Below are 121,896 nucleotides of genomic sequence, written 5' to 3' on the forward strand. Positions count from 1 at the left end.
GCTCTCCTGCCCAAAACAAGGCAAGAAGCCCAGCCACATAAACATTCCCTCTCAAGGACACTCTTTTGATAGGTTGCACAGGAGTCCCATGGTGGAAGCTCTATGCATGCCCTCGGGGTCTGCATTGGCTGACAAAAGCAGTCTAGAGCCAAAGCACAGCATACAGCAAGCTCCCTACCAGGAGGCCCGGCAGCTTTCTGTCTCTTTCTTCCTCCCTCCCTCCCTCCTGCCTCCCTCTGTCCTGTTTGCTTTGAAGCACAGAGGAACAGACAGGGAGAGACAGCAAACATTCTTGCATCTGCTGCCTCACTTCCCCGAATGCCACCACCAGGGCCAGCTGTGGCTGGGCCAGGACAAGCCCGGGAATCAGCAGCTTCCTCCAGATCTCCCACAGGGGCACAAGGGCCACAGTGCCACAGGGGCACAGCGGCACCAGCCCCTGAACCATCCTCTGCTACTCTCCCAGGTTGATCGGCAGGGAGCTGGACCACAGGATAAACAGCCAGGATTTGAAACAGCACCCATACAGCCCATCTGCCTGGCAGGCTGAGGCTTGACCCACTGGGACAATGCCCTGCGCCATTCCACACCACCTGACTCCACCCTTTGCTGGTTTCTTCAGCAGCTCCTTCACTAGGACCAGAGAAGGTTCCTGCCTCCCTGGTTTGCACAACATATGCCGTTGCGTGCTGTGAGAGCGGCCGTTACAGATGAGGAATCCAGGCATGTTGCTACTCTACCTGTCCTGGTGAGAAGGACCTCTGTGCAGAACAGACGTCAGCTGTTGGGGTGTCCTGTGGCAGGTGGCACATCAGCGGCGACCGATGGTGCACAGCTGACCTGCAGGAGAAAGAGTCTTGAGTCCAGGATGATCCCTGGAGGAGGGTGAAGCACTCGCTGGTGAACGAGAGGGCAGCAGCATCTGGGAGGAGGCTGTGGGGCCAAATTCCTGCCTCAAAAGCACATGACAGGGATGCCTGAGCCCTCAAGTGCTAGCTAGGGGTAGAAAGGGCAGCTTTGCGCACCCTCTCCTGTGCAGGGAGCACAGGCCCTGAAAGCCCTCTGTTGTGCAGGCCTTGGTGGCTCCCCAGCCACCGTCATACCTGCTGGGCAGCAGGACTGCATGTTCCAGGGTGCTCTCAGAGCAGCTAGGGCCTGGGACCTCCTATTCCAGATGGCTGGTGACCTCTGGTGCCTACTTACCCATCCACCTGCTCCTGGCTTATGAGCCCCATGCCCAGACATCACCCACCTAGGCAGAGGAAGGCCAAGTGGAGTCGGCCTTCTTAAACTCCACCCCACACATGTAAAAATACATGAAGCCCTCTCCGCAGCCCACCGGGAAGCTGCTCTGTTACGGCCGGCTGCTCCAGGAACGTGAGACACGACAAGGGTCTGAGAGATTGAGGCACCAACCGGAGACCAGTGATGGTGGAAGTCTCTCTGAGGCCTACCTTTCTTCCCTTCTCTCTTGACCTTTCAGCTGCTTCTTGTTTACTCTTTACCCTACACCCTCATTAGCGCAGATTGGCTACAGCTGAGACCAGGTGCTTCTAGCCCCAAGCCCACTCACTGTAGTGCTGGGCTTAACAAGTGCTAGTCAACTCCTTAGCCCACAACACTGCTCCACTTGCTAAAGAACGCACGGGCCTGCATCTCACGGTGCTCTGCGAGGAAGGGTGGTGGTGGTAAGGTTTCTGGTACCTCATCTGCCAAAGTTCAACGCCAGTCAGCTGCTGTGTAACTCCGGCTCCAGAGGGCCTGTGGGGATGCTGACGTGGGACTCTATCTCCCAGAGGGCCTGTGGGGACGCTGACGTGGGACCCTATCCCAGGATTCTCTCAGTGCCGTGACGTAGTACCTTGCTGTTAAAGGCACCCTGCCACTTCCTATCACAGAGACCCAGGCTGATACAAGGGCCCAAGTGCCCTCCTCCCCTACCGGGCCTTGGTATGTGGGTCGTTTGGCCTTGGACCCCTGATCTTCCTACCATTCGTGTCCGGGAACACTGTCCGGGACCCCCACCTGATGCTAGGATGCCTTGAGTTGGGCTGTCTAGAGCTCAGAAAGCCTGAGCCCAGCAGAGGTAGAAAGGGCGGCTACGTGCGCCCTCCAGTGGACACCAGCACTCAGTGCAGGATGCTCATCTAGACTCTCCTGCCCAAAAAAGAGAAGCAGCGCAGCCACACAGGCTTTCTCTCACAGACACTCTTTAGATAGGTTGCACAGGAGTCCCATGGTGGAAGCTCTACGCACGCCCTCGGGGTCTGCATTGGCTGACAAAAGCAGTCTAGAGCCAAAGCACAGCACACAGCAAGCTCCCTCCCAGGAGGCCGGCAGCTTTCTGTCTCTTTCTTCCTCCCTCCCTCCCTCCTGCCTCCCTCTGTCCTGTTTGCTTTGAAGCACAGAGGAACAGAGAGGGAAGAGACAGCAAACTTTCTTGCATCTGTTGGCTCACTTCCCCGAATGCCACCACCAGGGCCAGCTGTGGCTGGGCCAGGACAAGCCCAGGAATCAGCAGCTTCCTCCAGATCTCCCACAGGGGCACAAGGGCCACAGTGCCACAGGGGCACAGCGGCACCAGCCCCTGAACCATCCTCTGCTACTCTCCCAGGTTGATCGGCAGGGAGCTGGACCGCAAGGGAAGCAGCCAGGATTTGAAACAGCACCCATACAGCCCATCTGCCTGGCAGGCTGAGGCTTGACCCACTGGGACAACACCCCGCGCCACCCCACACCACCCGACTCTAGCCCCTGCCGGTTTCTTCAGCAGCTCCTTCACTAAGACCGGAGAAGGTTCCTGCCTCCCTGGTTTGCACAACATATGCCGTTGCGTGCTGTGAGAGCGGCCGTTACAGATGAGGAATACAGGCATGTTGCTACTCTACCTGTCCTGGTGAGAAGGACCTCTGTGCAGAACAGACGTCAGCTGTTGGGGTGTCCTGTGGCAGGTGGCACATCAGCGGCGGCCGATGGTCTACAGCTGACTTGCAGGAGAAAGAGTCTTGAGTCCAGGATGATCCCTGGAGGAGGGTGAAGCACTCGCTGGTGAACGAGAGGGCAGCAGCATCTGGCTGGAGGCTGTGGGGCCAAATTCCTGCCTCAAAAGCACATGACAGGGATGCCTGAGCCCTCAAGTGCTAGCTAGGGGTAGAAAGGGCAGCTTTGCGCACCCTCTCCTGTGCAGGGAGCACAGGCCCTGAAAGCCCTCTGTTGTGCAGGCCTTGGTGGCTCCCCAGCCACCGTCATACCTGCTGGGCAGCAGGACTGCATGTTCCAGGGTGCTCTCAGAGCAGCTAGGGCCTGGGACCTCCTATTCCAGATGGCTGGTGACCTCTGGTGCCTACTTACCCATCCACCTGCTCCTGGCTTATGAGCCCCATGCCCAGACATCACCCACCTAGGCAGAGGAAGGCCAAGTGGAGTCGGCCTTCTTAAACTCCACCCCACACATGTAAAAATACATGAAGCCCTCTCCGCAGCCCACCGGGAAGCTGCTCTGTTACGGCCGGCTGCTCCAGGAACGTGAGACACGACAAGGGTCTGAGAGATTGAGGCACCAACCGGAGACCAGTGATGGTGGAAGTCTCTCTGAGGCCTACCTTTCTTCCCTTCTCTCTTGACCTTTCAGCTGCTTCTTGTTTACTCTTTACCCTACACCCTCATTAGCGCAGATTGGCTACAGCTGAGACCAGGTGCTTCTAGCCCCAAGCCCACTCACTGTAGTGCTGGGCTTAACAAGTGCTAGTCAACTCCTTAGCCCACAACACTGCTCCACTTGCTAAAGAACGCACGGGCCTGCATCTCACGGTGCTCTGCGAGGAAGGGTGGTGGTGGTAAGGTTTCTGGTACCTCATCTGCCAAAGTTCAACGCCAGTCAGCTGCTGTGTAACTCCGGCTCCAGAGGGCCTGTGGGGATGCTGACGTGGGACTCTATCTCCCAGAGGGCCTGTGGGGACGCTGACGTGGGACCCTATCCCAGGATTCTCTCAGTGCCGTGACGTAGTACCTTGCTGTTAAAGGCACCCTGCCACTTCCTATCACAGAGACCCAGGCTGATACAAGGGCCCAAGTGCCCTCCTCCCCTACCGGGCCTTGGTATGTGGGTCGTTTGGCCTTGGACCCCTGATCTTCCTACCATTCGTGTCCGGGAACACTGTCCGGGACCCCCACCTGATGCTAGGATGCCTTGAGTTGGGCTGTCTAGAGCTCAGAAAGCCTGAGCCCAGCAGAGGTAGAAAGGGCGGCTACGTGCGCCCTCCAGTGGACACCAGCACTCAGTGCAGGATGCTCATCTAGACTCTCCTGCCCAAAAAAGAGAAGCAGCGCAGCCACACAGGCTTTCTCTCACAGACACTCTTTAGATAGGTTGCACAGGAGTCCCATGGTGGAAGCTCTACGCACGCCCTCGGGGTCTGCATTGGCTGACAAAAGCAGTCTAGAGCCAAAGCACAGCACACAGCAAGCTCCCTCCCAGGAGGCCGGCAGCTTTCTGTCTCTTTCTTCCTCCCTCCCTCCCTCCTGCCTCCCTCTGTCCTGTTTGCTTTGAAGCACAGAGGAACAGAGAGGGAAGAGACAGCAAACTTTCTTGCATCTGTTGGCTCACTTCCCCGAATGCCACCACCAGGGCCAGCTGTGGCTGGGCCAGGACAAGCCCAGGAATCAGCAGCTTCCTCCAGATCTCCCACAGGGGCACAAGGGCCACAGTGCCACAGGGGCACAGCGGCACCAGCCCCTGAACCATCCTCTGCTACTCTCCCAGGTTGATCGGCAGGGAGCTGGACCGCAAGGGAAGCAGCCAGGATTTGAAACAGCACCCATACAGCCCATCTGCCTGGCAGGCTGAGGCTTGACCCACTGGGACAACACCCCGCGCCACCCCACACCACCCGACTCTAGCCCCTGCCGGTTTCTTCAGCAGCTCCTTCACTAAGACCGGAGAAGGTTCCTGCCTCCCTGGTTTGCACAACATATGCCGTTGCGTGCTGTGAGAGCGGCCGTTACAGATGAGGAATCCAGGCATGTTGCTACTCTACCTGTCCTGGTGAGAAGGACCTCTGTGCAGAACAGACGTCAGCTGTTGGGGTGTCCTGTGGCAGGTGGCACATCAGCGGCGGCCGATGGTCTACAGCTGACCTGCAGGAGAGAGAGTCTTGAGTCCAGGATGATCCCTGGAGGAGGGTGAAGCACTCGCTGGTGAACGAGAGGGCAGCAGCATCTGGGAGGAGGCTGTGGGGCCAAATTCCTGCCTCAAAAGCACATGACAGGGATGCCTGAGCCCTCAAGTGCTAGCTAGGGGTAGAAAGGGCAGCTTTGCGCACCCTCTCCTGTGCAGGGAGCACAGGCCCTGAAAGCCCTCTGTTGTGCAGGCCTTGGTGGCTCCCCAGCCACCGTCATACCTGCTGGGCAGCAGGACTGCATGTTCCAGGGTGCTCTCAGAGCAGCTAGGGCCTGGGACCTCCTATTCCAGATGGCTGGTGACCTCTGGTGCCTACTTACCCATCCACCTGCTCCTGGCTTATGAGCCCCATGCCCAGACATCACCCACCTAGGCAGAGGAAGGCCAAGTGGAGTCGGCCTTCTTAAACTCCACCCCACACATGTAAAAATACATGAAGCCCTCTCCGCAGCCCACCGGGAAGCTGCTCTGTTACGGCCGGCTGCTCCAGGAACGTGAGACACGACAAGGGTCTGAGAGATTGAGGCACCAACCGGAGACCAGTGATGGTGGAAGTCTCTCTGAGGCCTACCTTTCTTCCCTTCTCTCTTGACCTTTCAGCTGCTTCTTGTTTACTCTTTACCCTACACCCTCATTAGCGCAGATTGGCTACAGCTGAGACCAGGTGCTTCTAGCCCCAAGCCCACTCACTGTAGTGCTGGGCTTAACAAGTGCTAGTCAACTCCTTAGCCCACAACACTGCTCCACTTGCTAAAGAACGCACGGGCCTGCATCTCACGGTGCTCTGCGAGGAAGGGTGGTGGTGGTAAGGTTTCTGGTACCTCATCTGCCAAAGTTCAACGCCAGTCAGCTGCTGTGTAACTCCGGCTCCAGAGGGCCTGTGGGGATGCTGACGTGGGACTCTATCTCCCAGAGGGCCTGTGGGGACGCTGACGTGGGACCCTATCCCAGGATTCTCTCAGTGCCGTGACGTAGTACCTTGCTGTTAAAGGCACCCTGCCACTTCCTATCACAGAGACCCAGGCTGATACAAGGGCCCAAGTGCCCTCCTCCCCTACCGGGCCTTGGTATGTGGGTCGTTTGGCCTTGGACCCCTGATCTTCCTACCATTCGTGTCCGGGAACACTGTCCGGGACCCCCACCTGATGCTAGGATGCCTTGAGTTGGGCTGTCTAGAGCTCAGAAAGCCTGAGCCCAGCAGAGGTAGAAAGGGCGGCTACGTGCGCCCTCCAGTGGACACCAGCACTCAGTGCAGGATGCTCATCTAGACTCTCCTGCCCAAAAAAGAGAAGCAGCGCAGCCACACAGGCTTTCTCTCACAGACACTCTTTAGATAGGTTGCACAGGAGTCCCATGGTGGAAGCTCTACGCACGCCCTCGGGGTCTGCATTGGCTGACAAAAGCAGTCTAGAGCCAAAGCACAGCACACAGCAAGCTCCCTCCCAGGAGGCCGGCAGCTTTCTGTCTCTTTCTTCCTCCCTCCCTCCCTCCTGCCTCCCTCTGTCCTGTTTGCTTTGAAGCACAGAGGAACAGAGAGGGAAGAGACAGCAAACTTTCTTGCATCTGTTGGCTCACTTCCCCGAATGCCACCACCAGGGCCAGCTGTGGCTGGGCCAGGACAAGCCCAGGAATCAGCAGCTTCCTCCAGATCTCCCACAGGGGCACAAGGGCCACAGTGCCACAGGGGCACAGCGGCACCAGCCCCTGAACCATCCTCTGCTACTCTCCCAGGTTGATCGGCAGGGAGCTGGACCGCAAGGGAAGCAGCCAGGATTTGAAACAGCACCCATACAGCCCATCTGCCTGGCAGGCTGAGGCTTGACCCACTGGGACAACACCCCGCGCCACCCCACACCACCCGACTCTAGCCCCTGCCGGTTTCTTCAGCAGCTCCTTCACTAAGACCGGAGAAGGTTCCTGCCTCCCTGGTTTGCACAACATATGCCGTTGCGTGCTGTGAGAGCGGCCGTTACAGATGAGGAATCCAGGCATGTTGCTACTCTACCTGTCCTGGTGAGAAGGACCTCTGTGCAGAACAGACGTCAGCTGTTGGGGTGTCCTGTGGCAGGTGGCACATCAGCGGCGGCCGATGGTCTACAGCTGACCTGCAGGAGAGAGAGTCTTGAGTCCAGGATGATCCCTGGAGGAGGGTGAAGCACTCGCTGGTGAACGAGAGGGCAGCAGCATCTGGGAGGAGGCTGTGGGGCCAAATTCCTGCCTCAAAAGCACATGACAGGGATGCCTGAGCCCTCAAGTGCTAGCTAGGGGTAGAAAGGGCAGCTTTGCGCACCCTCTCCTGTGCAGGGAGCACAGGCCCTGAAAGCCCTCTGTTGTGCAGGCCTTGGTGGCTCCCCAGCCACCGTCATACCTGCTGGGCAGCAGGACTGCATGTTCCAGGGTGCTCTCAGAGCAGCTAGGGCCTGGGACCTCCTATTCCAGATGGCTGGTGACCTCTGGTGCCTACTTACCCATCCACCTGCTCCTGGCTTATGAGCCCCATGCCCAGACATCACCCACCTAGGCAGAGGAAGGCCAAGTGGAGTCGGCCTTCTTAAACTCCACCCCACACATGTAAAAATACATGAAGCCCTCTCCGCAGCCCACCGGGAAGCTGCTCTGTTACGGCCGGCTGCTCCAGGAACGTGAGACACGACAAGGGTCTGAGAGATTGAGGCACCAACCGGAGACCAGTGATGGTGGAAGTCTCTCTGAGGCCTACCTTTCTTCCCTTCTCTCTTGACCTTTCAGCTGCTTCTTGTTTACTCTTTACCCTACACCCTCATTAGCGCAGATTGGCTACAGCTGAGACCAGGTGCTTCTAGCCCCAAGCCCACTCACTGTAGTGCTGGGCTTAACAAGTGCTAGTCAACTCCTTAGCCCACAACACTGCTCCACTTGCTAAAGAACGCACGGGCCTGCATCTCACGGTGCTCTGCGAGGAAGGGTGGTGGTGGTAAGGTTTCTGGTACCTCATCTGCCAAAGTTCAACGCCAGTCAGCTGCTGTGTAACTCCGGCTCCAGAGGGCCTGTGGGGATGCTGACGTGGGACTCTATCTCCCAGAGGGCCTGTGGGGACGCTGACGTGGGACCCTATCCCAGGATTCTCTCAGTGCCGTGACGTAGTACCTTGCTGTTAAAGGCACCCTGCCACTTCCTATCACAGAGACCCAGGCTGATACAAGGGCCCAAGTGCCCTCCTCCCCTACCGGGCCTTGGTATGTGGGTCGTTTGGCCTTGGACCCCTGATCTTCCTACCATTCGTGTCCGGGAACACTGTCCGGGACCCCCACCTGATGCTAGGATGCCTTGAGTTGGGCTGTCTAGAGCTCAGAAAGCCTGAGCCCAGCAGAGGTAGAAAGGGCGGCTACGTGCGCCCTCCAGTGGACACCAGCACTCAGTGCAGGATGCTCATCTAGACTCTCCTGCCCAAAAAAGAGAAGCAGCGCAGCCACACAGGCTTTCTCTCACAGACACTCTTTAGATAGGTTGCACAGGAGTCCCATGGTGGAAGCTCTACGCACGCCCTCGGGGTCTGCATTGGCTGACAAAAGCAGTCTAGAGCCAAAGCACAGCACACAGCAAGCTCCCTCCCAGGAGGCCGGCAGCTTTCTGTCTCTTTCTTCCTCCCTCCCTCCCTCCTGCCTCCCTCTGTCCTGTTTGCTTTGAAGCACAGAGGAACAGAGAGGGAAGAGACAGCAAACTTTCTTGCATCTGTTGGCTCACTTCCCCGAATGCCACCACCAGGGCCAGCTGTGGCTGGGCCAGGACAAGCCCAGGAATCAGCAGCTTCCTCCAGATCTCCCACAGGGGCACAAGGGCCACAGTGCCACAGGGGCACAGCGGCACCAGCCCCTGAACCATCCTCTGCTACTCTCCCAGGTTGATCGGCAGGGAGCTGGACCGCAAGGGAAGCAGCCAGGATTTGAAACAGCACCCATACAGCCCATCTGCCTGGCAGGCTGAGGCTTGACCCACTGGGACAACACCCCGCGCCACCCCACACCACCCGACTCTAGCCCCTGCCGGTTTCTTCAGCAGCTCCTTCACTAAGACCGGAGAAGGTTCCTGCCTCCCTGGTTTGCACAACATATGCCGTTGCGTGCTGTGAGAGCGGCCGTTACAGATGAGGAATCCAGGCATGTTGCTACTCTACCTGTCCTGGTGAGAAGGACCTCTGTGCAGAACAGACGTCAGCTGTTGGGGTGTCCTGTGGCAGGTGGCACATCAGCGGCGGCCGATGGTGCTACAGCTGACCTGCAGGAGAGAGAGTCTTGAGTCCAGGATGATCCCTGGAGGAGGGTGAAGCACTCGCTGGTGAACGAGAGGGCAGCAGCATCTGGGAGGAGGCTGTGGGGCCAAATTCCTGCCTCAAAAGCACATGACAGGGATGCCTGAGCCCTCAAGTGCTAGCTAGGGGTAGAAAGGGCAGCTTTGCGCACCCTCTCCTGTGCAGGGAGCACAGGCCCTGAAAGCCCTCTGTTGTGCAGGCCTTGGTGGCTCCCCAGCCACCGTCATACCTGCTGGGCAGCAGGACTGCATGTTCCAGGGTGCTCTCAGAGCAGCTAGGGCCTGGGACCTCCTATTCCAGATGGCTGGTGACCTCTGGTGCCTACTTACCCATCCACCTGCTCCTGGCTTATGAGCCCCATGCCCAGACATCACCCACCTAGGCAGAGGAAGGCCAAGTGGAGTCGGCCTTCTTAAACTCCACCCCACACATGTAAAAATACATGAAGCCCTCTCCGCAGCCCACCGGGAAGCTGCTCTGTTACGGCCGGCTGCTCCAGGAACGTGAGACACGACAAGGGTCTGAGAGATTGAGGCACCAACCGGAGACCAGTGATGGTGGAAGTCTCTCTGAGGCCTACCTTTCTTCCCTTCTCTCTTGACCTTTCAGCTGCTTCTTGTTTACTCTTTACCCTACACCCTCATTAGCGCAGATTGGCTACAGCTGAGACCAGGTGCTTCTAGCCCCAAGCCCACTCACTGTAGTGCTGGGCTTAACAAGTGCTAGTCAACTCCTTAGCCCACAACACTGCTCCACTTGCTAAAGAACGCACGGGCCTGCATCTCACGGTGCTCTGCGAGGAAGGGTGGTGGTGGTAAGGTTTCTGGTACCTCATCTGCCAAAGTTCAACGCCAGTCAGCTGCTGTGTAACTCCGGCTCCAGAGGGCCTGTGGGGATGCTGACGTGGGACTCTATCTCCCAGAGGGCCTGTGGGGACGCTGACGTGGGACCCTATCCCAGGATTCTCTCAGTGCCGTGACGTAGTACCTTGCTGTTAAAGGCACCCTGCCACTTCCTATCACAGAGACCCAGGCTGATACAAGGGCCCAAGTGCCCTCCTCCCCTACCGGGCCTTGGTATGTGGGTCGTTTGGCCTTGGACCCCTGATCTTCCTACCATTCGTGTCCGGGAACACTGTCCGGGACCCCCACCTGATGCTAGGATGCCTTGAGTTGGGCTGTCTAGAGCTCAGAAAGCCTGAGCCCAGCAGAGGTAGAAAGGGCAGCTACGTGCGCCCTCCAGTGGACACCAGCACTCAGTGCAGGATGCTCATCTAGACTCTCCTGCCCAAAAAAGAGAAGCAGCGCAGCCACACAGGCTTTCTCTCACAGACACTCTTTAGATAGGTTGCACAGGAGTCCCATGGTGGAAGCTCTACGCACGCCCTCGGGGTCTGCATTGGCTGACAAAAGCAGTCTAGAGCCAAAGCACAGCACACAGCAAGCTCCCTCCCAGGAGGCCGGCAGCTTTCTGTCTCTTTCTTCCTCCCTCCCTCCCTCCTGCCTCCCTCTGTCCTGTTTGCTTTGAAGCACAGAGGAACAGAGAGGGAAGAGACAGCAAACTTTCTTGCATCTGTTGGCTCACTTCCCCGAATGCCACCACCAGGGCCAGCTGTGGCTGGGCCAGGACAAGCCCAGGAATCAGCAGCTTCCTCCAGATCTCCCACAGGGGCACAAGGGCCACAGTGCCACAGGGGCACAGCGGCACCAGCCCCTGAACCATCCTCTGCTACTCTCCCAGGTTGATCGGCAGGGAGCTGGACCGCAAGGGAAGCAGCCAGGATTTGAAACAGCACCCATACAGCCCATCTGCCTGGCAGGCTGAGGCTTGACCCACTGGGACAACACCCCGCGCCACCCCACACCACCCGACTCTAGCCCCTGCCGGTTTCTTCAGCAGCTCCTTCACTAAGACCGGAGAAGGTTCCTGCCTCCCTGGTTTGCACAACATATGCCGTTGCGTGCTGTGAGAGCGGCCGTTACAGATGAGGAATCCAGGCATGTTGCTACTCTACCTGTCCTGGTGAGAAGGACCTCTGTGCAGAACAGACGTCAGCTGTTGGGGTGTCCTGTGGCAGGTGGCACATCAGCGGCGGCCGATGGTGCACAGCTGACTTGCAGGAGAAAGAGTCTTGAGTCCAGGATGATCCCTGGAGGAGGGTGAAGCACTCGCTGGTGAACGAGAGGGCAGCAGCATCTGGGAGGAGGCTGTGGGGCCAAATTCCTGCCTCAAAAGCACATGACAGGGATGCCTGAGCCCTCAAGTGCTAGCTAGGGGTAGAAAGGGCAGCTTTGCGCACCCTCTCCTGTGCAGGGAGCACAGGCCCTGAAAGCCCTCTGTTGTGCAGGCCTTGGTGGCTCCCCAGCCACCGTCATACCTGCTGGGCAGCAGGACTGCATGTTCCAGGGTGCTCTCAGAGCAGCTAGGGCCTGGGACCTCCTATTCCAGATGGCTGGTGACCTCTGGTGCCTACTTACCCATCCACCTGCTCCTGGCTTATGAGCCCCATGCCCAGACATCACCCACCTAGGCAGAGGAAGGCCAAGTGGAGTCGGCCTTCTTAAACTCCACCCCACACATGTAAAAATACATGAAGCCCTCTCCGCAGCCCACCGGGAAGCTGCTCTGTTACGGCCGGCTGCTCCAGGAACGTGAGACACGACAAGGGTCTGAGAGATTGAGGCACCAACCGGAGACCAGTGATGGTGGAAGTCTCTCTGAGGCCTACCTTTCTTCCCTTCTCTCTTGACCTTTCAGCTGCTTCTTGTTTACTCTTTACCCTACACCCTCATTAGCGCAGATTGGCTACAGCTGAGACCAGGTGCTTCTAGCCCCAAGCCCACTCACTGTAGTGCTGGGCTTAACAAGTGCTAGTCAACTCCTTAGCCCACAACACTGCTCCACTTGCTAAAGAACGCACGGGCCTGCATCTCACGGTGCTCTGCGAGGAAGGGTGGTGGTGGTAAGGTTTCTGGTACCTCATCTGCCAAAGTTCAACGCCAGTCAGCTGCTGTGTAACTCCGGCTCCAGAGGGCCTGTGGGGATGCTGACGTGGGACTCTATCTCCCAGAGGGCCTGTGGGGACGCTGACGTGGGACCCTATCCCAGGATTCTCTCAGTGCCGTGACGTAGTACCTTGCTGTTAAAGGCACCCTGCCACTTCCTATCACAGAGACCCAGGCTGATACAAGGGCCCAAGTGCCCTCCTCCCCTACCGGGCCTTGGTATGTGGGTCGTTTGGCCTTGGACCCCTGATCTTCCTACCATTCGTGTCCGGGAACACTGTCCGGGACCCCCACCTGATGCTAGGATGCCTTGAGTTGGGCTGTCTAGAGCTCAGAAAGCCTGAGCCCAGCAGAGGTAGAAAGGGCGGCTACGTGCGCCCTCCAGTGGACACCAGCACTCACTGCAGGATGCTCATCTAGACTCTCCTGCCCAAAAAAGAGAAGCAGCGCAGCCACACAGGCTTTCTCTCACAGACACTCTTTAGATAGGTTGCACAGGAGTCCCATGGTGGAAGCTCTACGCACGCCCTCGGGGTCTGCATTGGCTGACAAAAGCAGTCTAGAGCCAAAGCACAGCACACAGCAAGCTCCCTCCCAGGAGGCCGGCAGCTTTCTGTCTCTTTCTTCCTCCCTCCCTCCCTCCTGCCTCCCTCTGTCCTGTTTGCTTTGAAGCACAGAGGAACAGAGAGGGAAGAGACAGCAAACTTTCTTGCATCTGTTGGCTCACTTCCCCGAATGCCACCACCAGGGCCAGCTGTGGCTGGGCCAGGACAAGCCCAGGAATCAGCAGCTTCCTCCAGATCTCCCACAGGGGCACAAGGGCCACAGTGCCACAGGGGCACAGGGGCACCAGCCCCTGAACCATCCTCTGCTACTCTCCCAGGTTGATCGGCAGGGAGCTGGACCGCAAGGGAAGCAGCCAGGATTTGAAACAGCACCCATACAGCCCATCTGCCTGGCAGGCTGAGGCTTGACCCACTGGGACAACACCCCGCGCCACCCCACACCACCCGACTCTAGCCCCTGCCGGTTTCTTCAGCAGCTCCTTCACTAAGACCGGAGAAGGTTCCTGCCTCCCTGGTTTGCACAACATATGCCGTTGCGTGCTGTGAGAGCGGCCGTTACAGATGAGGAATCCAGGCATGTTGCTACTCTACCTGTCCTGGTGAGAAGGACCTCTGTGCAGAACAGACGTCAGCTGTTGGGGTGTCCTGTGGCAGGTGGCACATCAGCGGCGGCCGATGGTGCACAGCTGACTTGCAGGAGAAAGAGTCTTGAGTCCAGGATGATCCCTGGAGGAGGGTGAAGCACTCGCTGGTGAACGAGAGGGCAGCAGCATCTGGGAGGAGGCTGTGGGGCCAAATTCCTGCCTCAAAAGCACATGACAGGGATGCCTGAGCCCTCAAGTGCTAGCTAGGGGTAGAAAGGGCAGCTTTGCGCACCCTCTCCTGTGCAGGGAGCACAGGCCCTGAAAGCCCTCTGTTGTGCAGGCCTTGGTGGCTCCCCAGCCACCGTCATACCTGCTGGGCAGCAGGACTGCATGTTCCAGGGTGCTCTCAGAGCAGCTAGGGCCTGGGACCTCCTATTCCAGATGGCTGGTGACCTCTGGTGCCTACTTACCCATCCACCTGCTCCTGGCTTATGAGCCCCATGCCCAGGCACCACCCACCTAGGCAGAGGAAGGCCAAATGGAGTCGGCCTTCTTAAACTCCACCCCACACATGTAAAAATACATGAAGCCCTCTCCGCAGCCCATCCATCGGGAAGCTGCTCTGTTACGGCCGGCTGCTCCAGGAACATGGGACACGACAAGGGTCTGAGAGATTGAGGCACCAACTGGAGACCAGTGATGGTGGAAGTCTCTCTGAGGCCTACCTTACTTGCCTTCTCTCTTGACCTTTCAGCTGCTTCTTGTTTACTCTTTACCCTACACCCTCATTAGCGCAGATTGGCTACAGCTGAGACCAGGTGCTTCTAGCCCCAAGCCCACTCACTGTAGTGCTGGGCTTAACGAGTGCTAGTCAACTCCTTAGCCCACAACACTGCTCTACTTGCTAAAGAACGCACAGGCCTGCATCTCACGGTGCCCTCATCCCCTATCGGGCCTTGGTATGTGGGTCATTTGGCCTTGCACCCCTGATCTTCCTAGGATTCTTTTTTGGGAGCACTGTCCGGGAACCCCACCTGACGCTGGGATGGCTAGGGGCCGGCCTGTCTAGCGCTCTGAAGGCCTAAGCCCATCCGGGATACAAAGGGCAGCTTTGCCCGCCCTCTCGTGGCCAATAGCACTCACTGCAGGACGCTCCTCCTGCCAGATCAAGGGAAGCCGACCCAGCCCAGAGAGGCACTTTCTCTCAAGACCCTCTTTACAGAGGTTGCACAGGAGTTCCATGACAGAAGCCCTACACACGCCCTCGGGGTTTGCATTCGCACGGAAAAAAGCAGTCTAGAGCCACAGCACAGCACAGCACACAGCACAGCACATAGCATGCTCCCTCCCAGGATCCCGGCAGCTTTCTGTCTCTTCCTGCCTGCCTGCCTGCCTGCTAGCCTCCCTCTGTCCTGTTTGCTTTGAAACACAGAGCAACAGAGAGGGAGAGGCAGCAATCTTTCTTGCATCTGCTGGCTCACTTCCTCAGGGACCACCACCAGAGCCAGCAGTGGCTGGGCCAGGACAAGCCTGGGAATCAGGAGCTTCCTCCAGATCTCCCACAGGAACACAGGGCCACAGGGCACGGGGGCACAAACCCCTGCACCATCCTCTGCTGCTCTCCCAGGAGTACCGGCAGGGAGCTGGACTGCAGCGGAAGTGGCCATGACCTGAAGCTTCAGCCATATAGGGCAATCACTTTGCAGGCCACCGCTTGACACACTAAACACTAACCCAAACCCAAAGTCTCCCACTGACATTTTTCAGATGTTCCCATCATAGTCTCCATCTTTGCATAAGGCTCCAGAGACCAACTAACAGTTTACTGTGGTTGCGATTTTTCAGGAATTTCTTGTTCCTTGACCTTGGTAGCTTTAGCAGTTCTTAATTTTGTTGCTACCTCAAAGAGCAGTGCATAAATTAAAGCACAAATACCACCAGTGACCACTTAATAGTAGATCGGCATCAGGCTGCTGCTTATTATATGGGCTCTTCTGGCTGTGGGCCCGCTGTCCAACTCCTGCCAGCACTTCCCAGCCTCACTGCTTACAGGTGTGACGGGGCCTGGAGGCTGCATGTGGGGCAACTGGCCAGATGGAGGTGATGGCACAAGAAAGGAATAATGACCTCTTCTATTGTCCTTGTTCCACATGCCAGCAGAGCCAGGCACACCAATGACTCAACACAGGCCTCATGGCAGCTGGGTCTCCTGAGGAGTCACAGGCCCATTCACACAGCTCCAGCCCTGGCCATGACCTTGTGGAAAGCCTGGTCCCTTCCACAGAATTCCCAAGAGACTGAGTCCCAGCTGCCCCCACTCTGTGCCACATTACAAGAGCAAGCCTGACTGTCCCATCTCTTCTCCATCCCTCAGAAAGGAGGAGGCCTCTGTTCTGGTCACCAGCCCTGACCATGGCTATGACCTTTATGCTCCTCAAGGAGTTAGGCCCTCCATGTGATGTGGTTGGGATGCCTGCCTCCCACGAAAGGAGGCCAATCCCACTACTGCTTCCAATCCTGCAGCCTGGGTGGGGACAGGGAGGAATCAGACTGGAGTCACAGTGGCAAAGCTAGAACTATCTAGTTCTAGGTCCATTTAGAATCACAATGCCCACCATCTACTCACACAGGTTGCCTCCCCTTGCTGCCCCAGTGAAGAGAAAATTTGGTCCCTCAGCTGCTGAATTGTACCCCTGTCCCTCAGGCCTCAGGAGACTCTTCCCATATGGCTTCTGTCCCCCTTCCTGCTCAACTTACACCCTCCTGCTTTTTCCTTGCAAGTCACTGCCTTCCTGGCCCGCCTTCCCTGAGTCCCCTCAACCCTTGCATGGTCCCAATCCCCTGCCACCAATAGGAGTAAGGATCTAAAAGCAAACAGATGCCAAGGCTGGCCTAGCTGAGGAAGCAGGGGACCCGGTGGAAAGACAGGAATTCGATGGTAGCAGTAACCCAAACATGTGGGTGTCTGCTTCATGGCTGCTCCCAGTGGCCCTGGAGGGGTGTAGTACTGCATATCCCATTTTACAGATCAACACAACAAGGCACCCAGGTGAGATATAACCTGCTCCAGATCACACAGTTCCTAAGTGGCTGAGCCAGGACTCCAGCCCAGGTCCTTCCCAGTGCCTCTCTTTGGAGGGAGCATGGTATCTGTGAGATAGGAGAGATATAAGGCAGCACCTCCTTTGCACTGGCTATTCCCTGTTCTAAAAGGTTCCTTCTTCCATCCCTCTTTCACCACCACCAAGTCCCACTTAAGCTTCAGGATGAGGATAAATCACGTTCTGCACCCAATGACTGTGCTCAGTGGTCCCCATGCTTGCTGCTTTGTCTGTGTGCCCTTGAGCTTGGCCATGGCTTCTTGTGATTTTTTACAACTCTTTTGTATTTAGATTGTATCTGAAAGGCAGAGGCACACAGACTGTGCAAGACAGAATGGGATATTTCACCTGTTGGTTCACTCCTTGAATGCCTGCAACAGCTGGGCTCAGCCAGGCTGAAGCCAAGAGCCAGATCTCTCGCCTGGGTGGCAGGAACCCAAGGACTTGAGCCCTCAATGCTGCCTCCAGGGTCTGCAGATCCAAGCCCAGGCCCCTCTGATACGGGATGCAAGTGTGCTATGCCAGAACCTGGACCCTGGGACACAATTCCACTGGTCCTGGGTTCTTAAAGGCATCACACAAGCATGGACTATTCCAGATAAACTGAGAAAAACTTGATGCTTCCAGGGATGCTACCGAGTGGACAGATAATCCACAGGGAAAACATCTGCAAATCACAGCACACAAAGGCCACCCCATAGAAACAACACTTACAAATCAACAACAAAAGGCTCTGTGACAAAAAAGGCAGAGGATTGGGGTAGGTCTTTCTCCAGCACAAATGACCAATCAGCTCATAGAGATACTGGACATCCTGGGAATGGGATCTGTTTACCCCCTAGTCTCAGGTAAAATCAGGATTGGGGACTTGAATTCCTGCTGGTCTGGTCTTATCTGTCATGGGGCTGGGTTGGGTTTTGGGTCTGTGAGGCTCAACACCCTTTTGTGAAGGGAAGCAACATATCCTTGACTGGGATCAAGGGCTCAGTGGGAACATAGGCATGGGTGGGCACCAGAAGTGGTTCCCTTCCTCTTTCCTCCTTCCTACACTAAGAGGGAGAAGCAGACACAAGAACCAATCCTCCTCCCCAGTGAAATAGGAGCAAGCCCCAGAGCAAAGACAGACACAAAAGGAGACTCCTACAGCAGGGCTGGTGTGGTCTCAGCTGCTTGTAACCAGCTCCCCACAGGCACTCCACCACCACCATTTACCTGCCCTGCTTATGGCAGGAAAGCCCCAGCTGGGGCCACAGAGCCACCCCCAACTTCTCCCATATACCTGTACCACTCCAAAGCATACCAGTTCCTATGGCTGTTGAGGGGTCCAGCCTTGTGGGAAATGTGGTGGGCAGGGGCATGGGGGGGGGACTGGTGCACTTGCAACAGGGAAACAAACACATCATGCCAGCTTGGGGACCTGGGGCTGTGCCAACATCCTCCTCCTCCAGACCTGGGAACAGCCAGGTCATGCAGGGTCCCATGGAATTGTGATGGCTTCTGGGAGGGGCACCCCTAGGCTCCTGCTGTTCCATCCCTTGCCCTGGGCCCGGATGACCTTCTCCAACGTCAGGAAAGCTTCTCCAACTTCCTGACCCTTGGCCCTTGGTCTCTCAGCTGTGACTCCTCATTCCCACAGCCATGTGCCCACAACTGCCTGCACCTTCCTCACAAGCCAGCTTGGAAGCTTCTGAGTCAGGCGAGGCTCTGAATCCCAGCCTGATCCACACACAGCTCCCCTCAAAGACGGGCACATGTGCATGTGAGCCCAGGGCTAGCTGATACACATTCCCAAGGTCCACAGTCCACACCGCAGGCTTCAGGAAGGAACCCTCGGCCAACAACCACAAAAGGAGCAACGGGCAGAGGAAGAGATGCCCGCCCTAGTGCTGCTCATCAAAGAGATGCTGGAAACAACCCCAACATCCATCAGCCGACTGAGACACCAGTCAGCACACCACCGCCAAACGCTGGCCACGGACAAACAAGGCAGCTGTAAATCTGCACCTCAGCACACGTATCAGGACATAGTTTCAGTAAACAACACAGGGAGTTCAAAACAAACTTTAATTTGGTTTAACACAATAGTTGTTAAGCAAACAATGAATTACAATCTGAAAACACACCCCATTCAACCTTGCAGAAAACCCCAGTACTCAGAAAAGTCTCCACAACCACAAGGCAGTCAGCATGATCACCCGCCAGGCCTTCCTCACAAAGCTACCTGACATGAGGGCACCTGGCCTGAAGCAGGAAAGGCGAGAGCAGCTGCAGTGGACTGTCCTTCTTTGCAGAAACCCAGGGAGCTCCAGTCCAGTCTATCCATGCCTCAGTGGACAGATCCACCTCCAGCTGCTGAGCCGCCAACTTTTCCCAGATGCATTCCCCAACACAAGGAGCTGCTGACCAAACTGTTCACACATGGCTGCAAGCTAAGCAGCTCTTGGCATCCAACAGGACCCTCTGCATTCTATCCAGAATACTGCAACTGGTTGTGTTGGACACATGTCATTGTCCTAGGGACTGGCCTGGCTCCAGAGGGACAGTTCAGCTGAGACTGCCCCCTGAGAACTCCAGGAGCATCTTGGCTCCCCAGAAACCATCTCACCAAGCTTGGCCACTAAAGCACTGCACCTGCGGGGCGGAACAAAACATGGACTTACACACAGAAGCTGCCTTCCCATCTGGAAAACTGGCACCTATAGACCCACACATGAACTCAGGAGGGAATGCTGCCCCACAGCATGCCACATCCCAGCTCCTAGCCCACCAACAGCCTGTTCCTCTCTGCCCACTTTAAATCCCCAAAAACAGCACTGGCTGAGTGCATGTGACTTGGGGATCACATATCCCAAAGCTTGTAGGAAGGCCTCACCTGGCTGGGGGGCAGGTGCTGGCTAAGCTCCACAGCAGACCCAGAGTCAAGGAAGGTGGGTGAGGCTGGCAGCAGATCTGGAGGGCTAGAAGAGGGGGTGTGAGGCAAGGCCCTGTTTTGAAGCAACAGGTGGGGAAAGGCCCTATCAGGAGCCACTCTAAGGGCTTGACATACATCACACATGATGCTCTTTCCAGGACCCTCATGGCTGTACAGCTAACAGAACAGGACACATCCAGCAGTCACTCACTAGTCACAGAGGGTACCTGTGAGGGGTCAGAACAGGCTCCAGCAGAAGCTGGGAGCAAAGAGTTGGGGGACAGCAGTGCCTGGGGTGTGTGAAGGAGATGGGAGGAACAATAGGGAATTCACAGGCAGTCATTTGGGACGAGGGCCACACAACATGTGCTTGCAGTGGAATCTGAGCAGGCAACCGGCAGTCACTCAGCACAACAGTGACATCCCAGCACTTCAGCTGACCAGGAAATGAACTGGAACTCCTAAACATGTGCACCACATGTCCACCATGGGATCCACCACCACACTCCCTGAGAAACCACAGCAAACACACAGATGGCACAGCACAGGCCTGTTCACAGTAGCCTGTGACTGCCCCAAACCAGGATGTAGCTCTCAGCACAGCTGTGGCTTCCTGGTGGACAGAGGTAACCCAGGGAAGCCACAGACATCAGTGTGACACACACCAATCACAGCTCAGCAAGGGACTCGCAATCCTCTATACAGGAAGAAGTAAGGAGTCAGAGGAACGAAGAAGTGTCACAACGGCCATGTGGACAGACTGCTGGTGGCAGCCTCTGCCACATCTCTGCTCCCATCCACCTCTGAGGTACGGATTTTCTCACAACCTGAGTGCTGTAGTGAGTACAGCCACATACACACTCGGGGCTCCTGTAATTCTGCTCTCACTGGTCAGATTACAATACTTGTACTCTGAAGACATGGTCCTGGGGCTGCCATTCTGCGGCACCACAGGCAGTGCTGCTCCCTCCTCCACTGGAGGACTGCACACCCAGTCACAAGCCTGCTGACCCTGGCAGCCTTGTTCTCCATTTCCACCTGTCCACAGCACTGATGCCACCAGCAAAGTCTCACAGGGTACTTAAGAGACTCCCCGAAGTCCCTTTAGAACTCATTCAGAGACCCAGTGTGATAGCTAGTGGCTAAATCCTTGCATTGCATGCCTGGGATTCCATATGGGTGCTTGTTCATGTCCCAGCTGCCCCACTTCCTTTCCAGCTCCTTGCTGTGTCCTGGGAAAGCAGTAAAGGATGGCCCAAAGCCTTGGGACCCTGCACCCACACGGGAGACTCAGAAGAAGCTCCTGACTCTTGATCAGCTCAGCTCTGGCCACTGTGGCCACTTGAGGAGTGAACCAGTGGACAGAGATGTTTCTGTCTCTCCTTTTCTCTGTGAACCAGTGGACAGAAATGTTTCTGTCTCTCCTTTTCTCTGTATGTCTGCCATTCCAATAATTAAAAAAATTTTTTTAAAATAAACCTATCACTGGGAGAATAAAATCAGATCTTGATCCTACTTAGAAACCGACAGCGTTTGCTTGGGAAAAAACGACAGCAAAGGTTTCTGGGGCTCACGGAAGTCTCAGTAGAAGAATTTCCGAAGTCCCCAGCTGCTGATGCCCATCGACACGCCAGGCATCAACTCAGCCTGTGACTGGGGCACTTACCTCTGGGGGAGAAAGAAGTCAGGATCTGGCATGAGGGGCTGCGTCACCAGGAAACCACCGACCTGGACTGCCCCTCCACTGCCTGAGCCAGGGCCCTGCTCCAGGTACACACTCGGCAGACTGCCACTGGATGGGTCAGTAAATCCTGCAGAGAAACCAATTTCAGCCCACAGAGGACACAAAGACAGCTGAGTGGAAAAAGTGACACAGTCCAGCACAGCTAGCTGGGGTGGCAACATAAAAACTCAGGAAAAAAACATTGCAACCACAACTGGTAATTGCCTTATTAGTCCTTAGGAGACAAACACAAAGGTTTGTTTGTCATGTAAGATCTTACACCTCCCTCCCCAGTACTGCTCAGCCACTTGTCCCTCCATATAAGCATCAGTTAGCATCCCTGCTGCTCCACTTCTGATCCAGCATCCTGAACATGCAACTGAAAAAGCTGCAGATGATGGCCCAAATCTTGGACCCCTGCACCCACGTGAGAGTCCTGGGTGAAGCTCCAGGCTCCTGGCTTTGGCTCCACTGCAGTCACTGGTGAGTGAGCCCGCTAAAGGAAGATCCACCTCTCTCCCAGCCCCTCTTTGGAACTCAGACATTCAAATAAATAAGACTATATAAAACAAACAAAAAAAATAGTTATGATGGATTGGTCAGTTCTGGGTGATCCTTTCTGACCCGAGTCTAGCAGCATGCGAACAGCCCTCATCTCAGAACCTGCAGGGAGACTCATTTTGTCCTCCTTCCTGTCTACCTGGTAGCTACCTGCCCAGACCAAGGAGGCCTTCCAGACCAGCTGGGGAAAGTCTGGATATCAGGGCTCAGACATAGTGGAAAGATGGGTTCCATCTTCTTCAAGACAAAAGTGGAAAGTCTTGGCACATTGGCCAGGACTGGTGTGTCACATGGCAACTGGTGTCTGAGAGAGAGAGCTGGGACATAGAGCAGAGCAGACTGTTACTGAAAAGGCCCAGGTCTGCAGACACCATTCTTATTAAATTAAAAAAAAAAATCTTGAAAAGAACTAAACCTGCAACTGGAGGGTGGGAGCAGGCATGTTGGAGTAGCAATAAAGTTAAGTCCAATCCAACTGCCTGTAAAGGCCTGCAGAAAGCAGAGCATGGTGTGAGTGGCTGGAACACTGTAGCCATGTGGGAGACCCAGATGAAGCTCCTGCTTTTGGCTTGTCCCAGCTTTGGCCATTTTAGTCACTTGGGGAGTGAGCCAGTGAACGGAAAACCTCCCTCTGCCTCTCCCTATCTCTCTGTAACTCTCACTTTAAAACAAATAAATGAGCCAGTTTATATCATAGTGGGTAAAGCCTCTGCCTGTGATGCCAGCAACCCATATGGGCACCAGTTCAAGTCCCAGCTACTCCAGTTCTGATCCAGCTCCTCATAAAGTCCCTGGGAAAACAGGAGAGGATGGTCCACAAGCTTGGATCCCTGTAGCCCCAAAGGAGACCTGAAAGAAGCCCCTGGCTCCTGGTTCCTGTTGCAGACATTTGGACAGTGAACCAGCAGTCCTGGAGCTGCTCAGAGCTCTGGGAACCATGGTTCCAACCAGGCCTGCAGACACTTCACCTAAAAATGACAGGGCAAAAGGAGGCTCCCAGCAACGAGTTTCCAAACAGAAGGTGTGAAACACAGTATCCCTGTTACAAAGGGAGACAATTTTTTAAAAAAGATTTATTTATTTATTGGAAAGTCAGATATACAGAGAGGAGGAGATACAGAGGAAAATCTTCCATCTGATGATTCACTCCCCAAGTGAGCGCAACGGCCTATGCTATGCCAATCTGAAGCCAGGATTCAGGAACTTCTTCCAGGTATCCCACACGGGTGCAGGGTCCCAAGGCTTTGGGCCGTCCTCGACCGCTTTCCTAGGCCACAAGCAGGAAGCTGGATGGGAAGTGGAGCAGCCGGGATTAGAACCGGTGCCCATATGGGATCCTGGTGCGTTCAAGGCGAGGACTTTAGCCGCTAGGCCACGCTGCCAGGTCCGACAATGTTTTTTTAAAATAAAAAAGCACAACTGTAAGAAACAAAAGCAAGTCTGGTGCTGCAGCACAGTAGCTCAGAAGGCAGCCTGTAGCACCTGCTGGTGTCCCACACTGGAACGCCAGCTTCCATTCTGGCTGCTTCTCATTCAGCTTCCTGCTAATGTGCCTGGAAGGTAGGGAACATGGCCCAAGCCAGGCTGCCTGCCACTCCTGTGGGAGGCCAGGATGGAATTGCCAACCCCTGGCCGTGGTGTGGCCCAGAGCTCGTGTTGTGACCATTTGGGAATGAACTGACAAGTGGAAGCCATCTTTCTGTTTCTCTCACTCTGCCAATCTACCTTCCCAACAAATAGACACTGCAGAGAGGTACCCATGCATTGAGCAGTAAGAAAGGAGGGTGAATGCACTGTGATTCACAAGGTAGGGACTCCAACTCCATTACATTTGATGAGTACAAACCATGTCTAAATATTCTTAAATGTCACTGACAGCTAAGTGGTAGTAAGAGACACTAGTACACTAACAGAGGGGTCTATGCAGCTCAGGTCTCCTCCAGCAGTCGGTGCCCCAGTGAGTCAAGCACCACAGAGGGGAATGAAGGGTGGAAACTCTCCTGCTTCTCAGGCTTGGGCACACATTCTTTACAAGAGAGGATGAGTGATCCAGGATGCCTGTGGGGCAGTCTCTGCTATGGTGGCACTGAGTCTGGGTCTAATTAAAGACCAGGAGTCCCAGCAGAAGAGCCTGGCTCTCCCCACCAACAAACAGGATCTAAGTAGGTCAGTACCGGGTGCAGACACGGTCTGCTCCAAGTAGACTCACCTGTAAGGTTAGGATCGCTGAGGGCAGCAACAGACACAGCCAGAGCATCATCTGCAGGGTGCATCACAAAGTCCTGCCTGTGACTGGGGACCAGATGTCCAGCCTGCAAGGAAATATCCTTGGAGGATGCAAGCGCAAGGGACATCAACCATGATTCAGAGGCCACCAGAGAGGGCTCCACAACACTACTGTTGGCAGGCAGAGTGCAGAGACCAGAGCCAGGGCAGATGGTGAGGACGGAGGCAGGATCATGGCCATGCTCTTCCTGGTGCATCTCACCACCCTGCAGGAACCTGGAAAACATAGCAAAGACTGTCCCTCAGTCGACAGTGGGGGCTACACAATGTAGGCTCGTCTAGGTTCAACCACAAAGCGCAGGCCCAGCACAGCACTAACACACTGCTCCTATTCTTTTTTTTTTTTTAAGAAGAAGGGTTTTCTTTATTTTTATTATTTTTTTTATTGGAAAGGCGGATATACAGAGAGGAGAGACAGAGAGGAAGATCTTCCGTCCGATGATTCACTCCCCAAGTGAGCGCAACGGCCGATACTATGCTGATCCGAAGCCAGGAGCCTCTTCTGGGTCTCCCACGCGGGTGCAGGGTCCCAAAGCTTTGGGCCGTCCTCGACTGCTTTCCCGGGCCACAGGCAGGGAGCTGGAAGGGAAGTGAGGCTGCCGGGATAGAACCGGCGCCCATATGGGATCCCGGGCGTGCAAGGTGAGGACCCTAACCACTGCGCCACCGCGCCAGGCCCCTATTCTAAACCTATGACTGCCACTACAAGGACTGTATTCCTAAGAAAAAAATCTAGAAATACAAAAGACATTTATGTAAAAGATTGATTAATTTGAAAGGCAGAATTATAGAAAGAGAAAGAAAACACATAGAGACAAATCTTCCATCCACTGGTTTATTTCCCAAATGGCTCGGCTGAGCTGGTCTGAAGCCAGGAATTCCATCTGGGTCTCCCACATGGGTGCAAAGACCCAGGGAGTTGGTCCATCCTCTGCTGCTTTCCCAGGCTATCAGCAGGAAGCAACTAAAATTTAAACCAGCAACCACACAGAATGGCGGCACTGCAGGGGCAGCTTTACGCACCACACTGCAACGCCAGACCCAGGGCTAGACTACACCAGACCTGGCTTCCAGAGATACTTCATGAAGACCAACCACAAAAGCATTCATAGTTTATTTACAATGAGCTTCAATGCAGTGTTGGCAACTTAACATGATTAGCAAAAGCCCAATAGTCCAGAAAATAAATGCCAGTTGATTTTAAAGGCATACAAGGCAGAAGTTGGTAACGAAGCATTGCATTTCAAGGAACGCTCACTGCATCCCCTCCCTTGACTTCAGTAACACACCATTTTACAGCTGGAATCGAGGTCATACGAACCTACCAGAGGCCCAGGTACAAATGTCCTCAGGAGGGACCACATGCAACACAAGCGTGTGACCTAACGATCAGACCTGACATGAACCTCAGGCCCACAGCTGACAAACACTGAGCTCTCTGTACTTTCCTTATCTTTATGAGGCAGCAAATATGGGCTGGTTGGAAAAGCAGCAAAAATCAAATTCTAAAACTCTTTCATGACCTGTTCCTCCTTTTCTCTATCTGCCTACTGTGAGAAGGACTAACTAAATAAGCCAAGAAAAAACACTACACGCTTAAAAATCCTTCACTTAGCAGCAGCATGGCCTCCCCCTAGGTGACTTCTGGACACCTCACCACTAGGAAACCACACCCCCAGCTGCCCTCAGGACTCAGCCTCAGCCTTGGTCTGAGCTTGGATTCTTGGTTCACTTACACTCTTTCGAAGCTGGTGTTGAAGTGTGTTGGGTTAAGCTGTGGCCTGCAACTCTGACATCCCATACTGGACCCAGCAGTCTCAGCTGCTCCACTTCCAAGTTACCTCCCCAGCAATATACCTGGGGAAGCAATGAAAGATGCCCTGGGTGCCTGGACCCCTGCCACCCAAGTGCAAGACCCGGAAAGAGCTGGTTCCTGGCTTTGGCCTCGCCTGGCTCCAACTGTTGAAGCCATTTGGGAAATGAACCATAAAATAGAAAAAAAATCTCTTGTTCTCCTTTCAAATATATTGTTTTAAAAAGTGCACTTGGTTTTCCTGTAATAAAGCCATATACTTCTTCTCCAAGGTTCAAAAATGCCTGCTACAGGTGCTCAGCTTCTTCCTTCCCACATTACTTCTGCGAGGTCTTCCTGGCAGTACACAAAGCAGAGTGCTCAGACAGCATTCTGCAAAGGAGAAAGGTGCTGACTGCACGGAATGCACAACAGACAGACTACAGCAGACTCACAAACCACAAAAGCTGGGGTCGTCTGCAGGCGAAGTCAATCTCCCCCCTTTTCCCAAACACACATGAAGGTGGGCCTCACTCCATGTCAGGTTCCAGAGTCACAGCTGCTCTGTCTCTGACGTGGCTTCCCTTCCTCCAATCAATCAGCAGTCACTGACCTGGTACCTGTGCGGTGGCCCCAGCACACTCATGCCCACTCCCCATCCTCACCTTCAGCTGAGAAGGCGAACGAACAGGTGAGATGGCCCCATAGCACGTGAGGACAACAGTACCTGGGAGCCAGGGGCCTTGAGATCGTCTCAGCTCCAGGAAGGTCTGTGACCAAGGCCAGGGCCTCCCAAGGTCTTTGGAGGGCGTCTGGAGACTGCGGAGGTACGCCGTCCCTGGGTCAGGCTGGAAAAAACAGAGGGAAGGAGAGGCTTCGTGACTCTATCTCGGCCTCCCTTCCAGCAAGTAGAGCAGGGTGTGGCCACTGGGTCATCAATCTTTGCTGTGAGCTATCCCCAGACCCACATCTACTCCCTGATCCCCACACCGATGCCCATCTATCTCCACATGGCAATCTGGGCACACGGGTGGGGGGCCGGGCACCTACAACCTCACCTACACCATTCCTCGGCACAGTCTGACTCTCTCTACCTTCAGGATTAGCTGGCCACCAGGTGAGGTCTTGACTGTGCTGAACATTGGTGAGGTCTGCACCTATAGCCACAGTGCCCCTGTTCCAGTGTCCCGTAACAGTTAATGCAACGAGGGGGCTTGTCAGAAAGCAAACCTCCAGATACCATGATGCTAGGGCCTTGGAGACACCCACCGGACCAATGACACCAGCGGTCCAGACGTCTCTCCTTTGTACTGGGGTCTTCGGCCACCACCCGCTGGGCTGGCTGCACATGCTGGAGCAGGGACTGCTGGCACCGCCGGTAATTAGCAAACCAGTTGTAGACCTGCTCTGCAGTCAAGCTTGTCTCCAAAGCCAAACTCTCCTGTCCGAAAACAGCACAATTAGCTTTGTTAACTCCTGGTCCGTGCCCACACTTCCACAGAAACCAAGCTGACCTCTCCAAAGGCAGCAGAATCGGCACCAGCTGCGCTGGTGGCTGACCAGGGCCTCTCCTAGCCACCTGCTTGGAGAAGACACAACACCTCCCAGGCCCAGGCTCAGTTCGGGAGTCAGGCCAGGCCAAGCGTCGTAGGGAGCCGAGCCTCAGCAGGCCTTGTAGAGCAGGCCCGCAGTGTCCTGAACCTTGCAGAGCAGGCCCACAGTGTCCTGAACCTCGGGAGGGGCCCGCTGTGTGCAGTCACCGCCCCCAGCACCATGCACCCCACACATGGGGCGACCCTGAGCAAAAGCCCCAGCAGAGAGGGGGGACCCAGCCCAGTAAGCAGCAGACAGGAGAGGCCACCAGGAGGAGCCATGCGACCGCGGGACGGATGTGCTGAGGGAGCAGGAACCAGGCACTGTGGGCCAATGCCCCTACCCTCAACCCACACCCAGTACCAGCCATCTCAGCCTCCATGCCTACAGCCACACTGAGAACCTAAGAAGGCGACTGGGACTGCCCTCTGTAGACTAGGCACAGGGCACGCCCTCCCAAAAGAGGATAAAGAACAGGCGTGGGGGCAAAGGCCCAGGGACAGGCAGCTGAGGCAGAGGTAAGGCTTCCACCTGTTCTTACCCGCTGAGCCTTGCTGGGGTTAATGCTCACGGCCAAGGCAAAGTCTTGAAGCCTCCTGCGGACCTCTCTGGGGAAGTTCCGACTCTTGAGGCCATCCGGGCAGAGGCCTGCGGGTGGGGGATTCCTGGAGGAGATGAGAACAGCACAGTGAGGGGGCCCAGCGGTCCCCTGCCCTGTGACAGCAACATTTCTGAGGCAAGGCTGTCCCACAAGTGAAAATCAGCGTCTAACCCACACACCTGCAGGCCATGGCGGGGAGCTCAGCCCCAAGACCCCCAAAGAGGGCTCCAGGATCTGGGTTCCCACCCCTATGTTTTCACATTTCCATGTGGCTTTTCCCTGTCCTCCCTGTCTGCCCATGGGACTTATGAGGCAAAGTCCTTGGCCTTCCCACCCATCTCTCAGTGCAGCCCCACCCCCATACCCTTGCGCCCTTCTCTGCCCAGCACTTCCTCCCTAGATTTCACTGAGTTATCATCACTGACTTGCCACCATGGCGCCTGCCAGCCCACTGCACCCCTCAAACACATGGGGACCCCAGCAATGAGGCTGCAGCTGATGTTCTGTGTATTGGCTCCACTTCCCTGCCTCCCTAAGGACTTTCCAGATTCCATTCCAATTCAAGTGTTTCTTGCACCAGAGGCATCGGGGCTGGTAAACATTCTGGCGGCTCTCACCTCCCCCCAGCCCTCCGGCTGCTGCCTCAGTCAGGGCTCTCCCAGTAAAACTTCTCTAGCTTCACCCAGGGTCACTGAGCCAGCTCCTCCCCTCACCACGGGCAGCAGAGGGTCACTGCTGTTCTCCTTTATCACCCTGGACTTCCCTCCCTGCATGCCACACCCCGCACTTCCCCTCACCCCCTGGCCACTCCTCAGCTGACCACTGCAGGGGGTATGAGGAGCAGCTAGGCTGCTCAGGCCACTGGACAACATCCCCAGCACTACTCCTGAGATTGAAGCCTCCTGGAGCTAGGCAGGGGACATGTCCAAGTTGGTCACAGTTTTTCGCCACCACTGAATATATCTTCATTTCTACTGAGGACAAATATCACTTCAGTTGAAGATTTCAGCTGCAAAGCCTATGTGGACGTACATAATGCAGTGGGCACCTTACACATCCCAAATGCAGCTCATCTCCCTGGAACCACTCACCCCACCCCTGCCCTGTGTGCCTTAACAAGAACCACCACACTCCTGGTTCCAACCCAGGGCCAAAAGCCCTGGAATCTCTTCCCTTTTCACTGCATACAACTGTTCTTGGGCCATGATTTGGGTCCTGGACAACGCCTGAGCCGCAAAGAGACACCACCCTTCCTGACAGCCCTCAGGGTCAGCCAGCACCATCAGAATACAGCCCTGGGCTCTCCTTGTGGTTCATCAGTCACTCTCCCCGCAGGTGAAAATTCAGCCACCACCTGTCCCTATGGTTACAGGCGAAGGTCACTGCTGCATTTTCCAAAGGCTGTGAACACCCCTTCAGCCAGCGGACATCCCCTAAACCAGAGGTCTTAAGCCAGACCTCTGAGGTTGCCACTCCCTCTGCCTTAAACACTGGTGCTCACAAGACCACCACCATCCCTCAGGTAGGGTCTCCTTCCAAGGCTGGGACAGACCTGCACTACCAACACTGAAGAAGCCCCTCCCCACAGCCCAGCCCCCTCAGACCACGGTCTCTGCAGAGACCTGCCTGCTAGCGATGATCGATCCGCTAGCACTTCGTGGTCTCATGTCAGTGCCACCTGCAGGAAAGCAAAGCCTAGGGTGCCCCAGCATCCAGACCCAGGGAGTGCTCCCCAAACAGCTTGAGTGACAGGATGCCACCCCTACACTGGTCACCAAGTGGCTGCCTCTGCTGGGCTTCCACTGGCAGGCTGTCAGCCTCTGTGTGGTGGGTCACACAGCCCTAGCGGTCCCAGGCTCACTGACTGCTGGACTCTGAAGGACTTGCCTCACATTGGCCTCCCTGCAAGCAAGCCTCTGTAGTACAATCCATCTCTTCTTCCAGGAGCCACAGGGAGGGATGGGGTAGCACTCAGAACAAGACCTGTAAGCCTTGCTTGGCAACAGAAAATAACGTAAGGGCATGGCCAACCCCTCAGGAGCCCCTGACACACAGAGCTAAAGCCCAGCAGTACCTCTTCCTGCAGTGGAACTTCTGCACCGGGGTCAGCGCAGCTACACCCAGCTTCCTCCTGGCCAGGTCGTAGTGAATGTCGTTCCAGAGCTGCGCCAGCTCACGGCTGCCTCCTGGCACCCGACAACCCTGTCAAGGAGAGTCCACTAAAGCCACATGTTGGTAGGAAGAACCAGGTCTGGATGGACCCACGGTTAGCAGTGCTGAGGGCTACAGTGGGAAAGGAATAAACAGGCACAAGCTAGAACCTGGAACAAGTGACATCAAGCGGCCAGGGAGGCATCAACTGCACAGAGCAAGGTCTTGGCCTCCTGCAGAGGGAATGACATACTGAGAGGGATTCCAGGTGCCGCCAGACTGGGGACCGGGTGATGATGGGTGTACCTGGCCATCTGATCACTGTCAGCGCTTCAAAGCCAGAAAGAAATCAGGTTTCACTCCACCTGCTGTGTTTATGAGCTGGCACCACTTGATGCACATCCAGTACTCAGATTCCCAAGCTGCTTGTAACTCACTCAAGTGAGAATTACCGGAACTAATCTTTGTATAAAACACCTCTCCCAGGCAGCCCTAAGGGGTTGGTCTGTGAGATGTGGGCCAGCAACTCATTGCTAGCTCCCGGCATATGGATAATGCTTGAATGGTGCACCCTGCCCCTCCTTCCAATGGCCACTGAGCCCACATGTACCTCCAGAAGCCGGCAGGCTGCCTGTTGCTGCTCCTGCTGGGCCAGGACACGGGCACACACCAGGGCCACATCTGCATTGTCCAGGAGGTGCGGGCACAGCTGGCTGTCCAGAATGGCAGAAACCAAAGGCTGCATCTGAGTGAGGTCATCTTGGATGTCATGGCACAGGCTGCCTGCGCCAGCTCCGCCGGGGGTGGGTGGGTGTTCCCGTGCTCCCTCAGCAACATCAAGAAGCTCTGCATCATACCACTCTGCCAACAAAGACCAAGATCAGACCATGTGCACACAGCAGGCCACACTGCAACCTCCATGCCAGATCAGCTGTGGTGCCCAACTGGGAATGGCCAAGGACCACACGCCTGCAAAATTTCCTTCTACCCTCCACCAGAAAAAGTCTGAATCCTGAGAGGGTGACCCCACGGGAGAGTGGCCAGCACTAGTCCACCTCTTTGTCAACACTATTACTGATGTCATTGGAATGAGGTGGGGAGAGAACTCCTGCTAGTCTACTCCCCAAATATCCACAAGAGGCTATGCAAAGCCAGGTGAAAATTAGTATGGACCTCCCACGTGGACAACACAAACCGACCACCTGCACCTGAGCTATCACCCGCTGCTTCCCTGCCTCCCAGGGTGCAGTTGGGGGCCAGGCTTGAACCCAGATACCTCACAACGATAGGTGGGATCCCCAGCAGACTTAACTGTTACTCCAGAGCCTGCCCCCAGTCACCTGACTTCCCTGAGCCTCCCTTTTCCCCACGAGATAAACTTGATTCTGTTTCCTCGGGGAGGCCCCCAAGGCGTTCCGGGGCACTTGCCCACTGCCGCTGCTGCTCACTGAAAACGCTCAGCTTCCACAGGTTAGCCCGGAAAGGGCGGCCATGAGCAACGGGGTCTGTACCCAGAGCCTACCAAAAACGCTCCCGGGCTAAAGCCTAGGCCTCCACTTCACCTGGTGCCCTGTGCCACCGCCAGGTCTCACTACAGTGCCAGCTCTCTCCTCATGGGGTCCTGACCCCTCACCGCCTCCTCACTGGGTCCCGACCCCGAGTCCCAGCAGCTCCTCACATATCCTCAACCCGTGTCCCAGCACCTCCTCACCCGGTCAGCCCCCACAGGGTCCCGACGCCCCCTCACCCGGTCACAACCCCGGTCCTGATGCCCCCTCACCCAGTCGCGACGCCCCCTCAGGGTCCCGACGCCCCCTCAGGGTCCCGACACCCCCTCACCCGGTCCCGACGCCCCCTCAGGGTCCCGACGCCCCCTCAGGGTCCCGACACCCCCTCACCCGGTCCCGACGCCCCCTCAGGGTCCCGACGCCCCCTCAGGGTCCCGACACCCCCTCACCCGGTCCCGATGCCCCCTCAAGGTCCCGACACCCCCTCAGGGTCCCGACACCCCCTCACCCGGTCCCGACGCCCCCTCAGGGTCCCGACGCCCCCTCAGGGTCCCGACACCCCCTCAGGTCCCAACGCCCCCTCACCTGGTCCCGACGCCCCCTCAGGGTCCTGACGCCCCCTCACCCGGTCCCAATGCCCCCTCAGGGTCCCGACGCCCCCTCAGGGTCCCGACGCCCCCTCACCCGGTCCCAATGCCCACTCAGGGTCCCGACAACCCCACAGGGTCCTGACACCCCCTCATCCGGTCCCGACGCCCCCTCAGGGTCCCGACGCCCCCTCACCCGGTCCCAATGCCCCCTCAGGGTCCCAATGCCCCCTCAGGGTCCCGACGCCCCCTCAGGGTCCCGACGCCCCCTCACCCGGTCCCAATGTGCCCTCAGGGTCCCGACGCCCCCTCACCCTTTCTCGACGCCACCTCAGGGTCCCAACGCCCCCTCACCCGGTCCAGACGCCCCCACACCCGGTCCCGACGCCCCCTCAGGGTCCCGACGCCCCCTCAGGGTCCCGACACCCCCTCAGGTCCCAACGCCCCCTCACCCGGTCCCGATGCCCCCTCAGGGTCCCGATGCCCCCTCAGGGTCCCGACGCCCCCTCAGGGTCCCGACACCCCCTCACCCGGTCCCGACGCCCCCTCAGGGTCCCGGCACCCCCTCAGGTCCCAACGCCCCCTCAGGGTCCCGACGCCCCCTCAGGGTCCCCATGCCCCCTCATGGTCCCGACGCCCCCTCAGGGTCCCGACACCTCCTCAGGGTCCCGACACCCCCTCACCCGGTCCCGACGCCCCCTCAAGGTCCCGACACCCCCTCAGGGTCCCGACACCCCCTCACCCGGTCCCGACGCCCCCTCAGGGTCCCGACACCCCCTCAGGGTCCCAACGCCCCCTCACCTGGTCAGCCCCCTCAGGGTCCCAATGCCCCTCAGGGTCCTGACGCCCCCTCACCTGGTCCCAATGCCCCCTCACCCAGTCCCGACGCCCCCTCACCCGGTCCCAATGCCCCCTCAGGGTCCCGACGCCCCCTCAGGATCCCGACGCCCCCTCAGGTTCCCAACGCCCCCTCAGGGTTCCGACGCCCCCTCACCCGGTCCCGACGCCCCCTCACGGGGTCACCTTCTCACGGGTCTTCACTCCAGGTGCCAGCATCCCAAGCCCTGGACCCGCGTCCTCCGAGAAACCGGGGCTCCGGGAGACCAGGGCGGTGGAGGTGGGGGAGCTCCGGAAGACAGACGGCAAGGAAGGAGCGCGCACCGGGCGGGGCCTCCACCGGGCTCACCGACCTGCCCTACCGTGCCCGCTGCTCTCGCTGCTCTCGGCCCGGGTGCAGCCCCGGGTGGAGGCCCAGGCTCACACCTCGTGCTGGGCGTCCAGGGCTCCCGCCCCCCACGCCGACTCACCTGCAATACCGTCCACTTCCCGCTTCCACTGCGCGGACGTGCCGCACAAGCTCCTCACTCCCGCGGGACCGGAGGCACGGTCGCCCGCTGGCCCAGGACTGGAGTGGTCGCTCAATGTATCCACCCGCGGCCAATCACGAGGGGGAGACTGGCGGGGCGGGGGCGCTCAGGGGCAGCCGGAAGGAGTGGAGCTGCCTGGGGTGGGAGCCCTCTGCCCGGGGCGGGCGGGAAGAGGCGCGCTCGCCCCACGCGCTCTCCCCACGCACTTGCCCCCTCCCAGTTTCCTGGCGCTGGGCGCTGCTCCCCGAGACCCGCTCCCCGTCCCCAGCCTCCCCGGAGAAGGCGCTATTGGAATCCACACGCGCACGGTTCTGAATGCCCCCAAAAGGGCTCTGCTTGTGGGCAGGGAGGGGTTCCGACCCTAGGGCCTGAGCCCTAGTGACCACCGCACCGAGGAAGACATTAGGCACCTGTCGTCAACACTGGCCCCCACGATCTGGCCTCGCCCCTGCGTGCGGGGACACATGACTCTTGTGCTGCAGACCGACCACGTAGGTTTCCAAGGTGGGCCAGGTCAGACATGAATACAATTTTATTTTATTTTTATTGGAAAGGCAGATATACAGAGAAGAGGAGAGACAGAGATGAAGATCTTCCGTCCAATGATTCACTCCCCAAGCGGCCGCAATGGCTGGAGCTGAGCCAATCCAAAGCCAGGAGCCAGGAGCTTTTTCCGGGTATCCCATGTGGGTGCAGGGTCCCAAAGATTTAGGGTGTCCTCAATTGCTTTCCCAGGCCACAAGCGGGGAGGTGGATGAGAAGCGGGACTGCCAGGATTAGAACCAGAGCCCATATAGGATCCTGGCATGTTCAAGGTGAGGACTTTGGCCCCTAGGCCATCATGCCGGGCCCTATGTGTATAAACTTTTAAAACATATGACTTATTGGGCCCGGCGCGGTGGCGCAAGTGGTTAAAGGTCCTCGCCTTGCACGCCCGGGATCCCATATGGGCACCGGCAGCCCCGCTTCCCTTCCAGCTCCCTGCCTGTGGCCTGGGAAAGCAGTCGAGGACGGCCCAAAGCTTTGGGAACCTGCACCCACATGGGAGACCCGGAAGAGGCTCCTGGCTTCAGATCGGCATAGTATCGGCCCCTTGCGCTCACTTGGGGAGTGAATCATCGGACGGAGGATCTTCCTCTCTGTCTCTCCTCTCTGTATATCCGCCTTTCCAATAAAAAAAATAATAATAAAAATAAATCTTTAAATAAAACATATGACTTATTTATGGAAATTTTTGTAGGGTGGCTGAATTCAGAGTTCTGTATTTTCTGCTTTGTGTGTGTGAAACAGCTGCCTGTATGTGCCCTTGCATATGCCACACCTCTGAGCTTTCTGTTCAATGTACATTTCCTGATACGCATAGAGTGACTCCAACTAGTGTCTCTCCCAAATTTCTTTTTAAAGATTTATTTATTTTTATTGCAAAGTCAAATACACAGGAAGAAAGACAGGAAGATTCCCCCATCCAATGATTCACTCCCCAAGTGACTGCAATGGTCGAAGCTGAGCTGATCTGAAGCCAGGAGCCAGGAGCCTCTCTGAGGTCTCCCACATGGGTGCAGGATACGATCTCAAGGGCTTGGGCCGTCCTCACCTGCTTTCGCAGGCCATAAGCAGGGAGCTGGATGGGAAGTGTGGGTTGTGGGGATACGAACCAGTGCCGATATGGGAACTCCAGGCACGCAAGGCAAGGACTTCAGGCACTAGGCTAACGTGCTGGGCCCCCTCTCCAATATTGTTTTGTGGGCATCTCTTCTCCTGTGACTTCAGGGATTTTTAAGATTTGTTTTTATTGGGAAGACAGATATACAGAAAGAAAGAGATACAGAGAGAAAGATCTTCTGTCCTCTGGTTCACTCCCCTGGCGGCCACAACTGCCAGAGCTGAGCAGATCTGAAGCCAGGATCCAGGAGCTTCTTCCAGGTCTACTACATGGGCGCAAGGTCCCAAGGATTTGGACCGTCCTCTACTGCTTTCCCAGGCCACAAGCAGGGAGCTGTATGGGAAATGGAGGCTATATGGGATGCTTTTTTTTTAAAGATTTATTTTTATTATTTTTTCATTGGAAAGGCAGATATAACCCTAACCCCAAGTCCTGCAAGTGGGGCATGCTCTGAGATATTCGCTCAAGAGGTTTCAATAGTTCACCAGTTATGAATCACTGCCAATCTCGCCCCTCCAAACACGATGAGGTCGTTGAAAAATCCACTGATTGACATTGTCCATCATAGCGTCTCTATTTGCCCGGTATTTTGTTGCCAACCTATAGCTGAGGTGGTTGATTAACTTGTTCCATCTTCTGTCCTTTCATGGTTAGGGTTCTGAGTCTGGCATTTCAATTGGGGAGATCGCCAAAGAAACTTCGTCTGAGGTGTTCCCAGGCCAGATTCTTGTATGCACCAGCAAGTACAGGGTCCGGCACAGTCCATCACCCTGGTCAGCTGGTGGTTGCAATTGCCGGGTTGGTTCTGTTTTCAGCCCTGCTTTCCACTGGAACCAATGGGTGTTGCAGTCCAGACTGGTTCTGCACAGCGCATACTTGGCCCTCACATAAACCCGTGGGAGCTGCAGCCTGGTGAGAGCGACCCGCAATGACCCCCACCAGGCCTGCCCCCTACCCTGGTTTGCCAGTATGTGTAGCAGACCAGTGTAGTCTGTCCCACATCCCCCTTGGCTCTCGTACACGGCAAATGGCATTGAAGTTTAGATCCATCGAAGCAGCTCAACAACCAAGCCCTCACGGGTGTTGATGAGTGCCTCTCTGTCTAGCCACCCCAACCCCTGTCCTAGTTTTTGTGCCAACCCGTGGAAGTCGTAACCCAAGAGGGGGGGAACCCACTATTTCCCTCCCAGGTCTCTCACTCCTGGATTGTGCACTTTCCAGGTGGTTATGCAGTTTAACTGGCAGCAATCTTTCTTGCATCTGCTGGCTCACTTCCCCAGGGACCACCACCAGAGCCAGCAGTGGCTGGGCCAGGACAAGCCTGGGAATCAGGAGCTTCCTCCATATCACCCACAGGAGCACAGGGGCACAAGCCCCTGCACCATCCTCTGCTGCTCTCTCAGGAGTACCAGCAGGGAGCTGGACCGCAGGGGAAGCAGCCAGGCTTTAAAATAGCGCCCATACAGACCATCCGCCTGGCAGGCTGAGGCTTGACCCACTGGGACAACACCCCACAGCGCCACCCCACAGCACCCGACTCCACCCCTTGATGGTTTCTTCAGCAGCTCCTTCACCAGACTGGTGAGGGTGCCTGTCCCCCTGGCTTGCACAACTTATGCCGTTGCATGCTGTGAGAGCAGCCGGTACAAAGGAGGGATCCAGGCATGTTGCTACTCTACCTGTCCTGGTGAGAAGGAACTCTGTGGAGAACACACATCAGCCGTTGGGTGTCTTGTGGCAGGTGGCACATCAGCGGTGGCCGATGGTCCACGGCTGGCCTGCAGGAGAAAGAGTCTTGAGTCCGGGATGGCCCTGGTGGAGGGTGAAGCGTTCCCTGGTGAACGAGAGGGCAGCAGCATCTGGCTGGAGCCCGTGGAGCCAAATTCCTGCCTCAAATGCACACGACAGGGATGCCTAAGCCCTCGAGTGTTTCCTCGGAGCCCCTGACTTTAAAGGGAAAGGGGTCCTCATGAGCCCATGCCCGGAGATGGCATGGGAGGCCACGCTGGACACCCATGCCACCGAGGTTGTGGCAAGAGGAGGCTTGTGGGCCCTCATGGACACACACACACACACATACACACACGGGCCCTGTAGGAGAGAAAGACAGTGGGCAGGCAGGCAGGAGGGCAGGGACAGACTCCAGCACCTGGGAAAGGGGGTCATGAGCACTGACACACGAAGAGCAAGCAAGCAAGCAAGCAGGTCATTGTGGGGAGGCCGCAGCCATCCACGTGGGCTTGAGCTGTCGAGCGACCAGGTAGGAAAGTGTCTTGTGAAAAGGGATGTGGAGCCACCAGAGAGAGCGCCGGAGAAGGCCTGGAGCCTGAAGACACCCACGAGGAAGGGCAGGGCTTCTGCCGAAAAGCAGGAGGATAACAGACCTGTTGCCAGAGACCAGCACTAAGCAAGTGAGCAGGAAAGCGGTGTCTATCAGGACAACTTGGATCAAGCACTGAGCGGGCAGGGGTAGGCAGGACAGCTGTGGAGGGCCTCCAGGAGGGGCTGGGGTGCACGGCCAAGGCACGGGCAAGCGGGGAAGGGGTAACGAGTGTGTGAGTAGAGGGCAGGGATACGGGGGAGCACCTCCCCAAAGAGCCTCTCCAAAAGAAGGGTTCAGGGCAGAGGGCAGGAAGGGCTGCGGGGAAACAGTCCAGGGGTCCAGGCCTGTGCTGCCGGGAGCACAGGCCCTGAAAGCGCTCCCTTGTCCAGGCCCAAGTGGTTCCCCGGCCACCGTCATACCTGCTCATGACTTCTGCCACCTGCAGTACAAGTTCCCAAGTGTGCCCCAAAAGCCTGGCCATTGGGCCCGGTGCGGTGGCGCAGTGGTTAAGGTCCTCGTCTTGCACGCCCGGGATCCCATATGGGCACTGGTACTACTCCCAGCAGCCCCGCTTCCCATCCAGCTCCCTGCCTGTGGCCCGGGAAAGCAGTCGAGGTCGGTCCAAGGCTCTGGGACCCTGCACCCACATGGGAGACCCGGAAGAGGCTCCTGGCTTCGGATTGGCTCAGCTCCAGCCGTGGCGGCCACCTGGGGAGTGAATCATCAGACAGAAGATCTTCCTCTCTGTCTCTCCTCCTCTCTGTATATCCGCCTTTCCAATAAAAATAAAAGCCTGACCATCTCTTTGCACTGCAACACGAACACAGCACTGCATGCCTGCTCGGTTGAGCTCGGCTGGGCTCAGCTGTGCTCGATTGTGCTCGGTGGAGGGGGGGTGGAGGGGGAAAGGTGCTGGGAATATAGACGTCTCAGAATGCACCTCGAGAGACAAGGGGATGGTGTCTATTGTCCCAGAGCGCCCGTTCGAAGGCTACCTAGTGGAACATCTTTTCTCAAAATGCCTCATCACTCCAGCGGCAAGAGTATTTAAGTGGCCCGACGTGGGACTACAACTTCCAGAGAGCCCATGGGCACGCAGACTGACGTGGGACTCGAACTCCCACAGTGCCCTGAGCGTGCTGACGTAGGACCCCAGCTCCCACAATGCCCTGAGCATGCTGACGTGGGACTGCAACTCCCAGAGGGCCCATGGGCACGCAGACTGACGTGGACTGCAACTCCCACAGAGCCCTGAGCACGCACAATGACATGGGACTGCAACTCCCAGAGTTCTTTGCGTGTCCTGACGGAGTATCTTGCTGGTGAAGGCACCCTGACACTTTTACCACAGAGGCCCAGGCTCATGCTAGGCACCAAGCGTCCTACACCCCCTCCTGGGCCTTGATATGCGGGCCGTTCGGCCTTGGACCCCTGGTCTTTTAACGACACGTGTCCGGGAGCACTGTCCGGGACCCCCACCTGACGCTGCGGCGACTCACGGCTGGGCTGTCTAGCACTCAGAAGGCCCGAGCCCACCCGGGATACAAAGGGCAGCTTTGCGCGCCCTCTCGTGGCCAATAGCACTCACTGCAGGACGCTCCTCCAGGCCTCTCCTGCCAGATCAAGGGAAGCGGACCCAGCCCAGAGAGGCATTCTCTCTCAAGACCCTCTTGACAGAGGTTGCACAGGAGTTCCATGACAGAAGCCTTACACACGCCCTCGGGGTCTGCATTCGCACGGAAAAAAAGCAGTCTAGAGCCACAGCACAGCACACAGCACAGCACAGCAATGCACAGGACACAGCACACTCCCTCCCAGGAGCCCAGCAGCTTTCTCTCTCTTCCTGCCTGCCTACCTGCCAGCCTCCCTCTGTCCTATTTGCTTTGAAGCACAGAGCAACAAGACAGGGAGAGGCAGCAATCTTTCTTTTTTTTCTTTTCTTTTCTTTTCTTTTTTTTTTTTTTTTGACTATCGTTGCATAGTTAGTTTGGGTAAATAGGGTCAAGGGTTACAGGAAAGTGGGTAAGACTATTATTTCCATATTGTTTCCTTCATGTATCTGAGGTAAAGGGGGATATTGAGGGAGAAGCCCCAGCCAGTTTCCCACCCACCCACCCCAAGTCCTGCAAGTGGGGCATGCTCTGAGATATTCGCTCAAGAGGTTTCAATAGTTCACCAGTTATGAATTGCTGCCAATCTCGCCCCTCCAAACACGATGAGGTCGTTGAAAAATCCACTGATTGACATTGTCCATCATAGCGTCTCTATTTGCCCGGTATTTTGTTGCCAACCTATAGCTGAGGTGGTTGATTAACTTGTTCCATCTTCTGTCCTTTCATGGTTAGGGTTCTGAGTCTGGCATTTCAATTGGGGAGATCGCCAAAGAAACTTCGTCTGAGGTGTTCCCAGGCCAGATTCTTGTATGCACCAGCAAGTACAGGGTCCAGCACAGTCCATCACCCTGGTCAGCTGGTGGTTGCAATTGTTGGGTTGGTTCTGTTTTCAGCCCTGCTTTCCACTGGAACCAATGGGTGTTGCAGTCCAGACTGGTTCTGCACAGCGCATACTTGGCCCTCACATAAACCCGTGGGAGCTTCAGCCTGGTGAGAGCGACCCGCAATGACCCCCACCAGGCTGCCCCCTACCCTGGTTTGCCAGTATGTGTAGCAGACCAGTGTAGTCTGTCCCACATCCCCCTTGGCTCTCGTACACGGCAAATGGCATTGAAGTTTAGATCCATCGAAGCAGCTCAACAACCAAGCCCTCACGGGTGTTGATGAGTGCCTCTCTGTCTAGCCACCCCAACCCCTGTCCTAGTTTTTGTGCCAACCCGTGGAAGTCGTAACCCAAGAGGGGGGGAACCCACTATTTCCCTCCCAGGTCTCTCACTCCTGGATTGTGCACTTTCCAGGTGGTTATGCAGTTTAACTGGCAGCAATCTTTCTTGCATCTGCTGGCTCACTTCCCCAGGGACCACCACCAGAGCCAGCAGTGGCTGGGCCAGGACAAGCCTGGGAATCAGGAGCTTCCTCCATATCACCCACAGGAGCACAGGGGCACAAGCCCCTGCACCATCCTCTGCTGCTCTCTCAGGAGTACCAGCAGGGAGCTGGACCGCAGGGGAAGCAGCCAGGCTTTAAAATAGCGCCCATACAGACCATCCGCCTGGCAGGCTGAGGCTTGACCCACTGGGACAACACCCCACAGCACCACCCCACAGCACCCGACTCCACCCCTTGAAGGTTTCTTCAGCAGCTCCTTCACCAGACTGGTGAGGGTGCCTGACCCCTGGCTTGCACAACTTATGCCGTTGCGTGCTGTGAGAGCAGCCGGTACAAAGGAGGGATCCAGGCATGTTGCTACTCTACCTGTCCTGGTGAGAAGGAACTCTGTGGAGAACACACATCAGCCGTTGGGTGTCTTGTGGCAGGTGGCACATCAGCGGTGGCCGATGGTCCACGGCTGGCCTGCAGGAGAAAGAGTCTTGAGTCCGGGATGGCCCTGGTGGAGGGTGAAGCGTTCCCTGGTGAACGAGAGGGCAGCAGCATCTGGCTGGAGCCCGTGGAGCCAAATTCCTGCCTCAAATGCACACGACAGGGATGCCTAAGCCCTCGAGTGTTTCCTCGGAGCCCCTGACTTTAAAGGGAAAGGGGTCCTCATGAGCCCATGCCCGGAGATGGCATGGGAGGCCACGCTGGACACCCATGCCACCGAGGTTGTGGCAAGAGGAGGCTTGTGGGCCCTCATGGACACACACACACACATACACACACGGGCCCTGTAGGAGAGAAAGACAGTGGGCAGGCAGGCAGGAGGGCAGGGACAGACTCCAGCACCTGGGAAAGGGGGTCATAAGCACTGACACACGAAGAGCAAGCAAGCAAGCAGGTCATTGTGGGGAGGCCGCAGCCATCCACGTGGGCCTGAGCTGTCGAGCGACCAGGTAGGAAAGTGTCTTGTGAAAATGGTTGTGGAGCCACCAGAGAGAGCGCCGGAGAAGGCCTGGAGCCTGAAGACACCCACGAGGAAGGGCAGGGCTTCTGCCGAAAAGCAGGAGGATAACAGACCTGTTGCCAGAGACCAGCACTAAGCAAGTGAGCAGGAAAGCGGTGTCTATCAGGACAACTTGGATCAAGCACTGAGCGGGCAGGGGTAGGCAGGACAGCTGTGGAGGGCCTCCAGGAGGGGCTGGGGTGCACGGCCAAGGCATGGGCAAGCGGGGAAGGGGTAACGAGTGTGTGAGTAGAGGGCAGGGATACAGGGGAGCACCTCCCCAAAGAGCCTCTCCAAAAGAAGGGTTCAGGGCAGAGGACAGGAAGGGCTGCGGGGAAACAGTCCAGGGGTCCAGGCCTGTGCTGCCGGGAGCACAGGCCCTGAAAGCGCTCCCTTGTCCAGGCCCAAGTGGTTCCCTGGCTACCGTCATACCTGCTCATGACTTCTGCCACCTGCAGTACAAGTTCCCAAGTGTGTCCAAAATCCTGACTAGATTTTTCTAAAAAAAAGCCCCCTGGCCTGCAGCTCAGGGTGCTCTGTGTGGAATGAGCGTGGTGGTAAGATTTCATCTCCCAGAATTCAATGTTAGTTGGCTGCTTGGTTACTCCAGCTCCCTAGTGGTTTTGTTGTCCTGAAGTGATGCTACACCTCCCAGAGCCCTGAGATGTGTTTCTACCTCCCAGAGAGCCTGTGGGGACCCTGACGTGGGACTCCATCTCCCTGAGTTTCTCTTGGGATGCTGACATAGGACTCCAGCTCCCATAGGGCTGTGGGTGCCCTGACTTGGAATTCCCACTCCCAAGAGTAACTTGCTGGTGAACGCACCCTGCCACTTCGCATCACAGTGGGCCTGTGTAAGCCCACAAGGGTCTTCCACTCCATTCCCCAGGCCTCAGTCGTCATGTGTTCATCCTTGGACCCCTGATCTTCCGATGACATGGGTCTGGAAACAAAATCTGGGACCCTTGCCTGATTTAGGTCAGCTCAGGCTCTGCTGTCTCATGCTCAGAATGCCTGAGTGGACTAGGGGCAGAAAGTACAGCTTCACGCACCCTCTTGTGGCCATCAGTACTTAGTGCATAACATTCCTCCAGGCTCTCTTGCCTGACCCTAAGCTTAACCTTATGAAAACCCTATACTAAGATGTACAGCAAAGAGTGTAGCTAAGTCTGAGTATAGCTGCCCATCACTGCTTCTGGCATCACAGGCAAAGATTTCCTAAATGCCTTGGATGTTGCTATGAAGTACCTCTGCTGTAATTCCTATTCTGGGCATAAAAACCACAATTCATCTCTCACTGCCATCTGTGCGATTCTATCTTCTCCATGTAAAGATGGGGTCAGGCCTTGCTGGGAAGCCAAGGGGGCATCCCAGTTGGGTTGGGATTCCCACTGGTAAAAATGAGAGTAGGATTAGGGACAGCAGGCTGGACTGGACATGGCTACAGCCTGCACCAGCGTGGGTGTGCACTAGGACTGTGGGGCCACCAGTGGGTTCACCCAATTTCCCCCAAACCTCTATCCTTCCCACCCTGATCAACCATGTAATCATAAAAAATAAAAATTTTTTAAAAAGAGGTTCCCCCCCCCTCCAAAAAAAGAAAGTTCCTGTATACACTGCTTTATTCCTTAGATGGCCACAATGGCCAGGGCTGGAGCAGACCTAAGCCAGGAAAAAGGATTTACTTCCAGTCCTCCCATGTGGAGCAACAGGGGTCCAAACACTCTGTTCATGTTCTGCTGATTTTGTCAGGTCAATAGCAGGGAACTGGACAGGAATTGGAGCAGCTACATCATGAACTGGTGCCTACATCGGATGCTGACACTGTAGATGGCAACTTTACTTGCTAAGCCAAAACCCTGGCCTGACTGTACTGCATGAAATCTGATGACACAGGACTGGTGTGGTGGTGCAGCAGGCTAATTCGCCACCCGGTAGTACCAGCATCCATACACTTGTTTTGTATCCCAGCACTTCCAACTTTGACCCAGCTCTGTATGGTTTGGAAAGAAAATCCAAATCCCTTGGGACCCTGGAAGTGGTCCATGCTCCCAACTTCAGCTCAGGCTGCTGTCACCATTGGAGAGTGAACCAGCAGATTGAAGATGTTCTCTTTCTCTCCTCTGTAAAATCTACCTTTCAAATAAACTTTAATACCTGTACCCAGAACAAGAAACTACAGCATCAATCAGAAAACTAATCAGTGCAATATCCAGAACACATGACCAAGATCATAACACCCCCACCCCCAAAAATCGGAAACTAAGGGATTTCTGAAGACAACAGCCCTTGTAAAGGAAATACATAACAATGAGCTTAATTTATTGAGGCATTAGTTAACAGAAACATTGGAAAATCAAATGCAACATCCCCTCAGCAAATCATCCAGTCTCCCTGCAAATGCCAACATCTACCCTTTCTATCAAATCTGGTCATCCTGATATTTGAGGCTTGCATCCTGTGTTTAACACTGAAGATATTTGGGGGACTTGAGTAGGCCAATAAGCTCTTCTTCATGAGTATCAGTGGATGTCAGATAACTTGAAGGATTGCCATCTTGATAGAAAACAAAAGCTGTTGCACCATCTTTCAAACTCTTTTTTTAGACTGAGATCTTCTATCCACTGGTTCACTCCTGAAGTGGCACAATGGAGGGAACTGAGCCGAGCTGAAGCCAGGAGCCAAGAGCCTCTTCCGGGACTGCCATGCAGAGGGAGTGTCTGAAGGCCTGAGCCATCCTCACCTGCTTTCCCAGGCCACAAGCAGAGGGCTGGATGGGAAGTGGGGCCACAGGGACATGAACCCGTATCCACATGGGATCCTGGCATATGCAAGGCCATCGCACTGGGTCCCATCTTTTAAACTCTTAGAGTTGAAAAGTAACTTATGCCCAAAGATTTCACATGCATTGACATAGCTTTGTTTTCGTTTGTGAATTCTCTGATGTCTGCTGAGACTGAACTTCTAGCTAACATTCTTATATTTTCTGCATCAAACAGTATCCTTTGTGAATTCACACTATGGAGGCTTGAATTCCTGGAAAATTATTTTTCACATCCATTACACTCCCAAAACTGTCTCGTGTGAATTCTTCAATGTTTAATGACTGATTTCTGGCAAAAAGCTTTGCCATGCTACTAGCGCTTTGAAGCATTTCCCCAGAAGAGTTCCATGCCTATATTTGATTTCCAACAAAAGGTTTTGTTACAATGATTACATTGATTCAGAATTAAAACTCAACCATTCATTTTTATGCTTTCTCCAGTGTCTAAATTCCCTGATTCGCTGAGTTACTGCTGCTGAAAACAAATCATTTCACATGTGCTACAATAAGATTTCTGCCTGTGAATTCTGTGTTCTATCATGTAACTTTTGGCAAAAGGTTCTCCCATTCGTGACATTCACTTCTCCCCTGTGTGAATTGTTTCATGAGGACAGATTTGTAACAAGAAAGCTTCTCCTCAGTCACTATCATTTACAATATCTCCCCCTCATCTGACTTTCCTGATGTCCATAAGATGTGGTTTATGGCAAAAAGCTTTTCAAGAGTTATGCATTCATATGGTTTCTCCGCTGTGTGTGTTCTTTGATGTACTGTGCGTTGTGGTTTCTGGATAAGGGCTTCTCCATGGTTATGTTCAGAAGGTTTCTTCCCTGTGTCTGTTCTTTGATGTGTTGTGAGCTGAGGCTTCTGGGTAAAGGATTCTCCATGGCCACACTCATAAGCTTTCTCTCCTGTGTCTGTTCTTTGTTGTACTGTGAACTGTGGTTTCTGAATAACGGCTTCAACATGGTCATTACATTCATGGGGTTTCTCTGCGTCTGTTTTATGACTTATTTTGAGTTGTGGCTTCTCTCCATGGCCACATTCATAAGCTTTCTCCCTTGTATCTGCTCTTTGATGTAATAGGAATTGTGGCTTCTGCATAAAGTCTTTTCCATGATCATTACATTCATACGGTTTCTCCCCTGTATGGCTTTTCTGATGTTTTATGAGGGATGATCTATGATAAAAAGCTTTTCCGCAGTCATTACATTCATAAGGCTTCTCCCCTGTATGTGTTCTCTGATGTAGTATCAATTTTGACTTCTGGATAAACCCTTTTCCACAGTTGTTACATTCATAAGGTTTGTCCCCTGTGTGAGTTTTTTGATGTTTTATGAGTTGTGACTTCTGGGCAAAATCTTTCCCACAGTCATTACATTCATAGGGCTTCTCCCCTGTGTGAATTCTCTGATGTATTACAAGGCACGACTTCTGAGCAAAAGCTTTCCCACAGTCACTGCATTCATAAGGTTTCTCCCCTGTATGAGTTTTCTGATGTCTTATGAGGTGTGATGCACTTCGAAAAGTTTTTCCACAGTCACTACATTCAAAAGGTCTCTCTCCTGTGTGTGTTCTCTCATGTATTGTGAGTTGTGGCTTCTGGATGAAGCCTTTCCCGCAGTGATTACATTCATAAGGTTTCTCCCCTGTGTGAACTCTCTGATGTTTCTTCAACTGTGACTTCTCGATAAAATCTTTCCCACATATATTACATTCATATGGTTTCTCCCCTGTGTGAATTCGCTGATGTTTTATGAGTTGTGATGTACAGCTAAAGGCTTTGCCACAGTCACTGCATTCAAAAGGTTTCTCCCCTGTGTGAATTCTCTGATGAACTATTAAGTGGGACTTATTATCAAAGGCTTTGCCACAGTCACTACATTCATAAGGTTTCTTCCTTGTGTGGATTTTCTGATGTATTATGAGGGATGACATGTGGCCAAAAGCTCTTCCACAGTCATCACATTCATAAGGTTTCTCATCCATGTGAACTGTTTGATGCATTATGAGGGATGTCTTACGGCCAAAAGCTTCTCCACAGTCACTACATTTATATGGTTTCTCTCCTGTATGAGTTCTCTGATGCACTGTTAAGTGTGACATACGCCCAAAGGCTTTGCCACAATCATTACACTCATAAGGTTTCTCCCCTGTGTGGATTCTTTGATGCATTGTGAGATGTGACTTATGGCCAAAGGCTTTCCCACAGTCATTACACTCATAAGGTTTCTCCCCTGTGTGGATTCTTTGATGCATTTTGAGGTGTGACTTACGGCCAAAGGCTTTCCCACAGTCATTACACTCATAAGGTTTCTCCCCTGTGTGAATCTGATTTCTAATGAGGTCTGACTTCTGATACGGGGTTTCTCCACATTCACCAAATACATGGAGATTTTCCACTATATGACTGCTGTGATACATGGTATGGCAGGATTGACTGCTAAATGGTTTTCCATAGGGTTCACACGCACGCGATTTATTCTCTGTATGGGGCACCTGGCTTATTATAAGATCAGTTTTGTAAATGGGAGGTTCCCCATATTCAAAATATTCACTGAATTTCTCTCTTTTATAGGTTTGTTGATAATTACTTGGCTTAGAACATTTATGGAGACTTTTCTTCTCCATCTGAGTTGTCTCCTTATTACATGTCTCTTCCATATGAACACTCCCAAATGCAAATGTCTTCTTCATTTTGAAGGCTTTCCATTGTGCATTATGTTCAAATGGCTGCTGTACAGTCTGAATCTTGTGATACTCATTAAGAGGCTCATAGCATTGAAGAGAGTTTCCAGGCACATTAATGCTATCACATTTTCCTTCTGCTTCCACTTCATGAAGTCCACTGGGGTTATATACATCAAATTCCTCAGATTTTATTTCTAAATAATTTCCATTTTTGGAAATCAGTTTTGGAATTTGGCTTGAACTCAAATTATTTTTTTTAATTTCCATTTCCTTAGGAGTTGATGCACTGCTTGCCATAATATCCAGATTTGAATGTTTTGTACTGACTTTCCTAGTTGGTTCTGATCAGGTCATCTCTTCTCAAGGCAGCTGAAATGAGAAGAACATAATTATGTAAACTGGAATACTCATGTAAAGGGAATGAAGTTACTTGTTACCTAAGTGGCATAAGACTTTAAGATAGTAAAATACTTATATATTACAAACTCCAGGGAAATTATGAAGAAAAATATTTAGGAAACACATATATTTGGTGTCTTAACAGACAAGATGGAATCCTTCAGGATTCTCAAATAAGAAAGGTGTGGGCAATAAGAAAGTTGCTCAGAATGTTCTCATCTTGTATTACAGTACCTATGTGTAAGTCCTGAAGAAGTAGAACTGGGTGTCGGTGCAATAACTCAACAGGCTAATACTTCACCTTTAAGTGCTGACAACCCATATGGGCACCACTGGCTGCACCACTTCTGATACAGCTCCCTATTTATGACCTGGGAAAGCACTTGGGCCAGTGGAGGATGGCCCAAGTGCTTGGGACCCTGCACCCTCAAGGCAGACATGAAAAAAGCTCCTGGTTTCAGACTACTCCGTTCTGGTCAGTGCAGCCCTTTGGGAAATGAACCAACAAATCAAAGATATCTCTGTGTCTCTTCTCTCTGTAAATATGCCTTTCAAATATATATATATATATATATATATTATAATTATATATATATATATATATATATATTACTTTTTCAAGTAGAATTGGGAGTAAGAATGTCCCAGAAGCTAAGGCAAGGGGAATTCCAAGATGGATGAAGTAGGTGACTGTATCCTATACAACCAAGGATCCCCTTTCTCAAACTGGGTGCTATGGCTAGCTAATAACAGCGACCAGAGATCCACTAAATGGATAGGTAAAATAAAGTGCCTACCTATGGTGAGGATATATGCTAATTCAAAGGATTGATTTCTAACATTTGATTTTATTCATGTATCAATGTCACACGTAGAGAGAGAAATGAGCACCTGTCATACTGAGTCAATCTTAAGTCTGTTTTCTTCAACACTATCCTTCACAGAATTCAGTCAATGGTTATAATCATCCCTGATGCTGCATCAAGAGCAAAGTGAACCAATTTGGAAGATGGTTAGGAATGGAGTTTCTAGGCCTATTCCCTATGGTGCCATCTTGAAGGAAAAAGATATCACAGAAATGACCACTCACAGAGCTGGTTAAATGGAATTACACCAAGCACTCACATCTACTCTGCCCACTTTATCGCTCACTTGATCAGTTAAAACTCTTCCCTTTTGAAGATCCTCATTTCTTCATGAACCTACTCAAAGAATAAGCAAAAGGAAGACAGACAGATGCACACACACATACACACCATTATTCCGCTACTCCCACAATGCTTACAAACAGCTGCAACTGGGCATGCTGAATCCAGGAACCAGCACATGGAAAATCATATGCTGCCTCTCATTCCTGTGCATTAGCCAGAAGCTAGACTAGAATGGAGTTGCAGTGGAGATATAACTAGATTATATGTACTCCATCATAGGATGAAGGCATCCACCCCTCCCCCCACCTGTGGCAACTTAACAACTGCAGCATAACAACTACTCAAAGGCCTCTCATTTTTATTGTTTCAAATTTATTTTTAAAGTGAAAGTTACATCCCCAAAAAGCTTTACCAATTTATAACTGTTAATGTTAAACAAGATGTAACTGCATAGAAACTTTGATGTTAATTTTGTAATATGATGGATGTTAATGTTGATCCTTTCACTGTTCCTGTGCCACTCTGATTTAGGTTAAACTCAAAAACATGTTAGCTTTGGAGAAAAAAAAAGTTTATAGCAGCCGATTGTGTACATACTAAAATTGAGATGCCAAGGAAGTAGTGGCAGGATGTGGTTAAGAACTTGCATTTTCTAACATATTGGTCACTCAATATACCATGTTAATTAATTTCATGATGTTTTTAATTTCAATGTTTTTTCCTGTTTTATTCCTGTTCTGTAATAACATTTCATTGGAGGGATGATATTCTGCCAGCTCTACTTTCAGACCAAGGATGATCTCCCAATGAAACTGTTGAATTTATCTGGACAATAAGATGCTGGATTCTCCACATGGTCCATGCCCACAATGAAAGAATCACGACTGGTTCTGAACTGTACTACTGTAACAATATGGAGGAATTCAATACGGGAAGGGGGGGGAGAATTTGGGAAGGGGCTGTGAGAACCCCAGAGTCTATGGTTCTGAACTGTACTACTGTAACAATATGGAGGAATTCAATACGGGGGGAGGGGGGGAGAGTTTGGGGAGGGGCTGTGAGAACCCCAGAGCCTATGAAACTATATCATAAAATGATATAAAAAATAAATGTTTGATTCTTAAAAAAAAAAAAAAAGCCAAAGTTACAGAATCAGAAAGAACTATTCCATCTTCTGGTTTATATTCCAGTTGACTGCAATGACCAGCACTTGGCCAGGCTGAAGCTAAAGCTAAGGAACGTATCTGGGTCCTTTATATGGTAGAAGCACAAACACCTGAGCTATCTTCTGCTTTTTCCATGCAATTAATGGGGACTACATTGGAAATGGTCAGCCAGGGCATGGCCCAATGCATCACAAGCTACAACTTTACCATTTATGCCACAATGTCAGCCCCAAGATTTTTCACTTTCACATTCTGCTATCTATCCCATGATCAGTTTGTTATTTCTGGATGGTGAAACTGAAATAATCATCACAACCATTCTAAAAACTCATGCAGAAAAATAAACTAATTTTATGAAAAAAAAAATCAACCACTTCAACAGCAACTGTTACTGTACTCCCACCCCCTTCACCATTCAAAAGAAACAGTCAATTAGTAATTGGTTCTAGACCCAGAAAAATTACATTTCAATAATGAATTCATCTTTTCATGAATCTACCTTTAAATAATAAGTGATAACTATACTACTCTATAGACTTCCAAGTTACCCTTTAAAATGCCACTTTATTTAAGAATATTTTTAGATTTATAGAAAAATGACAAACAGAAACAGTTTGCAGGGCCCGGCGCGTTAGTATAGTGGTTAAAGCCCTCGCTTTGCATGCCCAGGATCCCATATGGGCGCTGGTTCAAATCCCAGCAGCTCTACTTCCCATCTAGCTCCCTGCTTGTGGCCTGGGAAAGCAGTCGAGGACGGCCCAAAGCCTTGGGACCTGTGTGGGAGACCTGGAAGAAGTTCTTGGCTATTGGCTTCAGATCAGATCAGCTCCAGCCGTTGCGGCTGCTTGAGGAGTGAATCACTGGATGGAAAATCTTCCTTTATGTCTCTCCTCCTCTCTGTATATCTGATTTTCCAATAAAGACAAATAAATAAATAAATCTTTTAAAAAAAGAAAAGAAAAAGAAAAGAAAAAAGAGTTTGCTCATTAGCCATACTAGTTTCCACTATTATATAACATCTCATATTAACATGATTCACCTATTGCAACAAATAAAGAAAAGCTGATACATCCTCTTTTTAAAAGATTTATTTAATTTGAAAGGCAAAGATACAGGGAGGGAAAGACAGGTCTTCAGTCATCAGTTCAATCTCTAAATGGCTGCAATGGCTGGGGCTGGGCAAAGCTAAATACAAGATTTTTGAATGCCCACATGGGAGTTAGGAATCCAAATATTAATTCCAACTGCTGATACTTTCTCAGATGCATTATCAGGAAGTTGGTTTGCAAGTGAAGCACCTGGAAATTGAAATAGCCTTTATGTAGAATTATTGGCATTGAAAGCAATACATAACACATAATGCCAACATTCATCCCTATTCTGACACATTACCAACTAAAGCCTATACTTTATTAGCAATTGCTTAATTATTACCTGATGTCCCTTTTCTGTTCCAGTATCTTCAAATTATCACATTAAAGTCAGAATCCAGTTTTTTAATTATAGAACCATTACATGAGGGGCCAGTATGGTGGCATAGAATATTAACTCCTGCCTGCAGTGCAACCATTCCATAAGGACACTAGCTCATTTTTTCTCCAGCTGCTCTACTTCCAATCCAGCTTCCTACTATGATCTGGGAAAGCAGTGGAGGATGGCCCAAGTCCTTGAGTCTGTGAACACTGTGGGAGACCTGAAAGCAGCTTCTGGCTCCTAATTTTGAATCAACTCGGCTCAGGTTACTGTGGCTATTTGGAATGAATCAGCAGATGAAGACCTCTGTCTCTCCTTGTCTCTCTGTAAATCTGCCTTTCAAATAAAAATAAGTAATTTCAGAAATAATAGTACATAAGACGCAGTACTGTGCTTCTACTGGTTAAGCTATTGCTTATAATCCTAAGATCCCACATAGAAAAACCAGTTGGAATCCTGTTCTTCCTCTGATCTAGCTTCCTGATCATACACTTGGAAAGCAGTAGAACATGGCTCATATGCTTAGATCCCTACCACTCTCTGAAGGAGACCCAAATGGGGTTCCTGGCTTCACGTTGGCCTACCCCTTTAATATGTTGATTTCTCTTTCTGAGATTCAACCTTTTAAAAACACAGAAAGTGGTACCATTCCCTTCTTTTCACCTTAGTTATATTTCCCAGAACTACTCCTACCAGGTCCTCACATGTCATTCTCAGATTTATATATGCATTTGCATATACAAACGGGAACACACACACACACAAACACACACACAGCAGTTAAAAAGTTATTTTGTGATAATAAGATTCATAAAGGCCTTTCAAAACGCTTATGTAGAATGTGTATTACAAAAAATAAATTTCAATTTTTGCACCAAAATATCCTCATTTTACAATATTATTATCATCATTATTTTAATTAGAGACAAGAATAGATACAGAAAGAACTCAGCCATTCACTTTCCAAATGGCTGAACTGGTTAGAGCTGAGCCAATCCAAAGTCAGAAGCCAGGAGTTTCTTCTGGGTCTCCTGTGTGGGTGCAGGATCCCAAGGACTTGAGCCATCCTCTGTTGTTTTCCCAGGCCATAAGCAGGGAGCTGGGACCCGAACCAGTACCCATTTGGGATGTGAGCATTGCAGGTAGAAGCTTAGTCAACTATACCATAACTCTGCACCAATAACCTCATTTTTATATGCATGGATCTTTGTTTTTAATAAAGTAGCATCTTTTCTGTACCTTAATAGCTAAGCATTTTACCACTAAATCATATTTCAAACCACCATAGACATCACATGAATCTTCAAGTGTCATCAAAGACCACATTGAGAAATGGGTTGGTTCCATGGGCACCAACATTATTTTTTACAGCAGCAACATTATTTTTTACTTATGTGCCCTCCTCATCACACAGGATTCCCACTCCCCATTTCTGAGAAGGAGTAAAGCTTTCCAACAAGATGCTTGATATCTCTGATAACAGCTGAGAAGCTAACAGTGTCTTAGCATGTACTCTCTATCAATGCCTATCTTAGAACACTAAAATCCTTTGTCAGGTTCAGGGGCAGCCTTGCGAGGCCACTGTCCCTGGGACACCACCTGACAGCTCCATGTTTGCACATAGCAAGTACTGAAAAACAGGGTAGTGTTTAAATCCTCAAAGCCTGACAACTAAATGATAAGCAAATTTCATCTCGGGGAAACTCACCATTTGTCCCTCACCAGATGGCCAAAAAAATAATACCTTAAACTGGGCAGCACAAGAATTGCCCAGCCATTTCTTAATTGACTAGGGATCAACAGTACAAGGTTTCCACCCCACTTCCTAAAACCTGGGTGTCTCTCCTTTCAGGAGGCACCCCACCTCTATGAGGTGCTTTCATTTTATTTCTTCCATGTTCACTTGTGCATTTTGTTTTTGTTTTGTTTTGTTTTAAAGATTTTATTTATTTATTGGAAAGTCAGATATACAGAGAGGAGGAAAGACAGAGAGGAAGGTCTTCCGTCCAATGATTCACTCCCCAAGTGAGCGCAACAGCCGATGCTATGCTGATCTGAAGCCAGGATCCAGGAACTTCTTCCTCCAGGTCTCCCACACGGGTGCAGGGTCCCAAAGCTTTGGGCCGTCCTCGACTGCTTTCCCAGGCCACAAGCAGGGAGCTGGATGGGAAGTGGAGCTGGTGGGATTAGAATCGATGCCCATATGGGATCCCGGGGCGTTCAAGGTGGGGACTTTAGCCGCTAGGCCACGCCGCCGGGCCCCACTTGTGCATTTTGAAAATAGAACTCTGCAACCAATTCCTGGCTTTTTCTACATTAAGGAAAACCCCACTGGGCTTTGCCAGTAACTGTGAGAACCATTTTCCTGAAGAGCCATTCAGATATTTAGATCATCACTCACCAACCATATATAATCACAAACCTGAAAAATCAGTTTGCTGCAGATTCACTGAATACTTATGCCTGCAGTTGCATTGCCAGAGCCCAGCAAGAGTTGAAATCCAATAAAAGATTCCCAGGAACCAAATGGAATTAGAAGCTTGTACATTTTCATAGCCACCGCTTGCATTCCAAAATGTATATTGAGTGGCTGCCATTATGATGCCATGGGTTAGGGTGCTACCTGCAAAGCCAGCAAAGCACATTAACACAGTCTAAGATCCAGCTACACCACTTCCAACCCACTTCATTGATGATATGCCTGGGAAAGTGGCCAAAGATGGCCCAAGTAGTTTTGTCCCTGTTGCCCATTTGGGAAAACTGGATGAAGCTCTGGACACCTAATATTCCCTTCCAATAGTCACAGCCTTTGCAGCCATCTGAGGAAGGAACTAGTAAATGGAAGCTCTCACTCACCCTAGCTTTCAAATAAAATACACCTTTACAAAAGAGTATAATGGGTGATGGATAACAGTTATTTATCACAAGGTGGGGTAACATTAGCTACTAGCACACACTAACTTAAAAACATACACTAGGGCCCGGTGCGGTGGCGCAAGTAGTTAAGGTCCTTGCTTTGCACACCCGGGATCCCATATGGGCGTCGGTTCTATCCCTGCAGCCCCGCTTCCCTTCCAGCTCCCTGCCTGTGGCCTGGGAAAGCAGTCAAGGACGGCCCAAAGCTTTGGGACCCTGCACCCACGTGGGAGACCCGGAAGAGGCTCCTGGCTTCGGATCAGCATAGCATCAGCCGTTGCGGCTCACTTGGGGAGTGAATCATTGGACAGAAGATCTTCCTCTCTGTCTCTCCTCTCTGTATATCCACCTTTCCAATAAAAAAATAATAAAAATAAAATCTTTTTTTAAAAAATACACTAAACAGAGACAACAATCACCACCTGCTACAAATGATACTCTTTATACATAGACAATCATATAAGTAAACATCATACCCGCTCATCAGTACCGTCTGTTAAACTGTGGAGCTCAAAGGAAGGACTTCCTCCTCCAGTCCCAGGGTGGACACCAACAACTGCTATTAACAGGAACAAGAATGAACACCATGAGGCCCCATCCTCATTTAGCCTTTTCTCTTAAACTACCAATTAGGTAACTGATATTTTTAGAAACTCTTTTTCCAATTCTTAAATAATTTTGTCAATTTACAGCAATACAGGGAATGATGTACCAAGGACAGAAATCTTGTTCTTGGCTGTTTCCCAATCAGACACATGGTCATGCAGCATGGGCACGCAGGAAATAGGCTAATGGCTGTTTTGGTGTGGGAAGCAGATCTCCACAGTAGAAGCACAAAACTGCTCATCCACCCATAATCACTATGAGGAGAGGAAGCAAACTCAAGCAAAGGACAAAGATTAACACACTGGGATGCGCCACCTTAGCATCCGCTACCACTTGGTATTCCCTGGCTATTTTTACTTCCTGGAAGAGCTCATTATGTTAAACAAGTTCATGGATGAGTAAGCTGGTGATAGCACCAAGCATTCCAAAAGTGATTAAATAAAACCCAGTTTTTAGCTTCATTATACTTAGTCAGTCAACAATGATGTTCAAGGCCCTGTCTGACTCCATTGTGGGCCTCTCTGGGAAGGGCATTTGCTACTCTTTTCCTCGTCACACTAAGAACTTCAGAGGCTTCTGCAGAACACAGGCAATAGCAAAGTCTTCCAATAGTAACTGGCTCCCAGTGGCAACAAGGCCATAAGACTCAACACAGAACCTAAGTAAGAACGCCGGCCTTAATTAAAACCACATGGGGGCCCAGCGTGGTAACCTAGCGGCTAATGTCCTCGCCTTAAAAGTACCAGGATCCCATATGGGTGCCAGTTCTAATCCCAACAGCCCCACTTCCCATCCAGCTCCCTGCTTGTGGCCTGGGAAAGCAGCTGAGGATGGCCCAAAGCATGAGAGACCCGGAGAAGGCTCATGGCTCTTGGCTTTGGAGCAGTGCAGCTCGTGCCTTTGTGGCCACTTGAGAAGTGAATCATCGCATGTAAGATCTTGCTCTCTGCATGGCTGGGCTGAAACATTCAAAAGCAAGAACTAGATGGGGTTGAAGGCCAGTCATGGAAAGCCACTGTTCCTGCTAAGACAGGAGGTGAACTGAGTAGGGCTGGCTCATGGACCCCCTGGTAAGCACAAAATCTGGCATTGGGAGGGGTTCTGATGGAGGAGCCTGGGCAACTCCTCTGGCAGGATACAGACCCAGCAGGTAAGCACAAGAAGCATGATACAAAACAACCCAGAATAGGCCATGGAAAGTTTCCCATTGGCATACATTTAGCATGGGTTGGGGGCAGACCAGGCTGAATCAGTTCACGTCATCCACTGGCAAATCCGAGCAACAGAACAATGTGGGTCGAGCCAGGTTTGGTTGTGACAAAAACCAGTGCACAATATGGAATGCCAAGATGTGGTTGCCTGTACCAGATGTGACTGCAGCGCCCAACCAGCACACATGAGAAACAGGAAGGGAGGGGGCGGAGCCGGCAGGGGGAACATGAGTGGGTTCCCTTGCTGGACAGCTACTCCCACTGGAGAGCGTGAGCTGCAATGGGGGCAGACCAGACTAAGCAGGGCTACAACACCTGTACGCCTCATGTGGACTAGATCAGGGAAAAGCTAGGCTGGGTGGATTACTCCTACTGGTGCAAACAAAATTAGAGTGGGTGAGGGTTGTTTGGGCTTATCCGCAGCATCAGCTGGCAGAAGCTGGCACTGGGGGCTAATTCTGTCAAGTTAAACCACAGAACCACCTGGAGAGTGCATAATCCGGAGTGGGAATGGCATAGAAGGGTACACATACTGGCAAACCAGGGTGGGGGCGGGCCTGGTGGGGCTTATTGTGGGTCTCTCTGACTAGGCTGCAGCTCCCACTGGTTTATGTGAGGGCTGAGTGTGTGCTGGGCAAAACCAGGCTGGACTGCAATAACCATTGGTTCCAGTGGAAGTCAGGGCTGAAAACAGAACCAACCCAGCAATTGCAACCACCAGCTGAATGGGGCAATGGACTGTGCCAGGCCCTGTACTTGCTAGTACATACAAGAATCTGGTCTGGGAACAGCTCAAAGTTTCTATGGGGATCTCCCCAGTCGAACTGCCAGACTCAGAACCATAACCATGAAAAGACAGAAGACAGAACAAATCAATCAACCACCTCAGCTATATGTTGACAGCGAAACACAGGGCAAACAGAGACTCTATGATGGACTGTGTCAATCGTTGGATTCTTCAGAGACCTCATCATGCTTGGAGTGGTGAGATTGGCAGCGATTCATAACTGGTGAACTATCAAAACCACTTGAGCAAGTATTTCGGAGCATGCCCCACATCCGGGAACTGGGGTGGGTGGGAAACTGGGTGGGCCTTCTCCCTCAATGTCCCCTTTTACCTCAGATACATGAAGGAAACAATATGAAAATAACAGTTTTACCCACTTTCCTATAGCCCTTGAACCTTTTTCCCCTTAATTAACTATGTAAAGATTGTCAAAAATATTATAAAAAATGAAAAAAAAAAAGATCTTGCTCTCTGCCTCTCCTACCTGCCTTTCCAGTAAAAATAAACAAATCTCTAAAAAAACATTAAAACCACAAGGGTAATAATATAATCTGCTGGGTACAGCATTCTGGCTGTAAAGAACCAGGCAAAGTGTCGTTTTTCTGCCCTTAAGATTTTGAGATTCAGCACTTCATATAAATCCCAATGAAAATTGTTCCACTTATTGACCCAAGCAGTACACTTGCCTTCACCTAGTTTCTCACTTTGCAAAGACATCAGGAACAAGTAATGACAGATCATACTGCTTCTGAAAGAAAAACACTTAGGACAGAAATTAGAAGAAGCAGGTGGGCCCAACACAATGGGTCAACAGCTAATCCCTCACCTTGCAAGCACCAGGATCCCAAATGGGTGCCAGTTTGCATGCCAGCTCCTCCACTTTCCATCCATCTCCCTGCTTAGGACCTAAGAAAGCAGCAGAGGATGGCCCAAAGCCTTGGAACCCTGCACTCATGAGGGAGACCCAGAACAGCTTCTGGAGCCTGGCTTTAAGTCAGCTCAACTCCAGCCATTGAGGCCATTTGGACAGTTCATCTGTGAATGAAAGGTCTGTCTCTCCTTCTCTCAGTAAATCTGATCTGCCTTTCCAACAAAAATAAATAACTCTTTAAAACCATCAGCTACTTTCACCAGCTTCAGAACAACTCCAGATTGCAAAGTCCTCGTGAACTAGTCATCCACAAAGTCACTGTGCACCTGCACGCAGCCGCCACAAAGGCCCTGGCTGCTCTGAGTTCCCCACGCGATTGCTGATCTTAATCTGACCATTCTCCCATCTGTCTGTGCCATTCTAGTTGGAAAGAACTCCCTCTGGTGTGCGACAATGCTGAGAGAGGGGGTAAGAACAGAAGGTTCTTTGCAATAAGGACAGAAGCTCCCCTTGTTGGGTAGGGTCCCCAATTGGGATCCTTATCTCTCCAACCTCTCATCCACCATTTCCTTGCCCCTCATCTGGGTGGTACACCCTTATCCTGATGGGCTCCCCCACCTCTAACCACCAGCAGAGATAAAGTGACCGGATTCTTCCACCTTCGATGCAGGAAAGGTCAGTGGTTGGTTATTATTTCCCAAATCCTTATGTCCTATACCATATCACCCCTCTTCCTATTATGAACGCGGCACAGAACAGAAAAAAACGGGGTATGAACTCACAGCCAGAAAGAACTTCTAGAGAAATAATTCGCAGAAGTCGCAGAGAGAACATGCATGGGGAAGGGGAGCTGGGCTAGCTAGCTTCTGCCCCCAGTGCAGTCCACAGAGACCACCCCATCAGGGAGTCACCCATGCCCGTACTATCCCCATCCATCTTCTGCACTCCTTGCCAACCGCCCAGCCCTCGGACAAAGCCCTACTAGGGTTGTCTGCAACTGACTTCTCTTTTATAATAACCTCGCGCCTGTTTCCTCTGTTTAGCACCTCTTTCCCAAAACTCAAACTGCGTTCTGGCACTCAGTTCTCCCCGCAGAGCAGCTGCACTTGCACTAAGTCCGCTCTGGTCGCTCCGGCCCAGCCTCTGGAGTCCTCTGCATCCCAGGCCCGGCTCGCAGGATCCGCCATCGGGATCGCCGGAAAGCCTGATCGGCAGAGAGCGGGACCGCGGCTTGCTGAGACTCGCGGCCGCCCCCGCTACCCCTCACGTTCCTACTGCCACCCCCGCTGCCAACGCGCTGAACACGATCGGGGCCGCGCACCGAGACGGCGAGCCGCCCCGAGCCCATCCCGACGCGGCCTCAGCCTGTACCTGCGGACAATCGCGGGCGCGGCCGCTCTCCTCAAGGACAGGGGAGCCGACGAGGCCGACCCAGCCGGACGGGACGCGGGGCCGCGAGCCGGAGCAGCGGCTCAGCCAGAGAATCGCCTCGGTGGCCCAGGGACGCGGCGCACCGCGCGCAGACGCACGCACACGCACGCCCTCGCACCTGCACGCAGGCGCCCTGAACGTGGAACTCTGGGAAATGGAGTCCAGGCCCAAGGGCGCTCCCCGCCCCACCAAGATTTATTTATTTTTTAATTGGAAAGTCAGATATACAGAGAGGAGGACAGAGAGGAAGATCTTCCATTCTCTGATTCACTCCCCAAGGGGCCACAGAGACCAGAACTGCACCGATCCAAAGCCAGGAGCCAGGAGCCAGGAGACTCTTCTGGGTCCCCTACACCAGTGCAGGGTCCTAAGGCTTTGGGCTGTCCGACTGTTTTCCCAGGCCAGGAGAAAGGAACTGGATGGGAAGTGGGACTTCTGGGATTAGAACTAGGGCCCATATGGGATCACTACACATGCCATTGAGCTACCACATCGGGCTACTGCATTGGGCCCCACAATATCTTTTTTACTAGGAGTCTGGCAAACACAGTTAGCATTAAATATACAAGAATAAATTTTGTCAGTTTTTCACTGATGCTTGTCGTACTTTTCAAATCATTTTACATGATCCTATAATTCACCAAGTACAAAAAAAATAAGCAGAGAACTGGACAGGGAGCTAACATTGCTGAATGATCAAATATTGTTAATTTCATTTCAACCTTAGATTAATTCTGGACAAGACAGCGTCAATAATTTACAAAGAAACACAGGTGGACAGTTTTGTAATTTACCCATAAGGAAAGGCTAACTGAACTTTAATACTGATTTTTAAAAAATCATTCTTTTGTAACTCAGTTTCTAAAATATGATATTTGAAATCTGTTTAAAAATACATACATACATATATACATACAGGGTCAAAATTATAGCATACTAGATAAAGTTTCCAGTTGCAAGCTTAAAGGTATCCCAGGTGCTCCTGTTTGAAGCCAGCTAATTGCCAATGTTTAGGGTGGGCCCAGCAGAATTGATTCCAGCACCCTGCCAAAGTCAAACTGATACTCCCATCCAGGAATATTTAGAATGCAAACTCACCCTAACCTTGTCTGTAAAGAAGGTCAATACCAGCCATAATGAGCACCCAAGCTATACTGCACACATAAGTGCAGACAGGAGCGGCTACCTTCCCCCATCCCCTACACCTAAGATACATAAAGGCCCAGTGCTGTGTACAATGGGCACCCATTTCTCTCACAAGGTCATCGACCATATGGAAGTGGCACTGCACTATCTCCATCAGGTTCTCTCCAGGTAGAAGCCGAGGCCACCCCCTCCTTCAAATTCATTTTCTTCCTTCAAGCTCCATCTCTCTCTCTCAATGGAAAGTCAGATTTGCAGAAAGAAGGGGATACAGACAGAAAGATCTTCTATCCACTGGTTCACTCCCCAAGTGGCCACAATGGCCAGAGCCAAAGCCAATCCAACGCCAGGAGCAAGGAGCCTCTACTGGGTTTCCCACAAACAGTCCCCGAGCTTTAGGCTATTCTCCACTACTTACTCCGGCTGTAACGACTGGAGCTGAGCCAATCTGAAGCTAGGAGCCAGGAGCCTCTTCCTTGTCTCCCACATGGGTGCAGGGTCCCAGACTTTGGGCTGTCCTCGGCTGCTTTCCCAGGCCACAAGCTGGGAGCTGGATGGAAAGTGGGGCCACCTGGATTAGAAGCAGCACAGATATGGGATCCTGGCACATTCAAGGCGAAGGCGCTAGGCCCACTAAATAAATCCTTAAAAAAATTGTTTGAATGTTTTAATATATTGCTGTATTTCATGAGTTTTTGAGGCAACACTTATGTTTGCTAAAATTTATATCTGAAACATTGAAAAGGGACTGTATTTTGAATTTGGGGGGAGGCCATTATAAGCCCTTATTCCTGAAAAACAGAAGTAGCTGATTTCATTAATATCAATATCAGCATCAGGTTGTGCAAAAAGTATGTCATCCATATAATGAATTGCCATAATGTTGGGGAAAGTGGCATTTAATTTGCAAAGGCTGATTATCATAGTATTGACACATGGAAGGGCTATTAAGCATAACTTAAGGAGAAACTTTCCACTGATATCAGGGGTTTGGACGGCTGTGATTATATGCAAGTACGGTAAAGGCAAAAGCAGCTCCATCTTCTGATTGTAAAGGAATGGGGAAAAACAATCTTTAAGAACAATAATCATAGTTTGTCAATCTTGAGGGATCATTGTAGGTGTTGAAAGACATGGCTGAAGTGACCCCAAGGGTTCACTGTACTTATTAACACTGCACAGGTCTATTAACATTCTCCATTTTCCTGATTTCTATTTACAACAAAAATTGGGAGAGTTTCAAGGACTGCTGGATTCTTCTGTATGTCCAGCATCTAACTGTTCTTGTACTAATGTTTGCAAAGCCTGTAACATCTCACTAGGAAGGGGCCACTGTTCTGTCCACACAGGCTTCTTATTTTCCCATTTTAATTTTAAGGAATAATGAACAGTGGTCCCTACTTTGAATTTGACCAGCCAAGACCTCTCCTTTCTTCATTAGTTTGTTTTGGGATAAAGAATGGTGTGCCCTTCTTGCCTGGTTCTAATTTTGGGTCCCCACTCTCTCTCATAATGACCATTAGGATTGCTCCAGAAACCCCTCAAAACAAAGTGACAAATAAACAAATAAACAAACAAAAAAAACCTAGAATAGATGGAGAACAGCGAGGAAAGCTTAGAAACAGGAAATGGGCAGGGGGGATGCACTTATAACTCACTGGGTGGGACACAAAGATTGGTTGCTCCTCACTAGGGTATTAAGGATTTCTCTGCACACCCCTCCTAAAACCATTCACCTAAACTGTTGACATATGTCTTGTTACAGTTATAGAGCTAGACTACCCGAAAAACAGCCAGGTTCTGCAAACTCAGGCTTCAACACTATGAACTGCTAAACACTAAAATTAAAATAGACATGAGACAGCTGAATAGTAATCTATAGCCATTTTAAGGTGTATAGAACCCAGCTGTATATAAACTAATAATTGTAATGTCAATGTAGAAGTCATAGGATGTGGTTCAGAACTTGCATTCTTTTTTTTTTCTCTCTCTTTTAACATGTTGGTTACTCAATACCATGTCAACTAATCCCATTACATTATAAATTGTTACTGATGTAATGTCGGGGCTTTTAATTGATTGGGATGATACTCTGTCGGCTCTACATTCAGACCAGAAACTGTCTCCCCATGAAACTGATGAACTTATCTGCACAATAAGATTCTGGACTCTATGTTTTGTAGATGCTTGCAAGGAAAAAAAAATCTCAACTGAATTTGATCTGTGGTAATGAAACAAGATGGAAGAATCCACCAAGGGGGGGGGAGCGGGTTTTGGGGAGGGGAGGGGGGAATCCAAGTGCCTGTAAAACTGTGTCTCATGATGCAATGTAACAAAAAAAAAAAAAAAAGAATAGTTAAAAAAAAAAAAAGAATGGTGTGCCCTGATGAAATTTCCCTAATCCTTGAATTTCTTTATATTCCATGGGCCTCATCATTTCCCTAGCTGAAGAAGATGAGCACCCCCCTATGCTAATATTTGTATGTAAATTAGAAAGTAAATCTTGATTGTACAATGTAAATCCTAGGTCTGCTATATATAACACAAAAGGTTACTTGTTTTTCCTCCTGAAAACAATGTCCCAGAAGTGTTTCAGAAGACCTAGCCTTACTTTTGCCATTTTTTATTGTCTGGGCTGTCATACTGTATGGCAAGCTTCCACCTCAAGATTCAGGCCCCACACATGCATATATTTTATCTATAATTTTCAACTATCTTTTTTCCTCTTAGGTCACAAATCTCATTTTTGTTTGTATTTTTAAATTCTGTTATCAATTATATATGTCCTTAAATATACAAATTTTATGCATGTGTTAAGATTTTATCCACTGTACTACCTTTTCCCAAGTTTCTGATTATATTCATAAATATTTTGCCTATTATAAAACCTGATCTAAAACAATTTCTAGGCATTATGAGACAAGCTCATGCTTGAGATGCACTACTGTATATTATCCTCTGGTCCCTGGATATGAGCAGGCTAGTAAGTAATGTACTATAGTTTTTTAGAATATGTTTTTATTTATTTGACATACAGAGTTCCAAAGAGAAGTGGAGAAATACACAGAGAGAGCTTCCAGACCAGGCCAAAGCCAGGAGCTTCTTTTTAGTCTCCTATGTGGCGGGTAAGTGTCCAGTTGCTTTTCTAGGTACAATAGCAAAGAGCTGGATTCGAGGTGGAGCATCAAGTTCCATATGGATGCAAGTGCCACTTTAACCTGGTACATCACAATGCCAGCCTCACAGTCTGTTTTAAAAAAGGAAAAGAGAGAAAGATCCAGGGAAAATCTTCCATCTATTGGCTCACTTTAAATGTCCACCAGTTCTGGCAGTTTAAGTCAGAATGTGGGACTTTTAACTCAGGTCCCCTGTGCGGGTACCAGAAACCAAAAAAATTTTTTTTTACATTTTATTATTATTGCTATCATTTTATGAAACAGTTCCATATTCCCTTTATCCCCTCCCCAATTCCCTCCCCCCGCCCCAGTTCCTCTATATCATTACTAACATATAGTTCTTCATACTCAGTCATATGTCCAACATTGCGGGCATGGACAATGGCAGAGTCCAGAATCCTGTTGTCAAGATATAGTAAACAGTTTCATTGTAAGTCCATCTTTATCTGGAAGCAGAAATGCATACCACACTGCATCTTCACATCTGGATGTTAGTCTCTATTTCACAGCTACTGTACATCCCCTTAAATGAAAAGTCATGATACAAAATCAACAATAGAAAGAAAAATAGAAATTTACAATGACGGGCCCGGCGCGATGACGCAGTGGTTAAGATCCTCGCCTTGCACGCCTGGGATCCCATATGGGCGCCGGTTCTAATCCCAACAGCCCCGCTTCCCTTCCAGCTGCCTGCCTGTGGCCTGGGAAAGCAGTCGAGGATGGCCCAAAGCCTTGGGACCCTGCACCTGCGTGGGAGACCTGGAAGAGGCTCTGGGCTTCAGATTGGCTCAGCTCCAGCCGTTGCGGGCACCTGGGGAGTGAATCATCGGACAGAAGATCTTCCTCTCTGTCTCTCCTCTCTGTATATCCGCCTTTCCAATAAAAATAAAATAAATCTTTAAAAAAAAAAGAAATTTACAATGCCTTGAAGTTAGACATGTTGCTAGATACGACAGTCTCCATTATATAACTACTGTGCATTCACTTAAATGAAAAGTCATGATACAAAATGAACAGTAGAAAAAAAAAATAGAAATTTACAATGCCATGAAGTTAAATGATATGTTACTAGATATGACAGTCTCCATTACACAGCTACTATACGTCCCCTTAAATGAAAGAGTCACAAAACAAAATCAATATCCGGGAGAAAAAAGAAATTAACAACACCAAGAAGTTAAACAACATGCTGTTAAATGACTAGTGTGTAGCTGAAGAAATGAAAATCAAAAAACCTTCTTGAAGAAAATGACGCCAATGCATGATCTATGAGTCATTGAATGATTTAACCAGAAGAAACTGTTTTGAAGAGATGAAACCAACAGAAAACAACAAAACCCATGTGATAGAGTTTCCGCTGATCTTGGTTGAAGTGTGTCTCCTCTAGACAATAAACAGATGGGTTTTGTTTTTTAATCCAGTCTACTAATATGTGATGTTTGATTGAGCTTAAGTCATTTACATTCAGAGTTAAATATGCAAGGGTGGTACTTTCGTCCTGTAATTTTAGGAATGGGTTGTTCATTGGGTTAGTCTTCTGTTGTCATTTTACTGGGATGTTCTTCCCATTTGCCTTTGGTTTTGGTAGGTGCTATTCCTCTTCTCTGTCAAGAGAACATCTTGAAATATCATTTGTAGGGCAGTTTAGGAAGAGGCAAATTCTTTTAGCTGTTCTTTACTCTGGAAGAATTTTATTTCATTTTCAAAGACGAAAGAAAGCTTTGCGGGGTATGTTATCCTAGGCCGACAATTTTTTTCTTTTAGAATCTGGAATATGTCACTCCATTCTCTTCTTGCCTGTAGAGTTTCCTGTGAGAGATCTCCTGTGAGCTTAATTGGCCTTCCTTCATATGTCAATTGATTTTTTTCACGTGCACATTTAAGGATCTTTTCCTTATGTTCAATTGAAGAGAGCTTAATAATCATGTCGTGGTGAAGATTGCTTTTGATCAAGCCTGTGGGGAGTTCTGTGCCCCTCCTGGATCTTGTTTCCCAATTCTTTCTCCAGATTAGGGAAATCTTCCTTGATTATTTCATTAAGTACATTTGCTAACTCAGCTTCTCTTTCTGCACCTTCTGGGACTCCCATAACTCTTATATTTGGCCTCTTAATAGTGTCTTTCAATTCTTGAATACTTTTTTTGGCCTGATCCAGCTCTGCTTCCAGCTTTTTGTTTGCTTCCCCCTGGTGACAGGAGATATCTTCCAATTCTGAGATTCTTTTTTCTGCTTGCTTCATTCTATTTTGGAGACTCTCCACTGTACTTTTAATTTGCTCTACTGTGTTCTTAATTTCTGATATACCAGCCTTGATTTGTTTTACTGCTTCCTTAAATTCTTTGAACTCTTGCATTAACTTCTCATTTTTGACCAGAATCTTTAAAATGAGTCTTATGGATTCTGTGTCCCCCATTTTCTCAATGTCTTCCTCAGTTAACTCTGAGGTTGGCATAGGGTTTTGCTCCTTTGCAGGGGAGTTTTTGGTAATATTCATTGTGCCTTTTTCTCCTCTTTTGCTCTTGACCATTGTACTTCTCCTTGCGGCATGTTTCTAAGCTGCGTCATCCACAGGTCTACAATGCGATTTTACTTATTGCAGTTGATACACAACTTTTTGCTTGCAGCCACTGGTGCCACAACCCCCAGCGAGTTCCAGGTCTGGCTTCTTATGTCAGATATCCACCGTGGTCTCCACAGCCCCAGCTCTTGGCTCACCACTCTCCAACTCCTGGGATACCGTGCTGAGGCTGCACTGTTGTCTCTGCAAACTTTCTCCCTCTTCTAGTTGGAGTGTGTTCCAGGATTAAAGAGACACCAGGTGTACTATCTAGTTAGGTTGTTGGTGGCGCTGATCTTGTTGGAACCTGTTGGATGTTAAGTCTGGGTGCCATTTGGCCCTATTTTGACCAGTGCAATGCCACAGTCGGTATTATTTTCCTGTGAGACCTCAGCGAGTTCTCATGAGCTCAGCACATGTGCAATTTACTGTTGTCCCCTGCAGTCCCAGAGCTATTGCCACAGTGTACAAAATGGCACCTGACACACCACCACTACAATTCTTGATCTGTGGCCGTCTGATCCAAGGGCTACCCAGACCTGCCCGGGTAGAACCTGTAGAATGCCACGTTGTTGCAGTTCACCAAGTCAGAAATGAGTTCACTCCCCGCTCAGAGCATGCTCAGTCTTTTCCCTTGCCCCTTCCTCCTTACGCAAAATGGCACCCAATTCAGCTCTAAGGGGCTGACTGGGCTATGAAATTCACTCTGTTCTCGCACTGCCCATCTGAGATTTGCTGCTCTGTCTCTGCTCCTGGTCAAATCAAACGGACCAGCAGGACAGACAGTTCTTTGTCTGGGTCCACCTCCAAAGCTCCCAGTAAAATCCCTTCCCACCTGGTTGCTGGTGGAGTTCCGGCTGCTGGTCGAGTTCAGGTCACCATGCTAGAGTATCAGTCACTGCAACACCACACTGCTGTGTCCGCTGCTTTCATGTGTCTGTCAGTCTCCAGGTACCCCTCTGCTGTTGTTCTGTCCTTTCCTATTTCCTAAAATATGTCCTCTCTGCTTCATCCTGGTTAATATTTCTCCATCCGTTTAAATGTGTCCTTATCCTATTCTGCCATCTTGATTCTCAGAAACCAAATCTTTTAACCTTCACCTGCCAACTCCCAGGTTGTCTTCAGCAGGAAGTTGGAGCCAGAAAAGCCATCACTTAGGCCACCTCCCACCCCAGTGTCAATCTGTATTAAGTAGCATACTGAACCTAACAATATGATAGGACTAATATGCAGGAAAACTGTGCCACACTGGAATTTATTCTAGGAACAGACGTTAACTCCCTGGAAATCAAGAAATACTTAATTCATACTCTCAGCAGATAAAAGGATTGTTGAAATAACTTGATACACATAGAAAAACATGGATAGGGCCTGGCGTGGCGGCCTGGTGGCTAAGGTCCTTGTCTTGAACGTGCCAACATCCCATATGGGTGCCGGTTCTAGTCCCGTCGGCTCCACTTCCCATCCAGTTCCCTGCTTGTGCAAAGGAAGGCCCAGAGTCGGTACTTGGGGAGTGAATCATTGGATGGATGATCTTCCTCTCTGTCTCTCCTCCTCTCTGTGTGTCTAAACTTCTAATAAAAAAGAAAGAAAAAACATGGCCCCTAAGTAGTATACCTCTTGACTATTGGTTTGACAAAAGTGTAAATGTTTTACAAAATCTTAGCAGCAACAGTGATACAGGTAGGCTTTTTTTTTTTTTTTTTTTTTTGCTTGTTCATTGTTGAACCTCTTATTTGGTGAGGAATTAAGACTTTTTATCATCATGTAAAATATGCTACCTGAGAAACAAAACACGCAGATGGGAATATCATTGTATTTGAACAGTACCTATGAACTGTATGTAATTGGTTCCCAACTGATCAAAATTCTTAAAACGTTAAATATATTTTATAGATGGTTTATTTATTTGCAACAGAATTATATATAGACAGGGATGTCTTCCATCTGTTGCTTCACTCCCCAAATGGTCCCAGCGGCTAGAACGTGCCCAAACCAGGAACTTCCTCTGGGTCTCCCACATAGGTGCAGGGGCCCTACCACCTGATCCATCACCATCTGCTGCCTTGCAAAGCTCTTGTCAGAAAGCTGGGTAGAAAGTGACGCCAGGCATAGAAGGGCTCCCCCGAGGAATGCTGGCACCGCAGGAGGTGACTTAAGCCACTGTGCCACAGTGCCAGCCCTAGTAAAAATCTTTTAAAAATAAACCAGGGGTATTCAAGGCCTGTAATGTCTGTGAAGCATAGCTGAACCAAGCCAGAAACGTAGACTAGTGTTCATCATTTGCAAGATGCTGGTTTCCATCCAGGTAATTCTAAGCATTATTGCTAGAGGTCCTAAAAAGCAAAGAGGGCTTAAACAAGTCTGGAACGTAATGTGGAAACAAGGAGTAAAGGCAGCCGCTTGGTGCCTGCCTGTTCATGTCACCCCTTCAGGAACATCCCATAGAACAAGGCACAACAGAGTCACATTTGCTTCAATCTTGTGAATGACACATCAGCTCTTATAATTCCATTAGTAACAGCACATTGCTGTTGTTTAGGATTACTCAAAACCTTACCCTCCGCCCACCGCGGACCGGCACCCATGGTGGCCGAGGGCGTCGGTGCGACGCGAGATGAATAGATTATTAGGTCGGCCGAGCCGGCCCCTAAACCCGCAGCCCCGCCCCAGCCGGCTCTACCTGTCAGTCAAGGCGCCCAATTCCCATAATGCAGCTGTAGCAGCCCTCCCCTTCCACGGCTTCCGGGCCGCAGGGCTGCACGTCCAGACGGCTGGGCGCGACTCCAAGTCCCTGGGTGACACGCGAGAAGCTTTACAATGAGACTCCATGTCCCACGGTGCCCCGCGAAAGGCTTCATGAGACTACATCTCCCGTAGTGCCTCGCGAGGAGACTCCATGTCCCCCAGTGCACCGCGAGAGGACCACAGCTCCCAGCGCGCCCCAAGCTGTGTCCGGCGCGGTGGACGCGGTAGCCTTTCCCCCGCTGCCCAGAGCCACTGCGGACTCTGGTCCGACCAGGAGCAACGCTCCTCCTGTTCGGGACAGCTGCCCGGCGTCCTGTTCCCACAGCAGGAGCCAAGGGACTGCATGGGGAAGGGGACGCTCCTCTGAGCCCTAGGTGTGTGCGGAGAGCAGGCAGAGGGAATGTGGTTCCAGCCTGGGGGCCCCAGGGAGTGGCTAGGACGCCCGGGGTTAGCCAGAGGCCATAACGGGCAGTGCGAATCTGAACGAGCTGGAAAGTGGGCAGTGGCTGGAGGAAGCCGTAAGGGAATCCCCAGAGGGCCTTCAGAGAGCAAGTTATTGTCAGACTATCACCTTAGCAACTTAGGATCAGCACTTTGGAGTGGGAAAATGCCAACCACTGCAAAGGTCAGTGCTGGAATGGGAGGGGCACCGTTGCTGCTTGGATTACTCCTCTCCGACATCAGGGTGAGTGCAGATCCCTGGGGCTGCAGTATCTAGACCCCTGCCACCCATGTGGAGGGCGTGAACTGGAATGTCCAGCACCTGGATTCAGCCTGGCACAACCTGGTTGCTACAGGGGTTTGAGGAGTGAGGCAGCAGATGGAAAAATGGGAGATAGCCCTCTCCGTAACTTTCTCAAATTACTGTTTTTAAAAGCTCGTGGTAACTGGCATTTACTCTAGCAGTTGGGAATATCAGCATCTCATTTCGCGATGCTAATTCCAGCTTCCTGTCAATGAAGCATGCCAAGTCACTGTGTCCTTGCCCCCAGGCAGGAGGGAGTGAACCGAGTCAGTTGCCCAGCTTTAGCCCTGGCATTTTGGTAGTAGACCAGCGGATGGCAGCTTTTTTCTGTCAGTCTTTGTGCCTTTTATGATAAGAATTCACGTGTATACACAGCAGAACATAGATATACCGAGGGCATGGCCTAAAGCCCCAAACACCCCTCCTAAGTTACCCCTGCTACTGCTTCTGTGCCTATACCAATCCGTTCCCTGTGCCAAATGGAGAGGTACTATCTCCACTGGCCAGATTTGCCTGTAATAAACTGCCTCATCACAAAACTCGTGTCTTTAAGCTGGGACCAGGGAGTACATCAAGTATTTGAACTCCTGAGTCAGTCTGGTTAGTGTTAACTGAAGTTGAGTGCTTTGTGGAATAGCTTAAAAGCTTTCTCTTACACGAGTTATGGCTCATTTAAGCTGTTGCAAAATGAATTAAACTTTCTGGTAAAGGAAACCTCTTGAGGGGTTTCCCTAGTCAGTCTCTCCAGATCCTGTGTGAGTATATTCACAGGCAAACTTAGATTTCAACTGATTTTACTTCTGGGATGTTCTAGTATTTCTGCTTGTTTTGAGCCACTTCAGCAATGATTTTAAAAAATTATTATCATGGGGGACATCATGGTAGCATAACAGGTTGATCTTCCACCTACAGTGCCAGCTTCTAATACAGGCATTGGTTCAAGTCCGAGCTGTTCCACTTCTGAACCAACTCCCTGCTTATAGCCTGGGAAAGCAGAGAAGGCAGGCATGAGTCCTGGGACCTAAAGGCCTGACTTCAGATCAGCCCAGTTCTACTCACTGCGACTCTGTGGAAAGTGAAGCAGTAGATGGACAATCTCTCTATCACTCCCTCTCTCTGTAAATCTTTCATAGCAATGAAAAGAAAAAAAAAAAAACAACCTAATGAAAATATCAGACTAACACTATTAAGATTACATCCATGTGTTACTTTTGCATATTAGAAATACAAATGTAATAAAGGGATATAACACTAGAAGTGAATAAAAATCAGAAACCTGGAGGGCACAGCACGGTTGGCATCCCATATGGGTGCCGGTTTGTATCCCAGCTGCTCCACTTCCCATCTGGTTTCCTGTTGGTGGCCTGGGAAAGCAGTCGAGGATGGCCCAAAGTCTCAGGACCCTGCACCTGTTGGGAGACCCAGAAGAGGCTATGGGCTCCTGGCTTTGGATCATCTCAACTCCTCTCATTGCAGCCACTTGGGGAGTGAACCAGCAGATGGAAGATCTTCCTGTATCTGCATTTCCAATTAAAAAAAAAGTCTTTAAGAAAAAATCAGAAATCTGATGTTACTTTAATCTTCATTGCTGATTGCTGAGTGTGTTATTTCAATCACACTATTTCTAAATGCTGTTAAGTTTTTGGAATATAATAAATTACACAATACATACAAATATTACAAGTGAAGAGGAAAATGTACTATGAGTTAATATAATTCATTTCTAATTTTTTTCATTTATCTTTAAAATACCAGATATTTTTATTAAAATATGTAAAATTCTCTATGCACAAAACTTTTTTCTTAAAATGACAATCATACTAATAAACGGACTGTTTATAACGGACTACTTGTTTAAGGCTTTCTTTTCCTCCACATAAGGAAGTACTGCAAAACACTGAGCAAGAGGCAAAGGGGTATTTTTTTCAGATTTATTTTATTTTTATTTGAAAGGCAAAGTTACATAAACAGAGTTCCATCTAATGCTTCACTTCCCAAATGGCCACAATGGTTGCAGCTCAGCTGATCCCAAAGCCAGAAGCTTCTTCCAGATCTTCTGTGTGTGTACAGGGGCCCATGCCAATCACAGGGAGCTGGATTGGAAGTGGAGCAGCCAGGACATGATTCAGTGTACACATGTAATACTAGCATCAGAGGCTTAGTCTACCAGGCCACAGCATAGGCCCCAAAGGGCAATTTTTTAAAAAGTGGAATCAGGCTTGGAAGGAGGCAATCACACTGATAAAATTCTTCTGAATGATGCAAAGATTAGAATACTAAGGGGAAATGATTGACCAGGGAATTATCTTAAACCTAAATATATGTATAAAGCACATTCATAAGTTTTGCATAGGACTCTAAGAATTAATTCAAACAAAGTCTGACAGTCCAAAGGAGTTCTGTGTGCAGCACTGATAAATACATTTTTACACTGGTGTAGGTGCTCCGTTTGCTGGACCCTTCTTTAACCCTCTCATTGCATGCTGTCTTCAGCTAACTCACAGTAAAGGAGTTCAGGTAGTATAACACCCCAAGCTCTTAAAAGCTTGGTCTCTCAGCTTGCATGTATATCACCAGGATGTTTCATTCCCCCTACCCCAAGTTTTTAACACCATTAAGTATTAATGCTGATAAGTAATCCTTACTAGAAATACACCATAGGATTGACTTACAAATATAATCTGCAAGAATGTAGCTGACAAATGTTATCAATAATATAACAAGTCGTGGACTGTAAGTTTCCATTTGTATGTAATATTTCCACTGATTCATTCCACACTTTGAGGAGTGATTTCCTCCTTTATTTATCTCACAGCACATATTACAAAGACAACATTACAACTGCAGGAAGTGGACAGAATTCTTTGTTTTATCTTAAAAGATGTGAGCTTGAGTGCAAAGGATAGAGAACGACCTTACAGCCTGTTGGACACAGTCTATGGGGAACATAAGGTGGCTGTAGGGAGCAGCCCTCTTCCTCATACAGATAAGTTCAAGATGCAAAGTCTTTTATAAAGCTTAGAGTAGGCATTTAGCTGAGTTAAGACACTGGGTAGGAGGCTCCATGATTCCCAGCTCTGCCAAACACCTAGGATGCCTGAATTGTGTTCCTGGCCAGCTTTGACCTGACCCAATATTGATCCTTGCAAGCACTTGGCTCCCTGCCAGTCTCAAACAAAAACAAAAGTTCAGTTCTTTAGGAGCCACAGAATGGTTGTTCCAATGGCCTAGGAGTGGCAGGAACCATATTTGGGTGATATCACTGTGACCAGTGATATTAAGGGCTAAAGAACCTATGAGATCTTGACAGCTACCAGGTGTACCACTAGAGCTGTGCCACAGTCAAAGGGACATTACTCCAACCTACACTCTGCATGCAAATGAAGAAAGGGCAAGTAAAAGGGGCGGGGTTAGGGGGAGCAGAGACAGGGAAGAGGCAGCAGGATGAATGCCCAACACAAAGCTAGCTGCCAAAACACTGGCTTGCTTCTCTATTGCACATGTGAGGGCAATGGGAATCATGTACTATGACCCTGTGCCATTCTCCCAAGAGACATCGTTGCCTTATAAAAATGTAAACAAAACTCTCATGCCTGACAGATATGTAAGAGGGTAGGGCCTGAGGGAGAGGTCAGACCATCAGCTCAGACAGCAGAAGGGATTCCAGCCAGGAGCCTTCTGCAGGAATAGAAATGAGAGCATATTCTCTCCTGAGGGAGGAAAGGGGGCAGGCAGGTGGGAGGGACTGCACAGTTTACAACATAATTCCATTGGACAAGAGGTTCAGGGCTGGCAGCTCAGGGCTGGAGGCTAGTCATTTGCCTCTCACCAACCAAATGAGCCTCTGGCCATACTGTGAGGTGGCCTGAGGGGGCAGGCATAATGTCTCCCTGGTGACAGAATCCTCCTGGGGCCCTCTGGAAGCACTCACTATACCTGAGGGAGCTGAGGGGCAGGCATGAGCATGGGCAACCGGGTGCTTCCACGGTCCATTTTCCAAATGGGTGGACAGAAGCACCAAGCTTCTTCCTCTCTCTAGCCCCAAGGGCCCGTGAGCTTGCATGAACGTGGCACAATGTCCAACGGCTTTCTGAGTGTGTAAGACAGGCCTATCCAAGACTTTGATTAGCTGTGTTGTCCAAACTTTAGTATTTCAAGGTTATTTTTCCACTAAAAATTTGTAAAGACAAACATTGAGGTACACTATCACAGGCACTGTAGACCTGGCACAGAAATGAATAAACAGACATATGGAACTAAAGACAGAACTCATTAATACCAATCTTCATCTTTTAAACACTTATTAAAGGTGGCAATTATCCTGCAGAATGGTAGAAAAAAAGCACAATAAAAGCTGCTGGCAAGAAAACAACATGGCTTCTCTTGGCGGGCACCACACCACAGTCAGGAGACCTAGTTGGGTCTGAGGGAAGTGAGAGGTAACTCCAGCCAGGAACAGAAGCAAGTAAAAGTTGTGGAAGAGTGGGAGACATGGAAGGGGAAGGAGGAACCAGCGATTGGAAACTTGGGTTCAGCACACAGAGCCCACTGTATTCTGGCCACCACAATGGCAAGTCCCCATCCAGGACATTGGGCACAGTTGGCAGTTCTTGCATTCTGTATCTACCAGGATATCACCTATGTCCACTTGCTCTCTGAATGTGACAGCAATCCCCTCAGAAGGAGAGCACCAGGTAGGAGGAGGAACAGAAACCACAAATAGCCAGAATGGGGTTGAAACCATTTCCTTCCCTATCCAAAAAGGCTGTGGGTTTCTCGATGGCAGCAAGGACTGCCATTCAGCCTACAACTGTAAGCGAGCAGCCCAGAGAGGAAGGAAGTCAAAATTAGAACCTGAATCCCTCTGCTTTGACAGACAACATGGTAAATGCTTGTCCAAACACTCAAAACCCAGCAGAGAGGGACAAAAGCTACAACGAGGAGAGGGAATTGCGAAGTACACACAGTACATACCCCAAGATAAATCACAGTTATGCCACAAAGCTAGTCTTAGATTCAAGAAGACTGAGATCATACCAAATATCTTCTGAAAACTCAATGGCATGAAAATATAAGTCAATAAAGGAAATAATGGAAAACTCACAAATATATAGAAATTAAATAATATGCTCCTAGGCAACTTCTAGGTCAAAGAAGAACTTAAAAGAGAGAATATAAAAATAATGGAACATAGCGCACCAACTTACGGGATGCAATAAAAACAATATTCAGAAGGATGTTTACAGCATTAAATGTCTACATCAAGAAATAAGGTTTTGACCAGAGGATTAAGCTGGTGCCTACCAACCCTACATACCAAACAGACACCAGCTCTTTTTCTGATCCAGATCCCTGCTAAAGTACCTTTGAAATTAGAAGATGGCCTGTGCAAGGGCCCCTACAACCAAATGCAGTTCCAGGCTCCTGGTGTCAGCTTGGCCCAGCCCTGGTCACAGCAGCCATTTGGGGAGTGAACCAATACAAATTGTAAAAACAGAAATTGTCAAATTGCATTTAAGAAAACAGGTAAAACAAACATACATGCACAAAAAATGCCTTAAAATATTTATGTATTTATTTATTTGAAAGGTAGAGTTAGAGAGAGGGAGAGGCAGAATGAGAACTCTTCCATCTGCTGATTCACTACAACACTGAGGACTGGGCCAGAACAAAGTCCGAAGCCAGGAATCCCAGAGCAGAGCAAGGGCCTAAACTTGGACCTTCACAGACTGCTACCCCAAGTGCATCAGCATGGAGCTACATCAGGAGTAGTCAGGACCTCCACTGATTCTCCAACATGAGACATCAGTGTTGTAAGCAGTGGCTTAATCCACTGCACTACAATGTCGGTCCCAAGCAAAAAACACTTTAAATTCATTTGCAGAAACGCTGAAATGTAAGGTATAGAAAGAAGATACACCATGTAAAAAGTAGATATGCTGGCTAGCCATCCTCAAAATGGATAGAACAAACTTTAAAACAAAATAAGATTTTGAGATAAACATTTTATAGTAATGAAAAGTCCAATCAATCTAAATGACCAAGACCACACATGTATATACTTAACAACAACAAAAAACCCTCGACATTAAATAAAGGACAAAAATTCAGAGGTATACTGTTCAATAATAGTACTCGCAAATGTCAATATTCCCTTTTGGTAAAAGGCTGACAAGTGTATAAACAAAATGAATTGACAATGAATGCTACCTATTTCATACACATAACTCATATATACTGAAATACCACATACCACCCAACAATGAAATACATACGTCATTGAAGTGAATACGGAATACTGCTCAGAGAGGAGTATTTGATAGTTCATAAAACATACTAAATTTAACAGGATTGAAATCATGCAAAGTATGTTTTTAGACAGAGTATGTTTCAGTGGATTTGAACTGAAAATCAGTAACATAAGGATATTTAAGAAGCTCACAAACAATTAAAAATAAGTAATGTATTTCTAAGTACTTAGTGAGTTACAGAAGAAATTACAAGGCAAGTTATAATTGAACATGAAAACACACCATAAAAATATGAACACGATGCAGATAAAATAGGGATTCAGGAAAATTTATAGGCTGAGTGTTAACATTTTTGTAATACCTGAAATCAGCTGGTCTTCTGCCATAAGAAATTAGAAAAAGGAAGAACTAAACCCAAAAGAAACAAGAAACAAAGATGAGAATGGAAAAGGATAGAGAAGCAGTGGGAGAGCCAGAAGCAGAATGGTAGCAGATAGAAAGTTACACCCCCACTCACTAAGACCCTCCAACTTCCACACTCAGCTACAGACGTCAGGGTCTCAAACATCCCATAGTGCCTGACTTGCTCCTGCCCTCTCCCTTGATTTCCCCCTGTGCCACCCTGTACCTGCTATACCACAGACCCTGCACCGAATCCAGGGAAGGACCAGCCTTACAAGCTGACAGGCCAGCTCAACTCTGGGTCAGGAGCAGTGCAGGTTCAGATCATGCCCTGTTTCAAAGTAGACAGTCACCCACTCAGACTTCATGAATGCTGCCAAGATACAGGATTTCTAGGCCAGAAGCAAAACGCCATGCTACACAAACACCCAGCACACACTTCATCATCAGCAAGTTTACCTCCATGGGTGCATCCAGATGGAAGATGCATATGTGGTGGGCAGAGGAGGCAACAACTACCTCCACAACAAACAGTAAATTAACAACTGCCTATGCAACAGTAGTCCCTGCTCTAATAGGGCTGCCCAGGAAAACCAAGCACCAAAAAATGCTATACTCCAGGACAGACAGGGCTTTTAACCTGGTCAGGATGTGGAAGGTCTTGTTGTCCTATTTACATTCCAAGTTGCCTGCATGATTGGTCACATCATCTTCAGCCATCCCTTCTACTCTCCTGATCTCATTTCTGGGATTTGAAGGCCCCAAACTGGACCCAGGAATGAGTCTGTGCAGTGCCACTGCCACTATTCTGTGTTCCCTGGTTTCAGCTACATCCCAAAGTGTATCTTTCTCTTCCCACTCTGTCCTTACTTTGGAGCCCTGATCTTCTCTCCATAGAAATTCTAGAACAAGTAAGGAGACAACCAGAATCCAGAAGGCTCCCCTTCTAGAAAGACGCTCCAAGGTGAAACCCACAATAAAACTACAGGCTGCACAGGAAATGCAGCTCTTCTCCTGGGCCTAGCACAGCCTGGGCTCAGTGTCCTCATGTTCCTCTACCCATGGTTTCTCTTCTGCGTAGCTGCTAATACAGTACTGCTGCTGGGAGTTCAGGAGCTATGACAAGGCAAGTGGAGCAGAGGGCGTGATGGAGTGCCCTGCAGTCCTGTTGTCAGGAGGGAAAATGGTCTAAGCATATCAAGAGCAACAGCATCTACAAATGCATTTGTATCCCTGGTGCCCAGGAACGGTCAGGTTACCTGGGTGACATGTACTATCTAGCTGTATAATATTGTATGCACTAAACCATATGTGTATACAATAAGAATTCAGAAAGGGCTGGGTGGGGGACGGAAGGGGTGGCTAGCATTGCGGTGCAGCAAGTTAAGCTGCCATCTGTGAATTCAGCATACAATATGAGCAAAGGTTCAAATCCTAGATGCTGTGTTTCCGACCTAGCTCTCTGCTACATGCCTAGAAAAAGCAGAAAATCATGGCTGGAGTACCTGGACCCACCCTTGTAGGAGACCCAGATAGAATTTCAGGCTCCTGGTTTTGGTTTAGTCCAACCCTGATGATCACTGCCTTCAGGATCCAGCAGGGAGAGATATCTATCTCTATCTCCCAGTCTTCCTTCTTTGTAACCACCTTTCAAATAAAGAAATCTTTTCTAAAAAGGGCCGTGGAAAGAAAGTTCACATAAACTTTAGAAAAAACTAAGGATCAATGTGAAGGAGGACATGACACAAAAAAAGCATATTAAGAAGAATATAAAACTATGATAATATTAAACAGTTATGTCTTTCAACAAGTGTGGGCAAACAGCTCAGTGAAATAAAAAAAAGGAGTCACTACAACCAGATAAATTCAATCAAGATTCATTATTAAAACAGGAATAATCCAACTAAACAAAGTGTAAGCAAGACAATCAAAGAAACAAAAGAAAAACCCTAGCACAGAATCAACAAACCACTAGACTGCCTGAAATTTGAGTCAGTGGCGCAGTCTGCTCGCAGCCTTTCTTCACCCTGTAAACACAGAATGCAGACACAGCAGGCTGTGATCATCATAAATACAGTGGTAACCAGCAACTCTACCATGGACAAAGTATTCATCATGCAGAATTGAATTATAATTTTATGACTGACATCTGTCAATCATGTGATGCCCCTGTAGTTACACAGTTGATATTTATAGGATAATGTGGACAAAGAATGACAGAAAAGTAGCCACTCTAATAGTAATTTATAGTGAATGATACATTTTAAATAGGAGGGTGTTATGTATTCAAGGTTCCCAAAATTGAAAAGTGGAAATTAATATCAGTTATATAATCACACCCACAATTGGATTCATCTGAAAATCAAGGCTGCATGTCCAAGGAAGCAGAGTACAATGCAAAAGAGTCCAAAGCCAGCCTCTGCAACACAGTGTTACTCCCTTGTGCGAAATCCCAAATACCTGTGAGGTGTGACTTCAGGGAAAAGTATTCACATATTCATTACACTTAAGGTATCTTCTCTGTGGGATATCTGTCAAGGATTGACTTAGAAAAGGGTTCTCCCATTCAATACACTTTGACTTTTCCTCTGTGTGACTGCGGATGTTCAGTGAGCCCTACAATACAAATTGTTCCCATTCTTCATACTCATATGCTTTTCTACGTGTGTGAATCCGTTGATGGGTTCTGAGGTATGCCTTCCGGCAGAAGGTTTTCCCACACTCATTACATTCATAGGGCTTCTCCCCTGTGTGAATGCTCAAATGCATGCTAAGGTTTGACTTCCTGCAGAAAGTCTTCCCACATACAGTACACTCATAGGGTTTTTCACCTGTGTGAGTTCTGTGATGCCTGCTGAGATGGGACTTTTGGCAAAAAGTTCTTCCACATTCACTACATTCATAGGGTTTTTCCCCTGTGTGAGTTCTCTGATGTATAGTCAAGTCTGACTTTCGGTAAAAGTTTTTTCCACATTCATTACATTCATAAGGTTTTTCCCCTGTATGGGTTCTCTGGTGCATGCTGAGATGTGATCTCTGACAAAAGGTCTTCCCACAGACACTACAGGCATAGGGTTTCTCCCCTGTGTGAGTTCTCTGATGTTTGCTGAGGTTTGACTTCTGGTAGAAGGTTTTCCCACATTCACTACACTCGTACGGCTTTTCCCCTCTGTGAGTTCTCTGATGCATACTGAGGTGTGACTTCCGGCAGAAGGTCTTTCCACACTCACCACATCCGTAAGGTTTTTCCCCTGTGTGAGTCCGCTGATGCATGCTGAGATGTGACTTGTGATAGAAAGTTTTGCCACATTCCTTACATTCATAGGGCTTTTCCCCTGTGTGAATTCTGTAGTGCATGCGGAGATGTGACTTTCTAAAGAAGGCCTTTCCACATTCACCACATCCGTAAGGTTTTTCCCCTGTGTGAGTTCTCTGATGCATGCGGAGATGTGACTTGTGGTAGAAAGTTTTGCGACATTCATTACATTCATAGGGCTTTTCTCCTGTGTGCGTTCTGTGATGCATGCTGAGGTGTGACTTCCTGAAGAAGGTTTTCCCACATTCGTTACATCCATAGGGCTTCTCCCCTGTGTGAGTTCTCTGATGCCTGCTGCAGTTTGACTTGTGGTAGAAAGTCTTCCCACATTCATTGCATTCATAGGGCTTCCCCTCTTGGTGAATTCTGTGATGGATAGTAAAGCTTGGTCTACAGATAAAAGGCTTCTCATACTTCCCTACATGCGTTCTCTGATTTATTATAAGATCAGCACTGCTAATGAAAGCTTCCCCAAATTCAATGCATTCAGAGAGTTTCTCATCTTTGTGTGCTTGCGGATGTTCAGTGAGGTTACACTTCCCATAGAATGCTTCCTTTCCTCCAGGTGATGTCTCTCCAACAATGAGAGCTGATCTCTCACAGAGTTTTCCACATTCACTGTATTTATAGGAAGTCTCTCCCATTTGAATGGTCTTATGTGTGAAGAATAATTCCTCACTGTTGAAGGTTTCCCCTGGTTCATTATATTCAAAAGGCTGATGCAAAACTTGAAGGTCATAACGTGCATCAAGGTGGCCACAGCATCTGAGAGAATTCCCAGGCATATGACAGTCATGATACTTGACTTCAGCTTGCATGTCAGCAGGCTCTCCAGGGAGGAGCACATTCTGACAGAGATTAAACACATGAGGTCCAAGTCGTGAGTAACTTCCATTCTTTAAAATAAATTCTGAAATACAACTTGAGCCCCAATTAAATGTTTTTCTTAATTCCACTCTTTCCTTAGTTGATGTGCTGCTGTTTGTAACTACGAATTGCCATAAATTTATGTCTTGTTTTTCCTGGCTGGTCTCAATCAGGTCATCAATTTTCTGAACAACTGAAATGAGGGGGAAAAAAATTTATGAACCAAACTTAAACATTAATCCTGGATTTCTCATACAAAGGCAAAAACAAATTAAATCTGTTCCTGTCCTAGTAGTGTAGGATTGAAAAAACATCAACAAAAAGTATTTAATAATGGTAAATACATGATTTTCTCCTTAATAAATTAACATATTAATTGTATTAACAGATTTTCAAATGTTAAATCATGTTGTTTTCTGCTGCTTTTTTTAACAAGTGAAGAAATATTTGGCGAAAATATTCATCCACTACCTAGCTTGTCATCTGCTGTGCTGCACTTTTCCTCTGGCTTTTTATAGCAGCGGTCATGTGGGCATTGTGCTTCTTCTTTGCTGCTCTCTCTGCTGTGCAGACAGCAAGGTTTCCTTGGCCTGCTATTTGCAGATACAGAGGCGGACCACCAGTCTGTTCTATAAGCAGCAACACAGTTGGGAAGAGAACTGGCACCTACACTCAGTTTTTACCCTTCCTAGGCAGGACATGAGAGAACGCTCCTTTGAGAACACACAATGCATGCGTCTGATGCATGAAAGCAGCTGTTCTCAGGGCTACAACAGATGAGAAGACCTCAACAGAGCCAACTTCTGCTGAGCTCTTCCCATACTGGTCTCCCTGACTAGAGGCACTCACTGACCTGACAGACTCTGGTTTAGGGAGTCCTCTACTGTCCACGGCTCTGCTCCTTGTTCCAACTTGAAGATGACCTCAGGCTTGGTAATGCAGAATCCTGTGAATGGGAAAGAATGCAGGGCTTGGACAAATTGTTTTGGTCCTTTTAAGAAGGACCACAGCCAATTTCAGGAGCTATGCAATGAAAGTGCTAATTTGAACCTTTTGCTAGCATTTACAGCCACATTTTTCATAGACTGGAATCTTACACATAGATGGCATTAAACCACATGCAAAGTTCATATATTTCTCAAAAAAAAAAAACCAAAAAAAACAAAAAACAAAGTGTTCCACTTGGGAGCTACTGGGGAGTTGTGCTCACCCAAGGACAGCAGGCTGCTGTAGGTCTCCAGCATTACATCCCTGTACAGGGTCCTCTGAGCACTGTCGAGGTCCTGCCACTCCTCCCAGGAAAAATCCACAGCCAAGTCCTCAAAGGACATCAACACCTGTAACAGCATATTTCTCCTCAACATATCAGCTTGTAATCACAATACAAGAAGCCTGAGAGGTTTTCTTGGAAGTGTCACATATATTCCTTACATATGATGTAGCTTACTTTGAAATTTATATGGCAATGCAAAGAAAAAAATTACAATTTTTGTACTTGTATTATTAACTTTGCAGTTTAAAAAAAAATACTACCATAAAGTTTCCTTTATATGTATATCAAAATGCTTATACCTAGCACGAATAGCATACATACAATTTTGATTCTGAAAGGAAATCACAGTCTAGTCTGAAGATGTAAGTACAAACACATACCTGAAATAATATAGCAGGTAAGCTGAGGCACCTGTTCAATGTAAGTCAGAGTAACAAGGAAGCAGGTAAAATAGATTTTTCTGTATTATCAAATTGCACTTCACTGAAACCCAAAGATGTTTAGATCTTCTACACAACTGAACAAACAGCAACAGACGTATTCATAAAAGCACAATGCACACACACCAAATGAATGAAACTATAAACAGCCCACTGTCCAACTGAGTATTCCTGAGCTGTGTAAAGACAGTAAAGGCGCAAAACCAATAATAATTGACTGTATATTTAAATACTGGACTTACTTTCAGCAATAAAAATTTTATGGATTTGTTTTTAATTATCTATGAGGCATGCTCATAATCATCCACACATTTCCCTTCAATATCAAGAATTGTTACTGTTGAGCCTGGCCTAGCAGTCTAGTAACTGACGTCCTCGCCTTGCACATGCCAGAATCCCATATCAACACTGATTCACATCCTGGTTGCTCCACTTCCCTTCCAGCTCCCTGCTTGTGGCCTGGGAAAGCAGTGGAAGATGGCTCAAGGACCTATGACCCTGCACCCACATGGGAGACCAGGAGGAAGCTCCTGAATCCTGGCTTTGGATCAGCTCAGCTCCCACCATTGCAGCCACTTGGTGAGTGAACCAGAGGATAGAGGATCTTTCTATTCTCTCCTTCTCTCTGTAAATCTGGCTTTCCAATAAAAATAAATAAATCTTAAAAAAAAAAATGGTTGTTACTGTTCACATGAAAGTGTTACCCATTTGATAAGCATGAGCTGTAAATGAGGGGCCAATAAAAACTGTTAAGTTACTGAATCAAATTTGCATTTTGAAAGTCATTCCCTGGAAGAGTTTAATAGTTAAGGTGGAAGAAATCAGTGTGACGTAACAAGCTACTATCAGCACACAGAACACTAAGAATATGCAATACCAGCATTAAAAAGAAAAGAGAAAGCAGGGAGAGAATTCAATGAATTGCTATGCAAAGGGTACTAAGTCACTTCCCAATGTCTGCACGAGTAGTTAGGTAGACACTAGAGCTATAAAATAATTCAGGAAAAAGGACAAAATTACAATGGGTAGAATGAGAAGGATCTTACACTGTGCCCAAAGTTTCTGTAGTCAGACAAGAAGGTTGTTCAAGAGCCAACTGAATATTTAATTAAAAGCTCAAGAGAGCAAGCTAAGATGTTAATAAGTATTTCATTGATGCCTGTAGCCATAAGAGTAAATCAAATGGCTGAAAGAGAAGCTAAGACATAAGAAGAAACTGAGAAACACTAACATTTTCTCAAAAGGGAGGAACATACTGATAGAAGATGACAACAGAGAAGGAACTTTTAGTTCAGTCTTAAGAAGTAATTAAAATTTTCTATACCAATATTGTCGAAGCACACTTAAATAGCAGACTGATGGAACTGTAACTCCTTATGAAGAGTGTGACAGTATGGGAAAAATCAATCAGGGGGCGGAAAGTGGGGGAGCTGAATCCCAGACTACACAGAATTGTATGATAAATTTCAAAAATAAAAATTAAAAAAAAAAGAAATAATTAAAATGAACATGATGACTTTATAAACTTTTTGCACTAAAATAAACAGATTCTGATTCTTTTCACAAACTCTGTACTATAGTTCTGTATTTTATCATAATCATAATCATCCACACAGACCTTAAAAGTATATTTCAAATTATCCAACTTGCAATGCAGACCCGTAATAAACGAGGGCCAGGGCATTCTTCCCTAACATAAAATAGTTATCTCTCAACCCAAAAAGCAACACTGTAATTAAAGGGGAAAGACTGAAATCTAGGGATATTTCATCAATGCAATTATTTAGCATCATACAAGACATGTTAGTTATTTCAAATGAAAAGAAAAAACTGGAAACGATTGGTTTGCATATGATTTACATCTATAAAATACATAAAATCATTACATATTCAACATTCATACAATAATAGAAAAATGAAATACCTAGCACATATTTAACAACAGCAAAGTACAAAACTACACTTGTGGGCACGGTGCGGTAGCCTAGTGGCTAAAGTTCTCGCCTTGAGCATGCCAGGATCCCATATGGGTGCTGGTTTGTGTCCCGGCAGCCCCGCTTCCCTTCCAGCTTCTGGCCTGTGGCCTGGGAATGCAGTTGAGGATGGCCCAAAGCTTTGGGACCCTGCATCCATGTGGGAGACCTGAAAGAGGCTCCTGGCTTTGGATTGGCTCAGTTCCAGCCATTGCGACCACTTGGGGAGTGAACCATTGGACGGAAGATCTTCCTCTCTGTCTCTCCTCCTCTCTGTATATCTGCCTTTCCGATAAAAATAAATAAATCTTTAAAAAAAAAACTACTTTTATGACAGCAGGGAAATAAATGGCAGAAGAAAAGAACTAAGCAAGTACAGAAACATATATTCACAGACAAGAAGATTCTACACCACAAAGACATCAATTCTACGACTTAACATTCTATTGGAAACAATACATCTTTTATGTAAACAAAATAATTCCACAATTATGTGGAAAATTAAAACAGCAAGAATAGAGAATATGTGATGGGTGATATTTTCATTCACCCCAAATCAGTGTCTTTACAAATGTCAGTGACCTTGAGCTACCCACACAAATACATGTCATACTTCTACAGGTTGGTAAATTCAAAGTCAAGGTTATCAGCAGATTCCGTTCCTGATGAGGTGTCCCTTCATGTTACACTGAGGAACGGAAAGAGAGGGAGAGATGTTTCCCTTTTCTCCTAAAAGCATCAATCCTGTCATGTGACAACCCTACCACTGTGATGTCAAGTAACCACAACTACTTCTTAAACACCTGATCTCTAAACAGTCACACTTAAGAGTTGTGACTTGGCTTCATAAACTCTGTGCGAAACAGAAGTAAATGATAAGTTTATTCGGGAACAAAAAATTTTCAAAATCCACACATAGTTCTTTTTCTTTCTTTTGAAAAAAAAATTTTTTTTTGAAAGGCAGACTTACACAGAGAGAGGATGAGAGAGTGTGATAGGTAAAGAAGAAAGAATCTTGTCTGGTTCACTCCCCAAATGAACACAATAACCAGAGATGGGCTGGTCCAAAGCCTGGAGTCCTGAACTCCATACGGGTTTTGCACACGGGTGGCAAGGAACAAGCATTAGGGCCATGTTCTGCTCTCTTACGCACACTAGCAGGAAGGCAGACCAGGAAAAGAGTGGCTGACTTGAGCCAGCACTCTGATGGGATGCTAGCACTGTACCCTACACAATACTGACCCAACAAAACACACATTTTCCATGATCTTTTTGAGAGCTCCCTGTATGCATGGATTTCAAAATTACTTTGCATCAAAATAAACTGATCTTTAAAACCCACTGTCCATAAACTTCTCTAAAAATTTATTTACTTATTTGAAAGGCAGATTACAGAGAGAAGGGGGGGACACAGAGAGAGTGAGACCTTCCATCTGCTGTTTCGTTCTCCAGATGGTTGCAATGGCCAGGGTTGAGTCATGGTGAAGCTGGAAGTTCCGTCCAGGTCTCCCATTTTGGCAGAAGTACCCAAATACTTGTGCCATCTTCCACTTTTCCCAGGCCACTGTACAGGAAGTTGGATCAGTAATGGAACAGCAAGGACACAAACCAGCACCCACATGGGACATGGAATCACAGGCAATTTTACCTGCACATCAAAAGGCCAGCCCCTCTCCATTAATTTCTCTATTAATTTTGTAATTTCAAATACAAAAGATGTATTTGGGAAAAAAAAAAAAAAACCAGGCAATCTCCCACCCACTGGCTCATTCTCCAACTGTCTGCTACAGCCAGGGCTATGCAAGCTCAAGTCAAGAGCTAGGAACTCATTTTGAGTCTCCTATATGATTTGCAGGGACTAATTGTTTGAGCTGTCGCCTCCAGGTACACACAAGGTCACAAGAATACAATGAAGCGGGGACCCAAAGGCAGTCACTTCAAGATGAGACACAGGCACTCCAACTGGTGGCTAACTACCACACCACACACAATTCCCTGAGCTTTCAGAAGGAAATGTATACACATTTGTTATTAGAGAAGGAAAACAAAAGGATGGAACACAAAATGTATATTCAGTAGAAACAGCTAAAGCATACCTACATTTTATGCAAAGGATCAATTTACATATTCAAAATGTTCAGTGATCCTCCCCATCAGTATAGATTCAAAGAAAGTTACTCTAGGCAAAACGTAACTGAAAAAAATCCCAAAGATAAATAGATCTTGAAAGCAGTGACAGAAAAAACAGATGTAGAATACCAGGGTACAATCATACAAGAAAGATGGCTGATTTCCCATCATACAATGGAGATATCCTGAAGGTGTTAGAAGAAAAAATCCGTCCACCCATGATTTTATTAGTCAATAGACCTATCTTTAAAAAATGAGGTGAAATAAAGACATTATCAGACAAGAAAAATGATATAATTAATCACCAGTAGACCCACACTCAAGAAAGTTCTCCAGATTAAAGCAAAATTATGGGCCTGGCAGCGTGGCCTAGCGACTAAAGTCCTTGCCTTGAATGCGCCAGGATCCCATATGGGCGCCTGTTCTAATCCCGGCAGCTCCACTTCCCATCCAGCTCCTTGCTTGTGGCCTGGGAGAGCAGCCAAGGACGGCCCAATGCTTTGGGTTCCTGCACCCGTGTGGGAGACCTGGAGGAAGTTCCTGGCTTCGGACTGGTACAGCAATGGCCGTTGCACTCACTTGGGGAGTGATTCATCGGATGGAAGATCTTTCTCTCTGTCTCTCTTCCTCTCTGTATATCTGAGTTTGTAATAAAAATAAATAACTTTTCAAAAAAAAATTATGCCAGGTTCAGGCATAACTGGATGTACAAGAAAGGATCGGGATTCACTAAAAATGATAATATGTGTGTAGGTAATTCTACAGAATATATGCTTTCATTCTCTTAATTTATTTGAAAAAGATACAATTATTTAAAGCAGAGATTATCACAACACATGGGACCCTCTTAGGTTGATCCACTATAAACCACATATGTATGAAAATAATAGAAATGACATTGGCCAGGGCTGGCACCATGGCTCAAGGCTAATGCTCTGCCAAATGTAGCCAGAATCCCACATGGGTGCCAGTTTATATCCCAGCAGCTCCATTTCCCATCCAGCTCCCTGTTTGTGACATGGGAAGTAGTAGAGGACGGCCCAAAGCCTTAGGACCCTGCACCCATGTGGGAGATTCAGAAGAAGATCCTGTTTCCTAGCCTCAGATCAGCTCAGCTTTGACCACTGCAGCCATTTAGGGAGTGAACAGCACTATGTGATTCTGTCTTCTCAATAAAATAATAAATCTTAAAAAAAAAAAAGTCACACATATAACTATTCTACTTAAAAGTCCCTATATTTTTTAATACTACCCCAAGTATACTGTGATGAATTAAAATTCATACTGCAAATATTTAGAGCACTTAATGGAAAAATAGTGTATATGGACCCGGTGCAATAGCATAATGGTTAAGGTCCTCGCCTTGAACGCCTGGGATCCCATTGGGCGCCGGTTCTAATCCCAGCAGCTCCACTTCCCATCCAGCTCCCTGCCTGTGGCCTGGGGAAGCAGTCGAGGACGGCCCAGAGCTTTGGGACCCTGCGCCCACGTGGGAGACCCGGAAGGAAATCCCTGGCTCCTGACTTCAGATTAGCACAGCACCGGATGTTGTGGTCACTTGGGGAATGATTCATCAGACAGAAGATCTTCCTCTCTGTCTCTCCTCCTCTCTGTACATCTGCCTTTCCAATAAGAAAAAAAAACAAATTTTTTTTTTAAAATGAGTGTATACAATCATGTATCAAAGATACTTATGAAACAAGCAGTGTGTTCATTTGCCAGGCTGCCATTCCAAGGTACCACAGCTTAGAAAGTTTAAACCATGAGACTGTATTATTTTCATAGTTGTGGAACCCAGCTACAAGCTGCTAGCAGAACTGGTTTCACACAAGGCTTTTCTTTTAGGTTTGAAGATGGCCATGTTCTCAGCATGTCCTCACATGGCTTTTTCTGTGTGCCTTCGCACCCCTGGCACCTCTCTTACAAACACACCACTTTGGTGTAGGGATTACCCACAGGACATCCCATTTGAGGGTCCCATCTCCAAATATAGTCACTCAGGGTATGTAGTCTCCACATAAATTCTTTGGGAGAACATAATTCAGTCTATAACATAGAACTGAAAGATTGATACCAAAAAGAATACTAAAATATCTGGGCCTAGAAGTTAGGATGCTCGTGTCCCACATCCCATTGCCTGGCTTTCATTCCCAGCCTGGCCCCTGACTCCAGCTTCCTGCTGTTAAAGATCCTGCAGTTAGCAGTGACGGCTCCAGTTACTGGGTTCCTATCACCCATACGGAAGTTCTGGATGTGTTCCTGGCTCCTAGCCCTGGCACCAGCCCCATCCTGGTCACTGGGGGCAACTAGGGACTAAATCAATGGATGGGACCTCTTTCTTTCTAATGCAAATAAAGTTGGATTAACCAAAAGATGGTGGCAAACAAGGAACAAATGAGACAAACAAAAAATGAGTACCAACAGACGGAACATATTTCAATCATATTAGTAATTAAGTGTAAAAGTCCTAATAACTTAGGCACAAAATGTCAGAATTGATTATAAAATCTATATACTTCAATATTATATCCAAAAGTGCCATACATAAAGTACAGAAGATTGAGGTATTTATTATTTATTATTATTATTACCACTATTATTAATTATTCTGTAAAAGGACAGAAAAAGATACAACATGGAAATATTCATCACAAAGTTAAACGGGACAGGTTAGCAGTGAACACAAAAATGACACAAAACATACTATCATAGCCATTCAGGGAGTGAACCAGTGATAGAACTTCTCTGTATCTCTCCTTCTAACTCTGCCTTTCAAATAAGAATAAAATTTTAAAAATACTATCAAGAGTGAAAAGACAACCCAGAGAACGGGAAAAAATATCTGAATCTAACAGGAGACTGATATCTCACAACTCAAAACAGGGAATCAAAACAAAGAAACATGGGCCAAAGTTTAAAGAGATACTTCTTGAGAGAAGATATACAAACAGCTGATAAACACATGAGAAGTTCAATATCACTAATCACTGGAGAAGTGCAAATGAAAAATATAATGAAATTTCACTCTACACCCACTGCAATGTCCACTACCAAAAAAAATGCTAACACACTGCTGATATAAGTGTAAAATGGTAGAACTGACATGGACGATGACATGGAGATTCCTGAAGGAAACAAGGAAAATTATCACATAATCCAGCAATTACATCCCTGGGGATATACACAAAAAATTAAAGTGGGGACTAGAACAGTTGAATGCACCATTATTCACATTATCCAACAAGTGGAAGCAATTCAAGCATCCATGGAGTGTAAAGGAATAAATACAATGTGGTTTATGCAAACATTAATGGTCTGTTTTCTGTTGCTACTGACACAATCCCACAGACAGGCAAGTCACAAAGAAGTTGATTTTGGTTCACAATTCCAGCCAAGCGGCTGAGAAGGGGCAGACCTGGTGAGGACCTTCTTACTCACACAGCAAGAGACAGGGAACACACAAATGTCTCCTTGGGTCCCACCCTTACGATCTAGTGCAACCCCAACTGCCTCCCAAGCATTCCACCTGTAAACACTGTAGTTGGATTGAGTTTTCACCCTCTTAGCACCCCACAGTGGGATTAAATTCCAGAGAGAACAGAACACATTTAAACCATAACTACAACAGAACACTACTGAGCTTTAAAAAGGAATGATGCCAAATTCTACAACACAGGCAAACCTTATCCTACATGCAGTAAGTCAGCTAAATAAAAGGACAAATATTGTACAATTTCATTCTCATGAGGTTCCTAAAGTAGGGAAATTTGCAGAGCTAGTAAGTAGACCATGGATTGCCATGGTCTGTGGTAGAGGGAAATAGGAAGTTGGTGTTTGGTGCATATAGAAGCTTCATCTGGGGAAGATAAAATAATTACTATAGATGGATGGGTGGTAACAATTACAAAATAATGTGACTATACCTAATGCCACTAAACTGACACTTTAAAATAATCAAAGTGTCAGGGCATGGTAACACAGCACACTAGTCCTCTATCCAGCAGCACTGGCATTCCATTAGAGTACCATTCAAGACCAGGCTGCTCCACACCTCAATCCAGCTCCCTGCCTATGGCCTGGGAAGGCAGTGAGGATGGCCTAGGTTCTTAGGCCCCCACACCCACGGGGGAGACCCAGAAGACGCTCCTGGCTCCCAGGTTCGGATCAGCCCAGCTCGGACCACTGTATTTGAGGAGTGAACCAACACTTAAGCAAAATAAATGTTTAAAAATATGACAAGTCATAATTCTGTGTAAATACACACAATAGATAAAATCAAATATAAAAACAAAAGTTATAAACTATTAGCATCTGTGTGCCCTATCCATCTTCCTGTTGTCTCATTCACAAGCACCTCATTAACTCTTGGATGCATTCTCCCACTAAGACTGTCACCACATCTACTGGCTGCCTGCACAGTTAAGAAGGGAATGAAATTTCATCATGAGCTAATACACATTTGTCAAGAGTGATAAGCCACCATAAAAACAGAAAGTTACTGTATTTGTTTAACACCAAAAGACCCTCTTTTATATACTTCGCATTCAGGCATTAGAATAAATGTTTAAAAATTTTTTTTAATAGCAAGCAGGATTTGTCTCCAAATAAGATTAAACCCGAGAAGGTTAGTCCAGGAAAAGACCCATTTTGGTGGTATGGGTCAAAACAAGTTGGCACCAACGCCATATAAGAGGGAAAAATGAAGAATGTGGTTTTATTTTGGATTTGCTGTATGTGAGATATTTTGAGGTCAGCAAAACAACCTCGGAGTTGAAATATGATCCAAATGGTGAGGAAAGGGTCGGTCCAAATGAGAGAAACAGTTAGCAATGTCAGACCAAGAAGGTCACATTAGCCAAGGAGAACTGCAGTTAAGATGAATGGGAGACCAGATGGCACAGCTGTGTAAGCTACGTTGGCAATAAGAAGCTGGAAGAGAGGAAGCCAGGAAAGTCACTAGCACAGAGGAATTCAAGGAAAACATCAAACAGTATGACAGAAGATGCAACTAATGCAAATATTCCTAGGTATTTAGATCTATGATTTGAGTTATTGGTAAACTTGTGAAACTGAACTAAGACTACCCTGTTACCATCACAGCGTACACCTGCAGGAAGTACTACTGAGAAGTCTGGTATTACCTGCACATGGACGCACTGGAAGAAAACTTCAAAGAGCCATGGAGGGACCTACAGTACATCCTACTCAGCACACATTCCCAGCTCTGTCGGTGAATTAAACGCTGCCTTCTCCCAAAGATATCTGGGTTCATACTATGTTAGCAATGCCAGAAAAACTTAATTAATTGTGCTTTAACATATAGCGACTATTACTACTGCAGAATGCTGAATGTTCATTTTCAGACTGGTATTCCAACACTGTCCACTACATCATTCATATACCCAATACAGTGTGTGCTCCAAAATTCAGACCCCATAAGAACCATACATATTCTCCTGTTAGGGACAGACTGAATCCTCTAACAATTCTATCTTTTTGCTATGGAATCAGAAAGGCCAGAGATCAATCTGTACTCAACCTAGATGGCCTTAAAGTCTCATAACCATGGCAATGTTAGCTTGTTTTTATGTATTTCACTGATGCTGAATTTCATTCCAATGTAAAACAAGCTTAGCAATAAATCAGCAACTTACGGGAGACGTATTCATTTTATTTGTTCTTGGAAACATGTAGGGGACTCTGGACCTACAGCTGCAAGAGAATGAAAGGACACAATAAGAGCACAGGTATGTCTTGCCCTTAAAAGCCATAATGCACTGCAAGATCACGACAGAAAGGGACAATGTACATATTAGCTGGGATAAAACCAAAAACCAAGAGACTGTTGTGCAGGGCAAGCAAGATCACACCAAACAAGTCTAAGGTTTATAATGAGTCTTTCTTAAACAAGCTTGGTGATACCAGGATCCACTAGAAATAGCAAATCACAAATCCATATGGTAATCCAGTCAATCAAAACCCCAAAAGGAACAAATGGTCATTCGTTAAGCTGAAGACCTATGTCTCAGCTTTCCCAACAACATAAATCATCCTAAGAGACATGCAATAAATAACCTGGGCACACTTTCAAAGCTGCAGATTTTTCACCTTTCCCTGGCTTCTCTGCAACACTCCATTATTGCTAGGTTTCACCTCTCCTGGAACTCCCCAAAGTACAGACATTAGAAATACAAAGCATAGAGCCCGGAGCGATAGCGTAATGGTTAAGGTCCTCGCCTTGAGTGCACCGGGATCCCATATGGGCGCCGGTTCTAATCCCAGCAGCTCCATTTCCCATCCAGCTCCCTGCTTGTGGCCTGGGAAAGCAGTTGAGGACGGCCCAAAGCCTTGGGACTCTGCACCTGTGTGGGAGACCCAGAAGAGGCTACAGGCTCCTGGCTTCCAGTCGGCACAGCTCCAGCTGTTGCAGCCACTTGGGGAGTGAAACAGTGTATGGAAGATCCTCCTCTCTGTATATCTGACTGTCTAATAAAAATAAATAAATCCTTACTAAAAATAAAAACAAATTGTTGGGGCTCACACAATCAACACACAGTGTTCAAGAAAAACAGAATAGGCTGTTCACAGGAAAGTCTTATAAAACAACATCAGGGCCTGGTGCAGTGGCCTAGTGGCTAAGGTCCCCGCCTTCAACGTGCTGGAATCACATATGGGTAGTGGTTCTAGTCCTGGCAAATCCACTTCCCATCCAGCTCCCTGCTTGTGGCCTGGGAATATAGCAGTGGAGGATGGCCCAAAGCCTTGGAATACTGCACCTGCATGAGAGACCCAGAAGAAGCTCCTGGCTCCTGGCTTTGGATCGGTGCAGCAGTGGCCATTGCGGTCACTTGGGGAGTGAATCATCGGACGGAAGATCTTCCTCTCTGTCTCTCCTCCTCTCTCTATATCTGACTTTGCAATAAAAAAAAAAAAAGATAAATCTTAAAAAAAAATCTGTTTTTGATTGACTACAGCTCCTGAAACTGTTCTCAAAAGCAAACATTAGTTTTGACTTTATTGTAGCAAAATAGAAATTGCCTGTCAAAAGGTTAGGGTGACCGCATCGTCCACTAAATGTGACAGGATCAACTCACTGATCCTGCATTACTCTGCTTATCAGGTAGAAAGACCCAGGCAAACCCTCCAAAGCCACCAGGACAACTGTGAGGGGAGAGGAGCATTGCCATGGCGGTGGCGCCAGGTGTGCAGGGCTGCACCTCCAGCATCTCTGAGGGAAAAGTGACACCCGCGAGCCTTGGAGAAGACCAGCACACAAACGCAGGCCTGCTCGTCCCAGCTCCCGAATCTGGCAGCTGGTCACTCCCGGGTGACAGGAGCAGCCAGGCCGAGCTGGGATCTTCCTCTTTCCTGCAGTCAGTCGGTGTTTCCTCAGAGATTCCTATTCTCCGAGGCCACTTCCTCACACCCGGCTACTTCATCCCTCCTCACAGAATGCCCCATCGCCGCAAACCAGGTCCTTGTAGAAACGTCTACAAACCCAAGACCGTCCGGCAGGCAAGACAAGGCAAGGACGCGCACTTGCTGCAAGAGCAGCTCGGAGCCACAAGTACAGGCGGCCCGAAACGCCACCCCGCCGAGAGGAGCGGGGCGTCCGCGAACGGGGGACCCTCCTCAGGAGCCAGGGTGCCCACTCGCCCCATCGGTCTGCATGCTCACCCCGCGGCGGCGCTCCCAGCCCGACGCCAAGCAGCCCCGAGGCCGGTCCCGCACGCCGCGGGCAGCCCCGAGGCCGGTCCCGCACCCCGCGGGCAGCCCCGAGGCCGGTCCCGCACGCCGCGGGCAGCCTGGCCTCCGGGCAGAGCTAAGCCGCCCCAGGACGCGCGCCGCTGAAGGGCCCGGGTGGCAGCGCCCCGGGTGCACGGCGCCCCTGCTCCCCCAAGTGCGGGCCAGGGCCCCCCGACACGCGGCGCTCCGCGTCTCCCAGCACCCTGACCTTTACGGACATGGAATCCAACCCCAGAGTCTGCACAACAGATAGACGCGGCCACAACATCTGGATTTCCGGATAAAAGATGGCGTGTGGGCGGGACAGCGCGTGCGCAGGGGACTCGGGCAGCCCATTCCCAGGGTCTTGGCTGCGAGGCCAAGGGAAAAGGAGACTACATTTCCCAGAGGCGTCCACGCCCCTCCTGGCGGTACAATGAATATGCGTAGCGCCTGGCCTTGGCCCAGAGCTGGCTACGTGGAGACTACACCTTCTAGAAGGTATACAATTAAAGTTAATGTTACCTTTTGTCATAATCTCAAGGACTTGCTCCCTGAGTTAACCATTGATATTAGAGTAATTTGTGTAATTCAGGCATTTTCTTATACATTTATGTGCAGCCTATATCACTTAGAACGGAAGTCACATTTATGTGAATTCTATTTTTGGAATATTACCATAAAAATACTAGATGAAAATTTGACTAAACCAATATGCACTTTTTAAAGTTATCAGAAATCACATAACTTTCTTTTATTTTTTAAAAGATTTTTTTTTTGTTGGAAAGGCAGATATACAGAAAGAAAGATCTTCCATCTATTGGTCACTCCCCAAGTGTCCCTCATGGCCTCTTCTAGGTCTCCCACATGGGTGCAGGTCCCAAGGCATTGGGCCGTCCTCAACTGCCTTCCCACGCCACAAGCAGGGAGCTGGATGGGAAGTGGTACCTACCGCTGCGATTAGAACTGGGGCCCATATGGGATCTCTATGCCTGCAAGGCAAGGACTTTAGCCACTAGGCTACCATGCCAGGCCTTCTTTTTTATTATTTAAAAATTTATTTTTTAGAGTCTCAGAGAAAGCAAGACAGCTCCCATCACCTAGTATATTCCCCAAATTCCCTCAATGACTGGCACTAGGCTAGATATAAAACAAGGATCTGGAACACATGGTAGTAGCAACCAGATTGCCTGATCAGTCACTGCTGGCTCCCTGGATCCTGATTAGCAGGAAGCTGGACTCAGAAGCCACAGCTGAAAGATGACCCTGTATTCCAATGTTGGCGTCTTGAGCACCAGCCTAAATTCCCAACCATGCACCAAAACACACCTTTGATGTTTTTAATCCCTTCTTACTCTGAGAACTGGGATGAATGCACAGAATTTATTTCACATAGGTAGGCACCAACAACACAATTCTTGGAGACAGTGATTGGCAGCATTTGTGAAATGTGGGCAATACAAATCTGTTATCTTTAGAAGTCAAGCCTCTCTCAGAAATGCCTCTTGGAGCCAGCATGGTAGTGCAGCGGGTTAAGCCAACACCAACATCCCATGGGCTACTGGTTTAAGCGCTGGCTACTCCAATCCAGAAGTGACAGCAGATGACACAAATGTATCCCTGCATCCACATGAGAGTCCCAGATACAAGCTCTTGGCTTCCTCCTGCCCCAGCGTCAGCCATTGTGGCTGTTTGGGAAGTAAACCAGTGGATGGCAGATTCTTTCTTTCCCTTCTTCCTTCCTTCTGCTTTCAAAGTAAGTCTTTTTTTTTTTTAAGATTTATTATTTTTATTTCAAAGTCAGATATACAGAGAGGAGAAGAGACAGAGAGGAAGATCTTCTGTCTGATTATTCATTCCCCAAGAGACCGCAACAGCTGGAACTGAGCCAATCCAAAGCCAGGAGCTCTTCCAGGTCTCCCACATGGGTGCAGGGTCCCAAAGCTTTGGGCTGTCCTCGACTGCTATATTCCCAGGCCACAGGCAGGGAGCTGGATGGGAAATGGAGCTGCTGGGATTAGAACCGGTGCCCATATGGGATCCCGGGCGTCAAGGCAAGGACCTTAACCATTATGCTATCATGCCACACCCTCAAAGTAAGTCTTTTTAAAAATAGTATGTGTCACTCCTAACTAAATAAACAGATGAAATCCATTACAATTTCATACTATTCTGGAAGTACAAACCACTGAATTAGAGAACAGAAAGAAGTCTTTATATGAAAAATAAAGTAAGGAACATTTTTTTTTAAAGAATATGAAAAGAAATGCACCTTACAGAAATGACTTAAGGAAAGGTGGGAATCCAAGCACAGAGCTATCTGTACTGTTAGGTCCAAAAGACCCCTGAACCACGGACAGGCGAGTTCCACATGCAACAATGCAAAAGCAAAGAAACTTTATTGCTAGCTCGAGCCAGTTCCACATGCAACAATGCAAAAGCAAAGAAACTTTATTGCTAGCTCGAGCTAGGGTCCATGTCTCATCCATCGCAGTGGAGTCTTGATACGTACCCTGCTTGTCTCTTTCAGACTCTTTTTATCTCCTCTTAGTTACTTACAAAACGTCTCCAGCAAGCAGTCCTTATCTTGGTCGTGTATAACTCATACTGGTGTAGGCCACATTCCCGTGCAACCCGTACCAGTGCAGACCACATTCCGCCTGCAGACGTTCGGATGCCCCGATTGGCCCATCTCCAAGGTCGTTGCCCTCTGCCCCTCCATCACTCTGAGGAAAATGCAACTTTGAAATGAAGTGAGACTTAGGCCTACTCTCTGACCTTAGCCCTATCATGACATCAGTCCTGTTCTTTATGCGGCAAAGCCAAGCAACGATTACAGAAGCCAAATATAGCAGTTATGCTAACAGCTAAGAAACTCCCTTATCACTACTGTTGTTAAGAGTAAATCCCGGGCCCGGCGTGGTGGCGCAGTGGTTAAGGTCCTCGCCTTGCACGCCCGGGATCCCATATGGGCCCCGGTTCTATTTCCGGCAGCCCCGCTTCCCTTCCAGCTCCCTGCCTGTGGCCTGGGAATATAGCAGTTGAGGACGGCCCAAAGCTTTGGGAACCTGCACCCGCGTGGGAGACCTGGAAGAGGCTCCTGGCTTTGGACCGGCATAGTATCGGCCATTGTGCTCACTTGGAACGGAAGATCTTCCTCTCTGTCTCTCCTCTCTGTATATCTGCCTTTCCAATAAAAAAAAATAATAATAAAAATAAATCTTAAAAAAAAAAAGAGTAAATCCTTGCCACCCAGCCTTGCACCCACAACTCCACAATACCCATTACTCATAACAGGCAAAACCAAAGCTTCAGTGGCTGTCTGTCCAAATATCTTACAAGGATCCACATCGCCACACAACAAAGTCACTGTAACATCTTGGCAGTGGGAAGAGATACAAGCCAAAGTGTGTTTGTGCAAATCCTGAGAACTCAGTGATGTCTGTGAGGAGTAATTCAAACACTGGCCCTGAAGGTCTCAGCCATTTTGGACTCCATACTATTACTTTTGCATTGTTCTGGTTATCCACCAATGAGATGTAACTTCATGGCGTCTCACCTGGAAACCTCACCCATGTTCTTTCATGGCCCCTCCCCTAGTCCCTGCCCACTTACCATCACCTGTGATAATCTCCCTCAGCAATTGCTGGGGCCCACCCATAGCCCTCCCAAGCAATTCTCCATGCCCTACACATCTTCCAGGCTCATCTGGCTCTCCCCGACCTCCTCCATCTTGCCTCCTCCCCTGCCCTGGCAGCCCCTCATCCTGCCACCATGGCAGGAGTGTTTGCCTTCTTGTTCTCCCTCCTCCACTCCTGCTCCTGTTCCTACCCTGCTGGAATAAAGGACCTCTTAAGCATCTTGCTGTGTCTAGCATTTTGGTTTGTGATAAACTTATCATGAAAAGAGGACTTGGCTGTGAAAATTAGCTACACACAAGGAATTAGCTGCATATAAGAACTTAAGTGCACCTAAAACTAAGTGTCATCAGGATACTACAACCTCCAACATACAATTTCTGTTTATTTTCCTTTATTGTTCTGTAGTAACAATGACAAAAAAAAAAATCAAACACATCTACCCAAGGTACTCGTTCAGGTTCTCTTCGGGAATCCCACAAGCAAGCCTTCACTGTTCTGAATGGAGGTCATAGCTGAGGTGGGTGTCCTCTCCCATGGCCTCTCCCTGCCAGCCTCAGTGGATTCTCTGGTCCTCTGCCCCTGAAGCAAAGCTGAAGCAGTTGGCATCATAGGACAGAATAAATATCCACGTGCCGTGCCTTCTCGCCTGCAGGGTTTCCTGATCCACTTATCCTGACTCTAACGAGCTTCCTGTATGGGAATCAAGCACCTCATCTCCAGACACTGCTATGTACCACTCACCTTCATTCCTTCTGGGAACTCCAGTGGATCTCACAGGCATTCCGCTCAGCAAAGTAGTATCCACACAGTCTCCAACTCCTGGAGACTGTCCACCCTCAAAGCACAGGGTTAGAGACAGAGTCTAGTCCCAAGCACCCAGGGGCTTCTCACAAAGGCAGTAATTCCCCAAAGAGATACAAGACTGGGTCTCCAAGCACAGAAGATCAGACTACCCAACTGGAAGCCGACTGCCACAAAGTCATCAAGCGACCAGGAAGGTGTGCCTGGAAAGTCCATTTTGAAGAAGCCTGAAGGAGAAGAGACAAGGAAACCACGGAGGCCAAGTTACACAGTGAGCGTCTGCAACACACACAGGATGTCCATTACATTGAAGAAAAGCTAACACCAATCAGTCTTCAAACACGAGCAGTGCCAGGGACTGAAAGCACTTCTGCAAGGAACCAGACTACCAAGAACGGGAAGCGTGTAAATTCCAGGGCTCTGGTGAGTGGATTCCATTTTATTTTATAGCATCAGAGAATTAACATCTACCAGCAGAATACAAAAATTAAACAGCAAACTATTTAAAACTCCTAGAATGGGGAATGTGGTTTAAAAAGGGGGAATTTAGAAATAAGTTGAAAAAAAGTTTGAAAAAAAAACTCTAATTAGGACGGTTGTAGCATACATTAGCATATGTTTATTTCACATTCCCAAAGAAGATTGTGATTTTGCTTTCCATGAAAAATATAAAAAATATATAGGTATTCATATCATCACATTCTGGAAGGCAGATTTTCAAATTTAAACATATATTTAATTTACAATAACTAAAACACTTTAAAAATAGCAGCAACATTGGCTTTTAAATATGCACAATATTACACTACATTACTCAAATCACACGTTTTGGTGGCTCTTTATTATTAATATCTAGTACCCACACACAATTTACAGATGCCAAGAGCCTGGCCTAATCTCTAGATAGCTTAGGAGTCTAGAATCAATAAATAGCACACAAACAACACTCTCAGCACACAGGAGGCAAAACATGTTCCCCATCAGAGAAGGAACCACACCCAGGGGTGTCAGGAAGAATCAAGTCTGAAGGCAGCAGGAGGGAACCTGCAGATTCCGGGCAAGATCAGACTACCCAACTGGAAGCCGACTGCCACAAAGTCATCAAGCGACCAGGAAGGTGTGCCTGGAAAGTCCATTTTGAAGAAGCCTGAAGGAGAAGAGACAAGGAAACCACGGAGGCTGGGATGCTGGACCACCTATGCCCAGGAAGCTCTTACTATGCCCAGGGACCACAGAAGTAAGAAATGTGTGCTCAACAGGATGATCCTCCACCTGCCAGCGGCAGGATCCCATATGGGTGATGGTTAATGTTCCTGCTGGTCCACCTCCCATCCAGCTCCCTGCCTGGGAAGCAGTGGATGATGGCCCAAGTCCTTGGAGCCGTGCATTCACATAGGAGACTCGGAATAATCTCCCATTTGAATCAGCTCTGGCTATGGCAGCCATCTGGTATCAGAAGACCTCTCTATCATTCCTTCTCTTTCTGTAAAAAACTGCCTTTCAAATAAAAATAAATAAATCATTAAAAAAAAAAAGGTGATTGCCATCAGGACATTGTGGAACCTGAAGCCAAGGTGGGTCCTTCCCAGGCTATTCTTCCCCCACTCACACAGCCCAATTCCCATGAGTAATGGGCAAGGCAAAGGCAAATTTGGCTTTGGCATTGAGAACCTGGATGATCCCTGAGCTCTCCGAGTTCATGGTGTCTCTCCAAATAGTCTGAAGGGCAGGAAAAGTCCAGCAGACTAAAGACAGATGGAGTGTGGATCCCTGCACAAACTGTTGTGAAGTGTGGTTTACAGGACAAACACCAACTTCAGAAGTTCTCTGAGTGGTCCCCAGAGACCAGTGGAGGGGTAGCCAGCTTCTCCCTTGTACCACCCACTCACCACGACCTGGGTGTCACTCCTGTGTAGCTTCTGAGCAGCTACTGAAGGGTCAACTACAACTCTGGCTCAGCTCAGAGAGACCACAGGGAAAATCAAGCACTAGGACAAGCAGCCCCTGGCAGGCTCCTCTGACCCAGCTCGCCCACTCCATTCACACCAAATCCAGGTGATACTCTGCATGACCCAGCAGACCAGATGCCCAGCTCTTCCCCTCAGGTCTCACTGCAGTGATGTGCAGGTGGGATTTTCTTTTGTAACTGATGTTTTTGAAGACAAAGTAATCCACCCTCTCTGCTGTTCTCCTAGCTTTTCTGCCAAGCACTTGGTCAAGACAGGGTCTACCTTAGAGTCAAATTTATTCGCAAACCAATGCCCGTCTTTCATAAGCCACCTTAATTCCGCAGCTCCGTAAATACACACACTTCGAAGGTGAGATCCAGTACAGCTAGGGTATAAATACCCCTCATAGTAGTTCCATTTGACAAGGCGGGTCTTACTCTGTAGGTCAGTCACATCAGGGGCAGACCTGGAAATCTCTCCAGGCACTCCTGGAACCCGGATCAAGGTTGCCCAGAAGTGCTCATCAGGCGAGTAGGTGTCTAGAGACCAGGCAAAGAAGTCTTTAACCAGGGAGCTGTTGAAGACATAGTTAACAAAGGCATGACTGAGCACAAAGTAGGCACTGCCAACAAAGACCTCGATGCCATGCGGGGGCGCCCCCTTGGAGACGTTTGTCCTCACTGGTACCTGTGCTGCATTGTAAGGCACTTGCCTGAGCTCATGGTGGTACATGAATCTCTCAGTCTTGCTGCTGGGGGGTTTGATTGTCTCCAACATGTTTGCTCCATTGAGCTTCTTCAACTCTGACACCAACTCAAAGTTTGACTTCAGGGGAAAATCCTGCCCACACAGATTGATAACATATTTCCACTGTACGGAAGACTTCAGCAGGTCTGACAAGCAATTCAGATCTGCCTGGAGCCTGGAAACATGTGCATACTGCACAGCCTCCAGCTTGGAGGCAATGAAGACATTGGAGAAGCACTTTGCTAGGTTGTTCATAGCAACTTTGAAGGCGTCCGGGGACTTGAGGTCATAATGGATGCAGTAAACATTGTGCCGGGTGTAAATGGTCCGGAGCAGCCTTTCCACCATGATTGCATCTTTGTGGACAACCAGTGAATAGGCAATCGGGAAGTGCCTCTCCTCCCTCGACACAGGTCTGGGGTCATACTGCCTGAGAGCATGGTAAATGTCGCAGTCACGGGTCACGGCCACGACGTCCTCATCCTCAAGGTCAATGATGTGTCTCTTTCGGATTTCCAGGCTTTTGCCGATCTCCAGGGGCTCCTGTTCGAAGACAGCTGAGCAGTTAACTTCATCCCTGTCTGTATCTTTAAGGTGGGTGTACCTGTGTCTCACAAAGGGCGAGGTGCTCAAAGTGAACTCCACAAGGTATAGGTCTCGGGGTGGGAAGAGGAGTCTCCTCACGTCCAGCAGCTTCACCAGGGACAGCAGCCACAGGGTCAGGAACACAAAGAAGATCTGCTGCTGCAGGGGGTACTTGAGACAACATCTGAAAATCTTCATTCTACAAGAGGACAGAGGGGTGCCAGGATTAATGAAGGGCGCCAAGCACCAGCAGAAAACCAGTTGAGTTTTCCCTGAGTCCACGGGTAATGTCTACCTGCTCAAAGATGGAGACAGTCAGGTCCATGCCTTTGGAAGAATCCAGAGAGGGAAATGGAGAAGGTGAAATGGTGAGATCCCGTGCTGTTCTGTGTTAACCTAGCTTTGGGAGCTGTTGTGTGCCAAGCAGAATGGAAGACAGACTCCTGGAACGTAAATGCAGTCACCAGCTGGTATTTATGGGGAACAGTCCAGGCCAAAGACATCCCTACAAAAAGGGTAGAGTATGTGCACCAAGTCCATACAGTCCTTGCTGGGCTACTTGTAACACCACCATTTGCATGGATTCAATACTTGGTGATGGGCAAATTCAAGCTGTGCTTTTTGGAACTTTCTGGAAAAATATTTTTCAAATACTCTCGTCCACAGACGGTTAGATATGTAGATGCAGAAGTTGCAGACACGAAGGGCCAGCTGTGTGATGTCAGAGGAGGGATTGCTCCAGTTTGGGCAGATATACAGCACACTGCACATCCTCAGGAGGTCCCCCTGCTGCCCAGGGGTGCATGTTCTGACCCCATGTCCAGGTTCCAATCAGCCTGCGGTCTGCTCAGATTTGAGCCCAGTGAATGTCACGTTCAGGAACAAAAGCAGCAGAATACTCCAAGCAGCTATGCTGGACACAACAGGCTAAGCCATGCCAATTACAGAAGCTGGGCAAACTAAACACACACTTTCCTTCACTTCTGTTTTGTTAGTATCCATTTCCTCCCAAGGATCAACAGTTTAGCTCCTAACACACAAAGGCCTCTGTAGCAGTTGAGAACCATCCCATGGCTGCAGCTTCATCCTGGCCTTGTGCGTTGGTTTCAGCTGTCTACAGCTTCACGACAGTTAGCAGGTGCCTGGGCCTTCAGTCTAAGCACATGGCATGGGCAGAAGCTGACATGGCTAGCATGGCTCTGAGGCATGTGACAGTTGGCCACCCTCGGGTTCCAAGCTTAGGTCATGACTGATGACCTCATCATACACCAAGCCAGAAACCAGCAGAGTGTCCAGTTTAGTTTCAGACTCATGGAGCTGAACAACTGTAGGACATGCTCATAGGGAGGAAGATTCCGGGACATGAACATGGAGCCGGGACTCAGAGAGCAACAAGGGTGCGTATGAGGAGTGTGGGGTCAGGAGCCCAAGGCAGCCACTGCAGAGGGGGATATTGGCCACTTAAGCCAGACTCAGCGGTACAGACCATGGTCATGAAGGAACAAATCCAGAAGCCTGAGCCCATAGGCAAATTCAATGCCACAGCAAAGTAAGTCATAGGGAAGCCAATTCCAGTTCATGGGAAGGAGCTTACTCAATTAGAGTGAGTCATAGGGCAGTAAGTTAAGCCATTCCCTGCCAATGCTCTTGGAAAAGCAGTGGAACATGGTTCAAGTGTTTGAGACTCTGCTGTTCATGTGGGAGACCCAGATGGAGCTCCGGGCTTGTGGCTTTGGCTCAGCCCAATCCAGCTGCCGTGGCCGTTCGGGGAGTGAACCAGCAGATAGGACATCTCGTTCTGTGTCTTTCCCTCTTCTCTCTCTGTAACTGTTTTTTTAGATAAATGAATCTTTTTAAAAATTAGTCTTGCCCAAATAAAATATTTGCTTTTTCTTTTCTTTGTCAGCCAAGGACTAGCTAATCAACTCAGTTAACTCTTCCCCAGGGCACTGAAAAGACCTGGAATTTCCAGAGGCTCCTCAAGTCTCCCAGAGTTGTCATGTTCATTTAATAGCCATCTTCATACTAACACAGAAAGGCCAGCCTCCCTCCCCATCACACACTTCCAGGGCCTCCTCAGGTCAGCTTGGAACCAGGAGGTCACAGCGAGGGAAAGGAGCCCAGAGGTGTCCTCTGGGAACTGGCTTGGGCTCCTGGACTTGAAGTTCCCAGGACAGAGACATTGCTCAGTTCAGAATGAAAAAGCAGGGCCAGACCCTGGCTCTTGACCTACCTGGTTTGGCCTGCAGCTTGGCTAAGTGAGCAGAGCCTGTTTTATCCATAAAAGGCAGCAGCCAGTGCTACCCACCCCAAGTGCAGATAAAGCCCTTGCCTTGCTTACCAAGGCCAAAAAGGCCTGGGACTGCAGGACAGAGGAAGCAGATGAGGTGCAATGCCCTTGGGTGTGTGTGAGTCCCTGACGAACCCCAAAGGGGCCATGGCTTCTCCCAAGCTGGGATGAACACCAGGGTCAGGCCATGCACCAAGGGAGAGGGGCTCAGAGGAGACTAGAGTTTAGAGACTGAGCTGGGTGTTTCAGAAACCTGGACCCAGCTCCCACCTGCAGTGGGCAGAAATGGACAACATGGGTACAGCCACTGCAGCCCAGAGGCCAGAGGGCTGGTGACTGGGAAGGGGCTTCTGGTGTGGGCAGCTATGCTGGCCATGGGCTCTGAGGACAGCAGCCTGGAAACACTGAACCTGAGGGCGTGGGTGGGCACTGTGCTGCCAGGAAATGGCATTCCCTTTCCTTGTGAGCGGAGTTCATGGCCATGTGCAGTGACCAGTGCAGGTAATAGACAAAAGATGAAAATGACAGCAAGCTTGGGTGAAAAAAGTCTGCAATAACCCAAGCAAACTATTCCCTCACTGAGGTCCCAGCCAGGACACTACATGAAGCATCTTTCCAATCACATCCTTTCCCCAAGTTGCCTGGAGTCATCAAAACCAGCAGGTGACAGGAGCACCAGGCAACACCCTCCCTTAGGCCTTCTTCTTTCTAACACTTTGAAAGGCAAAGTGACAGACAGAGGGAGAGATTCCAATCATTGCTTCACTCCCCATGTGCCTACAACAACTGGGGCTGGGTCAGGCTGAAAGCAGGAGCCCCATGTAGCAGGAGGCTCATGTCCACAGCCTTCCCAGCAGCAGCCAGGACCTGCAGCTGCATTGCCATTTGGACTGTAGGTGTGCCCAGTGGCCACTTACTCACTGTGCTACATGCCTGCCCAACAACCAACTCTTCTTTAGGCAGAAGATGGGAGCAGGGAGAAGTGCAGACATAGCTTTCTGGGGGAATAGTGGGGGAGGATGGAGATCTCCATCTGCACTCCTCCCAGTGGCTCCCATGCGTGCCAGGGCTGGGAGAGAGGCTTCAAGATGCCATGGAGGTTCTGGCCAAACCCTGGGCCAAGGTCTCAGGCTCATATGGAGAATGAGGCTCCTCCCGCTGTGGCCCACCCTGCCAGGCTCTCCTCTCGGGTTTTTCCATGCCCAAGATGATCTCGTACAATGTGAAGAAAGATCCACCCTTGGCTCTGCTGACCCAGGGACTCCTGCCATGGGTAAGCAAGGACAGAGTGAGCAGTGTGGTCTAGTGATGAGTATCCAGCAAGGGACAGGGGTTGCAGTTCAGGGAGGCCTAGACAGTGCCTGGACCAGACGGGTCTCTCTGTGTGCCTCCTCCTCCTGGTCCCATTCAGCGAGCTCCTATGTGCCAGGTGCTGTGTGCCAGGAGCACCACTGCCTGCTGAGTGTTGACTGTGGCTCCCTCCTTATCTTCATCCCTATCTTCTTCTCCAGCCGCCCTCGTAATGTTACCAGATCCAGGGCTTGTCTATTCTTACCAGATGCCGACACACACTCAGCTGTGACAGAGCTGTGCCACACTGCTCCATGTCTGTGTCACTTGGGGGCACAGTGATGTAACTAACAGCAGCCATGAAGCAGGTAGCACCATCATCTCCACCCAAGCGAGGCCCCCAAACTCTGCCACAGCCAAGTCCTGCTTGCTCAGATGCACTCTCAATCTTCCATGTGACACTGCACCATGGGATAAAAGAAAACCTGTGCTACTTTTACAGCAGTTCTGCTCCTTGACCAGCAGGCCCTCTGCCCCAAGCTTCAGTCTTGGGACCTCCTTCCTGTCCAGTGGACCCAGCCCTTCATTGGGAGAAGCAGCCTGTGCCGAGTCAGGCTCCGTGCTTGCAGTGGAAGGCGAGGCCAGAAACAAAAGGAGTGATGAATCAATTTTCCAGGAGTGGCTAGTAGCAGCCTGCCCCAAGGGAGCTGCCAGTTATTCTGGTTCAAGCCCAGCCACTGATTACCCATCCTCTTTTTCCCTAGTGGCCTGAGATACAAAATGGCTTTGGGAGAATTATTAACTACTTCAGCAAAGTTTTCAACTGGAGAATATTCCCTCCAACAGTTTTTACCTTGTATTGCTACAGCTTAACTTGGAAATGGAAAAGGGGCATTCACTGATTTAGAAAGCTCAGGATTTTGTTCTTTCCCTACCAAGGAGAATCATCACCTAGAACAGCAAGGCAGAGACAAGATGCCACACACACTCCCCTCACACGGCCAGTGGGTTCCCTCCTGGCTGGGATAATGTGTAACAGCAGAACTTGATCATGGTTCCTGGGGCTGCACAGCTCAGGCTCTGGGACAGCTCACACTGCTGCTGTGTCCTCACAAGCAGGCTGACCAGCTCTCCTGCCCCTGCCAGCTCCCAGACCCTATTCACCAGGGCTCTGTCCCCTGCCATGCCCACCTCTCAACACTAACACATTGTCGCTTGCACAAATTCTAGGAGCATATGCGGACCAAAGAGAGGTAACTTCATGCTTTGGTTCCCACCAGGCAGTGGATGGGCGAGGCCCATCATGGTGGTGCCCAGTCCACCCTGAGTCTACTCCCCTCCCCATTAAGGCTGCCTGAACATGTCACTGGAGGTCAAGCAACAGTTCTTGCCCAAGGTTCAGCACTGACACTGGTTCTCCCCACATTATCTTATTTGCCCATTGCACTCAGCACCTCTGTGACATAGGTAACTATATTTATTCCTGGTTTTAAACAGAAAAAAAAAAAAAGTAAGTCACAGAAGAGGAGTAATCCCAAGAGGCCAGACAAGGAACTCTGATGCAGGCGACAGCCCATTCTGAGGTCACACTGCTAAGTGCAAGGCAGACCATCCTCTCTGAAGAGCTCTGCCACTCCCACAGCAAACACCTCGATTCCAGCTGTTCCTTTCACTCCAGGACCTGCTCTGCTCCAAGCCAGCTCAGGCACTGCCTGCGTATGAAGCCACTTCCTTACGGGCCCATCCCAACTCCATTCTCTGTGCTGCAGCCCGATGATTTCAGAGCCTTTACCTAGGAGTTCATGGCAAGGACAGTTTCCTTGGAGAACTTGGAGAACCAGAAGTTGATACAGTTTGAGTTCATTCTAATTCTGTGAGATCTGCATGTGTCATTCCGTTCATTCTGACACTACTTTGTTTCCACTGCTGGACAAAAGAGTTGTTCCCAAATTTCAGAACTTCCTAGACATGCACCTGTCTTGGGACTTGAGAGGGGCTTGAGAGGGAAGATGGTTGGGTTTTTTTTTTGTACCAGGATGTTCAGTATCTTTCAAAAGTGACAGCTAATGAATTTTTTGAGGGACCTGTGGCTTAATAGGTTAATCCCCAGCCTGCAGCCACCCCCATGACTACACACTCAACACAGCAGCCCCATGGGCTGTGCATGGGATTCCGCCGCCCAGATCACACAGCACAGACCAAGCAGCTGCAGCACGCCTTGTCCAAGGGATGCTGCTGAGGAAGATGCCACAAGCGGCTGTATTCCCTCTAGGCAGTGGGCTCCAAGTCACAAGCAAGAGTCCACAGATGCCATCCTCTTAAAGTGAAGGATGGCTTTACACACCAGGCTGCAAGTGCAGAACCCAGACAAGTCACTGGGATTGCAGTGCTCGGACACCATTTCCCCAGGGTGACTGTCCCATGTAGCCTCACGGTGGTGACTATGCAAGGCCCATGAAGCCACTCAGTCACATGACACTTGAGTGCCCCATGCTGCTGCTAAGCCATGCAAATAACAGTCTGCACTCAGACACACAGGGGCTACACTATGTCAGCAGCTACATTCTAGGGGCACACACCAGCAGCCTGCACTCTGGGGCACATGAGCTGGGATAGGCCAGGCTGGAGCAGGGAACCAGGATCTCCACCCAGGAAACACATATGGGTGGAGGGACCCAGTACCTGAACCATTACCACAGCTTCCCAGTACAGGCAGGAGCCATTACATGACATCGGAAATGGGGAAGCTGCTGGAGCCAGGAGGTGGGAAGTGGGGAAGCTGCTGGAGCCAGGAGGTGGGAAGTGGGGAAGCTGCTGGAGCCAGGAGGTGGGAAGTATGGACAGTAATCCCCAGGCAAAGTGCCCACTCCTGCATAGCAGCAATATAGGCACAAACTTAGGGATCAGTGGCATCTACTCAGATGCAGGTCTGGAGTGTCCACCAGAAACGGCAAGCACCTTGATCACACTGCCCGTGTATGGACAGCACACACAGTTTTGAGCCATCAGGAGGGAATGTTTGTTACTTCTGGCTTCTGCGCTTCACTAAAAATCCATCAGGGGGCTAGGGCACAGCACATGGGTAGGAACAGGAGGAAGGGGGAAGACCATTCAGCTTACTGAGCACCTGAGCAAATGTGCACACCAACTGTATGCCAAACACTGGGAGCAAACTCTTTAGGAAACAAACTGAGAAAGAATGTATGTCAATTGTAAACCAAGCTGTCCAAGTGACAGTGTACACCATCTATACACAGTTTGAGAGTATGTGTGCACCAGCTGCCTGTGAAGCCTCAGTGAACCCCACTGCCAGGTTGTGATGTTGACAAGCACCAACTGCTACATGACAGAGCCAGGCAGGGGACATAGAGACACAGGCCCAGTCACCTTCCTGCACTCACCCATGGCTCCTCTTTACTGAGACAGTCACAAATGTGTACATACTCTGTATTCTCTAATTTAAAAATAAACTTGTTCATTGAGAGGGACTCCCGCTGTTTGTCCACTCCCCAAATACCCAGAATAGGCACAGCTGGGGCCATAACCAGGAATCAGGATCTCATCCAGGCCACCCATCTGGGTGAGAGATTGCTGTGTGAGTCATCTCTGCCACCTCCCCAGGTCTGATGGACAGGAGCCTGGAGTGAGGAACCAGAGCTGGGTCCTGAACCCAGGCGCTCCAATGCAAAAACTGGCCAAGAAAATGGGCCTTTTAGAAAGTTCTTCCAGGGCCCGGCGCGGTGGTGCAAGTGGCTAAGTCCTCGCCTTGCACGCCCGGGATCCCATATGGGCACTGGTTCTAATCCCGGCAGCCCCGCTTCCCTTCCAGCTCCCTGCCTGTGGCCCGGGAAAGCAGTTGAGGACGGCCCAAAGCTTTGGGACCCTGCACCCGCGTGGGAGACCCGGAAGAGGCTCCTGGCTTCGGATTGGCATAGTATCGGCCGTTGCGCTCACTTGGGGAGTGAATCATCAGACGGAAGATCTTCCTCTCTGTCTCTCCTCTCTGTATATCCGCCTTTCCAATAAAAAATAATAAAAATAAATCTTTAAAAAAAAAAAAAAAAAGAAAGTTCTTCCAGCTTCCACCCTAGGGAACTGCCAACAAGACTCCAGATAAGGCCCAGGGGATTCGGCCTGCAAGTGTAAGGGGGACAGGTCTGCAGGTAGGTGTGAGAGGGACGGGTCTGCAGGTGTGAGAAGGACCAGCCTGCAGGTGTGAGGGGTCTTGGCCTGCATGAAGGCGTGAGGGGGACTGGCCCACAGGTGTAAGGGGGATGGCCTGCAGGTGTGAGGAGGACCGGCCCACAGGTGTTAGAGAGACGGGTCTGCAGGTGTGAGGAGGACTAGCCCACAGGTGTGAGGGGGTCTTGGCCTACATGAAGGTATGAGGGGGACTGGCCTGCAGGTGTGAGGGGGAACGGTTCACAGGTGTGAAGGGGACCGGCCTGTGAGGGGGATCAGCCCACAGGTGTGAGGGGAATCAGCCCACAAGTATGAGGGGGACCAGGCCACAGGTATGAGGGGGACCATCCTGCAGGTGTGAAGGGGACCGGCCTGCAGGTGTGAGGGGGGACCGGCCCGCAGGTGTGTTGTGTGTGTGAGCACCTCTGTCCTGCTTCCTCTCTAGAGGATCGCTGTCCACTCTCTCTTCCCCCAACCCACCTTGGTAGTATGCTGGCTGGAGACCAAGCAGCCACCTCTGGACCAAAAGAGGCTTGGTGACTTCAACCCCATATCCTGTAGCTACTGGACACTCACTCCCAGCGCTTGTTATGCAAGAAAAGAAAAACAGTTTAACAACATGTACTTTGAAAAGGACAGCCCTTAACACACAGCCAACCACAAGACTACATTTAAAGCAGACTGACGTGTCTAACCTATATCACTGTGTTATCTATATATAGTCAAGTGCAAAAATGCATGTCTCAGATCAGCTGAGCATCTCATCCGCCTCCAGGTGGAGGCAGCGAGAGGCTCTAGCTGAGTATCTGCAGGGAAGCAGCCCCCAAGGATCGCAGACTAACTGTGACATTGGTGAGACCAGTCAGTGCTCACCAAACCCCAGTCAAGCACCATTCAGCTTCCAGCTGACCTCTGGGCAGGGGCAGGGATGGACTTGGTCTCCAAAAGCCCCTTTGTGGATGGATGACCTTCCTGGGAGCCTGTGACTATATAACACAGTGCAGGATCTAAGAGTGACTAAGCACGGAACCCTGGAGTGACTCAGCACATAACACAAGACTGACTTAGCACGGGACCTTAGGTGACTCAGCATGGGGCACCAGATGACTCAGCACAGAACCACAGGGTAACTAACGCAGTAGGGGACCCAGGATGACACAGTCAGTGGCTTTGCATCCAGGGCCTGAGTCTGCTGCTAACGTGATGTCATGGTTCCTGCTTCAAAGTCAGTGAGGGAGGAACCAGGAGCAGACTGTGCAGCTGCTGGGATGAGGGACCTCACTCCACCCAGGCACATTCAAGCAAGAAAGGAGCAGGTGCACGGTGGGATGAGGGTCAGGGTCACTGATCTGGCACTGGATGCACCCAGGGACTGCCTCACGACCTCTGGGCTCCAGCCTGCTGCACACCCTCAGGCAGCAATGGAGTCTCTAGTAACTGGGTTCCTATAGTCTACACGGACCACCTGGCTTCTATGCTCAGCTTCAGTCCTGGCAGGCACAGCTATAGCAGCATTTGGAGAGCAAACCAGCAAAAGGTTGTCCCTCTTCTGTCCTCCCCCACAGAAAACTGCTTTAAGACAAAAAAGACTCCTCTCTTCAGCCCAAACCCTCTCCCTATGTCTGCATCGTTGTGCTTATCCAGTCATCTGTCACAAGCACTGGCTGTGCCAACAGGGCTGTGCAAGGGTCAGCCCTGAGAACTCTGAGACTTTATCCTTTTGTGTCCTATTTCTACCCCTTCAGCACGTTCCATTCTTACTTGCTAGACCTGCAGTGAGAAGTAAACAGGTTTAAGGGAGCCAGTACACGTGTAAGAAACACTAGTTCTCTTGTCTCTTTTGAGCAGTCAGGAGCATCTGGAGATGGCTCAGCATCAGGACTTTGCTCTCAGGCTGCAACTTCACTGCCCTCCCTCTCACCATCTCCTCTACAGACCCTCGTTTCTGCTGGTAGCCTCGCCCACACGGCTGCCAGCAGCCCCACTGTCTCCACTGCATCCTATGAGTGCTTTTCCAAGTTCCAGGCTTTGCCACTTCATCCGTGTCCACCTCGGATTCCTCTTGACCCTCTGCTAACCCAAGTGCTTCCATTTCCTCTGGCTCTGCCTGAGAGGTCAGCACCGTCTCCACACACCACCACTGCCATCCTCTGTCCCAGGTCTCTCCCCCTTCATACCCAGGCCACACCAAAGCCATTTCTTAGGTTCACACCCATCTGCTCTCCCATCACTTTTCCTTTAATACTGCAAAAGCAAACACTGCAGCAACGCAGGCAGCCAGTGAGGGAAGAGAAGGAACTGGCAAGCATAGGCACTGTGTCAGGCACTGTGCTTCACAAGACAAAGCACAATTCCGTTGCAGCCCAGGGGAGCTGCCAGGAACTTGTGGTCAATCCGGAGAGATGCCAGGGCTCACAGACTACAAGAAGGCTGGCTCACCTCTACCCCTAGCCCAGCCAAGGAGCCTGTGCCTTGGGGGCAATCTCACACACATTCCCCTCAACTAGACTAGGAGAGAAAATGAGGAGACCGACAAGATATGGCTGGAGAAGGAAAAGCAGTGAAGGAGCTGGCCAGATGCCACCCAGTGTGAAGTGGCCAGGAATGCATGTCACAGCTCCTGACCTCTGAGTTTCAGGCATTTGAAAAACAGCAGGCACGGGGCCAGGGGCCAGGCTGTGGCAGAGTGGGTACAGCTGGCATCCCATATGGGTGTCCCAGCTGCTCCATGTCTGACCCAGCTCCCTGTTAATGCCCCTGGGAAGAGCAGCTGAGAATGGCTCAAGTGCTCAGACCCTACTACCCGCATGGGAGATCTGGAGGGCCTGACCCAGCCCTGGCTGATGGGGTCATGTGGAGAAAGAACCAGCAGATGGAAGACCTCCCTCTCTGTAGCGCTTTCAAATAAATAATTTAAAAAGAAGAAGAAGAAGAAAAGAAAAAGAAAGGAAAATAAGCAGACACATGGTCACTCTGACATCCTGCTATTTCTTAGCACATGATGATCATCTTCCCATCAAGGCAAGAAGTCACGGCCCTTACAGAACATCTCTAAGTTTTACACAACCACCTGTTCTTCTGGTCACTTCCCTGCCGCACTAGCCCGGCCCCGTGTCACACTTTCCTGTCTACCACCCCAACCCGTCCACTTGAATGTACATCCCTGGGCCCACCTCTTCTGATGAGGCTGTCGACACAGCACACTCATCTGCTGACCTTGCTGTGTGCGCTGCCCGTTCAGGCCCAGCAGCATGAAGGGATGACGGTGCTTCCCTCACCAGGCAGATGAGCTTCACATAACAGAGACCTTTATCAGCAGCAGGCATGGCTGTGGCCTCCTGCCAGGACGTGGGGAGCAGAACACAAGAGACATGATAGCATCTCAGAGAAGGAAAGTGTGCATGAATTTACTGAGATCTTGAAGTTTGATTCAAGAATGGAATTTCTGGGCCCAGTGCGATGGCGCAGTGGTTAAGGTCCTCACCTTGCATGCCCGGAATCCCATATGGGCACCGGTTCTAATCCCGGCGGCCCTGCTTCCCATCTAGCTCCCTGCCTGTGGCCTGGGAAAGCAGTCGAGGACGGCCCAAGGCTTTGGGACCCTGCACCCGCGTGGGAGACCTGGAAGAGGCTCCTGGCTTGGATCAGCATAGCATCGGCCGTTGCACGCACTTGGGGAGTGAATCATCGGATGGAAGATCTTCCTCTCTGTCTCTCCTCTCTGTATATCTGCCTTTCCAATAAAAATAAAATAAATCTTAAAAAAAAAAAAGAATGGAATTTCCACGCAGGGAAGGCGAGGTGGATTCCTGGCTGCTTGGGCCTCCAGGTCCTTTTTCGTGCCAGAAGTGTCCTTGCTGTAAAGTTGTTCTGTTTCTCGCCTCTTACAGCTCTGATCTTTTCGTGCATTTGTGTTTTCTTTCTTTCTTTTTTTTTTTTAAATCTTCCACTGGCTGGTTCACTGTCCAAATGGCTGCAACAGCTCAGGCTATTGCCATCAAAGCCAGGAATAACATTTCATTTATTTTTTAAAAAGATTTATTAATTTTTATTGCAAAGTCAGATATATAGAGAGGAAGAGAGACAGAGAGGAAGATTTTCAGTTGGCTGATTCACTCCCCAAATGACCGCAATGGCTGGAGCTGAGCCAATCCGAAGCCAGGAGCCAGGAACTTCTTCCAGGTCTCCCACGCGGGTGCACGGTCCCAAGGCTTTGGGCCATCCTCCACTACTTTCCCAGGCCACAAGCAGGGAACTGGATGGGAAGTGGGGCTGCCGGGATTAGAACTGGCGCCCATATGAGATCCGGGCATGTTCAAGGTGAGCACTTTAGCCGTTAGGCCACCGTGCCTGGCCCACATCTGTGTTTTCTAACTGCACTTCTTTAAGACTCATGCACGTGAAAGTGAACCAGCAGAAGGAAGATCTCTCTTTCTCCCTCTCCTCTCTTTCTCGCTCCCTACTTCAGTCTTCTACATAGAAAAAATAAGTCCGTGTTTTCAAAATGATGCAACATGAGTCTCCTGGCCACATCCAAACTTCGGCACAAAACTCCTAAGTTCTGAAGCTTGGGAGAGAGACACTGCAAGACATGTCTTCACTTCCCATAGCCTGACATTTCTGAATAAGCAAGCTGAAGCTCAGCTTTATACTTCCTATAAGACACACATCAGCAGCAAACATCCCCTTGCAGATGACTTACATGGTCCAGGGACAGGAAGTCACCACCTGCACTACCACACTGTGCCACAGCCGACTGTGGTGGGAGCAGGAAGTGAGCAGGACAGATCTGCTGGCAGCCAGGTGACAGCAGAGGCAGATCGCACAGAGTCCAAGAAGTGAACTATATTGGTTCCTCAGAAAGAATGCGGGGGACAGGAGAAATCTCAGGGAACAGCAGGGTGGTCTGGACAAGCTACAGCAAACCAAAACAAAAAATAAAAACACAGAGCAGAATAATCAAGCCCAACCCAAGACCACTGTGGTCATGGACAGCCACAGGCGACCAAGCTGGGAGGGGCCCTAGCAAACAGGGCTCACGTTTCAGACCCAGGGGTCAAGAGGGAGCCCAGCCCACTTGCACCGCAGGAAGCCCGCGAGCTGACCACAGGACTGGGAGCAGCCAGTCCACGTGGTGAGGGGTACAGGGAGCGCTGGGTGGCAGTGGGGCAGGTGGTGTCCACAGCCCTTCACACCACTGCCCCATTCTAAGCTGAGACAGGATGACAGGCTGGCTGGCTCCTTAAGGAGCCCAAATCCTGGAGCACATGCTGGGTCCAGACCTATGAGGTATTTCAGACCAAGCCCTCTCTGGATCACAGGGTCCCGATGGACCCAGCTCCTCCACTCAATGCTTCTTGTTCCTCCACTCAACCCTCCACTTCTCCCACCTTTGCCTCCTTTGGTCATCTACTCTTTCCATCCCCTGTCACCCGCAGAAGACAAGCCTGGTGATTCAGGAGGATGTAGCCTAATCTCATCAAAGACCGTCTGGCTTCCCACATGGAAAATGGTGACAGCTGAATCTGGCCTTGACCCTTCCAGCCCACACTGACCCTGCCCTGCAGGTAAGGAACAAAATTCACTCTCCTACAGCGCCAGCCTTCATAAACCCACCAGGAAAAACCACCAGCACATGGGAATGCCTATAAAAGAACACACAAATTAAGTTTTAAAAAAACTGCACACCTCTAAATTGCTGGGACGTCTCCCCGTGCCCTGTTGTGTTACACTCCCACCCTTCATTACAGTTCACCCAGTACCTGCAGCAGGGGTAAGGTGGTCCGAAGACTTGGTGGTTAGGGATCCTAACTTCATTTTAAAAAACCAAAAACCTTATTAGCTTGAAAGAAGAGAAGCAGAGTGGCACACAGAGAGAATTTTCCTTCTACTGCTCAGTCCTCAAAAAGCCCAGGCCCAAGTCACCAGCTAGAAATTCCCCCGGGGGCCCCAGCTCCTGGGCCATGCCTGCTGCCTGCGCGGGCTCATGAAGGGGAGGTTGGGCCTCCCAGCAGCCTGGGCTCGGGTGTGTTAGCGTCCCCAGACCTTACTAATTTTGCTGTCTTTTGTCGCTATGACTGAGCAGTAGCTCTCAAAAAGCCGCTCAGAGACCACTACATGGCCTCTTTCCATATTTCCTTGCTTCCATAGACAGTACCCTACCCGCTCAGCTCTGGTCTATGCTCCTCAGAGACCTCTGGAGCCTGCACCCCGCCCATTCCCCAAGGACGATCCTTTTTCACTCCACTAAAGCGGGTCCTGATCCTGGGGGAGGGGCCGAGCAGGAATTGCACCCCGTTCCCTAGCGATCCGGCCTCCTCAGAGCAGTCAGCTGGGTCCAAGCAGCCTCCTCTGACCCTACCCTAGAGCAGCACTTGACCGGATCCTGCCGGCACAGCTCCTCAGGGCCGGCGGCCGGGAAGACTCCCACCAAAGACCCGAGGGGCTCCAAAGCGCGGCGTTCCACCACCCCACTCCTCGGCCCCTACGGGACGGGCTTTCACGGCCATCCCGCACCATCAGCAAGGACCCCGCTCCCAGATGGCTCTACCGCATGAGACTTCAGCCTAAGAAAGTGGGGCTCCCAGCTCCGGACGTCAGATAGGGGCCGGTACCGGCGCTCTGTGACCCGGGTCAGCGGGAACCCCCACCTTCTCGCCGTCTGCAGGGCACCGCAGCAGGCGTCTCCCGGAGCGCAAAGTTCGCACACAGACGTCCCCTGCCCCCCCCCCCCCCCCCGTCCCCCAGCACGCGCGGAACCAGGCCGAGCTTCTGGCCCTCGAGCCCCTTCCCCGGGAGGGAAGAGGCTCCGAAGTTGCAAAGTGAAAGTCGCTAGCAAGAGTGTGGGGGCATCGCGGCCGCCCGGAGTGCAAACCCGCCCGTCCGGGCCATTCGGACTCACGAAGAGGGCGTCCCCACGCGGGGGTCCCGTGGCCTCAGAGCCCACGGGCGGGCCGCCCACGCGCCGCGCGGTGCCGGTGCAGCTGTCCCTGTCCCTCGGCGCGGAGGGAGCTGTCCCCGTGACGCGGAGGAGGGAGGAGCTGCCGCACGGAGCTGCGGGTCGCGCCGGGGTCCCGCTGCCGCGCGTGGAGCGGCAGCTTCGCGGACCGCCGGGGCGCACTCACCTCGGCCTGCAGGGGTCACCCAAAGGCGCCCAGGCGCGGCTGCACTCCTGGCCCGGCGGGAACGCGGTGCGGAGAGGCGAGCGGGAGGCGCCGGCGGCCTAGGCGCAGGGGGCCCTGCCTCTCAGCGGATCCTCCTCGTCACGCTCCACGGGGTACGAGGACGGCGGTAGCGCGAGGGTGGCCTCCGGTCCCTCTCACCCACGCTTCTCGAGCCTCCGGCCTTAGATCCGGGGGCTCGGCTGGTCTCGAACACCTTGGTCCGCTGTGCGTCTCTCCAGACAGGACCGGGGAGCAGGTGCCCAGCGTGGCGTGGGACCTGCACCCTTCACCCACAGAGCCAACGCAGGGAGAACCTTTTCAATAACTGTCTTGCAGACTCGCCGGAGCCGCGACCTGGCTGCCTCCTCCCAGGGGCACTCTTCTTTCCGGAACCTCCATTAGGGCTCTGCTCCTGGCCTCTGTGGCCTCGTCCCCCCTGTGCCCAGGCTGTGTTTGGTTCAGTGCACTGGCGCTGTGCATCTCTCTCTCCACCCCATAGGGAAGCTGCTGTTGCCCCTCAAGGAAAAAGCAAAACGAGGGAGCCAACCAGCCGACCAGCAGTGAGTACTGGGTGGGCTGCCTCTGGGCCTGGACTTACAGGAGCTGGCCTCACTCAGCCATGGCTCAGGGCAGGAAATTCGCAGTTAGTCAAGCAAGTGACCTGGGGAAATCCAATCGGCCCTCTTGCCCAATCTGGCAATTTGACTCAACATATCCAAAGTGGATGTCCAGTCACAGGATGTCCTGTCCCTGACTGCAGCAGAAGTTTGCAAACTCCACCTACTTCTGCCTCAGACCTCACCCCTACTTGCTGACTCCCCTCCATACCCCAGGTCTTCTGCTCCAGGTTGCACCTCTCTCTTCGCCAAGCATGCCCCTCCCAGGACTGCAGCAAGAAATTATCACAAAGGGAAGGACTTGCAAAGTGCTTTCACTTCCTTGGTTTAAGGGCCCTGAAGCCCGACATCAAAGCAACTGGGGCTGTGGTCTCCGCCAAGGGGAACCCTTCCACACTCCTGCCTCCTACGTGACAGGGCTATCTTGTCATCTGCCTTGTTCCCAAATGTCCCTCTCCTTTAAGGCCCACCCTAGTCCAGAACAATCTCATCTCTCACCCCTGCAAGGACCCTACTTCCAAATAGGATGACATTTATGGCAGGACATGAACGAAGGTAAACCATTCAGCCCAGCACATTGTTGAAAGCAGGCTGTGAGGATACAGAGGGTAAGTTGTCATTCCTGCCCCCAGAAGAACCCTGTGAGAGAGGGGGCATCACAGTCAGAGCCTCGCAGAGACCGTGCAGGCTGAAAGCCCATGGGCTGTGCTGACAAACCTCCATCACAGGTCCCACAGGGCAGGACGGGACCATGCAGGCACCGAGAATGGGAGGTGGGGTTGGCCCAAGATTGGTGGCTGAGAGCAAAGGCCAAGGACCCTGCTGGTGGCAAGTAACTAGAGAAACACAGAAAAGTAACCATGTAAAGCAAGGTGCTAGCTGGCTTGGCCCTGGACAGGGGTATTTGGCTTCTAAAGTGAAAGAGGGCCACACCTCCAACCTTAGGGCTCTCTGGCTTGGATGTCTGAAGTCACTGGCATCTTGGTGCCCAACTCCCCCACATTTCGTCCAAGGGCATTTTCTCCGTCCACTTCCATCACAGTCACTACCTTTACACAAATAAAAACACCTTTGGCAGCTACCAGGTAGGATAATGATGACAAAGTTGGGGGTTGGCACCCCGAGACCACTGTTCCCGTCGGCCCTCACCTCCAGCTTTGGGAAACAACCCAGGATCAACTGCGTGCTGGAAGTTCAGGGTGTCTGTGAACACCCCCAACACCAACAGCACAGCCACATGCACCTGGGTTGTGCCTTCTGTAAGAGTCCCAAGCCTGGGAACTATCTAAACAGGAGAACTGAAGGCAGATACTGGAAACCTCGTCTCTATATCAGCATGTGGGGAGGTGCCCCTCCTCCCAGGTGACAAGGTCACGAGGGCAGGGTCCCTGGTGTGGATTTATGCTGATTCTACAAGGGCTTTGTGTCAGTACTTCCTTGTTGTTGTGCCATATGGGGACACAGCAAGAGAGCCCTCCCCTAAAGCACCCCCTCAATCTTGGACTTTCAGAATTGTAGCCAACTGTCTGTAGCAGCAGAAAATGAACCACGACCATAAAGGACTTGAGAGGACACTAAGGCCAGCTGTTTACATATGTTCTTACGTGGTTTCTCAGGTAGGTTAAGCTGGTCACTTAACGATACTAGCATCCCACACTGGGCACTGGTTGGAGTTCTGGCTGCTCCACTTCCATTTATTCATTTATTTATTTAATTTGAAGGACAGATTTACAGAGAGGAGTGACAGAGAGATCTACTGTTCATGATTCACTCCCAAAATGGCTGCAATGGAGATAAGCTATAAGAAGCAAAGCAGTAACACCAGAAGGTAAAACAGCATTAACTGGGTGGATTGCCTATATCTGAGAAAGCAACACAGGAGGTCACATATTTATATGAGAAGAGGCTTCAAAGAAAAAGGAAAAAATAAAAATGATGAGCATGGGTTGGAGGGCAGGCTGGGAAAGCAGTGCAAATAAATGTAGGAGTCAGGGTGGTATTCGTTTGCTAGTTGTTGCTATACCAAAGCATCACAAAAACTGGATGGCTTCAACCAACAGAACACTGGGACTGGTGCTACAGTGCTGGTTGAACTGCCCCTTGGGATACCGCCATCCCATATCTGAGTGCTAGTATCGAATCCCACCTCTGCTTCTTCCAAAGCAGCATTACTGCTAATGTGTCTGGAAAGCTAATGGCCCTGGGTCCCCACCATTCACACAGGAAATTTGGGTTGAGAGGCTCCTAGCTCAGGTCTATTGGGAGACCTCTATTTCTGTGTATCTGCCTTTCAAATTAAAGCAAAATAAGTACATTTAAAATGTTAAGAATAAATGCTGCACATAAATAAATAAAACCTTGGATAGGCAAAGCATCTCCTGCAACTGCTCGGTCCCTCAGAGATCCAACGAAGGCTATGGCAGCTCTGTCCAACCCAAGCTGGAGTGACCCTCGTGTCGTCTGGTTGGGGCAGGACGCAGGATGCCTCAAGAGCTGACAATAAATGAAAATCAGGAACCTGATCACTGAAATGAAAACTTAGGATTGCAAGATGTTTCACACTATAAACTTGGAGTGCATGACTTGTGCAAACTAAGATAAAAAAAAAGCCTTTTAGAATTTTCTTTTGAAAATATTTAGGTTTATTTTAAAAGATTTGTTTATTTGAAAGAGTTACAGGAAAAAAAAAAAAAAAACGGAGAGACAGAGAAAGAGAATCTTCTATCCCCTGGCTCACTCCACACATTGGCCAGGCTCAAGTCAGAAGCCTGGAATTTCGTTCTGGTCTCCCACACCCAGCTTAGGTCATCTCCTGCTGCTTTTCCTGGTACTTTAGCAGGGAGCTGGATCCAGAGTGGAGCAAAAACAACATGAACTGGCACCCACAGGGATACCAGCATTGCAGGTTGGCTGCGCAGCCCCACAAAATTGGTCCTAAAAATCCATTGTTTTGTTTTGTTTTTAATTAAAAAGCAATTCACATTCTTTTTGTTGTTTTTGGGAAGACTGCAAAAGTACCTTCTACTCTCTTTGATCCAGCTTCCTGAGGGACAGGCGCTACAGCCAGTGGTACCCGCAACATCCTTGCCCTTCCCATAAACACAACAAACACACATTTTCACAGCCTTATATACCAAATGTGTCTTGCACATAGCTTTACACTATGGACTTGAATGGTAACTGCTAAAGCCACCTGAGACACAGACAGGCCACTGATTCCCAGGGGATGTGGCCTTTCAGGGTCTCAGCCCCTTGCCTGCCAGGAGGGGCTTCCATCCTGGGGCAGCCCACCTGCCTTTCCCTGCCATCTGAGCACGTTCAGTGGAGGATGCCAGGCATCACCTCTGTCCACTGTCCACCAGATATTAACAGGGGGTCTTTTTTTTTTTTTCGTTGTGATTGACAGCATATTTTCAAAGATGTAACATTTTAATCAGAATAGAAAGAACACACATAGTTCCAGTTTCAAAAACTGCCTCTCCCCCTTTCCCAGCACTGCAACTTCTTCCCTCACAACCGTATGAATGTGGTACCTTCAAGAAAAACCTAAAACCTGCACCGGAGCTGGAGCTGCTGAGCCTCCTCAGCATGACTGGCTGACTCGGTTTCTCAGTAAGCTGCAGTTACAAGGTTACCTGTAGCACACAGAACCAGGACTTTCACTGAGGTCAACAATTTGCATTTTTTGCTTGTTTACATATTTAGTTAGTACATACATTCTCAAAATGGCCCATATTTTGAACATTTTTTTAAAAAAATAAAACCAAACATCTCTCATAATTATTGATTATTTAAGAATTGAAAATATGGTCTAGGCAAATTATGAAATGATAACCTCCTTAACAGGCCTCAACCATTACAACATGTCGGGTTATTCTATCTGAATATTTTCACTGGGCTCCTGATGAAAGAAAAATAATTGAGTGAGTCTTTTTACTTTTATTAACAGGCAAGCCTTTCCAGCTGCTTTCTCTTCAAACATGTTAAAGTTTTTGGCTAAATTAAAAAAAAACACTCATTCCAATTTCTCAAGTCACCCAGAATGCACATAGTCAAAAGTGATGTTTCCTTCCTGGCCGCCCCCCAACTCATTTCCCAGTCTCTTATCCATAGCCCAAAATGTTTCTTAATATTTCACCACTCAGCTTTATGCTGCCATAAGTAAAGCACGTGACAGGCGCTAGGGTTTATTTCTGCTCACCGTTGTGAAGGGTCTCGCTGGTCTGGTGTCTGAAGAAGGCAGTAGGTGCTAGACAGGTAGAGACTCACATGGGGAGTGGAGAGAGGAGGCACAGCTGTCCCCTCACTACACAGCCTTTCCTTACGATGTAACCAGGATCCCACCACAGGGGCCCCACTCCAACAAGCTCATTAACTTCCTGCCTTAGCTCGGCAGAGGGTGGGTCCCGGGACAGGGCGTCTCATGCCCGGATTCCATACGCCCGCCATCATGGGCACATGGTGAACCGGGCTTGGGCGGCCAGGGCACCATTTGGTACCAGGCTTTGCCTGCTGGCCGCCCGACAGGGGAGCTCTGGGATTTTGGTGGTTTGAATTGCTGGTTATGTGGCTCCACG

General features: G+C 49.6%; 4 protein-coding genes across 7 annotated transcripts; all 4 read right to left on the minus strand.

The window, feature by feature from the left end:
- Nucleotides 1–26,377: 26,377 nt before the first annotated feature.
- Nucleotides 26,378–31,086, minus strand: LOC121160200 (anomalous homeobox protein-like). Its single transcript, XM_040985850.1, has 6 exons — nt 30,952–31,086; nt 30,265–30,392; nt 28,131–28,254; nt 27,266–27,437; nt 26,662–26,723; nt 26,378–26,389 (listed from the first exon to the last, which is right to left on the minus strand). The coding sequence occupies exons 1-6, from the start codon at nt 31,084–31,086 to the stop codon at nt 26,378–26,380; spliced, it is 633 nt and encodes a 210-aa protein (XP_040841784.1).
- Nucleotides 31,087–45,529: 14,443 nt separating this feature from the next.
- LOC121160266 (zinc finger protein 260-like) lies at nt 45,530–59,383 on the minus strand. Its single transcript, XM_040985917.1, is given in 4 exon segments — nt 45,530–45,751; nt 45,753–47,666; nt 54,879–54,961; nt 59,249–59,383. Coding segments are annotated over 2 exon segments (1,977 nt in total). The 5' UTR covers nt 47,595–47,666; nt 54,879–54,961; nt 59,249–59,383; the 3' UTR covers nt 45,530–45,616.
- A 17,294-nt stretch (nt 59,384–76,677) lies between these two features.
- Nucleotides 76,678–94,372, minus strand: LOC121160267 (zinc finger protein 883-like). Of its 3 annotated transcripts, none has more exons than XM_040985920.1 (5): nt 94,284–94,372; nt 91,984–92,041; nt 81,724–81,850; nt 81,367–81,459; nt 76,678–80,706 (listed from the first exon to the last, which is right to left on the minus strand). In XM_040985920.1, the coding sequence occupies exons 2-5, from the start codon at nt 92,017–92,019 to the stop codon at nt 78,947–78,949; spliced, it is 2,016 nt and encodes a 671-aa protein (XP_040841854.1). In that variant the 5' UTR covers nt 92,020–92,041; nt 94,284–94,372; the 3' UTR covers nt 76,678–78,946. The 3 variants fall into 3 exon arrangements, with proteins under 3 accessions (XP_040841854.1, XP_040841853.1, XP_040841852.1); XM_040985919.1 differs by lacking the exon at nt 94,284–94,372 and having other exon boundaries at nt 76,678–80,012; nt 80,061–80,706; nt 91,984–92,386; XM_040985918.1 differs by lacking the exon at nt 94,284–94,372 and having other exon boundaries at nt 91,984–92,386.
- Nucleotides 94,373–99,893: 5,521 nt separating this feature from the next.
- GCNT4 (glucosaminyl (N-acetyl) transferase 4) lies at nt 99,894–116,578 on the minus strand. 2 transcript variants are annotated; one of them, XM_040985922.1, is made up of 2 exons: nt 116,190–116,578; nt 99,894–101,976 (listed from the first exon to the last, which is right to left on the minus strand). In XM_040985922.1, exon 2 carries the CDS (start codon nt 101,973–101,975, stop codon nt 100,605–100,607), a length of 1,371 nt encoding a protein of 456 aa, XP_040841856.1. In that variant the 5' UTR covers nt 101,976; nt 116,190–116,578; the 3' UTR covers nt 99,894–100,604. The 2 variants fall into 2 exon arrangements, with proteins under 2 accessions (XP_040841856.1, XP_040841855.1); XM_040985921.1 differs by lacking the exon at nt 116,190–116,578 and adding an exon at nt 102,073–103,481.
- Between the last annotated feature and the right edge of the window lie 5,318 nt (nt 116,579–121,896).

This window comes from Ochotona curzoniae, unplaced genomic scaffold (assembly GCF_017591425.1).
Source record: "Ochotona curzoniae isolate NIBS_2020 unplaced genomic scaffold, NIBS_Ocur_1.0 contig_4501, whole genome shotgun sequence".
In the NCBI taxonomy this organism is placed as follows: domain Eukaryota; kingdom Metazoa; phylum Chordata; class Mammalia; order Lagomorpha; family Ochotonidae; genus Ochotona; species Ochotona curzoniae.

Bases quoted from the DNA above. Each gene is read 5' to 3' on its own strand.
- LOC121160200 (XM_040985850.1), bottom strand. From the start codon at position 31,086: ATGCAGCCTTTGGTTTCTGCCATTCTGGACAGCCAGCTGTGCCCGCAC. The intron at 30,393-30,951 runs GTACATGTGGGC...TCTCCTTGACAG, and splicing joins CAGCCTGCCGGCTTCTGGAG to GGTTGTCGGGTGCCAGGAGG. The intron at 27,438-28,130 runs GTAAGAACAGGT...GTTTTCGGACAG, and splicing joins ACCCCAGCAAGGCTCAGCGG to GAGAGTTTGGCTTTGGAGAC.
- GCNT4 (XM_040985922.1), bottom strand. From the start codon at position 101,975: ATGAAGATTTTCAGATGTTGTCTCAAGTACCCCCTGCAGCAGCAGATC.
- LOC121160267 (XM_040985918.1), bottom strand. From the start codon at position 92,100: ATGGCTTTTAAGGGCAAGACATACCTGTGCTCTTATTGTGTCCTTTCA. The intron at 81,851-91,983 runs GTAAGTTGCTGA...ATGCTGTTACAG, and splicing joins ATAAAATGAATACGTCTCCC to GTGTTGATGTCCTTTGAGGA. The intron at 80,707-81,366 runs GTCAGTGAGTGC...CCCTCATTTCAG, and splicing joins CCTAAACCAGAGTCTGTCAG to TTGTTCAGAAAATTGATGAC.